The sequence below is a fragment of the Schistocerca piceifrons genome, chromosome 1, assembly GCF_021461385.2.
Source record: "Schistocerca piceifrons isolate TAMUIC-IGC-003096 chromosome 1, iqSchPice1.1, whole genome shotgun sequence".
Classification (NCBI taxonomy): domain Eukaryota; kingdom Metazoa; phylum Arthropoda; class Insecta; order Orthoptera; family Acrididae; genus Schistocerca; species Schistocerca piceifrons.
The window spans coordinates 961063530-961207708 of record NC_060138.1 but is presented as its reverse complement, the minus strand read 5'-3'; the positions used below and the strand labels follow the sequence as shown (position 1 = coordinate 961207708).

The 144179-nt window shown below is 37.8% G+C and overlaps 2 protein-coding genes across 5 annotated transcripts; both read left to right on the top strand.

Annotated features, from left to right (window-relative positions):
* The first annotated feature begins 37947 nt into the window (after positions 1-37947).
* Positions 37948-38498, top strand: LOC124776823. Its single transcript, XM_047251982.1, has 2 exons — positions 37948-37964; positions 38174-38498. Exons 1-2 carry the CDS (start codon positions 37948-37950, stop codon positions 38496-38498), a joined length of 342 nt encoding a protein of 113 aa, XP_047107938.1.
* Positions 38499-54983: 16485 nt separating this feature from the next.
* LOC124715549 (neurofilament heavy polypeptide-like) lies at positions 54984-141395 on the top strand. 4 transcript variants are annotated; one of them, XM_047244257.1, is made up of 16 exons: positions 54984-55146; positions 55343-55447; positions 70702-70763; positions 73230-73432; positions 78458-78534; positions 86136-86216; positions 111495-111934; positions 112646-112766; positions 120089-120367; positions 127113-127229; positions 135055-135288; positions 135756-135857; positions 135936-136068; positions 138585-138674; positions 139634-139884; positions 140040-141395. In XM_047244257.1, exons 3-16 carry the CDS (start codon positions 70738-70740, stop codon positions 140577-140579), a joined length of 2694 nt encoding a protein of 897 aa, XP_047100213.1. In that variant the 5' UTR covers positions 54984-55146; positions 55343-55447; positions 70702-70737; the 3' UTR covers positions 140580-141395. The 4 variants fall into 4 exon arrangements, with proteins under 4 accessions (XP_047100213.1, XP_047100205.1, XP_047099099.1 ...); XM_047244249.1 differs by having other exon boundaries at positions 127110-127229; XM_047243143.1 differs by having other exon boundaries at positions 127098-127229.
* The last annotated feature ends 2784 nt before the right edge of the window (positions 141396-144179 follow it).

Here is a 144179-nt window from a genome sequence, read left to right as displayed (position 1 = left end):
GAGAGTTTCAGAGAGACCATTAGGGAACGATTGACAAATGCAGGAGAAAGAAATGCAGTAGAAGAAGAATGGGTAGCTTTGAGAGATGAAATAGTGAAGGCAGCAGAGGATCAAGTAGGTAAAAAGGTCAGGGCTATTAGAAATCCTTGTATAACAGAAGAGATATTGAATTTAATTGATGAAAGGAGAAAAAAATAAAAATGTAGTAAATTAAGAAGGTGAAAAGTAAAACAAACTTCTCAAAAATGAGATCAACAGGAAATACAAAATGGCTAAGCACAGATGGCTACAGGATAAATGTAAGGATGTAGAGACATAGATCACTAGGGAGAGGATAGATACTGCCTACAGGAAAATTAGAGAGACCTTTGGAGAAAAGAGAACACCTGTATGAATATCAAGAGTGCAGGCAGAAAAGCAGTACTAAGCAAAGAAGGGAAAGCAGAAATGTGGGAGGAGTATATAGAGGGTCTATACAAGGGCGATGTAGTTGAGAGCAATATTATTGAAATGGAAGAGGATGTAGATGAAGATGAAATGGGAGATATGACACTTTGCATAGAATTTGACAGAGCATTGAAAGACCTAAGTCAAAAAAAGGCCCCAGTAGTAGACAACATTCCATTAGAACTACTGATAGCTTTGGGAGAGCCAGCTCTGAAAAACTCTACCATCTGGCGAGCAAGATGTATGAGAGGTGAAATACCCTCAGATGTCAAGAAGATTATAATAAATCCAATCCTAATGAATGCTAGGGTCGACAAGTGTGAAAATCACTGAACTAGCAGTTTAATAAGCCACAGTTGCGAAATACTATCACGAATTCTTTATACACAAATGGAAAACTGGTATAAGCCGTTTTCAGTGAAGATCACATTGGAATCCATATAAATGTTGGAATAAGCAAGGCAATACTGACCCTACGACTCATCTTAGAAAATAAATTAAGGAATGGCAAACCTACGTTTGTAGCATTTGTAAACTTAGAGAAAGCTTTTGACAATGTTGACTGGAATACTCTCAAATTCTGAATGGTGGAAGGGGTAAAATACAGGGAGCGAAAGGCTATTTACTATTTGTACAGAAACCAGAAGGCAGTTATAGAAGTCAAGGGGGATGAAAGGAAAGCAGTGATTGAAAAGGGAGTGAGACAAGGTCGTAGCATATCCTCAATGTTGTTCAATCTGTATATTGAGCAAGCAGTAAAGGAAACAAAAGAAAAATTTGGAATAGGAAGGAATAAAAAGTTTGAAGTCTGTCAATGACATAATTCTGTCAGAGACAGCAAAGTACCTGGAAGAGCAGTTGAACGGAGTGGTCAGTGTCTTGAAAGGAGGATATAAGATTAACATCAACAAAAGCATAATGGAATGAAGTCGAATTAAATCGAGTGATGATGAGGGTATTAGATTAGCAAATGAGACACTTAAAGTAGTAGATGAGTTTTGTTATTTGGGGACCAAACTAACTGATGATGGTCGAAGTAGAGAGGATATAAAATGTAGACAGACAATGGCAAGGAAAGCGTTTCTGAAGAAGAGAAATTTGTTAACATTGTGTATAGATTTCAGTGTCAGGAAGTCTTTTCTGAAAGTATTTGTATGGAGTGTAGCCATGTATGAAAGTGAAACATGGACGATAAATAGTTTGGACACGAAGAAAATAGAAGCTTTCGAAATGTGGTGCTGCAGAAGAATGCTGAAGATTAAATGGGTAGATCACATAACTAATGACGACGTACTGAATAGAAATGGCGAGAAGAGGAATTTGTGGCACAACCTGGATCGATTGGTAGGACACATTCTGAGGCATCAAGGGTTCACAAGTTTAGTATTGAAGCGATTTGTGGAGGGAGTTCAAGAGATTAATATACTAAGCAGATTCAGAAGGATATATGTTGCAGTAGACACTCAGAGATAAAGAAGCTTACACGCGATAGAGTAGCATGGAGACCTGCATCAAACTAGTCTCTGGACGGAAGACCACAACATCACAAACTTCTTGGTGACTGTTTAAACATTTATCGTTATAAGAGTATCTATTACAGTTTTTACAATATATCTTATTTTCCACAGTTTTGTCTTTAAGTTCTTTACATAATATATACATATTTTTTCTTCTATTTCACATTTATATTTGTTGTTTGTTACATTTATTATAGAAATATGACGATCCCAGAAATGCTTTTATACTGTTAATTTAATCAAAATGGTTGTAATTTCTATACAGATAAATTTTCACTAAATGCTCTGGATCTTAATAAATAACCGAACTGAAATTTTCAGCACATACAACAGTTGTTTGAATATCCACTCATTATTCCACATTTTTAATATTGGCTAGAGTAGATCCCTCTGTGTTGTATGCACCAAACTGAGTATATAAAGCTAGTTAGTTCCTTCTGTAATTTGTATTTATCACCTCTTAATTTTTTACTTTCAGTAGTAATCAGTTCCCTTTCTAAGATTAAATTTGTCTGATTTGTTAAACCTACTATTATTTCTCTAGGACAGCACAGATTATCACCATCTTTAATTCTAGTAATACACCTTTTATTCTTTTTATCATCAGTTAAATTTATTATTTTATTTCCAGTACCACCTCTTGGAATTCCCAACATTTCAATATTGTCAGATGTTAATATATCGCTGAGTTTATTGAACAAGACTTGAAGAGATCGTTTAGTATTATTCAATGCATTATATCCAGTGGAAATTAAATGATGTCGTTTTGGATTTGAAATTTTTATGTTCAACTTATCATCCTTTCCTGAAGTTACTTCATTTTTAGACAGTTGCAAAACTAAGTTAAGTCTTTTGTTGTATAATCTGTTTTGTCAATAACTGTATCAAGTTTATTAATATTATCATCGTTAAAAACAATTTTAGAGTTAACAGACCAGGCTTGAATTTCTTTAATAGATCTGCATTTCATTTCTTTAATATCCAATAAATCATTCTTCAACTGTTTTTTCTCTTGTTCTTGTTCAAACAGTCTCACTATGAACAAGTCTCACTATTCACTCTTGTCCCTGTGATCAATTTTTTTTTTCAAAGACATCATCGTCAAATCTGTAAAAATAATTTGCTTGGCACACATCTTGATCTTGATCTAGTCTTCCAGAATAATTCTTAATGAAAATGAAAATATTGTGAGGCAATTAAATTAATTATTTCTGATGAAGTTTAATTTACTATATCCTCTAATACCAAGGTTTTTAACACTAGTTTTAAGTTCTGATACTTTCAGATTATCAAGATTTCTTTTTTCAATCTGCTGTAGTTATTAAAATTAGTTCTTCTGTATATTTTACGAAATTGAGTAACAGTGAAGTGTTCCATTTCTTTTGTTTTCTACTTATAAAGGAAAAATGAGATTTTTCAAACAAATGTGAAACTTTTTACTTTAGAAGCATTAGACTTTTTAATCAATCTTTGTTTATAATAACCCTTTAGACAAATCTTACATCTACTAGAAAGTTTGTCCCTAAATGTAGGATTTTAGTAAAAACAATCAAAATCTTTGACTTCTCTACAAATTATCACACTCACTATCGCCGTTTTCCAATGGTTCAGATTATTCATCGTTGCAAAGTCTTTTTAAATGTTTCTTGTATTAGTTGGCTGAAACTTATTTTCTGGATACACAAAGAACTTGAAAATTATTATTATTTTTTTAACATTCTTTACAAATTAGTGTATCCTTATAATTTGTATATTTAAGCAAAAGTTGTCAAGTGGCTTCTCTACCTCACATTTATTATTATTCTTCAGTTCCATCCATTAAGATGTATTTTCATTAGCTTAAATTTTTTTATGGAACAATTTTATTTTTATCGATTAAACTCTTGTGTGAATTATCAAATCCCAAATATTTAACATATACATTATTGTCTTTCTTTTTCAGAACTTTTTCGACAAGATATAAATCTGTAAAAGTCGTTTTCAGTATTTCTTGTTCATAAAAATTTCCTTTCCCTTCTTCTCCATTCAAAACACTTTTATTTGGAAGTTATTAGGTCAGAATTAACAATGTCACCTATTTCAAAAATTACCATTGACCAGTATGCAGTATATCCTTTCTCTAATATTCCTCTCAATTTACTTATTCTTACTTTATCACCTAGTTTATATTTACAATCACTATCTGGTAAATTCATTTTGTAAATAGGTTTCAAGAAGACTTCTTCATTTTCTTCGTTTATGCCTTTTGGTTTCATTTATAATGTTGAATGTTTTGTATTATTATATCCGCCAACTAGATTTTTAACTAAATCGATCTATTTATAATTTCCTATAATACAATTTTTTTAAATCTTTCTTTCAGTGCTCTATTGAATCTTTCAACAACCATAGGTTTTAATTTAGGAAACTTAGAGCAATTATTAATATTGTAGTTTTTCTTATTTCTTGAAATTCTTCATTATTTAAATTTTTTACCTGCATGTGTCTGTTAATTTCTTCCTTTTCTCGACTTTTTGTCCTATAAAATCAACCACATTATTACCTCTTTTGTCCTTAAGTCGAATAGCAGAAGCACATTTCGAAAAACCATTGGTAACCATTAATATGTATTTATATATTTTATTTATTTTTGATAATCCTTACAAATTACTGGCATCCATTTCAACTAGATTCGATTGCCACAAATTGTCAAGAGAAATTATAGGTCTTCTTTTAAAAATTTTTCTCGTCGGTTTATGTAGTTCATTAACAAGTTCCTCACAAATATTAACATTTTTTAATCCATAATCTAAAAGTTTTTGAACAACTCTACTCTTTCTACACTGAAGTGCCAAAGAAACAGGTATAGGCATATGTATTCAAATACAGACATATGTAAACAGGCAAAATACAGTACTGTGGTCGGAATCGCCTATATAAGTCAAGTGTCTGGCGCATTTGTTAGATCAGTTACTGCTGCTACAATGGCAGGTTCTCAAAATTTAAGTGAGTTTGAATATGGTGTTATAGTCGGCACATGAGTGATAGGTTACAGCATGCTGGAGGTAGCAATGAAGTGGGAATTTTCCCATATGACCATTCCACAATTATACTGTGAATATCAGTAAACTGGTAAAACATCAACTCTCTGACATCCCTGCAGCCAGAAAAAGATCCTGCAACAAAGGGACCAATGACGACTGAAGAAAATCTTTCAGTGAGACACAAGTGCAATTCTTCCACAGACTGCTGCAGATTTCAGTGCTCAGCTGTCAACAAGCATCAACATGCAAACCATTTAACGAAACATCATCGATATGGTCTTCCACAGCTGAAGGCCATCTCGTGTACACTTGATGACTACATGACAAAAAACTTTATGTCTCACCTAGGCCCATCAACACAACATTGGACTATTGATGCCTCAAAACATGTTGCCTGGTCGGACGAGCCTCGTTCGAGATTGAATCAGGCAGATGGACATTGTACAGTTATGAAGACAATCTCATGAATCCATGGACTCTGCATGTCAGCAAAGGACTGTTGAAGCTTATGGAGGCTCTGTAATGCGTGGAGCATGTGTAGTTGGAGTGATATGGAATACCTCATATGTCTAGATACGACTGTGACAGGTGACAAGTACGTAAGCATTCTGGCATTCTATCTGATCACCTGCATTAATTCATGTGCATTGTGCATTCTGTCGAATTAGCGCAATTCCAGCAGGACACTGAAACACCCCACATGTCAAGAATTGCTACAGAGTGGGTCCAGGAACACTCTTCTGAGTTAACACATCCACTGGCCACCAAACTCCCCAGACATTAATATTGTTGAGCACATCTGGGATGCTTTGCAATGTGCTGCTCAGAAGATATCCCCAACCTGTTGTTCTCTTACCGATTTATGGACTACCCTGCAGTATTCATGGTGTCAGTTCCCTCCAGCACTACTTCAGACGTTTGTAGACTCCATACTACGTCATGTTGTGGCATTTCTGCATGCTCATGGTGTCTACACGATATTAGGCAGATGTACCAGTTTCTCAGTCTCTTCACTGTAGCTTTACAAATTGAACAATGGCCTTCAATTCTTTTTCTTCCATTTTTTGTTCTTACTCTGTGAGAATTATTTGTTTCAGTAAAGTTTTTACACTTCAAACAGTAGCTGTGACAATCATAAAGGAACAAACGATTGTCTATTCATATAGATAAGAAATTAAAATTATTATTGTTCCATTCTATCACCACTGTTTGATTGTAACAAAAGATCACCAAATAAAATTACTTTTAAATTACTGATACAGATTTTGCATAATCTTTTAATCTTACTATTGGAAAACTTAATTTATGTAATATATTTATTGATTGGATAGAATTGGTTTTTTGTAAAGATTATCATGTACACCTAAAGAAATATCGAAGTTGTTTAAGGATTATTTTTTATTTACATTTTCACCAATAACAACAACTTTTTGAGGAATAAATCATACTCATTGAAATTATGCATTTCTTTGTTCATTTTCAGTAGTGTATATAAATTCAATTATTTGTTTATCAGAGATTTTATTTCAAAGATTACTTATTCGACTCATGTATTGTGCTAAATGTTTCTCTGAGAAATAATATAAAAAACTTTTTCTTTTTCCATTTTTTTGGAACTAGTTTGATAAATTACATGAAGTTGATTAATCTTTCCATGAAAATGCGTTTTAGTAACATAATTATTGATCTGTGTTAGAATACTTGAGTATTCTGGTTTTGTAACAATATTGGTTACTTCTTTTTCTAAATACTGTTTATTAACAACATCTGTTTTATCGATTGAGACTGCTTAATTCTTTATGAAACTCGTTGATCATGGTTTTTATTTTTAGATATACTGAAGGTTGAAAACTTGGGATACAATTAAAAAATGTAAAAAAAATTGTTGTTGGGTTTGTTTTTTTCAGTTCTGAATGTAACTGTAGACTTACATCTCCTTCAGCCGATGCTAATTCTTTCTTAATTTATGGATATGCTGACTGAACATCTTTTACTTTTTTCTAACAACTCTAATAATGGTTTGATTGTTTCCTTAATTTTTGGAACTATTGTTGATTCAAAACCAAATGTCATATTATTATTTTCTGATTGGAACTCTTCAAATTTTGAAATCATTTCTTCTTTAATCTTTGGTTCTAATGACTGAATAATTTTGTTCTTGATTGTAAAATTATTATCTTCTTATTAAGGTTAGATAATTATTCTTTAATTTCTGGCTCTAGTGATTTGATATCTTTGATTCTTTAAATTCTCCATTGTCTTTAATATTTAGCTTATTTCCAGAAATATGCAATCATTTCATTTAAAATTTCATATCAAATTTTATTTTGATAATATTACCAAAACAAATAAACATAAATGACCAAAATAAGTTCGTTGAGATATGTATTAATTCAGTGTTATAATATAAGTCATTTTTCTCCACAATATTTTACTACCACCAATTGAATCACATTCAAATTACATATTTTCGGATTTATAATTACAAATTACTAATCCAACATGATTATACATATATAAATTAACTATTCCACATTCAGTAATTTTTGAATTAGTAGGTAATTTGTCAATTATGAATACATCACAAAAGAGTCAGTACCTTTATGTCTACCTCTAATAAAAGCTTCTTAAACTGTTTCTCAATTCTCAAGATTGGAATAGTCAAATATAACACCTAAACTATACTGACATTCTTCTAATGGAATAATTTCTTCACTGTTTCGAATAAAAGTAGCAATTTTTAATTAATTTTATCTTAGTTGTTCAAACCCTTTCATAAATTTTTGATATTTTGACTGATTTAAGTTTTTAGAATAAATGTACAAATCATTAATTTCATTCCAGTTCACCATCCTGGAGCTAGAATGTAATCATTGATCATTAATGGTGTATTTCCACAATGACTGAGTCCTACTTTCAAACTCTGAATAGGATTTTGTAAAAGTTTACTGTGTTCGTCATTTAATTTTTTTCTGGAATTCTTATTCTCAGTTTTATTTATTTACATTATTTATATTAATAATAAATGCGTTGTGTTTTTCATCTGAGAGGAAAATACTCAGTTCTTAGAAAAAGATCAGTAGTTCTTATATGCAGTACTTATAAAAACGTTACATTAATTGTGTTTTATTCAACTTTTTTAACTTGGAATACTGCACTGAAAAGTAATAACAAACTATACTGTTATCAAGATGTAATAGAAATTCCGGTAAGTCAGTCAATTTTAAAAAACTTGGAAAATGTATAAATACAAAAAAACCTAATGTACACATTAAAGAAGATAATATTTTAATACAGTTATTATTGAAAGTGACATTAGAATATTTATGTACAAAGAAGATAGTATTGGAAAATTTTAGGTTTTAATGGTCAAGTTGTTGAACCCATTCGCATGCTGTTCAAATTAAAAAATATAAATTTATATCTGGTTGATGGAATGTTTGTAAAACATTCTGATCATTTTCGTAGAGAAACTAATATTATTGCTTCATTTAAACCAAACAATGAATTTAAGGACCAATAATGTATGAACCAAATTTTCCTCTACATATTCCAGTTTATGATACTATTCAGAATATACAAATAACTGTAAATCATGAAAATTGTACTTTGATGACTTCAGTGGTTCAACAGTTACAGTTATTCTAAAAATGTATCAATAATTTTTATCAATAACAAATGAAAAATATTGAAAGCTACTAGTTTTATTCTTTGTCTGTCAATGAAAATAATTTAAATGAACCAAATAAGGAAAACGAGATTAATATAAATATTGGTGAAGAATGGATTCATCCAAATTATGCAGAGATTCATATGAATTTCAGTATTATTGGAAACGATGGAAAAGATTATCGAAATTACAGCAAAAAATCAAATAAAAAATTAATCCGTAATTATCTGGTGAGACTGTTCAATGTTATCACTGTCATAACAGGAAACAATATTGTGTCTCGAAAAGAAAATCCGTTAATTTCTTCATTGGCCCTTATTTCATTGACTCCATTTCTATTAATTGAAATGAATACAGAGGGATATATTCTTAATAACGATAAAAATAAATGCAAGAAAAAGGAAGGACCTCATCTGTTAGAAATATTCGTTGGATTTTTTAAAGATTATAAAGAAATAATGTGGCAAGCTGATTAATTTTCACTTGGAGTTCAAGTTCTGGAGATTCTACTGATATATGTCTCATCAAAATCAAGCTGGAGCTGCACATGTGACCACACGTTCTAAGGAAGGAAAAAATGTAGAATTTATGGAAATCTGTGCTCCAATCATTAAATATGAACCTGTATATTCAGTCATACTAGAACAAGAGACTGAAAAATCCGAAAATTTCCATTTCTTTCTTTGAACCACAAGCGACTGAAACTGGCCACTTAAGTGGAAAAAACTTTGAACTAGATATTACTAATTATTATAATTCTTCTGAATTTGATATGGTTTACTTTATTAATGTTGTTTTACAAACTATGAAAGGTGGCTACACTGAGCCACAGCGCCAGAGAGTTTTGTTTCGCCGCCTCCAATGGCAGTGATTATTGAGAAGTAGCGGAGTGCAGTGCTTGGAGAACTCGTAGTAGTATGTGCTTGCTGAGATGTCGTAGTGAAGAGTGCTTGTCGAGATGTGGCAGTAGGGAGTTCTTGTTGAGATGTGGTAGTAGCGAGTCGGTGTGGAGATAGTGTAATGATTAGAGTGCTTTTCGTCAATATATGAAGGTAAAAGAAAAAAAATTTTCCTTTTCTTTTTATTATCTCAATGTCTTAAATAATGCGTCATTACAGGTTCAGTCAACAAAGCATCTGGCTTGTGTTCTTGTATTAGAGTGTAATTCTGGTTTTCTTGCGCAATTATAGTATTTCTAATTCTTTTCATCACATCAGTATAAATGGTATTTGAAATTACTTGTCTTATTGAAGAAGAACCGTGCCAGATGTGTACGTTGAGTCATACTTCCACACACAGAACAGTTACACTTGTGTTTTGGTTTCGTAGGTTTTATAGTTGCTGGGGACTTAATTAATTAATGGTGTTAACGAAAATTTTCATTTCATTCTTTGTTGTTGTTCTATGTAGTCAGATTGCGTAATAATACTAGTCAGGGCCAACCGTTTACGAGACACAGCGTAATCGGACATACAGCTACGAAAAATAAAAATTATTTTCAAATATAATAATTAAGCCTCCATGCACGTGGCGACCCTGCCATGATCGTCCCTTGGAATTCTTCTGATTGTCAAAATAGTAGACAGTAGTATTGTTGTAGTAATTTGTAGTTTAGTAATTGTAGTCTATTTTGCATGTGTAGATTTGGTAATTGTCATTCTTCTAATGGTATTTTTTCTCAGAATTTGATTTGTTGTCTTGTATACGCGTTTGACAATTTAGTGCAATTATTTCAATTGTTTGTTAATCGTGTTTGAGGGAAACATTTCGTGTGAATGGCATTGTTGGAGATAAAGTGTCATTGTGTGCAATTTTCGTATAGTGACGAGTTTTGTATGTTTTGTAAATGATTACGCGATCAATGAAAAAGGCAAAAATGATGAATAGTGATAATGACGAAATTGTTAACATGGCGAACTCGCCAACACAGGAGAACAGCGTGATGAATAATGAAGTGGAAAACAATTTAATAAGTCGGGAAAATAGTCCGGAACCATTTCAAAATTTTTCTCAATCAGAAAATTCACAGAATACGAGATTAACGACAGAAGATTCTCTAATAGTATCGAACACAGATGGCCTTACAGCTATGACGAAGGAAGCTGGTTTTGTGGGAAATGTTAGGGGCGAAAGGAATTTTGAACTAGTTCATACGGAGCAGTTGATGAGTGCAATATTAAATTTGGGAACATGGTTAGACTCACTGGGATCACAAATAGGAACAATTAAAACGGAGATAGGAACAATTAAAACCGAGATGGGAACTTTGGGATCTGAATTAAAAACTGATATGGGAACAATGGAAACATGGTTAGACTCACAAATAGGAACAATTAGAACTGAGATGGGAACAATGGAAACACGGTTAGACTCACTTGGATCACAGTTAGGATCTGAATTAAAAACAGAGATGGGAACAATTAAAACAGAGATGGGAACTTTGGAAACACGGTTAGATTCACGAATAGGGACATGTTTCAAAAATATGAAAGATGAATTAAAGAAAGAAATCAGAGAAGAAGTACAACCGATTTTGAATGCTCACAATAATAGATTAGTTGCAGTAGAGATTAGACAAAGGGAACAGGATAGAGAACAGGAAGAAAGAGATCGCGTGATAGTACAGAAATTTTCAGAGTTAAATTTACAACGTGCAAAAGATAAGGAAGAAATATTTGAGAGAATCGAGGAATCCGTACCAAATGACAGATTAAATAACCTAACACAACAGTGTGAACAGTTAACTACTAAATGTGTTAATACTGAAACCCGAGTCGCGACACTTATGGAAGACGTAAATAAACAGAAAGAACAAATAGGTGATTTATCAGAAGGAGTTGAGGAGATTTCAGACAAATTGACAAATCTTAGTTTAAATGGGGACAGAGATTCAGATGATACAGCACCATTGCCATTTGCAGAAACCGAAGAGTACCAGAACATAAATAAGCATGTTGAAAATCAGGGAAAATTTAATGAACGCGTTAAAAGGGAAGTTGAGGCATTACGAAAGCAAGTCAAACAAATCGAAGGCGAAATTGTAGGAAAAGACAGCAAAAGAAATTTGGAATCACAGATAGCAGAGGGGTTTGAAGAAAATAATTTGTTTCATTTACGGAATGCAACAAGAGAGCGCCAGGCGCGCGAACTTGACAATAATCGACATTGGGACTGGGACAGACGCGGTAGGTCTTTGTCGCCACGAGGCGAAAACTTTGACTATAAACACTTTTTGACTGTTCGGAAATTTAAGATCTTCCGCAATTCTAAGAATGACATACATCCATGTTCATGGTTAGATCAATTTATGTACGCACTCCCACCAAATTGGCCACTAAGTCACAAACTGGAATATATGTGTGGATATTTAGAAAACGAGCCGGCGACGCAGATGCGCGCACTCATTAGAGATTGTAATAATCTAAATGATTTTTATCATGCATTTATATCGGCATATTGGTCCAAAAACACGCAAGACAGAGTCAAACATAGTCTGATTATGCAGCGTAATTTTAAACAGTCTGAGTTCCGCACGCCGGCAGAATATTTTGAAGACATGATTCGAAAGAATCAGTTCCTGTCCAACCCCTATAGCCCGACTGAATTAATTCGCATTTGTTTAACTAAGCTGCCACAATCCATAAGACAAATTGCTTTAGCCGGAAGATGTAAAGACGACATTGAGACTTTTAAGACTTTGCTACAAGAACTCGAGTATGACAACGACGATGGGACTTCCTGTAATTTTTTCAGTAACAGTAATTACAATAGATTTTCAGAGAAAAGGGATAGTGATCGGAACGGACGTTTTAGCGGTAATTTTGAGAATGACAGACGTAACAGACAATAGATACCAGCCTTATGACAATAACAGACGTTCTAACAGAAATTACACAGACAATTATAATAACGGTAATTCGTACCGGAATGATCAATCATATGGAAACAGTAATCGATATCATCAAGACAGAAATTATTCATACAGCAATAGAAATTCTTACTACAGAAATAACCAGGGTAGTAGATACAACAATAATTTCAGAAGTGACAGTCGAAATTACACAAGAAGTAGTGATGCAGACAGACAGGAAAATAGAAATTTTAATAACAGACACAACCAAGAATTTGCATCTAACAGACAGGAGGGACCTAATTGGCATCCTCCACGTGACAGAACTTCAGAGAGACAAGTGCAAATCGTAGAAATTGATCCGCGAAATGACGCGAATAATCAAAGACGTGACGCAAACAATCGGCAATGACTTGCAGCTTCGGCTTCTGGCAGCAATATAGACGGTTCAGAAAGTAATGACACTACGACTTTACACTACGTACGCCTGGAAGACATGAGAGACATTTTGCTAGACGAAAAGGAAAATAATGTAGACGCATTTTTACATCCTGTTATTGAAGTATGTGTGGGTAAGAATAAGTTCACAGCAGTTTTAGATTCCGGAAGCCCACTGAATGTCATTAGTGAATCAGTTTTTCGTATATGTGTAAGAACTATTGCTTGTCCTGTGTTACCTGTTTCTAAAACTACAATTCGAGGTGCTATTTCTGGAAAAAGTGTGGAAGTCAAACAACAGACCAACTTAAATTTCATTTGTCAAGGATACGAATTTTCTGCTAATTTTATTATTGTTCCATTACTCAGTACACAAATTATATTAGGTATGGAGTTTATTAACACACATAAGGCAATTTTGAACTTTAAAGAAGGAAGTGTGAATTTGACTGTTGCCGGAATGCCGAAATGTTTGAAATTTTTCGAGTGTTTAACAAGATCTGAGTCAGATACAAAATGTTTAAGGTTTCTTACTTCTGATGTTTTCGTTGAGCATTATGACGACAATGTGTTCATTCATGACAATGACAATAGATACAGGGACGCGATGGATGATATAATTAATAGCGAAGAATTAATTAATGAAAAGGTTAAGAAAGCTGAAGTGCCACATGACGTTGCAAGAGAAGAGCTGCACCGCATTTTGACTTCACATGCTACAGTATTTAGTCATCACACAGGAACTATACAAGGCCTACAATATTTATTTAAAGTAAAAGAACACACACCATTTCGCGGGAAAACGTACGATATTTCTTTGGCTTACAGAGACATGGTTAAGAGTGAACTTCAATACATGATAGATCAAGGCATTATTGAGCCAGCAGTCAGTCCTTATACCAGCCCATTACACGTTGTTCTTAAAAAGGATGGGTCAATTCGTTTGGTTCTGGATTCCAGACAGATAAATAATATCATCATTCCTGAAACTGACCGCCCACAAAATTTAGATGAACTTCTTCAACATTTCCATGGAATTAAAGTTTTATCCACGATTGATATGCGCGCAAGTTTTTGGCAAATAGAACTCCACCCTGATTGTAGAAAATATACTGCCTTTTTAGCCTTTGGTAACTGTTACCAGTTTCGGAAATTACCGTTTGGACTTACTGTATCTTCAGCAGCGTTCATTCGTAGTTTAAACGAAATCTTACCTGTTTATCTTCGTGACAATATTACTTCATATGTTGACGATATTCTTATTGCTAAACGTTCTTGGAGTGAGCATAACAAAATTTTGGATTCATTATTACGTATTTTTGCAAGAGTTGGCATTACAGTGAACTTGGAAAAATCTGAATTTGGTCGTTCTCAGGTGAAATTTCTCGGCCACATTATTTCTACAGAAGGTATTCTTCCTGATCCAGAAAAATTAGACGCTATTCGTAATTATGCTGTCCCTACAACAAAACGTGATGTTCGTAGTTTCCTTCGTGTCTGTAATTTTCTTAGACGCTTTGTTAAATTGGGCGATTTGGCCACACCTCGTTTATGTGAACTATCTGGAAAGAATTCTAATTGGTGTTGGGATGATAAAGCTCAGTCAGAATTTGAACAACTCCGTAATGCTTTAGTTGCTGCTCCACTTCTTTTACATCCGGATTTATCTAAAGATTTTTGTTTGGCGACGGACTCATCATATAAAGGCCTAGGTGCACATTTATTTCAAGAGATAGAAGAAAACGGCGTTGTAGTACAGAAGACTATTGCATTTGGAAGTCGTGTTCTCTCTAAATCAGAAAAGAATTATTCGATTACGGAACTTGAAGCTTTGGCTGTTGTATGGGCTTTCACAAAATTTCGCATATTTTTGTTTGGCAGACATACTAAGGTTTACACCGATCATCGAGCTCTGGAATTTCTTATGTCGACAAAATTAACTCATGGCAGATTGTCACGATGGGCGTTGTATCTACAGGAATTTGACTTTAGTATTGTTTACATACAGGGTTCTTCAAATATTGTTGCAGATGCCTTATCACGTGCACCTGTGGGTTTGAAACAAAGTGCTGAAGAGGACTGCAAGGAAAACAATTATTGTTTGATGTATATTCAAGGTGTTGCGTTTGAGAACTTTATTTCGCCTTCGCTCCAGGACATCGCTAAGGAGCAAAATAAGGATCCAATCTGGAAGGACATTAAGGAGAAGTGGAGGAGAAAGGAAAGCGTAGCGATTAGACAGCATTATTTATTTCGCAATGACATTCTTTTTAAACGAAAATCGGTCGACAACTCTGTTTGGTTAGTTTGTATTCCTGATGAGTGGGTTAATAAGCTGATTTGGTATACGCATTTCAGTTATGCGCACTTTGGTCCCAGAAAATGCTTTCATAAATTACGAGAAAATTGCTACTTCAGTAATATGGAAAAACGTATTCGATCTGTTCTGGCCAAATGCAAATTATGTCAAAATGCTAAGCCGCCAACCATTTCTCACAGAGCACCGTTGTTTCCTATCATTCCAGCGAAATTAAAGGACATGGCTGCAGTTGATTTGTTCGGTCCAGTGGTTCGATCTACTAATGGTTTTGCGTACATTTTCGTAGCAGTGGAACTGACATCAAAATATGTGTGTTTTACACCGTTACGCAAAGCAACAGCTCGTTCAGTATCTAATGCTTTCATTAACCATTTTCTTAAAGAAGTTGGTCATGTTGATAAGGTTATATCAGATAATGGATCACAGTTTCGTTCTAAAATTTGGCTTCGTACTCTACGGCGTCGTAAAATTAAACCAATTTTCATTTCACTTTTTCACCCTCAATCTAACGCTTCAGAGAGATGGATGAAGGAAATCAATAAGTTGTGTCGTCTTTATTGTCATCAGAATCACAGAACGTGGGATCAGTATCTTCATATTTTTCAAAACATTCTGAATGAACTTCCTAATGACTCAACTTCTTTACCGCACATACTGATATTAAAAAACAAAGCACCGACAAATCGCATATCTGAAATCGTTCCTTTTCCGCCTTCACGGAAACTGCGGCATTCTGAAGTTGTGAACCTGGCTCTGCAAAATATTGCATCTGCGGCTGCTAGAAGAGAGAAATCAGCTAAGCGTCCTGGTCGTTTAAAAACTTTTTCAGTTGGCCAAAAGGTGTTAATTAAGTCTCATCGTTTGTCTCACAAAGGAAAAGGCTTGTGTCGCAAATTTTTTCTGCTTTATAACGGTCCATATAGAATTCGCAAAATTATTCATGATAACACTGTCGAAGTAGAAACTCTTAAATCACGACGCTCTAAGGGAATACATCATATATCTAACGTTAAAATTTTTGTGGAATGACATACTTTTGAGACATCAACAGTTATACGTAAACATGCAGAGAATACAAGGATACCGCGCTGTGTTTTGGCGGCGGCACATACTCAAAGCAACAGTCAAGTCTGCGCGCCGCACAAGGCAGTCGTTGACCGCACACAATTACTTCCTACGTCACGCGCCTACAGCTGATCGAGCGCTCAGTGCAAATGCACTGACAGCCGTAAACAAATACACAGTCTAATTTCTCCGACTAAATCCAGTATAAAGCTATAGTGACTTGATGAATTATGTTATTAACGTTCAGTATTTTTCAGGATACGGTTGTATAAAATATTTAAGAACTTCAGGTAAATTCTGTGTGTCTCCGACGTTAACAGGACTTGCTATCGAGAAGATTTCAGGAAGAATGTAATTTCCAAGAAGAAACTAATAAACTAAAAAGGTAACGATTAATTGAGTTTATTTTTCAGGTAACATATTTCCACTTAGGTACGTACTTTAGACATAATTTGCTGCTCGCGATTACGTGATTCATACTTTGTGCAAATTTCATGTTCTATGAATTTACTTGTGAAGCGACGTGCTTGCGTACATTTGCTGATTTTTGACAATGTTTTATTAATGAACTGGGTTGTAATTTGTATATATTATGCATCGCTTGGCTGCAATGCTTTTTCACTGATGTCATATTTTTCTATTATGTGCATGATGTGCTTATTTATTTAAATTATAATTGTCACCTGATTAGTTGTGCTGATATGTATGTAAGTTATACTTTGTGATTTATCTGCTTGCACCTTCATGTTTACTTATTAAGATTACATATGAACATTTATTTGCTTATGCTGATATGATGCTAATGACCTGTTTATTACGTAAGATATATGTTTGCTGCTATGCGTATGGATTGCATATTTATACATTTCTGTTTGTTGTCATAACTACTCTTTAATTTGGTATATAGAAATGCTGATATACTGTGTATGAACACAGAGTTTAGGTCACACTATGGTATTAATTATAGATTGTTCGCTTGGCAGAGCCTCATTGTAAGAATTGTGCTGCATCCACTTGTTGACATTCTGTTCTCCACTGGTATATTTACTCGCTGTTGGATGTTTTGCTTACGCTCAGTGCCTTATAATTTTAAGATAAGAAAATGAACTGCTATAATTCGACGAACGACATTAGTACAAGAAACTTCATAGAAGTCACATGAGCTGGAGGTTTTATGGAAGCTGTATAAATTTATGCTAATAGGAAGAAAGCTAACGACATGACATACCAAAACTAGGTTTAGACCATTGACAGTTATTACACTGCATTTTTCGTGATCAATTGAAATAGGAAGTGACACTTGACACAAGAAATACTCCACATGTTTGCTTCTGTTTGCCATAATTCTTGAAGTGGTGTACACACTGTGAAATATTATGATCATTCACACTCCGTAATCGTACTTAATTACTGAGAGTTATTCGAACTAAGTCTGTTAGAGGTCATGTACGCATTTCTTTTATTTAACGATGGACAAGGTAACCAAAATCCATCTTATAATTTATAATGAGTAGAAGATTTGGGTCAGATGGATTACACAGAGGTTGTGTGTTGACAGTGTGTCTTCGGATTGTATGGGATGATGAGGTGTGCATTAGGATTTTATCTGTACTTGTTCGAGGAGACTGACTAGAGGAAAGAGTTGTTATGGAAGAGAAATGATATTGGCGATAAGGTTTATATGTGTCGACGTATTGAAGAGGTATTATTGAGGTATTGAGATTATATGAAGTTGATGATTATTGGAGTTTTTGTGGACAAGAGGTGAGGTAAATGATATTGATGATAAGATTTTTATGTATCGACGTAAGAGGTATTATTGAAGTATTGAGATTATGTGATGCTGATGATTATTGGAGTTTTGGTGGATAAGAGGTAAAGTAAGTGAGGTGCATTTTTTTTTGTTGGTCTATATGGAACAAGGAGGATGAAGATAGCAGACTAGAACACACAAGTAGAAGGAAGATTGTCTACACACACTTTGTTAAATCAATAAGCAGTACTTTTTTTTTTTTTTTTTTTTTTTTTGGAGAGAGGAAGTAATTGCATATCTTGGCTCACTGACAGTTGTTCAGCAACTGTACATTTTGATCTGGCTTGGCAAACATTGGTCTTGACATGATGACTATGACGTTGACTTAACTATCATTGACTGTTATACATTGCTGCCACTACTACTTGATACACATGATGAACATCAAATTTTGACAGAATTGCATTTACACAGTTAACACTATTCAATTACACAGTAGTACTTAATGTGGATGAAAGATGAGTGAGTGTGTTTTGTGTGTTTTCCTTTCCTAATCCTACCCACCTATCTCCTAAATATTATTTTATTTGTTTGTAGTAGCTTGCACTGACACCCATAAATATTATAGGTTTACTGATATTTGAGTATTTGTAATAGTTAATATGACAATTATCTGATATCATTTGTGTGTTTATTAGAATTTGTATGTTTAGTGTAAGAGTATTGAGAATAATTTTGTAAAAGCATTTGTATGTGCATTCAAACTATTGTTCATGCCTGAACTGTCTGATTAGTGATAGTGAATATTATGAACTGTTACCTGCACTTGTTCAACATTGATGTGTGACACTTAGAAATGTTTAATTTCTGCTGATGAACTATGTGATTAGGATAGTGAATATTATGGACTGTTACCTGCACTTGTTCAACATTGATGTGTGACACTTAGAAATGTTTAATTTCTGCTGATGAACTATGTGATTAGGATAGTGAATATTATGGACTGTTACTTGTACTTTTTCTACATGATTGGTGCCACTAGGACATGTTTAATTTCTGTTTATAAACTCTGATGAACAGTGTGATCAGTGATAGTGAAATTATGGACTGCTCTCTGGACCTGCTCATCATTGCTAGGTGCAACTGATGGACTGCTTTTACTGAAATGAAGTCACTTGTTGGTGTCTGCACTTGCTCAACATTGCTGGGTGCCACTGATGGACTGCTTGTACTGAAATAATGTCACTTGTTACTGTCTGCACCTGTTCAACATTGCTGGGTGCAACTGATGGAACTGCTTCTATTGAAATGATGTCACTTATTGGTGTCTGCACCTGTTCAACGTTGTTGGGTGCCACTAATGGAACTGTTTCTGCTGAATGATGTCACTTGTTGGTGTCTGCACCTGTTCAACATTACTGGGTGCCACTGATGGAACGGCTTCTACTCAAATAATGTCACTTGTTGGTTTCTGCACCTGTTCAACATTGCTGGGTGCCACTGATGGACTGCTTCTACTGAGATAATGTCACTTGTTGGTGTCTGCACCTGCTCAACATTACTGGGTGCCACAGATGGAACTGCTTCTACTGAAATGTTGTCACTTGTTACTGTCTGCACCTGTTCAACATTGCTGGGTGCAACTGATGGAACTGCTTCTACTGAAATGTTGTCACTTGTTACTGTCTGCACCTGTTCAACATTGCTGGGTGCAACTGATGGAACTGCTTCTATTGAAATGATGTCACTTGTTGGTGTCTGCACCTGTTCAACATTGTTGGGTGCCACTAATGGAACTGTTTCTGCTGAGAAATGTCACTTGTTGCTGTCTGCACCTGCTCAACTTTGCTGGGTGCTACTGATGCACTGCTTCTACTGAGATAATGTCTCTTTTTGGTGTCTGCACCTGTTCAACATTGCTGGGTGCAACTAATGGAACTGTTTCTACTGACATAATGTCACTTGTTGGTGTCTGCACCTACTCAACATTGCTGGGTGCCACTAATGGAACTGCTTCTACTGACATAATGTCACTTGTTGGTGTCTGCACCCGTTCAAGATTACTGGGTGCCACTGATGAACTGCTTCTACTGAAATAATGTCACTTGTTGGTGTCTGCACCTGTTCAACATTGCTGGGTGCCACTGATGGAACTGCTTTTACTAAAATGATGTCACTTGTTGGTGTTTGCACCTGTTGACCTTTGCTGGGTGCTACTGCTGGAACTATCAACTACTTGTTTTCTTTTTTTCTTGAATCATTGAAATCATTTTATGTGAACATTTGTATAAACTGATTTTTTGTGTATTGTGTAAACTATTATGTAAAGCCACATGTATGAAAGAATTTGTATTGCCTACTGTATTTTATATATTAGGTTATTGAAAGGTCAGTGCAAAGCCAAAATTTTATCTAATTATGTGAAATTTACATATTAATATTATCTTTTATTTTTGTCTGTATTTTTTTGACGAATTTGGTGGTATTTCCACCACCAATGCTGGCAAAAATACCATCAAATTCGAGCCCGTGGAGGAAGGGCATATGAAAGGTGGCTACACTGAGCCACAGCGCCAGAGAGTTTTGTTTCGCCGCCTCCAATGGCAGTGATTATTGAGAAGTAGCGGAGTGCAGTGCTTGGAGAACTCGTAGTAGTATGTGCTTGCTGAGATGTCGTAGTGAAGAGTGCTTGTCGAGATGTGGCAGTAGGGAGTTCTTGTTGAGATGTGGTAGTAGCGAGTCGGTGTGGAGATAGTGTAATGAATAGAGTGCTTTTCGTCAATATATGAAGGTAAAAGAAAAAAAATTTTCCTTTTCTTTTTATTATCTCAATGTCTTAAATAATGCGTCATTACAGGTTCAGTCAACAAAGCATCTGGCTTGTGTTCTTGTATTAGAGTGTAATTCTGGTTTTCTTGGGCAATTATAGCATTTCTAATTTTTTTCATCACGTCAGTATAAATGGTATTTGAAATTACTTGTCTTATTGAAGAAGAACCATGCCAGATGTGTACGTTGAGTCATACTTCCACACACAGAACAGTTACACTTGTGTTTTGGTTTCGTAGGTTTTATAGTTGCTGGGGACTTAATTAATTAATTGTGTTAACGAAAATTTTCATTTCAGTCTTTGTTGTTGTTCTATGCAGTCAGATTGCGTAATAATACTAGTCAGGGCCAACCGTTTACGAGACATAGCGTAATCGGACATACAGCTACGAAAAATAAAAATTATTTTCAAATATAATAATTAAGCCCCCATGCAACTAATCGAAAAATAATCAATTAATTGATTCTTCTTTATTCAAAGATATTAGGTTACAAAATATTTACGTAAAGACACGACATTTTAACCACACAGGAAATCGTGATTAAATTAATTGCAACTTTCAGTAAAAACGTGTAAGAGGTCACAACCCTTCTGGAGCAAATGTAATTTCGATATATTGCTCACTTGCTAGAATGACAATTCACATGCACTGCCTAAGACATAAAATATCTTTGCCCCTGTTAAAAGATAGCTGCAATAGAGGTGCAGGTCAGTACAGTCTCTGCAGCAGTTGCAGTTACTCGCTGCTACAATGTAGTTATTGTCTCTCGCTGGTACAGTACAGTTTATAGTTAGTAATTGTTTAAGTCACAGTGTAGAACAAATTGTAAAATGTTATTATATGGAACTGAGTAACAATTGTGATCAGCTGCAGAGTTAAATGATACCATGGAATGAGATGATGCTTAACAAATAAATAACTGTTAATATAATGAAAAATCAACAGTGTAATTAAATCAGCCATGCATTGTAAGGAAAATTTTGTTATTTTTATTGACATGCATGTAGTTAAGTCACTTGTTTGAGATGTTAATATGAATTTGTTTCAACCTTTTCTTTTTTGATTCGTCAGCACCAGTTGACCCAGATTTTGTAATATATTCAATTTTCCTGTGTAATGGATTGTAGATCTTTATCAATTATGTAAAAAAATCGGAATATAATTCTTTTTACCATTCAACTATAAAAGTATAATTTCCAATTAAGTCATTGACAGTCCCGATCCAGGCCTTTATCTAAATTAAAATATTCCAGAATTTTTGTCAGATCATAGTCACGTGTTCTTTAGTAATCAGACAACCAGCTGTGGAGCTGTGTCACTAAGTAAAGTCAGTTTTTCTCGTAATTCAGATCTCAGACAAATGTTATCCAGTAGTAGTAGATCCGCCAGCATTGGACTAAGCTGTGCCATTTACGAGGAGATATATAGATAGCATTATCCAGCGATACCATCAAGAGGTAAGAATTTTTCAGTTTATTTCTCATGGACAGATTCGGATTGATTTCGCAGGGCCATGACGTAGCGCTGCTTACATCAAAATTTATCAGTTTTGCATGAGTTAAGATTTATCAGTTTTCATACATCAGATTTAATTATCCAAATTTAATTATTTTTATTTTTTTTTATTTTCTGTTTGGGAAGGTTACACATTATAATTTTCTTTTCATTTATACGGGAAGGTTACACTACTGCCTGATCGTAATTTTTGGGAATTTTCTGAGAAGTAGTCAGTTATATATCTGCTCTTACTTATCTAGTGTTAAGTGTCGTTTCAATTTGGCACAACGCATTTGCTAATTTGTCATATTTTTTTCACAGATCATCGGCAAGTTATTGCTCTTTGTTGTCATTGTACTTGTTCCACTTTCTGTCCGCTTTATCTTTATTTGAATTTGTGTTCACCTTTGACTTATGAAAATGCTGTGAAAAACTGCAAACAGTATATCGCGAAGTGCAATGTTTGAAAGCGCCAATTTGAGTAGTTTAACTGACAATACTAGGAACATTCAGTCTCACAGTTAAGTCCACAGTAAATGTAACAGCAATAGATGACACAGTGCGTTCCACTACTTCAAACAGTGTCCAGTCTCACATATCAGATGTGCAGAATTTAACAGTGAGCAACTAAATGTTACTGGTGAAAACGTGCAAAAAATGGTTCAAATGGCTCTGAGTACTACGGGACTTAACTACTGAGGTCATCAGTCCCATAGAACTTAGAACTACTTAAACCTAACTAACCTAATGACATCACACACATCCATGCACAAGGCAGGATTCGAACCTGCGACCGCAGCGGTAGCACGGTTCCAGACTGTAGCGCCTAGAACCACTCGGCCACCTCGGCCGGTGAAAACGTGCAGTTTACTCAAAATACCTCAGATTTATTTGGGTCCGAGGTAGTGATGAACAGTGCACAGCCAGTCAGCAGACCTTTTCATGAAACAGACAATGACCAAATGGTTACAGAACATGTATCAAATGCAGGTACACTATTGCACAGCACAAGAAACACAGTTGCTAATTTTGATGTTAATCAAGTTAGGGCAATATTGCTATACATTAATGAATCGAACATACAACCTAACGAAAATTTCAAACAGTCGAATGAAAAACTAGACAACAATTATAAACTTCTTAAGAAACGCCTTGATTAGTCTGTTGAAAAACGCAATAGGTCAATCAAACAAACCAATGAAAATTTCAAACAGGTTAACAAAAAACTTGACACCTCTATTGAACAGTTTACTGAACAAATATCAGCCGTTGTCGTGCAATGCAATGAAACTAAAAAAATTACATGAGGAAGTTAAGGCGTGTGCCAGGAATAGTAGTGAAGAAATCAGATCCGTTGCACAAGAGATACGCAACACACACGAAGCTACAACAAAAATACCTAGTGATGAAACAAAGCAGTCACCAAAGAATGTTCAGAAAGCACAACACAGTTACACAACGAGATTAAAGTAGTATGAGCAGAACTTTCGCGCTCTTTGCATGCAAAAATTGACGAGAAATTTGAACAACAGAACACCCAAATAGACGAACATTTTAATTATCACCTACAAAACAGTGAAACGCGTTACTGCAAATTCATACAAGAACAGAATAAAGTAAAGAAAGAATTCATGCAAACAATTACTACAAAGAGAAAGGAAGATAAGCGTAAGTTGTTCACTAATGCAAAAACATATGTTGACACCAACATTGCTACTGTATCGAATGAAATTAACACAGCAATCAATCGAACACAGAACTACAGGATAACCTTATCGATCTGAAAACAAAAGCAGACACTAGTATTCAGACCTTAGAAAACAAATACACAGAAGTCTTTCAGATAGTTACTAGGAGACTTGAACAACTGGAATTAGTACAGGATCCCGATGCCATTAAAGCAGATTTTAAGAAATTAAACAAAACCACGCGTAAAATGCAAAACCAAGTTCATGCTTGTGACGCCAGAAATGACAATCAGGTAAAAGCACTAACCAAAACATTCGATGAATTAGCTGGCCGAGTTGACATTATCGAGAACATTAATGACACTGAATCAAACTATACGTCATCAGTTTCCTTCAAACAGATACCCGAATTTCAAAATATGCAGCAAACAACCAGTCAGTCAGATACATCCAAAAATATGTTACGTCGCAAAATGTCATCTTTATGGCATGAAGTCACAGAATTGAACATTTGTCTCACTCCCAAAGCCAACACAACTTAGGTAGATTACAGAGCGTACATGACTTACATTCCGAACAGATGCAGACAAACACATTCTTATACAACCATGCACTTGCTTAAACTTATAGAGATGGTGACTTTGACTACAATCACTTTTTAGCCATTAGGAAATTTAAGATATTTAAGAATGACAGAACATAAATTCACCCCTTGGACTGGATACAACAATTTACTTTTGCATTTCCAGCAACCTGGCCTGTAACACACAAGCTAGAACTTATTTGCAGCTTTTTAGAAGGTGAACCGGCAACTCTAATGAGACCAATTGCAAGACAATGTAATTCAGTAGTTCAAGAATTTCAAAATACTTTTCTGTCAACTTGTTGGTCGAAAATGACACAACATGGTATCAAGGATCAATTAGTCAGCCAACTAAATTATGAAAACTCAGATTTCGCCACTATCACACAATTCTTTGAACATATGGTACAGAAAAACCAATATTTATGCCAGCCATACAACGAGTCAGCACTAATCCAACTATGTATTTCGAAATTACCACGATCGTTAAGAGTATTGCTCTTAACTGGACAACAGAAACAAAACATTGGCATTTAGAGATTTATTACAACTTTTAGAAGTCCATCTGTCAGATGATTCATTCATAAATAAAAATTTTCCACTACATAACCAAGGCCAACAGGTTACGATCAGTCACGCTGTTTAGTAGTGAAAGAGATAGACGTTCCCGAAATGACAAGAACTACCAGCACAACTTTAATAACAGACAGAATTTTAATCATCAGTATCCACAAAATTATTAGCAACCACAGACATATTTTGGAACAATCGAGGCTTTTCCCCACAACAGCAACAGAACCAGCCGGTTAGCATACCTAACCAACAATGTAATTTCCAAGGTCAGCCAAACCTTAATGTTACGCCGCCTGCACGTATAGCATCGGCTCCGCCGAGCAGTAACGCTCAGCAAGAAGGATACCAATACGTAGAGAAAAACCAATATTTCAACTCTCATCGCAGTGCGCCATATAATACTAACTATCATGACAAACGCAAATGCAATGAGCACAGTTTTCAGCTCGCATTTAATAACAGTAGGTTTTGTCAGCAGCAGAATCATCCACAACCACAGATTATCTTGAATGAACCAGACAGTCGATATCATCTTCAACCTAGTATGCCAGAATGAAGTAACGGAACAGTACAGATATTTCAAATGCCACAGCATTCTCCTGCAAATAACAACACGCCAGAATTTGACTAGATACAGCACCAGTTGCGTCTTCCAGGAACGTGAGCAACACTTTTGATACACAAGATTTTCTTCACGAAAATGTCATTACTTTTGACGATATCCGAGATACGCTTTTACATGAAAGACCAGTTATACAAAAAATTATTTCCCACTCTGTTATTGAGGTAAAAATTGAATCATTCACATTTCCAGCAGTAACCGATTCTGGATTCCCTATTTCGGTAATAAATTAAGAGACTTTCAACAAATGTAACAACGAAAACAATTATCCTACGTTACTAACGGGGTTCCATTTAAAAAAACGTAGGTTTGTGTTAAAAAACATACTTCCGTGCATTTTTTTATGGTTTGTATTAACCAATTACACTAGCCCCTCTCCTCACGTTCGGTCTGTGGAATCGATTCGTCAGTATTTGATGTGGTTTACGAAATATATCCAGCGGTAATGTTAGGTGACTCACCCTGTATATTCAAGAAGTTGCATTTCAAAATTTCATTTCGTCCTCATTACAATAGCTGGCCGCAGTCGTCTCGCGGTTCTAGGCGCTCAGTCCGGAACTGCGCGACTGCTACGGTCGCAGGTTCGAATCCTGCCTCGGGCATGGATGTGTGTGATGTCCTTAGGTTAGTTAGGTTTAAATAGTTCTAAGTTCTAGGGGACTGATGACCTAAGATGTTAAGTCTCATAGTGCTCAGAACCATTTGAACCCATTACAACACATTGCGAAAGAACAGAGCAAAGACAATGTTGTTGTTGTTGTGGTCTTCAGTCCAGAGACTGGTTTGATGCAGCTCTCCATGCTACTCTATCCTGTGCAAGCTTCTTCATCTCCCAGTAACTACTGCAACCTACATCCTTCTGAATCTACTTAGTGTATTCATCTCATGGTATCCCTCTACGATTTTTACCCTCCACGCTGCCCTCCAATACTAAACTGGTGATCCCTTGATGCCTCAGAACATGTCCTACCAACTGATCCCTTCTTCTAGTCAAGTTGTGCCACAAACTTCTCTTATCCCCAAACCTATTCAATACTTCCTCATTAGTTATGTGATCTACCCATCTAATCTTCAGCATTCTTCTCTAGTACCACATTTCGAAAGCTTCTATTCTCTTCTTGACCAAACTATTTATCGTCCATGTTTCACTTCCGTAGATGGCTACACTCCATACAAATACTTTCAGAAACGACTAACTGACACTTAAATCTATACTCGATGTCAACAAATTTCTCTTCTTCAGACACGCTTTCCTTGCCATTGCCAGTCTACATTTTATATCCTCTCTACTTCGACCATCATCAGTTATTTTGCTCCCCAAATAGCAAAACTCCTTTACTACTTTAAGTGTCTCATTTCCTAATCTAATTCCCTCAGCATCACCCGATTTAATTCGACTACATTTCATTATCCTCGTTTTGCTTTTGTTGATGTTCATCTTATATCCTCCTTTCAAGACACTGTCCATTCCGTTCAACTGCTCTTCCAAGTCCTTTGCTGTCTCTGACAGAATTACAATGTCATCGGCGAACCTCAAAGTTTTTATTTCTTCTCCATGGATTTTAATACCTACTCCGAATTTTTCTTTTGATTCGTTCACTGCTTGCTCAATATACAGATTGAATAACATCGGGGAGAGGCTACAACCCTGTCTCACTCCCTTCCCAACCACTGCTTCCCTTTCATACCCCTCGACTCTTATAACTGCCATCTGGTTTCTGTACAAATTGTAAATAGCTTTTCGCTCCTTGTATTTTACCCCTGCCACCTTCAGAATTTGAAAGAGAGTATTCCAGTCAACATTGCCAAAAGCTTTCTCTAAGTCTACAAATGCTAGAAACGCAGGTTTGCCTTTCCTTAATCTAGCTTCTAAGATAAGTTGTAGGGTCAGTATTGCCTCATGTGTTCCCATATTTCAACGGAATCCAAACTGTTCTTTCCCGAGGTCGGCTTCTACTAGTTTTACCATTCGTCTGTAAAGAATTCGCGTTAGTATTTTGCAGCTGTGACTTATTAAACTGATAGTTCGGTAATTTTCTCATCTGTCAACACCTGCTTTCTTTGGGATTGGAATTATTATATTCTTCTTGAAGTCTGAGGGTATTTCGCCTGTCTCATACATCTTGCTCACCAGATGGTAGAGTTTTGTCAGGACTGGCTCTCCCAAGGCTGTCAGTAGTTCTAATGGAATGTTGTCTACTCCCGGGGCTCTGTTTCGACTCAGGTCTTTCAGTGCTCTGTCAAACACTTCATGCAGTATCATATCTCCCATTTCATCTTCATCTACATCCTCTTCCATTTCCAAAATATTGTCCTCAAGTACATCGCCCTTGTATAGACCCTCTATATACTCCTTCCACCATGAACCATGGACCTTGCCGTTGGTGGGGAGGCTTGCGTGCCTCAGTGATACAGATAGCCGTACCGTAGGTGCAACCACAACGGAGGGGTATCTGTTGAGAGGCCAGACAAACGTGTGGTTCCTGAAGAGGGGCAGCAGCCGTTTCAGTAGTTGCAGGGGCAACAGTCTGGATGATTGACTGATCTGGCCTTGTAACAATAACCAAAACGGCCTTGCTGTGCTGGTACTGCGAACGGCTGAAAGCAAGGGGAAACTACAGCCGTAATTTTTCTCGAGGGCATGCAACTTTACTGTATGGTTAACTGATGATGGCGTCCTCTTGGGTAAAATATTCCGGAGGTAAAATAGTCCCCCATTCGGATCTCCGGGCGGGGACTACTCAAGAGGATGTCATTATCAGGAGAAAGAAAACTGTCGTTCTACGGATCAAAGCGTGGAATGTCAGATCCCTTAATCTGGCAGGTAGGTTAGAAAATTTAAAAAGGGAAATCGATAGCTTAAAGTTAGATATAGTGGGAATTAGTGAAGTTTGGTGGCAGGATGAACAAGACTTCTGGTCAGGTGACTACAGGGTTATAAACACAAAATCAAATAGGGGTAGTGCAGGAGTAGGTTTAATAATGAATAGGGAAATAGGAATGCGGGTAAGCTACTACAAACAGCATAGTGAACGCATTATTGTGGCCAAGATAGATACGAAGCCCACGCCTACCACAGTAGTGCAAGTTTATATGCCAACTAGCTCTGCAGATGGCGAGGAAATTGAAGAAATGTATGATGAAATAAAAGAAATTATTCAGATAGCGAAGGGAGACGAAAATTTAATAGTCATGGGTGACTGGAATTCGGTAGTAGGAAAACGGAGAGAAGAAACGTAGTAGGTGAATATGGATTGGGGGTAAGAAACGAAGGAGGAAGCCGCCTGGTAGAATTTTGCACAGAGCACAACCTAATCATAGCTAACACTTGGTTCAAGAATCATAAAAGAAGATTGTATGCATGGAAGAATCCTGGAGATACTGACGGGTTTCAGGTGGATTATATAATGGTAAGACAGAGATTTAGGAACCAGGTTTTAAATTGTGAGACATTTCCAGGGGCAGATGTGGACTCTGACCACAATCTATTGGTTATGAACTGTAGACTAAAACTGAAGAAACTGCAAAAAGTTGGGAATTTAAGGAGATGAGACCTGGATAAACTGAAAGAACCAGGGGTTGTAGAGAGTTTCAGGGAGAGCATAAGGGAACAATTGACAAGAATGGGGGAAAGAAATACAGTAGAAGAAGAATGGGTAGCTTTGAGGGATGAAGTAGTGAAGGCAGCAGAGGATCAAGTAGGTAAAAAGACGAGGACTAGTAGAAATCCTTGGGTAACAGAAGAAATACTGAATTTAATTGATGAAAAGAGAAAATGTAAAAATGCAGTAAATGAAGCAGGCAAGAAGGAATACCAACGTCTCAAACATGAGATCGACAGGAAGTGCAAAATGGCTAAGCAGGTATGGCTAGAGGACAAATGTAAGGTTGTATGAATATCAAGAGCTCAGATGGAAACCCAGTTCTAAGCAGAGACAATGTATGGAAAGAAATTAAATACGTTTGGCAAGACAGGAATAACGTTACCATTAGAAACAATTATACTGTATGCAACAACATTCTGTTTAGGCGTTCTCGCCCTGACAAGAACAGTTGGTTACTCTGCATTCCTGAAGAGCTTGTTAACAAATTAATGTGATATACTCGTTTAAGCTACGCCCATTATGGAGCCAGAAAATGTTTTCTCATCCAAAGAAAGAACTGTCATTTTGCCAACATGGAGAAACATATTCGACAAGTTTTAGTGTCATGTAAAATCTGCCAGAAAGCTAAATCATCCAATACTTCACATATTCCACCGTTATATCCTATTGTGCCAATTAAATTAAGGCATATGGCCGCTGTAGACATCTTTGGACCGATTCCTAGATCTAATAGAGCTTTTTGTTACATCTTTTTCGCTGTTGAAATCACTTCGAAATTTGTTACCTTTACTCTGCTACGCAAAGCTACTGCTAAATCTGTTTCAAATGTATTTCTGAAACATTTTCTACTCCGTGTAGGTCATGTACTGGAAGTAATTTCCAACAATGGACCACAATTTCGATCTGCAACATGGACACGTATGTTACAAGCTAGAAACATCTCTCCGATTTATATATCCAAATATCATGTTTCCTCAAACCCTTCTGAACGTTGGATGAAGGAAATCGGTAAATTATGTAGAATATACTGCCATAAGAAACATATTGATTGGGACAAACATATTTTTTCATTCCAAGATGTAATAAATTCTATACCAAATGAATCCACTACGTTATTTCCTACTGTTATTTTGAAGAACGTTGAACCACCCAATAAAATTAATGAACTGGTATCTTTTCCTACATCACGTCGACTATGTCACTATGAAATAATTGGCATTGCCTTCAACAATCTCATGCGTGCCGCACAGCGCCGCAGAAGACAGCAAAACAGGTTTGTAAACTCCTTGAATTCCACATAGGATAGAAAATATTGGCACGCACTCATTATTTATCCAACAGAGGAAAGAGTAGATGCAGTAAATTTGAACTTCTGGTCTGTATAGAATCCGCAGCACTCCTCACCCCAGTGTAGTACATATCGAAACTTAATGAACCAGAAAGTCTAAAGGTAACCACCACATTCCAAACGTCAAACTCTTTACAGGATGAACTTGTCTTATGATTTATCAGACTGTAATGCTATTTCCAGTTACATTTACATTTATATCGCCACATACTGATTATAATTGTATTTTTCTTGGCAAATGCCTGGCAAGATGACTTAGCAGGTCGCTTCTCTTGTTGTGATATCAGACTATGCACATTTTCTAAATAACATAACTTTTCTTGGCAAATTTCTAGTAACTTGAACATAGCAGGTCAGTTAACTTACGTTAATTACAGACCTAGCACATTTTCCACTTTATAATGCATATATGATGGTTTTCCTATAGAAAGTAGACTATTCTCTATAAATACTATGTTGTTTTTAAGATATAACAAACATCAGTTCAGTTTGAAATTTTGCTTTATGATATCCCACTGTCTTTTTATTTCGTATTTCTTTATGTCACTACATTATGATACTGAGTATGCATTTCTGCACTTGAATATATTCTTGTCTATGGATTTATAACTTCCTCATTTTTCTATTATGTTATTCTCTACGCACATACCTTGACGTATGTTATATAAAATTTCTATGTTATATTTGATCATATCTTAAGAAATAAGTTTTCCCTTAATGTGTATATAATGTAAATACTAGATATTGATCCATATTCATCATTTGCAGAAAGCAATACCCTGTAAAAGAAATAAGTTAAATATTTACACTGTTTACTGTGAACTGACATGAATATTTAACCATCAGAATGAAAGGGAGAAAATGCAACACTTTGCCATGAAAAGTAATTGGACCGAAGTTAACAAGCATTAACAAGAATACACTATACACATGGTATGTCTTGACTACTTATCTTTCTTTTAGAGTATGATGCAATTATGGCAGGCTATCAGGTAAAGCTATAAACGTAGATTTTAGTAATGAGGTATGTTAGATGTAAGAAACTCTATAATATGTGAAATGATGATGAGAATGAAATAATATGAAAGAGAAAGATGCAATGCATGAAGTAATATATAAGAGAATGATAATGGTAATAATGTTATATGAAAGAGAATGATATTAGAGAAGTCATGCCTTGAGCTGACAGAAACAAATGATGATGATGAATACTGAAGTCTTTATTTTTTGCATAAGATGATAATGATGAAGTTTTCCCTTTAGTTATGAGATACTATGTAGTTGTATATGTATTTATTGTATTTTTTGGCAGTATATCGCATAATATAATGAATGAATATTTTTGGGAGGGCCTGCTAGAATACATTCATATTAAAACAACTTTTCATTACCTGTTGATTCATAGTTTATCACTTTTTCTGCATAATATGCAGCTTAATAATCCACATTGTATTTTTTCGACGAATAGCATTTCATGCCATCAGAATCACTTATGAAATATGTTTCTTATGTTATTTGCTACAGACACTTAGTTATTAAGCTTGTTCCACTACTTCTATTTTATATACTTCTTTCTATCAGTCACAAATGTGATCACATATACTTTACTTATTTGATAACCTGGCAGCAGCTGACTCATGATGAGTGACAAATGACGTTAATCGTTTTATTTCCAGCAGCAAATCAAAAGCATATATTCTCATGCACCAGCAATTAACCATTAATTCCAAAGCAATGCATTGCTAGTCCATAATACAAAAATATACATACTATATATTCCAAAATTCCGTTCTTGCTTGTGTACAGATTCCATTACCTGTATGTATCATCATGCTAGGCACCCTGATCACTAGATTAAATGGCATACATTTTAGGTAACTCTCATGCCAGTTACACAATATTACATGTACTTACTAGCAGCTAAATGCTACATATGATAACACCAGTTTCTCGAGAATAATTTGTATATCATTTGTTTCAGTTAATGAAATTTTGAAAGGCCACTGAGTGCCAACATTTCTCCAGCTAAGAATATATAAGATTACTTCTGCTGATTTCTATGTTAAACTTATTTAATGTTTCAATTTTACTGCTTGGTCTTTGAACGCCACAACATTTTGTAAAATTGTCATGTAAAGCTTCCTAGAAGCCATGCAAATGAGTGACATAAAAATTTTTTCTTCATCTACTAATTACGTCAAATCACGTATATATCTATGTAAAACCGCTAATGAAATGCTCGTGTGAGCTTAACGTACATATGTTATGGGACAAAAACTCAGCTTATATTTTAGAACTATGGACTGACGTCAGTAACGAAATTTTCACAAAATGTTATAAGACTAAATGTATCCTTCAATATCTGACCCAATTATCACCAATTAATAATAATTGTTATCAGCGGCAGAGCTAAATGATACCATGGAATAGGCCAGCATTGCACTAATCTGTGCCATTTACGAGCAGATATATAGACAGTGTTATCTGGCGACACCATCATGAGGTAAGAATTTTTCAGTTTATTTCTCACGGACAGATTCAGATTGATTTCACAGGGCCATGGTGTAGCGCTGCTTACATCAAAATTTATCAGTTTTTCATGAGTTAAGATTTCAGTTTTCATATGTCAGAATTGAATTATCTAAATTTAATTACTTTTATTTTTGTTCAAGAAGGTTACACATAATAATTTTACATTTTTTATTTATACAGGATGATTACAAGCAAACCAAATGATACAGCAGCATATGTAGTTATGTAAAGTAAAAAAAAATTAACTTATGTGCCACAACACAGAATTTTAACTGAAGATTTTTAAGCTGAAAAATTTATTATTTTAATAAATTAAAATGGTTATGTGAATACCTTGAGCATTTCTTATGAATTATCACTGTTTCAAATTTAACCATGTTTATCTTCGATTCAAATTTTTTAACTGTCCAGATTTTTCTAAAAATTAACTCTACTGCCTTCAGTGAAGTAGCAAAAATAATTCGTCAAAAGTTAATTCACGAAATTGCATTCTGTGCAGTAGTAAAAATAATTTATCAAAAGTTTCTTCACTAAACCATGCTCAGTGTAGTAGTAAAATAATTCGTCAAAAGTTTGTTCATGAGCTTATATGCAGTGTAGTAGCAAAAAATAGTTCATCAAAAGTTTGTTCACGAAATTACCACAAATGCCCTCAACATGCTTTTATACTACTGAAGGATCCAGGTAGGAATATTTGTAGCTGCATAATAAAAGAGATAATAACATATTACACATTTTGTTACCAATACCACGATACAGAGATAGTCTGACATAACAATCGCGACACTCACTGCTGTAAAATTTGTTACCATTTGGCCGACCGTGGTGGCCAAGTGGTTCTAGGCGCTTCAGTCGGGAACCGCGTGACTACTACGGTCACAGATTCGAATCCTGCCTCGGGCACCGATGTGTGTGACGTCCTTAGATTAGTTAGGTTTAAGTAGTTCTAAGTTCTAGGGGACTGATGACCTCAGATGTTAAGTCCCATAGTTCTCAGAGCCATTTGAACCGTTTTGTTATCATTTGACAGTGGGAGCGACACTAGCGTTCCAAGAGGCGAGAATGGAAAACTTCAGATGTGTTGTAAGCATAATGTTTGTTTTGCATCCCTTTCCTACGTGATTTACGAAATATTTGAAATATTTTTTGACTCCAAGTGTTTGTCTTTTGTCAGAAGACATAGGTGTTTCTAAAAATGAGTCTAAAATAAGTGCAAGCAGGGATAAATTTCATGAACCCAGTAGTAAGTTACAGCAGGTTCGTGAAGAAACACCTGTAATGTTGAATAGAACTGCAGCTTACCACGTTGATATCAATGGGATATAAACACATAGATTCACACATAAGAAGCACAACCATGCACCTCTATATGCAAAAGGGATCGACGCCCCATTTGTTGGTCTGTAGGCCTACTGTGTTTTACTCATTGTTGCCTGTTGCTACAAGTACGACCTTCATCTTCATATTATTCTGAGTGGGACAAGCAACTGCCAAATAGTGGGTGAAATATACTGTGATTGTAAATCCCAAGACCTGAAAGCCAGTAACACCGTCAGAAGTGCTGTCATATGTTAAATTTGCCATTAGAGGCTTTTCATCCAGTGACATATGCTCTAGTTTATCAGTGTAGGAGAAATACTGCGCCTTCTGCATTAAAATGTGGAACATATTGTTTTTTATACAACATTTTAGTCTTATGCCTTCCACATACCTCTGTAATGTATGCACTGATGGAAACATGAAACAGCAAACAGTTTATTTTTGTCTTTCCATCTTGCAGATGGCATGCTAATCTGGCTTAACAACAAGACAATTGCATCTTTTTTTAAATATCGGGGTCCTATAGTCATCAAAATTTATTTGTCGTTCTTCACCTCATCATACTGATACAGTTTTTGTTGCTGGCTCTACTTAAAATGATAGGCACTTTCCTTGTCCCGTAACAGTTTTGCACAAAGTCTTGCAATCTGCACATTCTGATACTCCACACGTTTTTTCTACACACAAATAACTGCACTTAATTTTACCACTTCATCGTCAAGGCAGGTCTGTGGTGGCGATTCAGATGAATCTGGGACTGACACATGGAGAATTCAACAGACTGCCTCTGTGCCACAGGAGTGTTTCCAGCTTAAGACGGATTGTCGAACCTTTGTGGCAGTTTCCTATCCACTGTTAGTTGAAGTGACTTATTTGGAATATCAAACAAGTGGTTAATTGCATTCTACGTGAAATTATTATTGTCTGCATTCATGAAATGGTTTTGTTCGACGTGTGACAAAAATTAACATTGTTGTAAAGGTAAGCAAGGTCCTTTTTCGTAAGATGTTCTGGTCTGCTATTCACTATCCATTTTCTACTCCTAAAATGGAACATTAGTCACCAATAAACATTTAGTTTGCTAGAAATCCTGACGATACTGTTTAGTACCATTGTGGTATATACCTCTAGGGTCCTCCTCAGGAAACCTGAAAAAAGACGGATGTGGTATCTTCTTCTTGTATTTGCTGTAATTTATTGCATTACACCACATTCTCATTTGCAAAACCCGTTGTACAAACCAAATCAAACAACTACTATTAGCTTTCGTTTTCACGATAGTGCCGAACTCTACAGTTCAACTTACCAGCAGCCTGGCGCATTACTGGCACAGTAGGCAACAAAACCGAAGCGAAGTGTGACGACTGTTATGTTAGATTGTAACACACTGGAGAGTGAATGCGCCCACAGCTATTGTTTAGAAGGTACTGCTAGCCAGTGATGTCGCTGTAACAGAGTTCTGCCCTGCTGACCTCAGAGTTTTATAACGCAATCGATGGCTGAACGCCAACTCACACTGATTATCATGTTACGTCAGAAATACTGCCCAATAAATTACAAAAGACGGCATTCACACAGGCCATTTACGGACCGTCGCGTAACGTCACGTCTTGTCAATGTTACCCAGGAAGAACGTTTTAACAGTATCCTCGTCTGCTAACATCGGAAGTTAACCTACGTTCGCCGTGTACATTCATTCTGTAGTAGCTAATTTTGTGATTTTGCCTCTTCTTAATCTATATTTTGTTATTTTGTTTTGTTTTCTTGACAAACTGCAAATGTTAGATGACGATTTGGATATTTTTTCCATTGAGTGGTCTTCCACTAACGAGGTCAGTTACCTGAGAGTGAAAAATTGTTTAGATTTTGTAATAATCGCATGGAAGACGAAAGAGGGCTGTCTGCAATGCTTCAATTATGGAAAGGATGAGTGAACTATCTCCCACGAAGAAAGAAGACCTAAATGGCAACTGCAGCGGAGATGGAGACATTAGCATAGTGCAATTGACAAATGATTTTTTAAAGAAAGAAAAACAACAAAAATGTAGTGTCTGTTCCCCAGAGGAGCTGCTACAAAAGGGTACTGTTCTCCATGTCAGGAGTGGTCTAACTCGATGCTGGCTGCAGCTTCTAAAATACTTGCCACAGGCTTTGTGACGACTTGTTGTGTAGGTACATGATGAAGGACCCCCAGGGTACTGTAATGTTAATGTTTATTTTTTAAAAAAATTGAAACACCGATCGATCATAAGCATTGGCAAAGACATTAATTGTGAATGCGCGGTGGGGTGCAGACAAGTGAAGGGACTTTCATTCAATTATTTGTATATTAATTTGTTTTAGACAGTGTCAGTCAGGGCTCTCCAGGATGTAGAAGTTTTGTTACGCTGTACTGCTCAGAGTATAACGGACTATGAGTCTTTCGTATCATATGTGTTTCCAAATAAGAGAAGTCTTAATAACAGTGTTAAGCATTTTTATTAAAGTGAAATAGAACCAAGTAAAGAAAAATTCCTTCATATTTTGCATCATCTTGGGAGTCACTGGTCTTTCCTGGAGTCGGCAGCCTGCATCTACAATTGAAATGGAAGAAAAGAAGTCCAAGGTCATATTTCCGTAGAATTAACAGAACGAGAAGCTTTCCAATGACGAGAAATATAATTAATATGTGTATAGGGACGGTTTCAGAGAAAGAAACGAGCAAGGTAAAGTGAATGAACAATAGCACAATTTTGTACATGCAGAACATTTCATAAAAATACAATTGTACTTATATTCTCCCTTCATTGAAAGCGAAAGGTCAATTACTAATCAATTTCTTTCATTCTTTTCCTTTAATATTTTTAATTATATATTTTTTTATTATATTACACTGTCTGTAAAACCATTGTTACATCCTTATGGGAATACTGTCCCAATGATATGATCCCAAATTAGGGTCTCCCCCGAAAGTGACGCCCCTTGGTAGGGCCCAATCAGCGTGGAAAGTATGCAAGGGTTCCCATCGCAAGGACAGCGACAGATAAAGAAGGCAAGCGCACACATTCTATCTTGCATGTCTGTCTGAATGTTGGGACTATAATTGGACGATGCAGTGCACTAGCTAAGGTACTCGAAAAGAAACATATTGACATTTGTGCAGTGGCAAGAAACAAGGTGGAGTTGGCAAAAGTCATATGACTTTGGTCGTGGTTACAAACTGATGTATACAATGGAACCCACAGAACAAGCAACAGCATCAGCATTGTCATATCATTGAAATTCGATGGTTCTGCCTCTGAGGTAGGGTGTTACGACGATAGCCTTATGAAAATTATCTAAATTTCGGACAGACAAAAAGTCCACTTCTTCAATGCCTCTGAGCCATAAACCAGCCTGAGTACAGATACGGAAGATGCCTTCTGGACAGCACTTGACGAGAAGACTGCTGAAATGTCAACAGAAGACTACCTCATCGTCGCTAGTGACCTAAATGGACATATCGGATAAAGAAAAGAAGATCATGGCGTCCATGGTGGTCATGGATATGGAGAGAAGAACGATGATGGCCAGCATCTCCTCGATTATGCAGAAAATCATGATATAATCATCACAAACACTTTGTTCAAAATATGTGAAACTCATCTAATCATGTACTACAATGGATCAAACGCATCTCAGATTGACTATTTCCTATTAAAACGTCAGAACCTTAAAATTATGTTAGACACGAAAGTTGTTCCATATGAAACCGTCACAATGCAACACCGATCAGTCATCTGTAATCTTAGAATAAACCCACCATGTCCTGGGTACTCTGCCAGGAATGGACCATAAAGAATCAAACTGTGGCGCTTCAGAGAGAAGGAGGCTGACATTACGACAGAATTTACAGAGCCACCAATTACCACACTAGATTATTGCTGGAGTAAACTGAAGATCACTATTCATGAAGCTACATGCTCTATTCTCAGAATAATAAAACTGGGACGACGAAGGATCAGCAAAGACACGTGGCTCTGAAATGACGATGTAAAGGACACAATATGCAGCAAGAAAAAAATTATACCATGAGTTTTTTTGCAGACGAAACACTATCCCAATAGAATGCCTGCAAACAAGATTGTGGAGAGGTGAAGAAGGACATTATAGTAAAAGTCTTAAGATTTCTACACAAAACAAGACACACACAAAGGAGAACATGACATTTATCGACAAGTCAAATCAAAATACTGGAAAACGGAAGACATGTAACACTTTAATTGCATCAATAACGAAACTAGTGAGCTACTGGTCGACTGGAGGAAACCAAGGGAACGCTGGCGAGATTACTTTGAGAGAATTTCGCCTGAGGAATTACCCCATCCAACAAACCAACCATGTTAGCTGTTAAAGGACTAGTCAAGAAAATCACCATTCCTGAAGTCGAGGCTGATCTCAAGAAGAGATGGAATGAGGTAAAGCCACTAACACCGACGATCTCCCAGCAGTGTTCTGAAGGCCCATCCACACGCAACGATCTGTCTGCACAAATGTCTGCGCACATCACATCTGCACAGACAGATCATTGCGTGTGGACAGAAGGTTTGCACCGACCTGAGGTGTGTGCAAACCTGGAAGTTGGAGTTGGAGGTTTGAGCGAAACCTCTCAAATCTGTGGGTTCAAACCACATCTGTGCAGACAAGTTGGAGCGTGTGGACAGGAGATCGCCGCAAATCTGGCGCGAAACAGCTGTTTGTTCAGTCTAGTGTTTGTATTGTGCGCACAGGGCACTAAAATGGCTGATACTCGTCAGTGTTCTCGAGAGTTTGTAAGTGAATTCATTGAAATATATAGAAACCACCCATGTTTGTGGAAGATTAAAGTAAAGAATATAGTGACTGAGACAAAAAGACAGCAACATACAATGCTCTAATTGAAAAATTGCGGGTATTATTTCACTCAACTCTTGTTTCGATATTGCAGTTGAAAATTTCAAATCCTTGTAGCTCCTTCCTGTTGCTAGGAATCTTAATGCTACCGCCAGCCGTTCATGAGGAGAAATTGCCCTTCTCTATACAAGTATTTTTCTCATAATATGAGGGGCTACAAACTTTAAGAGATAATTATAAGTTTCGACATCCACCCGAAAATAATTTCGCCAGTCGTTAGGTTCGCCCTGCAACTCCCGCAGTAAATGTACGTGAGAAAACTGCTTTCGCTTTAGCAGCCACTGTCTACACCATTTTGACCGCTTTCTCTGTTTCCTGCGGTAGGTCTGAATGTTTTTTGCAACACAAGTTGCGAACACAGACCACAACATAACTTCCTCCATCTCTGTATTTCAAAATAAGTTAATTAAATTTTTGACGTTTACGGGGAGCGTAGTCGCTTGTTACTGATTTCTTTTCTACACCGACAGATGGCGGGCGAGTAGTAGATTGGGGTTTGTGTCATGTGAACACACACACATTTGCAGCGATCTTTAGCATGTACAGACATCTGCGCCGATGTCTGCACAGACAGATCGTTGCGTGTGGACCGGGCTTGACTCCAACTCCAAGTTTTGCGCCTATGTAATATCTGTGCTGTGCTATGGTACTTCAGCTACTCAAATTAAACTCCAAAAATTAGTACAGAGTGACATTTATTATAAGATTAACACAGTTTTACGTTTGTCTGGAGCGTTACCAAATACCTCATAACAAAGTCTTCACAGGTAAGATAATGCCATTAAGTTCTAGAGCAGGAACAGTTTATGAGCAATATGCCATTACAGAAAGACAAAGTTCATGATGCTTCAACCACATGGATTCCCTAGCAGTTATTTCCAGCCATATAAGTTATCCCACATTTCACAATGATAACTTCATAATACTAACAGCACTTATATTGCTCCAAAACGAGACCAGCTCAGAATTATTCAAATGCAAATTTTAGTGTAAACATTTCAAGTTTTCCCAGTCGTTCTGTATCTGCACATCTCTATGTTATAGTTTTCTGCAGAAGACCCCTGCACCTTTTTTTGAAAATTTTTACTTAAGGGGATACGGAATCGGATTTTGGGTTAAAAAATCGAATTTTTATTTATTGGCGTATTATATTCTGCCATGTTTCCTCTTTAAAATGACGTATCATACATAGCTCTACTACAATTATAACTATTTTATTTTTATATATTTGTGAGATCGGGTATTGCGCTTTAGTTATACACGTCTCTCGTGGCTGACCATGAACTTTTTGGCAGTACCTTTAAAGTGACATGAATTCAAATATCCCGGTTTCCAGCGACTATTTATACACTAGTTGCCCGAAAATGTTTCTCTCTGGTTTCCTCAAGTTACTCTTTGACTTTGTGGCGGGACTGTTTTGTAAACAGTGTGATATAAGAAAGTAGCTGTTGTTGAGTTATTTCGTATTTAGTGCTTCATTTTTCGCAGTGAAAATGCCTGGAGCTAAAGCAAAAGTATTTAAAAAGCGTGTGAACTGGCAAAAGAAAAGAAATAATGATTCATTAGCAAAGCAAAGCAGTTCATCATCATCACTGTTGGAAAATGTGAATCCACTTATTACTGATTTGCCGAACGAACTTACACCAAATGAAAACAGTGCTTCTCATAAAAAACTAAGAGATTTGGAAGAGAAATATAATTTACTTGATAGAGGGAATGAAGTTTTTGAACTCATTGATACGAATATATTGTGTGAAGCTCTTGAAAACAGTTTGTGCTGCAAAAAATGTCATGGAAACGTTTCTCTGAAAGTAGAATCCCATGTTGGCCTGGCTGCCCAGTTTAATTTAATATGCAGTGTTTGTAAATACAGCTGTAAGTTTCCAAGTTCGGTTTCAGTAACTGTAAATAATGGATACAAGAAAACTGAACTTTATAGTGTAATTATTAGGTTAGTTTATGGATTGCGAGCAATTGGTAAGGGCAAAGCAGCTGGTGATATGCTATGTGGTGTTCTAAATCTTCCAAGTGCACCTTCAAAGTTTGAAGCTTACAATTATGTACTAGGATCTGCAGTTGAAGATGTAGCACAGAAGTCAATGCAGGTTGCTGTGGAAGAAGCAGTGGAAGAAAATGACGGCAGTCGTGACCTCACAGTGGCGTTTGATGGCACGTGGCAGAAAAGGGGCCACACCTCCAACAATAGTGTTGTAACAGCAACTAGTGTTGATACTGGCAAGGTTATTGATGTTGCAATAATGTCTAAATACTGTAGGTGCACAGGCAGGCTGAAAAATGAACACAGTGATGACTGTATTGCTAATTATTATGGTAGTAGTGGTGGCATGGTGGTTGCTGGGGTGAAGAAAATTTTTCATCGCTCTTCACAGTGGTATAATGTTCGCTATGCCAAATATCTGGGAGATGGTGACTCTAAAGCATTCAAAGAAGTTTTGGAAAGCAAACCATATGGGAACAGTGTAAATATAAGCAAACTTGAATGTATAGGACATGTGCAGAAGAGAATGGGTGCCAGGCTGAGAAGGTTAAAATCAGTTATGAAAGGGAAAAAACTAGATGATGGGAAAACCTTGGATGGCAGAGGAAGATTGACTGATTCCATAATAGACCACATTCAGAACTGCTATGGCCTTGCAATCAGGCAAAATACAGGCAATCTTGAAGAAATGAGGAGAGCTATATGGGCTTTATATTTCCACACCACATCCACGGATGAGCATCCACAACATGGTTTGTGCCCCAAAGGTGAAAACAGCTGGTGTAAATACAATAGGGGACTAACAACAGGAGAGAAATACATTCACCACCACAGTCTACCATCAGCCATCATGGCAGAAATAAAGCCCATTTTCAGAGATCTGGCTGACAGAAGTCTTCTGATGAAATGTCTTCACGGAAAAACGCAGAACCCCAACGAGTGCTTGAATAGTGTGATATGGCATCGTCTCCCAAAAACAGTGTTTGTTGGAATTAATACACTACATTTTGGTGTGTATGATGCTGTGGCAACCTTCAATCTTGGAAATATAACTAAATGCCAGGTCCTTCAAAAGTTGGGTATGTGTGTTGGTTCCCGTACGGTACGTGCTATGTTCTTTTTAGATCAGCACAGACTAAGGCATGCTGATAATATAATCAAGACATTAGTGAAAAAAGCAAGACAGGTGCAGAGGGGTGCCAAAAGAAGACTTGAAGATGATTATGAAGACTGTGAAGGGGGTATTAGCTACGGATCAGGAATGTTTTAATCTTCTTTCTCCGTTTCCCGTAAGTTTACTTTTTACTTCATCTAGGAACATTATCTCAGGTACTGGTCAACCTAGAAGTCTGAAATTTTTATGACGTAGTGACATAGGTCCCTATTACATACTGAAACAACGATTTTTTAATTACTTGATTTACAAAAGACTTAGGGGTGATAGTCTAGTAAAAAGCGATGGAAAAAATTTACTTAAAAATAAATGTACAATATCTCTGTAAGAAAATACTTTGACAATAAACTGTTGTTTCAGTATTGTTGTAACATATGAATGCACATACAGTAAAATTTTTACCTCTCTGTCTCCAGTAGTTTGTGAGAAAATGTTCCCTATAGTAGGCATATATTAACATTGCGGGGATAGGTGATTCCGTATCCCCTTAAAACCAGTAATAGAATTACTAAAATCTGAAACCAACGATAACATTACTAAAATCCAAATCTACAATCTGATCCATTCATTAATAAATTGAAAAGCACATTAATATAGGTCATAATGATCATCAAGATACAAACAACCTTTACATAGCTTGCAATCATTGGCGAAATGGTTCTCATAGTTGCATCTTCTGTCATCAGCATTGTACATTTTCATTCATCCAGTTGCCATCACTTGTTTGGGGAGTTTTTGTTTTCTGCCTGAACAGGTAACACTAATTACCATATGTAAGGTTCATCCGAAACACAGGTGGTATACGATACAGCTTCTGTTCCATAGGAAGATACAGAAAAATCGTGAGGTCCGATGATATAATTAACACTCCACAGTTAGGTAAAAACAGTTTGATATCAAAAATGCACTGAAACCCAGGTTCCACAGCACTGTGCTGCAGACTGTATACTCACACCACAGCATGTACACTAATCTGACAGGTAGACAATCACCAATAACGTCTCTTGTGTTACATTAGTTCTAAGTTGCTTAGGGGGCCATAATGCAAGGACCAACTATACCTCCCATAAGTCAGTGGCAAAACACCTTGATAACAAGCAATGAACGATGTTAGTTCAGAGCAGCAAATGCCCTTCCGCATGGAATTACTCAGAAGGTGTATCACATAACAGCCATTGACTCAGCCCATCTGTACTACAGAAGAGAAAGCTGCTCCCATCTACCACGTTCCATGAAAAGAAACATACCATCATGTCCATGCTAGATGGGTCTAGTTCCTCGCTAAAGATAGTGACCAAAGTCCACAGACTTAATCACAGCAATCACTACACATTTCCACATGAGTCACAGACACTGACTGCTGTAGTCCCACTTGTTACACAGAGGTTCTGTTATGAACTGCCCCACATATAGCCCATACTTACTGGTTACCTCTCTATGGTCTCCCATGTAACAACCGTTCTGGCTGCTATAGCAGTCTACCCAGCAATGCACGACACACAACCCATCAACTGACACAAACCTGTCAAAAGGCAAAGATGTGCCAATCGGCAAAGTGCAAATGATCCATTCACATTCTGCAATCTGTCTACATAAATGTGAAGTATGTGGATAATCTTGTGAACAGATCGTTGCCTGTGGACTTTAAATACATAGAGAATTTATCTGTGGCTGTAAGATAAGTTGCACAAAGGCCATTCACATTGGCTGTCATGACACCGTTACATCACAGCACCACCACATATAGATGTACATATTCACAGTGTCTGTCACGTCACATCACATCATGTTAATTTAAGTCATGTGATCTCAACTTGCATTGCTGTCTTCAACTGTTTTTTTTATGGGAATTGCAATCTTCACAAGATGATTTTCAGCTGATTTTATATGTGAAATGCACATACAGAGTGTGGTAGCTTAGATATATGGATACTGGAGTCCACATTTGTACGAAAATGACATTTGTTGGACTCAAATGATTTGCAGCTTGCAGGGAGAGCTGTATATTAGAATAGGAAGACAAAAGTGCAAAACAATGCATAAATGAGCATAGAAGCGAAAATTATCATTACTTAGTACAGAAGGAGGATTTCCCACACTCTACAAGGAGCTCGAGGAAGATGAATTTGCATTTTATAAGTATTTTGAGAACTCGAAGAGCAAGTTTTTTCATTTGTTACGTCAAGTTGCACATAAAAATACTAGAAGAACGAGACCATTATCAGCTAACGCCTCGTCTCATGAAAAATTGGTTTGTTTAAGGGTAAGTTTAGTTGCCAGTCCAGCACAAATTTTTGTACAGTAGTCAAATCTCCCTCAATACCTTTCCCTTCACGATTTATAATTTTTCTTGTATTTTGTTTTTGGTAGCGCAAGTGTCTTATTTGTATTGGGTTAGCTAATGAAGAAACATAAATATTGACCATTGATGCTTGCAAAACTGTTTGACACACAGTCCAGAGAGCCACTTAACAACAACCAAACCAGCCACAAATACGTACATACACAAACAACTATAATACAGTACTTAATTTATACTTCACAAAAAAATTTTGTGCCACTGTTACAGTGTCTGAAGGTTTCAGTCCAGTTCTTTATGAAACATTACACATGCCTGATAATATAAAAATAAATTCCACTTACTAATCAATCTAATTCTATCTGCAGTACTGTTTTCACCTCAAGTTGCAGCTGCATTAAAGTCCATTTCACCGTAAAATGTTAAATGCTGTACCAGTATCCATAAAAATCCACTTTATAATTGTAGTAGAGGGCAAGTAATTCAGTACTCATGTTTTAAAGTTCAGACTGCTGTCTCACTGCTTCAGTTAATCTTTCATTACTAATTGTAAGTTGCAACAGAAAAAATTACGAAACAAAACAATTTGTAACAAAGAATGAAGAACAAACAACTGATATCAACCGTAAGAACCATGTTGAAACGAAATATGGAGATGTGTGAATGGCTGTGAATCAGGAGGAAGTTAGCTTGGGGGGATCACGTGATCAATAATGGATGGATGATGTCGGCCATCAAAACTGACTTCCAAAGAAAACTTGACGGTGCCATATGTGATGGCCAGAGTGGATGCTGCTATTTGAAATGCATTGCAAACTCTTATGATGTGACAAGATATAATGTGATGGCCTGGGTGAATTGGCCTTAAGTCAATGCAGCAAAGAAGTAATTTGTCATTCTTTTCAGAAATTTGTTCATTTTTCTTGTCCATGATAATGAATTTTTTTGAAACCTTTCAAAACAATATTTACATAAGCAGTGATAATTTTCTCTAAGTTTTGGAGCTCTGCAGATTAAGGAAAATTCACACTGTCTTTTACAATACCGTCAAATCACAGCACCATCACATCAAGGCATATTAACACTGTCTGCCACATTGCAACACATCCTTGGATAACACAAGAGATATGGAATTTAATTGATGAAAGGAAAAAACATAAAAATGTGAGAGTGATTTGAAAAGTTCTCGTAATCACCACAAGAGATCAGCACTAGTGCAACGAATTGTTCATGTGATATACATTGGACTGTTGTCTGTAAACACATGCCACATCACTGGTCTTGGAACAGAGTTGTGGCAGTGACGTGGCTCTGTTGTTGTTCCCGTATAGTGATTTGCGAAGATGGAAAAAAAATCGAGATTTGAGCAATGATTAAGTACTTCGTATAGAATCTTATGAAAGCGAAGGACATTCATGCCGATTTTCAGAATATGCTGGAGGACTCTGTTACTTCATATTCAACTGTTGGAGAAATTAATTTAAATTAGGTCGGGAGAGCTTAGATGATGATCCCTGCAGTGGTCAGCCAAGATGTGTCACTTTTCCAGAAATCATTTCAAAAGTGCACAAAATTGTCATGTAGGATCGCCAATTGAAAGTGTGTGAAATTGCTCATGCTTTACAGATGTCATCTGAAAGGGTACATCACATTTTAACTGAAGAATTAAAAATGAAAAAAATTATTTGCAAGGTGGGTGGAGCAACAACACAATGCGCACCTGCTCACATGTGCTGTCGCCATGGCAAATTTTCACGAACTAGGGTATGAATTGTTGCCACACACGCCTTACTTACCTAATATGGCTCCGTCATACTTCCATCTATACCCAAAATTTAATTTTTTTTTTGGTGGACAAAGATTCACTTCAAACAGAGAATTGATAGCTGGAGTTGACAACAGTTTTCAGACCTGGAGGAAACTCAATTTCGAGATGCGATCAAGGCACTGGAACAACGTTGGACCAAATGCAATAATCTACAAGGAAACTACATTGAAAAGTGAAAAAAGTTTCAGTGATTTAAGTACTTTTTTTCTATTCTGTTCCAAGAACTTTTCAAACCACCCTGGTACATCAAATGCAGCTGGCGAAAGAGAATATGAACGTTTAACAAGTCAGATTTACATGAATTGTGAAATGGGTAAGCAGAAATGACTAGAGGACAACCGAGCGAGGTGGCGCAGTGGTTAGCACACTGGACTCGCATTCGGAAGGACGACGATTCAATCCCATCTCCAGCCATCCTGATTTAGGTTTTCCATTATTTCCCTAAATCGTTTCAGGCAAATGCCGGGATGGTTCCTTTGAAAGGGCACGGCCGATTTCCTTCCCAATCCTTCCCTAACCCGAGCTTGCGCTCCATCTCTAATGACCTCGTTGTCGACGGGACGTTAAACACTAACCACCACCACCACCACCACTAGAGGACAAATATGGGGTTTAGAAACATATTTCATTAGGAAAAAAATAGATACCACTTACAGGAAAATTAAACAGGCCTTTGTGGAAAAGGGGTGCAACTGTGTGAATATGAAGAGCTCAGATGTGAAACCTGTTCTAAGCAAAGAAGGGAAAGGTGAAAGGCAGAAGGAGTAAATAGGGGTCTCTACAAGGGAGATAAACTTGACGACAATATTATAGAAAGAGAAGTGGACGTAGATGAAGGTAAGATAGGGAATACGATACTGCAAGAATAATTTGACAGAGTCTGAAAGACCTAAGTCGAAACAAGGCCCTGGGAGTAGATGATACGCCATCAGTGCAGCTGATAACTTTGGGAGAACCAGCCATGATAAAACTCTCCCATCTGGTGCGAAAGGTGTATGAGACAGGCGAAATATCCTCAGACTTAAAAAAGAATATAATAATTCTAATTTCAAAGAAAACAGTTGCTGATGGGTGTGAAAATTACGTAATTATTGGTTTAATAAGCCATGGCTACAAAACACCAACACGAATTCTCTACAGAAGAATGAAAAAACTGCTAGAAGCTGACCTTGGAGGAGAACAGTTTGTATTCCAGAGAAGTGTAGGAACACATGAGGCAATACTGACCCTTCGACTTATCTTAAAAGGGAGGTTTAAGAAAACCAAACCTATATTTGTAGCACTTGAAGAATTAGAGACAGCTTTTGACATTGTTGGCTGGGATACTCTCTTTGAAGTTTTGAAGGTAGCATGAGTAAAATACAGGAAGCGAAAGGCTATTTAGAAATTGTACAGAAACCAGACGGCAGTAATGCGAGTCAAAGGACATGAAATGGAAGCAGTGGTTGAGAAAGAAGTGAGACAGTTATTCAATCTGTATATTTTTCAATCTGCATATTGAATGTTATTCAATCTGTATATTGAATAAGTAGGAAACAAAACCAAAGAAAAAATATAGTTGGAATTAAAATTCAGGGAGAAGGATTAAAATCTTCAAGGTTTGTCAGTGACATTGTAATTCTGGCAGGGACAGCAAAGGACTTGAAAGAGAAATCGAATGGAATGGAAAGTGTTTTGAAAAATGGATAAGATGAACATTAACAAAAGCAAAACAAGAATGTAGCCGAATTAAATCAGGTGATGTTGTGGGAATTAGATTAAGAAACAATACACTCAAAGTGGTAGATGAGTTTTGCTACTTGGGCAGCAAAATAGCTGATGACTGCCGAAGTAGAGAGGATATAAAGTGTAGACTGGAAGCGGCAAGGAAAGTGTTTATGAAGGAAAGAAATATGTTAACATCGAATAAAGATTTAAGCATTAGGAAGTCTTTTCTGAAAGTATTTGTCCGGAGTAAAGCCATGCACTGAAGTGTATATCGGACGATAAACAGTTTAGAAAAGAAGAGATTAGAAGCTTTCGAAATGTGTTGCTTCAGAAGAAAGTTAAAGGTTAGATTGGTAGATCATGTAAATAACGAGGAGGAACAGAGTAGAATTGGGGAAACAAGAAATTTGAGACAGAACTTGACCAAAAGAAACGATCAGCTGATAGGACACATTCTGAGACATCAAGGGATCACCAATTTAGTACTAAAGAGAAGTGTGGGGGAGGCTAAAACTCATAGAGGGGGACCAAGAGATACAGTAAGGAGATTCAGAAGGGTGTAAGTTGCAGTAGTTATTCAGTTATGAAGAGGGTTGCACATGATAGACTAGTGTGGATAGGTGCATTAAACCAGTCTTTGGACTGAAGACTACAACAATAACAACAACAACAACATTAAAGAATTATAAATTTTAACATAAGAAATAACTCAATGAAACAGTTTATAACAAAAGTAACAAACCAGGAACAATTCATATTAACCGCGAAAATCATGGCAAAATCTAATATGGAGATGTGCACATGGCCATGTATCGGGAGGAAATGAACTTGTGGGTCAAGTGATCAACAAAGGATGGATGACGTCTGTCGCCAAACCTTCTTTCCTAGAAACCTTGACGTTGCCATGATGTTCCATGATGTGACGTGAAATGGCGGTCGTCAGTGTGGATGCCGCCATCTGAATTTATTTATTTATTTTGCGTTCAATATGCCAGAAGCAAGGAACAAGAGTGGAAGGATGTTTATAGTGCCGATAACATAGATGATAAATATAATGCTTTCCTTAACACATTTCTCATACTCTTTGAGAGCTGCTTTCCAATAGAACATTCTACTCGAGGTACTACCAGTAACAGGCAGCCCAGGCAGCTGACGAGTGGGATAAGGATACCATGTAGAACAAAGCAGGAATTATATCTAAATGTTAGAAGGAGCCACAATCAAGCTGCAGTAACCCACTACAAACAGTATTGTAAGGTGCTTAAAAATGTTATTAGGAAGGCAGAGAGTATGTGGTATGCAAATAGAATAGCTAATTCACAGGATAAAAGTAAACCCATATGGTCAGTTGTGAAGGAAGTGTCTGGTCAGCAATCAGTTGGATGATATAAAGTCAGTCTGCAGTACAAATATTCGAATTACTGATAAGTCAGATATATGTACAGTATTTAACAATCATTTTCTGAGCATTGCAGGTGAATTAAATAAAAATGTAGTTTCTACAGGGAATCATATAACTCTCTTGGCAAAAGCCTTTCCAAGATTGCTCTTTGAAATACTCGTCTCTGATACAGACAAGGGGGAGACTGAGTCAGTAATTGAATCACTGAAGACTAAGGACACCCATGGTTATGGTGGAGTGCCTAGCAGAATATTAAAGTACTGTGCTGCACATGTGGGCCCTGTATTTAGCCATATTTGTAATTTTGCCTTTAGGAAAGATCAGTTTCCTGGAGGATTAAAGTACTCAGTAGTAAATCCGCTTTATAAAAAGGGAGACAATTTTAGACCTATTCCTATTCCATCAGTGTTCGCTAAAGTTATTGAAAAGGCTGTGTATTTAAGGATAATTGATCATTATATATCATACGATTTGCTATCAAATGTACAGTTTGGCTTTAGAAGTCAGTTAACAACTGAAAATGCTATATTCTCTTTCCTCTTCGAGATACTGAGTGGGTTAAACAAAAGGTTTCGAGCGCTAGACATATTTGTTGATTTAACTAAGGCATTTGATTGTGTTGATCTCAAAATATTGCTCCAGAAGTTGGGCCATTACGGAATACGGGGAGTAGCTCACAATTAGTTCACCTCTTACTTTAGCAACAGACAGCAAAAGGTCATTATTCACAATGTTGAAAATGGATGTTATATGCGGTCTGAGTGGGGTGTGGACAAGTGGGGGCTGCCCCAAGGATCAGTATTGGGTCCACTCCTTTTCCTTATTTATATAAATGATATGCCCTCTAGCAGTACATGTAACTCTAAAATATTTCTGTTTGCTGATGACACTAGCTTGGTAGTAAAGGATGTTGTGTCAAACACTGGCTTGGTTTCAAATAGTGCAGTTCATGACCTAAACTCATGGCTTGTAGAAAATAAACTAAGTCTAAGTCATAATTACACTCAGTTTTTACAGTTTATAACACACAACTCAACAAAATCAGACTTTTAATTTCACAGAATGTGCTTCTGATTAGTGACACTGAAGAGTTCAAATTTATAAGTGTACAGACAGATAGTAAATTGTCATGGAAAGCCCACATTCAGGATCTTGTTCAAAGACTTAATGCTGCCATTTTTTACTATTCGCTTATTTTCATTCGCTTATGTCATATGGTATCATAATCTGGGGTAACTCTTTCTATTCTAAAACGATATTTATGAATCAGAAATGGGCGGTTTGGGCACAAAGTGGTGTAAGTCCACGAACCTCTTGTCGACCCCTGTTCACAAGTGTCGGTATTTTGACATTAGCCTCTCAATATATATATCCCTTAGTGTCATTTCTTGTTAACAGTGTTATCTTATTCCCAAAAATAAGCAGCTTTCACTCAGTTAATACTCAGTAGAAATCAAAACTGCATTTGGACCAGACTTCATTAACTCTTGTGCAGAAAGGTGTGCAGTATACTACTGCACCCATTTTCAATAAGCTAATACTCGAATTCAAGAATCTTAGCAGTAATTCACACACTTTCAAATGGAAACTGAAGAGTTTCTTAATGGGTCACACCTTCTATTCTGTCGAGGAGTTCCTTGAAAAAATAAGCTGATTCTTATTGTATTGTGGACTGTGTTTACTTAAACTTATGGACTGAATTTTTTGGGTCCATAAACATTTTATTTTTATCTGTTATTACTTTTAGATTGTAATTTCATGTACTGACACGTCCCATGAGCTTGGAGATAAGCTCCTCAATTTGGTCCTATGGAGCCTGAAGTGTAAATAAATAAATAAAATACCTTCCAGTACTATACACAACCAGTACGGGAAACTTAATCAATATGCATATGTAACAAAACATTATTTATTATAAATTTAGTTATACATATTTCAGTACTTACAAGCCTATAGTACATACATGTTGTAATCTGTCAACAAATTAACAATTAAACAGAAACACTTAAATTACAAAGCCAAGAAACGGGACAGCGTGTGAGTCTAGGCAGATTCTCTAGTGAACCATCCCGAAAACCATGAATTTCACACTCAATTATGTGCTGCATCGCCTGTATTTCGCCGCAGTCACAGTGAGGATCGTCCACGTATCCCCACTACGCCATCAGCTCGTTTCACCGTCCAAAACCAGTTGTACATTTACGTCCATACACCGCAAGCCATCTGACGGTGTGTGGCGGAGGGTACCTTGAGTACCTCTATCGGTTCTCCCTTCTGTTCCAGTCTCGTATTGTTTGTGGAAAGAAGGATTGTCGGTATGCCTCTGTGTGGGCTCTAATATCTCTGATTTTATCCTCATGGTCTCTTCACGAGATATATGTAGGAGGGAGCAATGTACTGCTTGACTCCTCGGTGACGGTATGTTCTCGAAACTTCAACAAAAGCCTGTACCGAGCTACTGAGCGTCTCTCTCGCACAGTTTTCCACTGGAGTTTGTCTATCATATCTTTATCTCTTTCGTGATCACTAAATGATCCTATAATGAAGCACGCTGCTCTCTGTTGGATCTTCTCTATCTCTTCTATCAACACTATCTGCTACAGATCCCACACTGGTGAGCAGTATTCAAGCAGTGGGCGAATAAGTGTACTGTAACCTACTTCCTTTGTTTTTGGACTGCATTTCCTTAGGATTCTGCCAATGAATCTCAGTCTGGCATCTGCTTTATCGACGATTAATTTTATATGGTCATTCCATTTTAAATCACTCCTAATGCCTACTCCCAGATAATTTATGGAATTAATTGCTTCCAGTTGCTGGCCTGCTATACTGTAGCTAAATGATAAAAGATCTTTCTATGTATTAGCAGAACACAACACTTGTCTACATTGAGATTCAATTGCTATTCCCTGCACCATGCATCAATTCGTTGCAGATCCTCCTGCATTGCAGTACAATTTTCCATTGTTACAACCTCTCGATATACCACAGCATCATCCGCAAAAAGCCTCAGTGAACTTCCAATGTTATTCACAAGGTCATTTATGTATCTTGTGAATAGCAACGGTCCTACGACTACCCTGCGGCACACCTGAAATCACTCTTACTTCGGAAGACTTCTCTCCATTGAGAATGACATGCTGCATCCTGTTATCTAGGAACTCCTCAATCCAATCACACAATTGGTCTCATAGTCCATATGCTCTTACTGTGTTCATTAAACGACTGTGGGGAACTGTATCGAATGCCTTGCGGAAGTCAAGAAACACGCCATCTACCTGGGAACCCGTGTCTATGGCCCTCTGAGTCTCGTGGACGAATAGCGCGAGCTGGGTTTCACACGATCGTCATTTTCGAAACCCATGCTGATTCCTACAGAGTAGATTACTAATCTCCAGAAAAGTCATTATACTCGAACGTAATATGTGTTCCAAAATTCTACAACTGATCGACGTTAGAGATATAGGTCCATAATACTGCACATCTGTTCGACGTCCCTTCTTGAAAACGGGGATGACCTGTGCCCTTTTCCAATCTCTTGGAATACTATGCTCTTCTGGAGACCTACGGTACACCACTGCAAGAAGGGGGGCAAGTTCCTTCGCGTACTCTGAGTAAGATGGAACGGGTATCCCTTTCCTCTTTTGAGCGATTTAAATTGTTTTTCTATCCCTCTGTCATCTGTTTAGATATCTGCCATTTTGTCATCTGTGCGACAATCTCAAGAAGGAACTACAGTGCAGTCTTCCTCTGTGAAACAGCTTTGTGGGAAGACATTTAGTATTTCGTCCTTTTATTTGTCATTCTCTGTTTCAATACCATTTTGGTCACAGAGTGTCTGGACATTTTGTTTTGTTCCACCTAATGCTTTGACATAAGAGCAAAATTTCTTAGGATTTTCTTCCAAGCCAGTACATTGTGTTTAGTACCATACAGGTTCTTCGAGGGACATTGAGGCCAGGAACATGATGAGCTGAGTTCTTAATGAGATGTCTATAGTTAACATTTGCCTGTTGCCATACATGTTTCCATTCTGCTATGGTGTCCTGATTGCTTGATGAGTGAGTCCAGAAAGGATTTCTTGACTTTAATCGCGTCGGGCCATGCAGATCAGCGTGTATTGGGAGTGTGTTGTCAGCAGCAGTTTTTTGCATTTCTCTTTGGACTGCTTGTTGTCTGTGGAATAAGGGAGGTTCAGTGTTTGCCAGCACAGAGACCCATGGTGCTGGTGTAGGTCTCACTGTACCAGTTATTGTTTGATTGTTTGCAATGTGTCATTTAGGCGAACATCTACTTTACTGACGTGTGAACTGTTAGCCCATACAGGCGCACAGGAATCTGCAAAGCTGTAGACCAGAGACCAGAGCATAGGAGGAAGTGCGAAGTGTCGTAGCATTACTTCCCCAGGTAGAGAACTACAGATCTCTCTCTCTGCTATGTGTGATATACAGACTTCTCGAGAAAATTGTCCTAAAGAGAGTAATGCAGCAATACCCGTGGAGTAAACTGGTTTCAAGTCGAAGAGGAGCTGCTGCGATCAAGTCCTGGCGCTAACCACGCATATTTAACATGATTTTCAGAACAAGAAAAAGACCGGTGCAGTATTTATAGATCTCTCAGCTGCATACGACACAATATGGCTTAAAGGATTACTGTGCTACAGTAGTCAAATGTAAGAAGCCACTATCTGAAATGCAGTGCAGACTGTTGTGATGTCACGTTACGTGATGTGGAGGCCTTTAGTTGAAATCAGAATCGTCAGCATTTATCGATTTGCCGAAGAAAAATTTTGAAAGTGTGTGTGTAGGCACTGGAAATTTCACAGTCTATCTAAATTTCCTTGTTTCATTAAAATTCATAAGATTCATGTCGACATTGCTTAGTATTATCTTTCTTCTTACCAATAGTTAATTTGATGTATAGTGAAATATCGTTGGTGTTCCCTGTGTTGCACTGTTATCACTGATCATTTTGTAACGACGAACAGCGTCTTTGATTATTGGCGTCGAGGTGTCCATGTTGTGATAGTAGTGAAGCCGAATGCTTGTTGAATATTAATTTACAACAATTTCGAAACTTCATTGCAGTCAAGGAGGTTTAAGACGAGGTTGGACGCGTTTCGCCGAACTTAGATAGGTTTAAATGTGAGTAGTTGAGATAATGATGTTGCTTTTATACCTGTAAACGCCATTTTGTGATTTGTTTGAAGTGCCGAAGTTTTTTGTATATTAGCCCTTCCCTTTTGTTATTAGCTGTCTTATTTTGATTTATAATTTTAAGTCGTTATAATTTCCAAGGAATCGTGGAGTATATTTCATTATAGCGTTTTATGTATAATAGGAAATTGGTCCTGACGCCATTTTGAATCTGATTGCTGGCCCGGCGCCGGGTAGTAGACGTTGCTGTAAGGTGACTGGTTAAATTGTTTATTATTAGAAAAGCAGGGTAAGTAAAAGCAGAAGGGAAATAGAAAATTATTTTAATGTTTGTTAAAGCAAGTGAACCTTTATGAGTTCAATTATGTAAACGTACGTATTGCAGCTGAACATTTGGAATTTAGCGGTGGGTATTTATATATTGCGATTGATGATAAAACATGTTTTATGGTAGACTGCGGTTTATTTTCCAGTTTGTATTGGTATGAGAGTTACCACAATTAAAACGGGGACAGCGGTAATGGCAACCATTTTGTTTTTCTACTTTATACAGATTTCTCACCAGTCGTGTCATTATCCATGCTTTACGGGTTTGTCTACTTATTTTCTTCGTACGTTTAAGTACGCCCTTAATGCTAAAATGAAAGTGCTGTAGAAAAAATTGTGCCAGTCGTCATGAATGATTTACTGCTTTTGTAATTTGAATGTTTCCAAATGTTGATTTTTCTCGTATAAATCTCAGAAACGAAGGTTGTAAAAAAACTCAGTAGGTTTTTTTTTCGTTTTATTGGTATAACATTTGATGATTCTACATGGAAAAGTGCGGTAAGAAATCAATGAAGAATGTCAATCGATGATAAAGTTCTACGCGGAAAAACAGGGCAAATGTGTCCTGAAACTTTCTTCTTAATAAATGAAAGTTGACGCGTACTTGTTACCTGGTTTTCGCTGAATTTGAGCGGTTTTTGTAATGTGAAGTTTATTGAAGCTCTGCAAATAGATTATGTATTTAAGTTTTACGTGTTTTAAAAACTAGTATGTACATAGGATAATGCAAAAATACGTTGTTATACATCTTGCAAGCATACCAGCTCTAGAGATCTGTTTTGCCTTGTATTTTATGCTTTTAATACTTTTCATTGACAAGATGTGTGCTGTAGGGAACTGTCATCTGGTTCTAATTCGCTATGACTGTTGTAATAAACAGTTGCTCAGTATGTAACACTGTTTATTTTAAAAGGCAGATAGTACTCGAAATTAATTTTTAAAAAACTGTATTAATGTACATTCATAAATGCCTATTTAGTACCATATTATGCATATAGGTCATACTCCATACGTAAAATATGAAATGTGCAAGTGAGAACCATTATGGAGCTCTGTTACATTTCCTATGCATTCAGTGTAAATGATTGCTCTCGAACTTAATGTACGTCATGGGGCTATGGTACAGATTAGTCTGTTCCATCAGCTAATATTCCAGAGGCTAGCTGCAGTATCACAATCTAGTCACAGGCTATTCTGCAAAAGGCCCTTATACTCAGTTTACAAACCTTGTTTGTCAAATTACTTGGCTGTATGGTGACAGACTGTGGGACAAATTGATAGACGATTTTACAATCCAGTTTCATGTTTGTATCTGTCGAGGAGTAGAAAGTTGGGAAATACGGAAGCGTCCGATCCCACCCGTCTGCTTTGACCTATGACGTCACAAATATGGCGGAAACAAAAACACACACACACTTTCCACAAGAAGCCTAATGACACTAACGGGACAAGCGCGGGAAATGGGGTGTTTTGGGTGGGGGGAAAACTAAATATAAACTAATTTAGACGCCTTGCGTAGCTACAACGTGTAAGTAAAGACAGCCATGCATGAATACCCACCCACCTCCCCAGGGATCGTAACCCCTGCAACCCATAGAAGATAAAGATGCTTCAGTAGCTGATTAGTGTTTTTTGTCTTTTTTAAGAAAAAATCTGACGGGATAGAACGAACAGATCAGAAAAGTAAATAAAATAAAACGGAACTGGAGACAGCCACACTCAAACCAAACTCCGTGCCGTCATGACGTCACACACGACACCACCCTTACGTCACGGGTCAAAGCCGACGCGTTGGATCGGACGCTTCTGTCGACCCGAAAGTTGCTTACCTGATTATTATTCATAACGTTTTAAAAACTTGGTGTAGTTTGTTCTGCATTGCACTTACTATATTGTGCACTAGTGTCAAAATACTTCACACTGTGTTATGCACAGTGAGATAGCTGCTTCAGAATTTGGGTTAAATTTGACAGCCATATGGATAGCTACAGTTAATTTAGCAAATGAGTTTGATCATTGACAGGAGCCTTGACTTACTTTTGCACATGTTACTGTTTTAATGATATAAATGAAAACTGTAATGGAAAAGAAATGGATGGAGCATATCCCATTCCCACCTCCAAGGGCAAAAGTATGTATGATCAACTGATGTAGCTTGGTAGCATTCACCTCATTGCTAATCCGAACACAAAGGGGAAATTATGGCTATTATTTTTCCGAGAACTTGCAGTTCTTTATGCAGTAATGGTTGCATACTGTGGAATAACGTTTTCTGGAGGTCTCCATTCAGATCTCTGGATGGGATTACTTGGGTTAACGGAAACATCAGATTCCAACCGTCTGTAATTTCCAAGAATGATTGCCTATCGAAGTCACGGGTTCCAAATGATACATATCAAATGTGCGATTGTAAATCAATCGTGACTTTGGTGGTGGGCGTTATGATCAATTATTTGTGATTGTCAGTTTTATTTGTTTTCAGTCTATCCCTTGGTTGTTATTAATTACATACCTCCACGAATTGCTTGAGAGTTGGTAGGGAAAACCAGACTGTTTCTGTCGGTAGTGAGTGGGATGTCTGGTGGTGTCGACGTTTCGTAGGCGGATTCTCTCACATGGAAAAATGCAATTCCATGCTCATCCAGCGTAGAAAATTGACTTTTTGTCGCAAATATGGAGTATTACTGGCTGAGGAAAGCAGGGACTGTGTAGACTAGTGCGAAGTGTGTACAACTTCGTAAGAAAAGTTTTGATGCTGAAATACTGTTAGTTTCATTGTGGACAGTGTCGAAAACGAAAGAGTATCGGTAAGAATACTTGGTTCGACTCTTCCTAATTATCCATCCAGACAAGCGTAATTCGACACTACACCTTGCATGTGACTGCATCGGAAATTTACTTATCTGTTAATACCGCGTGGGACTATGTCCGGTTTTACAGAGAAGTGTTAAGTGGTAGTGCCGAACGACAGTGTACCGATTGGTATACCGAGTAAAGTTGTTTAAGTGGACGATTCTCACATAGCAAGAAGAACCAGAGGACGACCTTCAAAGAGTGAAATCGATCATATTTGGGTATTGGATGGAATAGAACGCGAGTCCCAGAAATGTTTTGTTGTCAGAGTATTATCCAGAGACAAGATCACATTAGTGTGTCTGATAAAGCACTTCATACGGTCTAGTAGTAAAGTCATGACAGACAGGTTTCAGTCCTACAAGACACTTGAAGCAGAAGGATTCGACCACAAGTTCGTCAACAACTCTGTAGAGTTTGTGTCTTTGGATGACCCCAGTGTGCACATGCAGAACATCGAGCGGCTATGGAAATCTATGAAGTCTTCCGTTAACAGAGAAGGGCATCCAGGACAGAGACGAACTGTACTTGTTTCAGTCCCTCTGTTTCCACAACTTGCATATGAAGGGAAAAGTTAACACATGTGACACTCTATACCCATATTCCTGCGTGATACTGGCAGAGTTTACCCAGGCTATGGCAAAAAGGTAATTGTTCCTGTAGCGTACACATCACAACACCAATGACAAGTAAGGTAAGTGGTCTCCTTTGTAATTATAAGTACTTGTGTAACGCTCATCTTGTGTTGTTGCTGTGATGACTACCGTAAACATACTCATAATGCCCGCCACTAGAATCGCATGATCGATTTACAATATCACGTTCGATATGTATCGTCTGGACCTCACGACTTCGGTAGGCAATCATTCTTGGAAATTACCCACCTGTCTGCTTTGACCAATGACATCACCATTCACAACTACTCCCATATCACGACTATGACGTCATTACGTAAACGTGACAACAAACACAAAAATAGATCGAAAAACCATCAAACACATATTCCTCCAAAAATATAACGAAACTAATGGGACAAGCGGTGAAATTGGGGGTTTTTGGGTAGCGACAAACTAAAAGTAAACACATGCCACTAAACCAAATGACAAATATGATAGAATGACCACAACCTTCCCAAAACCAACTAAAAACAATATCCACTGGAATCGAACACTTTCCTTGACCTAAATAGGTCAACAGAAAATACAGATACCAAATCATGAGACCCAAAACTACAACCAAGTCCACAATCATCACTGCCTCAAAAAGCACAACAAACCAACAAAATTGGAAATGAACACTTCCCTTGACCTATATAGGTCAACAGCAACTACCGATACCACACTGTAAGTCTCAAAACTTGCACCACCACCACCACTCTTAATTTTACCACAAAAAAAAAACCCTTGAAAATCAAAATTGGAATCGAACATTTCCCTGACCTGTTACTCTTCAGACATCTCCACTTATAACTGTCCCTGATCTGAGACACCATAACTTTAGTAAGCCTCAATTCTTCACGACACACTGAACACTTCACGACTTCAGCCAATAGGCCGAATAGCTAAAGCAATTTTGCTAGAGACAACGCACTGACCCCTATCATTGCAGACAACCGAAAACTGTCGACCTTGTCAGTCATATCCATACCTACCAAAGACATAAACAAAACGATTTACCAGCATTCACACACGATGAATAAAAAACTACGGAAACGTTGACATAACAAAACCAAAATTTTTAACTCACCGAAAAATATTCTGCTGAAAGCCCCGTCGCCATTGATACCACACAAGTGCAATGCTACCACGCAAATGAACCCCATACGCCACGTAATGCGCTAACCATAAAAACACCACCAGAGAGGACCACCAACTGAAACAATACGCCACCGATAAACATGCAACACAAGCAAACTAAACCAAAAACATCACCTAACATACAACACACACACACACACACACACACACACACACACACACACACCACCAGAGAGCACCACCATTAACATCAAAACGACACTCAAGCACTCCAATCTAACAAACTAAACTCCGTGCCGTCGAGACTTCACAAACAACAGCCTTATGTCACGGATCAAAGCCGATGGGTGGAATCGGACGCTTCAGTTGGCCCAATTACTTAGTAGGATGTTAGCGGGAAAGAAAGAACTTTCATTCTGTGGATCAGTGTGTGTAATGTTAGATTTATTGTCGGGTAGACAGGTTAGAGAATTCAAAGAAGGGAATAGATAAATTGAAATTAGATCAGTGGGTCTCCGTGAATTGCAGTGGCAGGAATAACGGGACTTGTTAGCTTAGGATTTATAATAAAGATTGAACAGGGGTAATGCAGAAATAGGCTATAATGCATAAGGAAAGATTGGTAAGCCATTGTGAACAGCTGAGGGAACATATTAGCTTGCTACTTAAGTAGTATGACATTTGGTATTTGGACAGCAAAATAACTGACAAAGTCGAGAGGATATAAAATGCAGACAGGCCAGTAGTGAGAGAACCACATTTTAATAGTAAAATTAGTTAACATAAATATTAGATGTTTGGATGTTGGTCTTTTCTGAAGGTATTCACCTGCAGTATAGCCTTGTTAAGTGACACGTGGACAATAAACAATTCAGACAAGAGAAGAGCAGCTTTTGAAATGTGGCGCTGTGGTGGTATGTAACGGTAAATGGGTTGATCGAATAACTAATGTGGTGATACGGAACCGAATTGGGGAGAGGGGGAATGTATAGCACATTGTGATCCAACAGGAGTTTATCTGTTCGGTAATAGAACTCTGGTTGGTGGGGCATAAGAACTGTAGATGGACTCTTAAAGTATAGTAAGCTGGTTCAAATGACTAGGTTGCGGTTATTGTGAATAGGCTTGTGCCGAATAAACTACAGTGAATAGATGCATTAACACATTCTGGTCGCTGTCCATAGAAGTTATGGTTGTATTCTGATTACTGCAATAGTCAGAATCTGAGTGAAGCTCTCCTAATTAATTCATGATGCATTATTTCCAAGCCATGATGGCTTGTAGTCAGTTGTTCACTCTTCCAGTACTTCGGACAGCTGCTAGATGGCTGTGCCTGCTTCCATGGGTGGCTTGGCAAATTAAGAGTGTCATCAGTTCCTGTGTATTTTTTGTTAGTGTTTTTTCGTAGTGGCCTGAACTGCAAATGTTTGTCATAAGATGGGGCACAGCTCGACTGAAATATTCTAGTCATGTTTCAAGAATCTGGTTCTGATATTGACGATGATGGTTTTGAAATGGCTGATAGTATTTGTGAAACACAGTAATATGCTTTTCTGCATCTTACAAGTAGGAGCCAAACAAACTCGAAAAAGTGTAAAACTTCTGGGGGACTGCGGCAATCATTTTGGCCCAATGAGAATGTGTTAAACCAGTCCTCCATCTGAAAACAAAATTCAGAAAATCTACACAATAAACGAGGCCCAGATTAAAGGTGTGCATTTGTACAAGCTGTGAAAAATGCAATTGTTTAACATTTACCCCTTTTCGTTTTTGGAAACACTATCAAAAGTTGGCACAGTGGTGAAGTGTGGAAATGATTGCACAGTAGTGAGGATGGGAGGCAATGTGAATGTTGCCTAAACAGTTTATCTTGTTGGATGGTGTGAAACATCCAGCTGCAAGCTGGATAATTCCATGAAAAGCCATAGCAAAATGGAAAATATTGAAATGCAACAACTTGTCTTCCTGTATCTCAAACGAAGTCAGATTCTGCTGGTCTGCTTTGACCTGTGCTGGCAAAAAGTGGACGTCCGTTTCCAGCATTTACAACAAGGTGATTTTAATGCCGCTAAACACATCCGCAAAAAAGATATAAACAGTGTAAAATATTTCAATCCATAGATAAAATGAATCCAACTGGACAGCTGTGGGAAGTAGCAGGTTTAGGTTGGTGACAAGCTTAATATTCAGTAAGAATATCACCAATCCAAAACAAAACAGAAAAATAACCTGAAATCCTCAAGAATAAATTGGAAAAAGAAAATAGAAAAACACAATTGAAATTGAATATTTCATTTGACTTATACAGCTCAATCAAAAATAGCAATACCAGAGCCCTCCTCCCTCCCCAAAGAAAAACACACATGTGCATGCACGAAGAACTGATATTACAAATTTTGTGGGATATGTATAGCTATATAACTCTAAAAGAAAGTGATACCAAAAAGTGCCAACACAACAATGAAAACCAGTGTTGCAGAGCTCACTTGAACTATGTTGGTAAAACAAAGCCCATGATATCAAGAACCCATATCTAGCAGAACTGGAAGTTGAGACGAAAAATTTTCCATCAGTCACAGATTTTTGTTTTTAATTTGACCACCACACTCTACAATACCTACCGTTATAAAATAATATGATGGAGTATATATGCACAAGGAGTAATGCTGCAATTTTTCCACGCAGAAAAAAATTTGAGAAAAACCCTGGAATTTTTAGAATTCTAGAAATTTTTCGTTACTGTAGTTTTCAGTTAATTTTTCGTATTTTTGACTGGTAAGAAACGATCAACAATAAATTTTACTTTAGCCTACTACTGCAGAATAATACTGCAGAAGTAAAACATAAAAGAATAACTAAGAAAAAAATTTTGGTTGCAAAGAAAATGTCATATATAACAAAAAATGCATATACATCTGCTGACAGAATATCGACGACTATAGGATGAAGACAAAGTGATACTTTCTAACAACAAACTGCTTTTGATGAGTATGATTTCACTGTCATTTACATTTGTGCCACGTCACAGGAAAATATTGTGAATGAATGGTGGTTCAGAAGTGTTACTTAAAGTAAATGTCCTTTCACACAAGATGAATTGTTACATGTGAGAATGTGCAATGAATTTCGTAAATCAGAGCGTTAGAGCCTTTCAGAACTTCAGTTTTAGGACCAGCCACATATGGTGGCACATTTGTATTTGATGTATCTTAAAGGGTAATATACGCCAAAATAGACCAATATTATATGTAGCAGCTTGGCTTTTCTTGTAGCTATGTTGCATGTATATTAATTTAAAGCATTGATTTATATTTATGTGGTTATGCTAGCCATAGCATAGCAGCTATTGGCTGACTACATCCTTTACTCTGGATATTCTGTCATTGGCTGGCAAGATCATGCGACATGAGCTATGATTGGCTGACAGAAGTGAATCACAATTTAGATTTCAATACTTCAGAAGATACTGTGCTGTATTTAGTGGGATTTGTATTTATACTTTTGAAACACTGAAATAAGAAGTGGACATGTTCCTGCACATCATAGAGCTTTCCAAAAGATGTTTTTTCTTGCTTTTGTTCCCTGAAGTGACAGAAGTTCGACATCGGTGTATAAAACCTTTATCATTCAACGGATTGACAAGTTTTACAAATTGAAAGGAACATTTGATAAGTGGTGTCGGCTTTGGCTGGTGACGAGTATTAATGATTGCTGTCATGTAATTTTATATATATATATATATATATATATTCAGATTTGTTGTTAGTAGGCGAAGCCAACTGACATGATGCAAAAAATAAAGCTGGTTGTTACGATAGATCTGTAGCTGTCAGAGTTGTGGGCTAGGTTGGGAGGTAAGTTTGATTCAGAGTTTGCAAAGCCAATGAATGTGGCACTAAAAATGTGGTTGTGACGGGCTGATCTGTAGTGTAGGCGATTTTAAAGAACACCATGAACATCATCTTATTGTCATCATATTGTTTACTTTCATCTATTTTATGTACTCACCATGGTGTTATCGGTGTTTGTACAGATTAATCCCAGCAAGAGAATGTCCTTGGTTGTTCTGCTGTTTTCCCTGACACGGTTTTTAAAATGCGTCTTCCAGAACAATTTACAAGTTATGATGTGGAATTATATGGTATTCTGATGGCACTGGAGATGGTTCACATATGTCATACAAGGAGTCTTGTCTGTTGGCACTTGCTTAGTGCACTACACGCACTTCACCAAATGTATCCAGTAGACCAGTTGATTCAGCTCATCCACGACTCCTTACAGTGGCTACAACACTGACAAGGTGATGTTTTGATGGGTACCTGGCCACATCAGGACACAGGGAAATGACATGCTGACAAAGCTGCCAAGGGAGCATGTCAGGATGGTGCTCTCCATCAGTGTCCCATCCTTCTGTACGCCATCATCCCATTTTTTGACACCTACATACGTACTCCACAATCTACCATATGGTGTGTGGCGGAGGGTACCTCGTACCACAACTAGCATCTTCTCTCCCTGTTCCACTCCCAAACAGAACGAGGGAAAAATGACAGCCTATCTGCCTCTGTATGCGCCCTAATCTCTCTTATCTTTGTGGTCTTTCCGCGAAATATAAGTTGGCGGCAATAAAATTGTACTGCAGTCAGCCTCAAATGCAGGTTCTATAAATTTCCTCAGTAGCGATTCACGAAAAGAACGCCTCCTTTCCTCCAGAGACTCTCACTCGAGTTACTGAAGCATTTCTGTAACACTCGCGTGATGATCAAACCTAGCAGTAACAAATCTAGCAGCCCGCCTCTGAATTGCTTCTATGTCCTCCCTCAATCCGACCTGATAGGGATCCCAAACGCTCAAGCAGTACTCAAGAATAGGTCGTATAGTGTTTTATAAGCGGTCTCCTTTACGTATGAACCACATCTTTCCAAAATTCTACCAATGCACTGAAGAAGACTATCCACCTTCCCCACAACTGTCATTACATGCTTGTCCCACTTCATATCACTCTGCAATATTACGCCCAATTTAATCAACGTGACTGTGTCAAGCGCTACACTACTAATGGAGTATTCAAACATTACGGGATTCTTTTTCCTATTCATCTGCATTAATTTACATTAATCTATATTTAGAGCTAGCTGCCAGTCTTTACACCAATCACAAATCCTGTCCAAGTCCTCTTGTATCATCCTACAGTCACTCAACGAGGACACCTTCCCGTACAGCACAGCATCATCAACAAACAGCCGCACATTGCTATCCACCCTATCCAAAAGCTCATTTATGTAGATAGAAAACAACAGCAGACCTACCACACTTCCCTGGGGCACTCCAGTGCTAATTTCTTTAAAAGAAAGTTAACTTTTCTCGGGGGGAAAACGTCACTGAAGATGTTATTAAAAAGTATGGTCTTCCGTTTTAAAAAGTTGGATGGACGAAAACTGTTACTAGAAAAACCTCATGTTGTTGCAGCTCGAACCCTTTTCTTACACAAAATTGTAGGAAAGGACATACACTCAGTCACATGGTTAGGTGAAACGTGGGTCAACGCTGGAGAATCAGTTGAGAAATGCTGGTCAGATGATAATCTGAATAGCAGCAGTCATCAGTCAACAGGAAGAGGATCATGATTGTGGCCCATGCAGGATCTTCAAACAGCTTTGTGTCTGAAGGACTTGCAGTTTTTCGATTGGAAAAAAAATTGACTATTATGCGGATATGGACCACCCATGACTTCTACAGTGGTTTAAAAATTTGTTGCTCCGGTTTAGTGTTCAAACAGTTTTTGTGATAGACAATGCGCTGTACCATTCTGTGATTTTAGATCAAGCTTCCACCGCTAGTGACTATAAAGAAACTATGGTGCAGTGGTTGCATGTGAGAGACATTGCTGCGGACATGAGCATGATATAACTGCTGTTATACTCGCTCGTGAAGCAAAATAAGCCTGTGACGCCTTAATATGTTGTAGGTGAAATTGCAAGCGAACAGGGTCACTCGGTAATTAGGCTACTGCCTTATCACTGTCATTTTAATCCAGTTGAATTGGTTTGAAGTGAAGTCAAGGCGTACATTAGAAGTAACAAGAATACTTTTACTATAACAGAGGTGGAAAGACTGCTACGTGAAGGTCTTGCTATGGTAGACGCTACCTCGTGGAGGAAAAAAGTAGACCATGTTTCTAAACTGATAAGAGAAGCACAGACTATAGACGGCATTATAAATTAAAACGAACAGTTAATGATTTCTCTTAATGATGACGACGAAGACAACGGTTTTGGTGCCGATTCTGATGACAGTGAAGGAGAACTGTATGGAATTACACCATTGACATCATAAACTGGTTAGTGTAAATGTATACAAAATTATATCTAAAAAGAAAGATGATGAAACTTACCAAACAAAAGCGCTGGCAGGTCGATAGACACACAAGCAAACACAAACATACACACAAAATTCTAGCTTTCGCAACCAATGGTTGCCTCGTCAGGAAAGAGGGAAGGAGAAGGAAAGACAAAAGGATATGGGTTTTAAGGGAGAGGGTAAGGAGTCATTCCAATCCCGGGAGCGGAAAGACTTACCTTAGGGGGAAAAAAGGACAGGTATACACTCGCACACACACACACACATATCCATCCACACATACACAGACACAAGCAGACATTTGCAAAGGCCTTTACAAATGTCTGCTTGTGTCTGTGTATGTGTGGATGGATATGTGTGTGTGTGTGCGAGTGTATACCTGTCCTTTTTTCCCCCTAAGGTAAGTCTTTCCGCTCCCGGGATTGGAATGACTCCTTACCCTCTCCCTTAAAACCCATATCCTTTTGTCTTTCCTTCTCCTTCCCTCTTTCCTGACGAGGCAACCATTGGTTGCGAAAGCTAGAATTTTGTGTGTATGTTTGTGTTTGCTTGTGTGTCTATCGACCTGCCAGCGCTTTTGTTTGGTAAGTTTCATCATCTTTCTTTTTAGATATATTTTTCCCACGTGGAATGTTTCCCTCTATTGTATACAAAATTAATTCTTTTTTTCTATCTACAATCGGGTGGGCTGTGTGTGTTCTTTATTTCTTTCTATGAGTGTGGATAGCATGTTATTCGGTACATGCCGTTATTACTGTAACAACATGGACGACTTTTCATAGATATTGTCATTAACTTCAGGTTTTATTTCCCGGTTTAATATACTATCAAACGCTTCGTCTCCGTTGTCGTTCTCTCCATTGTTAGAAAAACGTACTTTGTTGCACTTACATATAAACGTTGATTGTAGCTTACATTTACAAAATGTACTTCGGAGTTGTGGGCTTGTGCGGTGGCAGCTATTGCAACCTCGCAATCACAGTGTAGCCAACTACACACGAGCTGTCAAGTGACATGTTTCACCTGCCTGGGTATAGTGTGACAGCACATTGACATAGTTAATTCAGTATTTTGGATGGTGTAGATTTCCAATATAAAATTCCGTTCACCAGTTTTCAAGGGATGTAGTCAATTAGAAGTTGGGATTCCACCTGTCTGCTTTGACTAGTGACACAACTGTGTTGTACGTGATCATGGTGGTGTATTTTTGAATCAAACTGTTTGTATATAGAATGTTGTGGTGTTCTGTGGTGCTTTTATGAGTTGGATCTTTGTTTTGAACTTATTTGGTAGGTATCTTAGTGAATTGTCATTGTTGTTGTAAGTGTGTGAGCTTTCTGTGAAGAATTTGTGCTGGCTCGTGGTGAATTAGTATGATTTTGTGCAGTGTGTGTGTAAAGGGTTAGTGCTTGTTTGGTATTATTAATGCTGTGTGTTTCATATTCTTGGATTTTTCTTTTTTCAGTTATGGGTGTGACAAAAAATTGGGCAAAAATATGGTGTTCATGATAAAAATTCTTCATTATTTTGACTGATTGCTGAAGGTTTTATTTTTTAGTGTACGTGTGGAGGGAGACTCAAATTTGTGATGAATTTGGTTGATAAGTAATATGTTGTTTTGTTTGTTGTATAATGTATGGTATGTGGGTTAATAGTTGCTTGTGTATATCGAAATTGGTGTAAGTTTCATGAATTTTGGGGTTTTTCTTGTTAATGTTTGATAATAGTGTTGGGTTGTGGTTGGTAGGTATGTTGGATATTGGTTTACCATTATTAGGTTAAATTTTTGTTATTAGTTATGAGTTTTGGTTAGTAGGGCTGTGGACTTTGCTTTATACAGATAGGCTTAGTGAAGGTACGGATAATGTATTTGACAGTGTTTGTTTTGTGGGCTTTGTTTTAGCTGCTGTATAGATCAAGTGACATTTAGGCATCAAGTTCTGGAATTTTGTGGGGGTCCATGGTAGGTTCACAGTAGCTTTTATAGGTCAAGTGAAATTCGTGATACCAGTTGTGTGTGGATTCCTTGTACCAAGGCATTCGTTTGAACTATATAAGTAAGCAGAATTTGTGATACAGTGTTTTTCATTTTTGTTGAATGTTGAGAATTCTATTTACTTGATTTATGATAAATATTCGTTCTGAATGGTGTCAGATATTGGGTTTCTCTCTGCCCAGAACCACCTGTTTCTCACAGTTTCCCTGTTAGTCCCATATCTGGAGTCTTAATATTTCACATACTGTTTGTTATATATGGTGTAATGGGTGGCAATAGGGTAAATATATTGCATACACCTGAAATAAGGGCGCAGGTCAATGTAGAAATGTCAAATTGCAGCTTTCGGTAAGCCCAAAACTTGTTACAAAAAGCATTTAAAGCTACAATTGTCATAAAAAGTTCAGGTTTTTGGATGTTGTTCCCTATTAGTTTATTTGTGAGGCATGCAGAAAATTTGTTTGAGTGTACCCTTCGAAATAGTCTTGTGTGAAGTGTGTCTTGAAAGGTATTACTGTGCTCTTTGAGGTTGTCACATCTTTCCCATCTCATCTTCATTTCCTCTTACGTTTACCGTATTTACTCGAATCTAAGCCGCACTTTTTCCGGTTTTTGTAATAAAAAAACGCCTGCGGCTTAGAATAGAGTGCAAAGTAAGCGTAATTTCTGGAAAATGTTGGTAGGTGCCGCCACAACTAACTTCTGCCGTCAAATATATGTAGCGCTACATAGGCATACTTTGCAGGCGCAAAGATACATACTGGCGCCAAAACCTCTGCGTCAGTAAATAAATTAATAAAAAATAGGTGGAAGACGAGCTTTTTATCCTCTGCCCCGAATTTCGGCCACTGCATTTTCATACATTATCCATCGAAGTAAATACAAATTCTGTATTGTTCATCTTCGAATGTTGCAACGTTTCAATGTACTACGAGAATCTGACTGGCAAGACTGTTAGGGATGTTTGTCAATATGGCCAACTCTACGTTCTGAATCTTTTCCTACCTGTGAGAAGAGATGGTTGCTAATACGAACTTCTAGGAATTGTGAATCACATGCACTATCCTCTTCACCATAAGAATGATGCCAATATAAACATTTTGCCATTTATTCTTTCATGTTTGCTGCTATCTCTTTTAAATTCTGTCTGCCTAATAAACTACGAAACTAGTGAGACAACAGCAAATGCGGAAGAATATACATATCATGTCATGTTTATATTTGTATTATTCTTAAGCGTAATAGTGATACAGTCAGAAATGAAGCACGGCAATTGACTAGATTTTTAAATCTAAGAGGACTCTAATTTCTGTGCAGAATGTAATGTACTAAAGAGGCGTCTGCAAAGATTTTCAAACGGAGAAAAATTTTCACTAAACTCCTGTTCATATAGCTGCGGTAGTACGCACAAAAGCAAGCCATGCCGCGAGCGGCGACAGGCCGTAAACCCTCATTATCAGAATGCAACAAACAATACATGGCAGAGTACAGTAATGCATCTTCAGCTTATAGTGATGTAAACACCTATAACAAAGAGAACGGCACTTATCAGATCAAAGAAAATTAAGCAATCAATTCAAACCAGACGAAGCACGTGGAAAAGGAAGGTTACCGCTATAAATACGGAAGGAGCACTTGACACACAGCAATGGCTACCTCGTAAAGCTTAACTGCTGAGCTTATGACTCGTACCAAACTACTGTAGCTGTATCGTCATTCATTTGACCTAAATTGTCTCATATTACAATGGATCAACTGTGTTTAGATTTGGAGGTGCGGCCTAAAACTTTTATCTCCCCTAGAATTGAGTCTCAAATTTCAGGTGCGGCTTAGATTCGGGAAACATTTTTTTTTTTCTTTTATTTCGAGTTTCATTTTTCAGGTGTGGCTTAGAATAGAGTGTGGCTTAGATTCAAGTAAATACGGTATATAACAGCCTTTCCTTTGTATACTATTCCTATATATTCTTTCCCCCTTTGCGTTCCTTTCTGATCTTGGTATTAACTTGCCATCTGAGCTCTTCATACTCATACAGCTCTTTCTTTCTCCAAAAGATTTTGAATTTTTCTGTAGATGGCATCTATCTTTTCCATCGCCATGCATAGATCTACAACTTTGCATTTTTCTCTAGCCATACCTGCTTTGCCATTTGACACTTTTCATCATTCGTTTTTTAGATGTGTGTACTCTTTGCTTGCCACAGTGTTACATTTCCTTGTTATGTCATTTGAAATCCTGTTTTTGTTTCAGCTAATTGACGGTTTTGATTGCACTAGCCATTCCAAGATGAGCTACAGCAACTATAGGCAGAGGTGAGTGGCACATTTTGAAAACTTTGTTCAGTTCATGTAACTTACAGAAAAAAGCTGCTATTATAATTCATGAGTAACAATGCTTAAAGTGGACACCAGCTTACCAACTAGTGTTGGTAAGTTGCATTCTCTCCCCCTTTCCCCCTCCATGAACTACCACGTGGAGAGCAGTCCAATCACCTTCTGTGATTTCGCAATTCTCTTATTGTCAATCTCCACATTTTTTTTGCTTTCTTCCACATATACCTGTTTATTTACCCTGTTTGTAACTCCCCTTTCTCATCTTTTGTCATACTACCTCCAATTTTCTTTCCATAATTTTTGAGATGGTAATGTAATTCTTCAGCATGTAAGCAACAGAAAGTGACCTGGCTGGTATGATTTGAAAGTGGACCCTTCTACTGAAGTAGCTATTTGTACTTGAACTGGGCCCACTAAATATTTTAGATGGCAAAACAGTACCAGTTTACCTGCTGGAGGGATTCTTGGGTAAGAGACGAAGTATTTATATGGGTACCCTTCCATTTCCACATGCTTCGTCTGGTTTGAGTTGATTGCTTAATTTTCTTTGATCTGATAAGTGCCGTTCTCTTTGTTATAGGTGTTTACATCACTCTACAAGCTGAAGATGCATTACTGTACTGTGTCTTGCATTGTTTGTTGCATACCTTAAAATGTTAATAGCAATAGATTTTGAAGCTTAGAATTCTTTTCTTACTAAAATCTAGACCTTGTGGGTCTATCTTCAAATCACACTAAGGTACCTGATGTACAGTAATTGCAGAATCTGACACACAATCTTCCACAAGCAGTGGAAGAGTTATTTTTGTGGTCGTCTACATCATTTGCTTGAGTGGTGCAAATTCTTTACACAGGGACCTGTGGTGTAAACTCTTGGGCATTTCATAATTTACTGTAACTAAAATGTTGTTTAACTTTAGACCTAAAAACAGTACATTTTTGTGGGTATCAAATGTTCATGTGCTAGGTGATGAATCTGGATATGTTAATGAAATACACTAGGTGATCTAAAAGTACCCAGACACCCCCCAAAACATAAGTTCTTCATATTATGTGCATTATGCTGTCACCTACTGCCAGGTACCTCCATATCAGCACCTCAGTAGCCATTAGACATTGTTCGAGAGCAGTATGGGGCACTCCGCTGAACTCACGGACTTCGAACGTGGTCAGGTGATTGGGTGTCACTTGGGTCATACATTTGTACGTAAGATTTCCACACTCCTAAACATCTCTGGGTTCATTGTTCCCAATGTGGTAGTGTAGTGGAAACATGAAGGGACATGAACAGCACAAAAGTGTAAAAGTCTGTTGACTGACTGAGACCACTGACAGTTGAAGAGGGTCATAATGTGTAATAGGCAGACATCTATCCAGACTATCACACAGGAATTCCAAACTGCATCAGGATCCACTGCAAGTACTAAGACAGTTAAGCGGGAGGTGAGAACTTTGATTTCATGGTCAAGCGGCTGCTCATAAGCCACACGTCATGCTGGTAAATGCCAAACGAGAACTCGTTTGGTGTAAGGAGCATAAACATTGGATGATTAAACAGTGGAAAAATGTTGTGTGGAGTGATGAATTACAGTACACAATGTGGCGATCCGATGACATGGTGTGGGTGTGGCGAATGCCCACTGAATGTCATCTGCCAGTGTGTGTAGTGCCAACAACAAAATTCAGAGGCAGTGGTGTTGCGGTGAGGCCGTGTTTTTCATGGAGGGGGTTTGCACCCCTTGTTCTGCATGGCATTATCACAGCACGGGCCTACATTGATGAACTAAACTCCTCCTTGCTTTCCACTGTTGAAGAGCAATTGGGGAGGGGGGGGGGGGGGTGGCAATTCCAGAATTACTGATGTAGGGCACCACAAATTTGTAATTTTCAGCCAGGTGTCTGGATACTTCTGATCATAGTGTACCTTTGGAGCAGCAACATTAAGTAAGTTAAAAGGTCAGCAATAAGTTGATATTATAAAAGAGTATTGCGAATTAATGCGTGGATTAAGATATGCAATGTTAGAGGTGGTTGTTAGAGTGGGGCTAAACAGACAAAAGACGGGTCTTACTGTTCTTAAGGAAAGACCTTGATATGCAAACAAGTGGAAAATTTTCTCTATCTTCCATAATTTGTCGCTATGGGCTCTTGGAACTTGTATTTCTGATAATCCAACTCTGCAGAACGTAGATAAGCACAAGCTCCCTTCTCCCCCCCTTACATTGCAACCTGTGTGCACGTGTGTCGGTCAGTGAATGAATGGTTCATATTTGAGTGTTAATGGTACTTCTTTGTTACTACAGTTTGGTGTTTTTCTATTTGTAATGAAATAATGCTCTCACTTGTCGTACTGGTTCATGAATTCAGTTTATTATAACTTTTTGAGTTTCTCCACTATCTGTTTGCTGTAGCTGCAGAAATAATGCACTTTTGGACTTTCGGTAGTGCACCATCTGGAATGACAAGAGGACGTGGTTTTGGTGGTCGTGGTGGATCACGTGGTGGCCGTGGAGGTGGTGAAAGTTCATGGGGTTCTACTGGACGTGGTACAGGTAGAGGTGGCTTTTCGGGTCCATCACGAGGAAGATTCAATTGGTACAAGGAACATTCTTCGCCCAGTTTTGATTCTCGCAGTAGATATGGCTCAGGTAAGTTATTGAAGTTCAGAAATTCTTTATTGAAGGCTATTGACATTTAGGTGTTTGAAAATGTGTTCTTAAGTTGATTGGTTTCATATGCCCAGAAAAATAGTTAATAGCCCAAGAATCCTAATTTCCATGTAGTAGAGTGCAGATTAGACAGTTCACAAGAAGATATTGTGTGTAGCCTATTGTGTACAAACAGTTGCAATGGCATGTTGGATAACTGTTACACTTTTCATGCTTTTGACTGAAGTACTAATAATGTGGCCCACTTCTTCGGTCTGAAGTTTGACTTCTTGCAAGCTACACTTTCCCAACAAAAAATAGGAAAGTTGTTGTTCATCCGTTGTGTAAAAATTTTATCGATCATTTATCTTTTGGTGGCTGTAGACACTGTTGCAATAAGTGTCGCAAACTTCATATAAAACACAGTTTACATTCTTATAAAACAATACAAAAACATACTTTATAAAACAATACAAAAACATACTTTTTTGCGTACTTCACGATAATTTGTCAGCACAGGGTGTCATTTATACTATGTTGAAGTAGAGCTATCTATGTTTAGCAAAAAGTGTTTGAGAAAAGGTAGTTATTCATGAACTAAGTAGGAATCCCTGAATAATTGTTCCCTACTACAACCTTTCTTGCTGTGCAAAGTAACTCCAGTTAAGGTATACTTCTGTTCTTTTTGTATACTGTTTTTGTTTCATTGTAGAAATTATTATATTTGTTTGACTTTAGAAATAATTATATTTTTCATTATAGAAATTATTTGTAGATATAGTGGATTTTTTAAATGGTGTCAACTATTTTAGAACTAGTCTTTGCACAGGCACAAATGGATTGTCTATTTATATTTCTGTGAGCAGAGCAGTGGAGCTGTACTGTCTTGGTGTCATAAAGATGAAGTAGCTATGCTAATACAAATAAAGATCAGTCAGTGCTCCTAGTTTTCCTGTATGTTACAAACTGATCGTATATGCATAATATTGCCATTTGGCAACACACACAGGGTGTATATGCTCCGGGGCAATGGGGGAAATCCGGGAATTTTACATCTGGGGAAAAAACTGAAGTTTTTAGAACTGCAGAAATTTTTCATTGTTTTAGTTTCAGTTAAATTTTTTTGGTTGATGAACTGATAGCCTAACAAAGAATTTTACTTTAGCCCACTGCTGCAGAATAATACTGCACCAATAAAACAGAAATGAGAGAATAACACCAAAATAAAACATTTGTCAGAAAGAAAATGAGCCATTTACAACAACAAAGTACAGTGCACAAACAAGTGTCTGCTGAAAGCAAAATGTCAAAGGCTTTAGGATGAAGACTATGCAATACTTTGTGACAACAAACTGCTTTTGATGGACGTGATGTCGCAGCTACTTACAGTTTCCAACAGATCACAGGAAAAATCTTCAGTGTTTCAGAAGCCACCTTGCTGTGTATGTGGTGAAATTTGTATTTACACTTTCTTAATATGAAAATATGCAGTGTACATATTGTTTCAGAATATACTGTTCTTTTGCTGGATTTTCGTTTCCTCATGTGCCGGCAAGTTCTATGCCGATCTATAAAACCTTTACCATTCAAAGGATTGATATGTTTTACAGCTCCTGGGGAAACAGTGTATTTTCATATGGGAAAAATCTATTTTTTAACTGAGAAATCCAAGAAAAATCTAGTATTTTTTCCTTTTTGCGTATACACCCTGGCAGTTTGACTGCATGGATCCGAGCTGTGTGTTATGCTTGCTGCAATTGTGTGTAAATACATGCACGAGCCTATCAATCACATTTAAAGAAATTATATTCATAAAGTATTTCTGACCTACCCCAGCTTTGCGTGGGTAGCATCCAAGTATCTCTGGCCAGACTGCTTGTCTGGTGTGGCAATAATTTTATACGCAAACCTTCCCCTCATGTAATGGTCTATCTAATAGTGAAAACCATATTAAAATCCCTGCTGTAGTTCCTGGGATTATCCTTCACGTACAGATAGAAAAATGCAGTGGGGAACATTTATATTTGTAGCTGTAGATTGGTGCTTAACATAAGCATAGATTGTTCTTGTTTGTTAATTAATCAATGGCAATCCAGGCTGGAATATTTTCAGTTTGTTGCCGTGTGGCCACACTGTGATCTTGTTGCTGTGAACATCACAGTAACTGTTTCTATTTTCAGTAGGATCAGAACAATGCTATTTATTACTATTATATTGTAGATACAGTGTCCAATTCCAGTTTCGTGCTTTTGGGGTGAAGACGTTATGCACCAGTTAGGAATACTCTGGAAAAAAAATAACATACAGAATTGGATGACAGTCAAAGAAGTGTTATGGGTAGCTCAGTGGAGGAGAGGCCTGGACTCTAGCATTCTTGGAACTTCCAGTATAGTTATTTCTGAGATTGTTGACGAAGAAAAAGTAGAGGAAAAAAGAATGAAATGCCAGCAGTGTTAAATGAAGTCATTGTAGTTGCAGAAAAATGAAATGCTCCAAACATGAATAAAAAGTTTAAACTTACTTGCACAAGCAAGGAGTCCTGGAAAGAACTAAACATTCCTAAATAGACTGTTACACTCCTTATATCTTCTGATAAATGCCTTCTGAAAGAGTAGAAGAGGGGAAAAGACTTTGATTAAAAAAAAAAATCCTTGATGAACAATGTACTATTCAGAGGGTGTTATTCAGTGAAAGAGTACAACCTGAAGAAACCAAAAGGGTTGGTGCTTTAAACTATTTTTACATCAGATCTGAATTGCTTGGTGTGCAACTTCGACTGCATACTTAAGGTATTGTCACAATAAAAATTTTATTGACATAAGAGCCAGTGGAAATTTTGTGCCAAGACTTTGTAGAGATATCAGAGTACAAAAATTGTAATATATTTTTGCACACAGTTCTGTAGTTTAGCTTTGCAAATGGAAATAAGAAAAAAAGGCTCTGTGAGATACGTACTGCCTAAAAGAATGTGTGTGACTCTGACAAGAGAATGAAGAGATCTGGATGATGTGCAACATATGAAGCAGTGAATTGTGATAAATATACAGTATTCTGCTGTGAAGTGATGTAACAGACTTGTCAGTGCTCAATAATTTTGTGGGAGTAAATCTGAGGACTGAAGTAGAAAAACATGACAGGAAGTTGAAATTAGTTAAGGTTGCTTGTCCCAGATATCATTTCATGGAATGTGTGGATTCTGTGTATTCTGTGATAGACTTGCATAGGTTCCAAATTCTTTCAAAGAGATACTATAGAATAGTTCTTCATATTCTTCGTCTGATGGCAGTGAGTCTGGTTCTTTACATAAAAGATGTACTATCAAGTGGAATTCATTGGAGAAGCACACTTGTCTTAGTGCAGAGCTCAAGGAGGCCTTAGGCAAAGGTTTGCTGTTAAGAGTGGGAAAAGTGATGCAAGAAAGGCATAGTTCTGTTGAGAGCTCGAAGACTGCAAAGGGACGAGCTGCTATCCTGCTTGAAAGACATGCAACTGGATGGTGTAGAACATTTGCTTATTAAAGATATGAAAGGGAGCTTAAAGATTCCGTCGTGCGTTGGAATAGTCAGAACAAAGTGTGTGAAATGTGAGGTGCATTTATATTTCACTGCAAATAGCTGTTTTTAGAAATTCCATGCTAAGTGATTGCATGAGGTATCAAACTGTTAGTGTGTGACTAAAAATAATATGAAAAATTGCAGATAAAATAATTTCCTTCACATATAATGTCTCATTTTATTACTTGAAGCATATTTATATCTGAATAAAATCATCAGGCTTTTGACGGCTATCTCCACCATCGTTGTCTAGAGTAAAACCATTAACTGCTGGGGCTGGTATGGTTTTCCATGTAGATAGAAAAGTTTACAGCCCCTGGCACCACTCTAAGAGGACCAAAACGACACAAGCCTGGGAGGAGATTTGGGCGGCTCGAAGCAGCTCTGGCCCACTGCTGGACCGAGTGACATCAGGTGGCGCAAGTGGCTGGCGCTATATTTGGAACGGCTTCTCCCACCTCCCTACAAGTGTCAAGCATTGTCTTTGCTTCCGTTAGATATCCAAAGTCCACGCCCAATGCCCTATGAAGGGTGTACTGCTGGACTCTTTAAATTGCTGCCATCCATTCTAGTTTCAACTGCCTCCTTTGTAACATAATTCCCTTAAGTTGACAGATGTGCCAAGACTCAAGTTTTCAAACTGTACTTTGTGTCTGTTTTCTAGGCAATACTCAGCTATGTTCGACTCGTAAGGCTCAGATTCCCTTTGTTTAATATGTCACTTCTGCTCAGTATGACACAGCGCAATTGGGTGAATTGTTTGACCTATGCACATGCTTCCACATTCACAAGGGGTGCCATACACCCCAGGAACACGAAGAGCTATATAGTCTTAAACAGGATGCAGCATATCTTGTATTTTGGAGGCGAGTTGGAACACTAGTCTTGGTCCATGTCTCTGCAGCACACATCATAACTTGCTGCACGTTGACCCACAGAAAAGAGATTTTATGCAGACAAGCCACTGCAAAAATATGGGACATGTATTTATATATTTCATAAAGTTGTTTAGGTATATGTGTAAATAAAAATATTGTCCTCTTGGTAATTGTATGTATTGTGGTGTAGGTCAACAAACCTAAAATGCTGAGTAAATTGAAAGTAAACAAAAATTTCTGTGTTTAAACTGTTTTTGTCAGAACCTACACTCAAATTTTTCTATTGACATTGGCATCTTTAAAAAACTAGTGCAGTAGAGGGTTAACATAAAATATTATTTAAAAAGAAATTGTAATGCTTATGGTGAGTCTTTTAATAAAGGTTTCTGGTAGTATATAAATAAGAAAATCTAGTCATCACATAGTTTTAACTCATCTGTATGCTACAAAAATTGCTCAGCTGTAGAATTCTGTTACTTCTATGAATCTGTAATTTTAAAAAGTTGTTTCTTTGGTATATTTGTTGTATTACTTCTTTGGAAAAGAATAATTTAAATTTGTCCTGCTTAGAACATCCTTGCTTTTGTTCTTAGGTGGTGTTGGAGATGGAAGTGACAGGTACTCGAGTCGTGGAAGGGGTGATGACTCTTATCGTCGTTACAGCAGAATGGTCAGTACTGGAATACTTGCAGATTTATTAGATATTGCCTCTAGAATTCCAACTGTAAACACTGTTCCCTGTCACTGTCAGGTTAATGATTTAGTTCTGCTGTTAGGTTAGTAACAAATTGTTTGTAATTTAAGCATGTAAAAAAATTATGCACTGCAATAAATTGTGGTGTTAGTGTAGAAATTTTAATGAGTGGTGGATGATTCTAATTCAGAGTGGAGACCTAACACTGTAGGAGTGTTGTACAAACTGTAAGTGAAAATTTGCTTTCCTTCAGCTAATTTTGTTTTGTATGTGGTGTAATACTCTTTCTTTTGAAATTTTGTCTCAAGGGATATGTTAGAAATACTAGGCACTGAAAATAAGGGAAGTATGTGTAAAAGTGAAACTGAAAAAGCAGAGGAACTGCTTCAATGCAGTTATAATTTATTAGTGAACCTATTTCAGAGAAATCCCTATCAGTGAGATTTTCTTTCCCTCCTCTGAAAATTTCATAGCTCTTTCAGGCCCTGCATGCACAATTGGGCATTTCTGCTCTTGCCTGGTTTATTTCCTTGCGATTAGCACTGGGAAGTTCCAACAAGCACTGTACAATCTTGGTTGGAGGTTTCTGATTGGTGCAGTGCTGTTTAGTTCTATAGTTAGTTAGCGGATGGCACCAGCAGTTGACAAACTTGTAATTAATTAAGATGGTGTCCAGGAAGCATGTGTTGGACTGTGTGTTATAAAAATCAGTTCGGTTAGATTGTTTTCGTGGTGTAAATCTACTTTAAATATATCATCTTACTTAAATATAAATTGTTAGTTTATTTGAAAATTAATGGAGTTGTAAACTGAAACATTAGAGCATCCACAATTGTGGATGTTGATCCTTTTTAAGACAATTCTGTTGACAGTGCTGATATCAACATCTGTATCATGTCTGATGGTCAGTTGATTTTATATGATCCTGTGATGATGATTTGTCATTACTGTGATAATATAACCATGTCTTAGAGTTATTATTAATTGAAAATAAATTCAAATTATTTGTGCAATTTAGCCATCTGTGAGAGCTTATATGATCGCTGTTTTGCTAAACCTTTATTTATATATTATTTAAGCAATAACAACACCCAAGATTCTAATTAGCTGCCAACTACAAAGAGAAATGTTATAAACTGCTGGAAAAGTTCTGGTCCATTCTCCTCGGGTGAAGGTTTTGAAGAAGCATCCATTTCACAGTACAGTGAAGAAGACGTATAACAATAAGATGTTGTCAAAGTTAGAAATCCAGCATCTTATTTTCTAAATTATTTCAGTGAACAATTGTTCTGAGAAGCTGCAGCCCATATAGACATTTACTAAATGATTAAAACGGGGCAGCTTGCAACAAGTTCCCAGGAAAGACACGTCAACTGTAAGTGCAATCAATCAATGGAAGAAATTGAGGTGTGTGATCAGCAGATGGAGGCATATTGTACCCACGTAAAAACGAAGTAGTGGATTCTGAAGATAAATGAAATCTGATGGGAATGACGTGCATACCTTCTGGTAAAGGCTGGGCTGTGTTGGACTGGTTGCATGATCTGTTACCTTCCTGATTGCTTATTAGTTGCTCTGTCTGTAGTTCGGGAGGCGTGAACAATCAGCTAAGTTGTGTGCACTGTGCTCTGTGGGGTCCAGCAAAAGAAAGGAGTACACCATCAGAGATACTGGCATTCATGGGGATTAAAATGAGATTGCTACATCAGCTCCACCAACGCAACTTCCATTTAATAAACAGAAATGGGATGAGGACAAAGTTGCGTATACACTCAGCTGCTTGATGCTACGACAGAGAGAGAGAGAGAGAGAGAGAGAGAGAGAGAGAGAGAGAGAGATGTGTGTGTGTATATACACACAACATTATCACTTTGATCAGTGTGTAACCGCAGTCTGTTGGGTTATGAAGAGTGGTGGTGCAGAATTTGTGCCTATCCACATCCTTCTCTTAATGTTTAATTGAACATAGCAGCTCCTATCGAAGATAAAGGCACGGTATGAAGTCACCATCAGACCCTCCATACGGAACCCAATATGTTGCTTCCAGTGTCAGTGTTGTAACAATACTTGCATGTTCTGTAAAAATACAGCCAAATGTGTAATCTGTGGCAAGGGTGTTCATTTGGGTGATTGTCCACTTCCTTCTCCCCTCTGCATCAACTGCACAGAGAGCTGTGCTGCTTCATTCTGCTAATACCCAGTGGACCTAGATGAGCGAGCCCAGGAGATCTGGGTGAAGGGAAAGGTACCCCTCATATGTTGCTCACAAAATGTTAGCTGGTCAAAAGCCTTGCATACTTCAATACTGTTGCTGCATCAGTACCCACAAAAAATATAGCCACGCTTACCTGTGAGTTCCAGTTCAGTGCCACAGTGGTGAAATAGCCCAGTGCTAAGGTGGTGTTCTCACCTATGCCCACTTCAGTAAGTTTTTCAGCACACAAAACTCCATTTATCCACAGTGGTGAAGTCGCTTGTGATGCTACCAGAACATAAATGTAAGAAGGAATTCTCCAGAGATGACTTTTGTGCACTTAGATAGCAAATCATACAGATGTAGAGGTACTAAGAAGTTGAACAAACAATGACACCCTATGACATTTCTGTCCGGCTGACTTCCCTTTTACCAGTGCAAATCACCAACAATTTTCCTATCTGGTGCTAGCTAACTGACCCAGGGATGTTAATGGTATCCCTGAAGAAATAATGGAAGACGATCCTCTAACCTCAGAACCCTGTAGTGGTGTACCCGAAATCTGGCACTTGGCAGCTGCTGAAGTAATTGCCCCTTATAGGAGAAATATGTTCTGTCATCTAATACAGCTCTTCTCCAGTGGCACGATCATGGCATGAGATCACACAGGACAGACTTAACAGCTGCTTTGTGATTACATTGCCCAGTTAGAAATTATGCCTTGAAGGCTGCTTTGACCTCCTACACTTCACTCCGGTACATTTCTATTCCTGTTCTGAGGGAAGAACTCCAGCTCATGGAGTTGCGATGCTCATTTGGGATGACATTCATAGCCAAACCATTTCATTGAACACCCAGCAACAGGCTATTGACGTCCGGCTTTTTCTTCTCATTTACAGCTTTTGTCTTTGTAATATCTTCATATGTGCATTATATGGTCTCACCAGTGCAGACTACTGCAGCTTACTGCTCAACTCCAACCCTTTTTGCTATTCTCACTATCCCATTTGGGGTTCTCAATTGGGGCTCTTTGAGAACCTGCATGAGAGGCCCTCCCCCCGATATTCTGAACCAGTTTACACTCATTTCTCTCAACACTTGTGGATGCCCATTTCCTTGAGATTTCATGCACACTTTCTCCCATTTGGATCTCTCATTCTGTAATGCACAGCTGCCATCATAAAGAGTGGTCTGTCTTCTCAGACACATCGAGTAACCATTTCCCGTGTATAATTCGCCTGCTAACTCACGTCCCATCTGTGTGCAAGATCAACTGGCAGCTTTCTATAACTGACTGGAGGCTCTGTTCTTCACATGCAACCTTTGACGAAATTTCCACAACAGTGTGATCAGGTAGAGTACCTGACGAATGTTATCCTTACCGCTGCAGAATGTTCCATTACCCAAAACTTTCTCCAACTGTGACATGTCCCAGTCCCATGGTGGACTGAGGGATTGTGCAATGTGCTTCATGTGCAGAAACGTGCTCTCTAACACCATCCCACAACTGTATTTGTTATAAACAGTTGTGTGCAAAGTGTCGTTGCATTATTGGAGATATCAAAAAGAAAGTTGGATTTCTTTTACTAATTCTTTTAACCAATTTCTCCCACTTCCATTATTTGGGATAACCTATGTCAAATTGATGGAAACAGGGTACATCCTTTGATTCCTGGCGAACAGTGTCATTGTCGATCCTGTCGATATTTCTGGCACCTTGGGTTGATACTTGAGATATCTCAAGCTGCGCCCGTTATTATCCTGCCTTCATATCTCAAAAAGAGAAGAGAGGCTTTGAGAGATAACTTTCCCCTCTCAGAATCGTGAATGCTACAGTGCCACTTTTACTATGAGGAGCTCGAACGTGCTCTCACCTTGTCACGGTCCTCTGCTCCAGGACCAGACGATATTCACATTTAGTTGTTGTGGCACCTCTTTCTTGATGCCAAGCACTTTCTCCTTCATACATATAATCGCATCAGAACAGATGGCGTATTTCCCAGATGTTGGTGTGAAGCCACTGTGATCCCCATACCCATACGAGGTAAGGACAAACCTCTTCCGTCGAGCTGCCATCCAATTTCCTTTACCAGCAGTGTCTTCAAGGTGATGGTATGCAAGATCAGTGGTCAGCTAGTATGGTGACTTGTCTTGGAGTTCGCCAACAAATGCACAAGTGGAGTTTTAAGCAATATTCTGCAGTTCATCTCGTCACCATGTCAACCCATATTATAAAAAATTTTCTGTTTAAATGCTAGACTGTAGCTATGCTTTTTGATTTGGAGAAGGCTTAAGATACCTGCTGGAGGACAGGCATCCTCCATACAGTGTGCATGTGGGGCTTCCAAGGCTGCCTGCCCCATTTTGAGTTTTTAAGACTGTGTTTCCACAGTAAGTGAGGTTTCGGCTTTTTTGAACACTTTCATTCAGAACAGGGCGCCTGAGGACTCTGTGATGAGTGTAGCCCTATTTGCCATAGCAGCTAACCCTATAATGGATCGTCTCCCCAAGTGCCTCTCAGGCTCTCTTCGTCGATGTCTTTACAATCTACTGCCGCACTCAGCGGATGCATTGACCTAAGTGACAACTTCAACAATGTCTCTACTGTACTCGTGGAGCATTGACAACAGCTTCAACTTTCCCACAGATACAATGGTCATTCTGAACGTCTGGTGGCATCAGGAGTTTCTTCAACCAACCTTCTATCTCTGTCTTGTTGCTCTTCAGTTTGTCGAAACCATGAAATTCTTGAGGCTCACACTGGATAGGAAACACTTCTGGTCTTCCCACATAATCTTATCTAGCAGCACACTGTACCTGATCTCTGAATATCCTACACTACTTCACAGGGGCGAACTGGAAAATTCTCAGTTTATACCAATCCATTGTCTGATCTAAGTGGACTAAAGATGTCCCATATCCTATTCTGCACAACTTTCATTTTACACTGCCATTGAGGCATACATTTGGCCATTGGAGCTTTCTACACAAGACCAGTAAGAGTATCTATGCAGATGCTGCTGTCACTGGCAACAAACATTTTAGATACTGGCTTCTAGAACAGTGCTCTATTTTTACTGCAGAGGTTTCTGCCTTCTATCAGACCACCTGGTACATGTAACAACACTGGCTTCTTGATTGTGTATTATGTCCAGATTCATTTCGTGCCCTCCAGAGCTTCTGTGTTATATATACATACTGCCTCTTAGTAAAACAAATCCAAGAATGCTTCCACTTTCTTGCTGATGATGGAACAAACATGTTGACGTGGATCTCTGTTCACAAAGAAGTGTTGGGGAATGATGCTGGTGCAGGGACTGCAGTCGGACTATCTTATCATTTAGCTATTAGATTCCTTGAGATGACATCTGTCGCTGCGCATAGGAACATTGTTACTCTGGCACAAACACTGGTCTTTTCTATATGGGATGAAACTCCGGGAAATTAAACGCCTCCCAACACCTTGGACAACTTCCTCCTGCCCCTGTAGTCGTGAAGAGATGCTTTAATGGCTATGTGTTGGGTACTGTCATTTAAGTGAAGACTCCTCACTACTCTGTGCGTATTGCAACCAACCATTTGCAGTGCGCCATTTTCTGACCTAGTGCTGATTTTATAACTATACATTTTAAAGTATGTTTGCAATCTGAACTATGTGCAGCGGCTACAGCACGAGCTATAGATGGTGTTTTACTTGTGTAATACAGCAAAGCAAATTTTATTTTCAACCTTTTGATCAACCTCCTCAGAGGATAAGGGCTTGGTTTTTAGCTATCCTTCTACTCCAGTTGATTAGGCTCTAGAGTATGATTGCCTTGAAATTCATTTGGTAACTGACCATTTTAATTTATGAAATAGGTGCTTATGGCCTATATCCTACATCCATAACAAAAGCTGCCTCAGCATGGAATGCAAAAGAACTTCTGACAGTGAAAGGCTTAAGAACCATCTCTCATTTTTGTAATGCCTAGGGGTCCATCTCGACTCACATGACGAGTGTAATTATTGTCCTTGAATAAAAGTGCCATTTCTGTTTGTCTCATTGTGTAAATTTTACATTTTGTACTATACTGTAGCAATTATTTCTATGTATGGTCCAAGTTTCAGATCATGATATTTTAGTTGGCACTGATACACCATGCGAAAGTTGCTTTTGCCTTAAGTTTTGCACACCAATGTATGAAAGTCGGCAAATTGAAACGTCTTTTACCAAACTCTTGGAAGATGTTTCTTTCATTTTGGAATGATTTTTCTGGGTGCTTCCTTCGAATACAAATCTCATTTTGTGATTTTACAGGTGACGTGAAATAAAAACCTGTTCATTTCTGTGAAGAATGTGGACCTAGTATGTATATCATGATTGGCGGAATAACAGATGCTTTTGTTATTAGTAGTATTTTAGTTTCCAGCACTAGTGTGTTATTAAGAGGGTATTGTGACAAATTAAATTCCTAAGCTCAAGAGTGTGGTGCCATGTTCTGACAGTAGCTTGTGCTTGTGGTTTAGCAGTGATGAATGAAGGAAGAGTAGGGGTAGTAAAGATAAAAAAAGGCTGTTACGTTATAGATATTAACCAAAAGATAGAGAAGTGAAAAATACAAATATAATTTCTCACCAAAAGTTGTACCATCAGAAAATTGCGAAATCATAGGTGCTATTTTATGAGTGACACTTTAACATGCTTAGGATTCCCAAAGTTTGCCAAGAATTTTCTAGAAAATGAAAATTTCTCATTGTAATAATAACCAAAGTAACAGGTTATTTTATGAAAAGTATTCATTCATGGAAGCAAAAAAATTTTGGGCTACAAAACTATAATGCTCCATTTTGGAAAGAATCACAAATGTGAAGTCTTCAGATCAAGTAAAACATTTCTAGAAAGAGGAGAATAAGGGCTTCCCAATAAGCTGTCAGCTATAAGATTTTTTTAAAGAAAAGGTTGAGTTTTGATGTGCATGTGATTTTCAGGTGTTCAGCTATATTTATTTCTTTAAATAGAATGTCTCCATAGGAACTAAATAAACTATTGTGATCAGCAGTAGCTAAATTGTACTGTGAATAATGAGGTTCAGCAAGGTGGAGTGTGAATAAGAAATTACTACATGTGACTCAGTTCACTAAATTATATTAACATATTGCTTTTGTTATTGTGGTAGTCACAAGATTTTTCCAGTCCAATTACTATGAAAGTTAAAATTTAGCAAGCAGCCTGCATTATATACAAATGGCACAATTTGAAATAAAAAGTTTCTTCTGTCAGATTAATAACAAAGGTAATTTGAACATTTCTCCAACAAATTATGAAGGAACACTGCTTTTTTAATATTATGTTTCTGCAATCATTTATTTACTTATGTTGGTGGTTGTATGCTTCTCTTCGCAGGAAGGCCCTGGTGGTTACTCAGGTAGAGATCATCATAGATCACCTGAAAGAAAACGAATGAGGAGTGATGGCTATCCACAGGTTTGTGTTACAATCAGTTAATCAAAACTGTACAGAATTTTAAGGCATTCAGTTGTCCAGAGACTAACATGATTTCACACTTGTTATTGTGGTATATTTTGTTACTTTTGAAACACTTGAGTTCAATTTTACTGAATTAATGAATTTGAGGGTAGCTCTGCAAACAGTCACATCATTGTTATGAGATTTATCAAGAAGATCCCTCTGTGTTGGATACAGAACAGTTAATGGGGGAAAATTTCAGCACAACACTGCTTAAAAATTTCTGATCATCCACATTTGAAAGTCTGATGTTACTGAAACATACATATCATATCTATTTTCTTCTGTCCTAACTGTTTGTGTATTTGTGTGTTGTGAAGTATACTAATTGAAATAACTTGAAAAGTACATCAATGTTCTATTGTATTTACTAGCAGGAAATAACTGAAATCATGAGGGTAGCAAGATTCTAAAACTCTTTTGACACTGGATGCTGATAGTACTGGAAGGCAGATTGTTACTGAAAGTGTGTACTTACAGATATGCAAGTGTTAATTTTCTGTTAGTAAAATTCAGGTAGTTGCACGCACAGAAGTAGAGGAAGCCCTCATATGGAGGGAATGAGATTTCCTGCATTACATTTATGAAATAACATCCCCTTCCCCGCACGCGCGCGCGCTCATACACACACACACACACACACACACACACACACACACACACACACACACACACACACAAGTAGATTGAACAGAGGCGTGAGATATTGTTGGTGGGAGTGTGGGAAAAATTGTTTTTGGTGATGGGGTGAGGAGAAAACTGTATGTTGGTTCAAGAAGCTTATTGGTGCCATATTTAAATCTCCAAGTTATTTCTTGTCATTTTAGTTAAATGAATTTAATTGTGACTGGTAAATATGGCACAGAAAGTCAGTGGTACCAGTTTTTTGGGAAATCGAAATGAAGGCATTTAAAGATCATTCCATGACATGTGAAGTTCAGGAATCAGCTCCACCTGGTTTTGAAATATACTGAAATTTAAGCTGCAAAATGCCTAGGATTGCGAAATCTTGGTGAGCTATTTGTCAGTTTTGGCCACATCTAAGGGGACCAAAAATTGAAGCTGTTTTTAATGTTTGTGGGTTATTTGGGTTAGAGGTGTAACATTTTATACTAGTGTCAAAATTTCTGCAATGAAGCATTTACCATTTTTGTGCTACACACCGAATGGGGGGAAATCAGTCGCAATAATTCTCAAGCATTTGTGACTGCAGGAATTTAAGTATACCAAATGCCCTTCAGAAGTTCCTCAGAAGTTACTTCCACTGAACTTCGTCAGACATTTGTAATTGCTGTAAAAGTTATTAGCATGTAAACATGCTATCAAATTTGTGCTTAATTTGAGGCCTGTTGCTAAACGTAACCATCTCCTGTTCATTTTTGGTTCATTGGAAAGAACATGTGTGTTCATAGTAAGACTTTCCACAGTTTTCCAGAATTTGTGTAGCAGGTTCTACTGCACAGAACTTATCTGTTAGGTGGGGGACACCTGGCCATCAATGCCATAAGATCATTCCATTTCACCTGTTTATTGCATTTGAAACCGGGATCTTTTTTTAGTTATTTGTGGTGAAAATAAAACTATTTTAAAATCAAACAATAGAAAATCCAGTGTGGTTTCAGTTGCCTGAGACTGCAGTTTGTGTGTGTGTGTGTGTGTGTGTGTGTGTGTGTGTGTGTGTGTGTGTGTGTGGGGGGGGGGGGGGGGTGACAAATGCTATTGGCCGAAAGCTTTAAGTGTGAAAATCTTTTTGTTTTGCCTATCTGCGACTCAGCATCTCCACTATATGGTGAGTAGCAACTTTCCTTCTCAGAATACTGTTACAAACTATTTGAAAATGTAGTTTTTATTAAAAGTTACTCAAGTTAAATTTGCTGTAGGAAAAATTTGAAGTGTTTTGGAAAATGAAATTGTTCACAATAGTACCTGGTATCTCCCAGCTACTTGCTCACATTTTTGCCTTTCAGAGGAAAATTCGACGTTTCTCCAGCTACAATCAATTTAGGAAAATCTTTTTCTCTAACAAGAAGGTCCTTGGTGGTGAGATTGACTTTTTGAAGCCTAGTAAATGGTGATGTAGGTTAAGATCCCAGTGATCACACCCTGCAGCCATTCATCCTGGTAGATTCTTCTTTGCGAATAATTGACAAAAAAATTTTGGCATTTTGCATGATGATTAATAGCGTTAAAAATGTGTTTTATGTAGAACATGGTGTAATGGATAGGTTAAGGGCTTTACATGCAGGAAGTTGAGAGTTTGTATGTCGACATGAGCATTAAATTTTTATTAATTTTAGATCTTTATTGAAATGACTTTGATCATTTTTATTCAAGTAATTGTTTTAAATGTAATTTTTATTTATATTCCTTTACATAATTTTAATCAATGTAAGAAGTTTTTCGTCTCATTTTTTTTCTTTATATCATTCTTTTCCACTTGGAATGTTTGTGATTGTGAATTTATGTATAACAATATTCAGTTACTTGAAAATTCTGGTATCATTTAAAAAACAAAATAGTAATCTATATATATTGACTGTGCAATGGTATGAAAAATGTATTTTTTATTAAGATATGCAAGGTTTTTGTGTAGTAATCGTCATTCATTTAAAATATAGTGTAAAGTCCTGTTGCACTATGGACAAAGGTGGAAATTTGACTGAAAGAAGAGTTTATAAGTAAAATAAAAATCAAGCAATATGGGGGAATAGATATAATGAATGCAATAACCTGAACGAGAAAATTGGATGTTGCAACCAAAGAAAATAAATAAAAATTAGTACTTAAAATTAATAAAAACACGTGAACAAAGATTTAAACTCAAAGAAGAGTGATAGGAAGAAAAATGATCAAATGAAGTTACTATGATTAATATGTGACAAAGGAATGGAAATAAAAAAATTACATTTAAATGAATTAACCAAACAAGTAATCATCAGTCATTCAGATATAGATTTAAAAAAAAAAGAAGCTGTAGCTGACGAGATCCGAATCCACAACCTTCTGAATGGGAAGCCCTTTATGTGTATCTAATACAACTCTCTTAATGCTATGTAGCATCGTGCATACTTCAGATTTTCTCCTTTTTCTGTCAGTTATTTCAGGGCTCACCAGAGTGAACAATTGCAGTATGTGATACCTAGGTTCTTAACCTACATAACCGTATACATGGTTTCAAGAAGTTAATCCCACCACAGGGGACCTCTGCTTATGAGTCTGTTTACAAGTCCACTATTTAGAGTGGGAATTGATTCAACAAGGTTTCCTTTGTTCATCAAAGCCACTGCCAGTTCAGTGGCAAAATTGACAAAAGTTTTGCTAGTAGACTTTGACTTCTATATAAAACGTATGAATTTACAATCATCACCATGAAAATGTGAAAAAATGTTTTTTTTTCTGCCACTTTATTTGCTTCCTCTCAAAATCGTGGTAGCCCACGGCTGCTAGCTGTGGCCTACACCAGCCTTTTTGTTATTGTAATCTGAAATATAAGGTGGGTTAATCTTCTCTATCATTCCTAATTTTATTCCGACATTGATATTGTGTAAGGTCAACTATATTCGTTGTCAAAAGAAATAAATTCCTAGTGTCCTCCAATCCAGACAGCAAATGGTCTTCTCTGGGAAACTGAGTTTCTGGGCAATTAGATCTCTAGATAACCCGTTTCTTTTTCTCAGAAATGTATTGTAAGGCACTTATGAAAATAAATACAAAGTGTGTAGCAGAAAACATACATGTTAGCACTGCTTATGACATTGTAAGGGGGCCATGTGGAAACAAAGGCTAATGTGAACACCAAAAAACTTGTACCACAGTGTTGTCTGTTTTCATTTTCTGCCAATATGATGAAAAGTGATGGCGTCTGTGTTTTTGGTCGTAGTAAAGTATCAGAGGTATTTCTGTACAGATGTAAGACAACTTTGGAATATATTTGCTAAATTGAGAAGTGGCCATTATAGATCCTATATCGCTGAGTTTATCGGAGCATTATCTGTGCAGTGTAGGAGCTATGGTGCTAGTCTGTAAAGTGTTAAGAAAGGTTTTGTTTGTGTGATAGACTCTCTGTGTAAGGCTCAAAAATTGGGCTTGAAAATACTGGCAAGCATATGCCAATGGTTATCATGACCAAGAAATTAGATGACTGAAAAAAAGATGGCTACTCACCTGTTGTTGATTCTATTACACACTCATATTTTGTTGGTGGCACTTTAGTATAGGAGCTAAGTTGATAATTGTTGGTGGTTGAAACCAACAAATAGAAAAAATTGTGTGTGTGTTTGCGCGCGTGCACATAAATTGTAACTAAGAAATTAGTCACTTGGAGTCCAAGAACACAGTGGGCGATGTGCTGCCAACTCAATGTCAAACCTGCAATTTTTTAAAAAGTTTTGTTTACTGGGCAACATACATGTTGAAGCATGAGGCTGTCTAATTATGAGCAGCCTAGATGTTGGTCGTGGCTTATCACTTAAGTGCGGAGTGTTTCGGCAATTCAGGGTACCATCAGATCATCTTGTAATAGATGGAGAAAAAGCTATTCAGTGTATTCAAACACGATCAGCAAATTTTGTTGAGTCTATGCTCTGCTTACAGATTAAATGATTTGATTCTGTTGGGAAGCTTTCCTTCTCACACAGTATGAATTCTTGTGAAAGCAACCCTTATGCAAAAACAGTTTTACTAAAATGGCTTGCATGCTCTTTGTAAAGCAAGAGCAACTAAATTAAGCTCACAAAAGTGTGTCCAGTATGGCAGAATGATGTTCACAAGAAACTTGCTGCTCTGTTATCCTCAAAGGCTTCAGGATCTGCTGTTGATAAACCAGTGGAAACTGCAGAAAGGGTCAGCTCGCGTTTGTCTTGGTCACTCTCCACTAAAATGTCAGTCCTTGCATAAGATTCACAATACTTCAGAAAAAAAGATTCATCAAATGAAAAGCGAAATTAATTAGCATATTTTGATTCCTGGTGGATTTAAGTGAGATCGGTTTTTGCAGCATCAGAGGCCTATACTATATTGTCATAACCTACTGAGCGAATTGAAGCTAAAACGTTTTCTTCAAATGCCAAGATTCGAAAACATTAACATTTGTTGCAAAAAGTTTGTTTCCACGCTGTATGATGATATGAGAAATTTTTAGCAAGAAGAAGTCATTTATGATAACCTATAAAGCATCAGAGGCCTATACTATATTGTCATAACCTACTGAGCGAATTGAAACTAAAACGTTTTCTTCAAATGCCAAGATTCGAAAACATTAACATTTGTTGCAAAAAGTTTGTTTCCACGCTGTATGATGATACGAGAAATTTTTAGCAAGAAGAAGTCATTTATGATAACCTATAAAGCAATATTTTTATTGTAGGATCATGAATTTAGTTTGAATGAAAATGTTACATGCATTGTTTCGGAAACATTAGATTGAAGGATGTAGCTACTGTACAAATGTGTGTTTCTCTTAGAAAATGCACATGCTACAACAATGGAGCATGCTCATGTGACAGTATTTTCAAGCTCACTTTTAACTTAATCCTGAGGACCTCCAAAATAACTGCTCGTGGTAAAGAAACCAAGGTAAATGAAATGGCGATAATATGTGAAATGTGAAATGAAGACATCAAAGTAAGCACAAATTTGAAAATATTGATGAAGACATGTTTGTATTATTAAGGACCTCAAACATTTACAATTTGTGGTAATTGTGACTATAGATGTGAATTTTGGCTTAAAAAGTGGAAATACAAAATTATTTAACAAATGCTATTTCATAGTGAGCTGTATACAGATGAACTATTTTATCAGATAGAGTTTTATAATAGCTTTATTTTCTGCACATAAATACCAAATATGTACTGTTCTCAGTTACTGGTATTTAAATCTAGTAGAAGCCCACTTTCTAAAGATAATGTGCATAAGAACATTTTTGTAAAATAAAAATGGCACAAACACAACGTATCAGTGTGCTCGATGCTCTGGTGTCTTGCAGATTGTGGGCGTTCAGTGGTGGGAATCAGCACCTTAGAACAAAGAAACTTGTAAATTTGTGTGTTAACTAAGCTTCAAGCATTGGTGTAATGTGGACACTTTAACGTGGCAGTTTCGGGTGGCAGGTGTTGAGCTACAGTTGTTTCAGATACCGGTGTAGGTCAGGCTTGAATTTATGACACTGCTAACATCATTAAACAGTTCTGCAGTAGCTGTTACTGTATACTTTGCACTGTGCATTGCTCCTCCTCCTTAAAAATAAATAAACAATATTATTGAGAAAACTAATTCTGATCCATTGGAATTCAATTAAGACCACCAGACACCATGTGTTTATTTACACTTTACAGAAATGCAGAACATGTATAGGATGGAATGTAACAACATTATGAAGAGGCTGGTTTCTACTCACCATATAGCAAAGATGTTGAGTCACAGATAAGCACAACAAAAAGACTGTTACAAAATAAGCTCTCGGGCAACAAGGCCTTTGACGCACACACACACACACACACACACACACACACACACACACACACACACACACACACACACACAGTGTGGCTTCAGCTGCCAGACTGCAGGCGCGCGTGTGTGTGTGTGTGTGTGCGTGTGTGCGCGCGTGTGTGTGTGACAAAGACCTTGTTAGCAGAAAGCTTATTTTATAACAGTCTTACAAGGGGCTTGTTTTTATTCACAGCTTCTCTTCCTTCTGACAGTCAAAATTGTAGTTTATGTTCACAGCCTACTACCAATTTATAATGTCCACATTAGTGCGTCCAGAAAACTGAATCCATACCAAAAGTCTTTCTCCACTTGCGAACAGTTATCAGCGTTGCCACAGGTTCTGGAAATCAGCGAATTTCAAACAAGTCGGGGAAACTTGGAGGGGTGGGGGGAGAGATAGAGAGAGAGACTGGAAAAGTCTTTGTCTCAGATGAAACGGTTTGTTTACTTGAGGTGTTACGCATCATCGCTGGATGCGTGCACCAATTTCCTCCTCCCTCATTACTAATGCTTCCCCTTCCTGCTACTCCCCTCAGGTTGCAGCCCGTGCTGCTGCCACCACTTCATACCACTGACCTAGCAGCTGACCATGAGAGGCAGGAAGGCATGAGGAGTGGTTTGTTCGGATATGATTCTCAGAGACGGTAGACTCTGCCGCCAGAGACAGTGGTCATGTTTACATGAGTTGTATGTGAGTGATTGTGAGAGTGTGTGCGCGCTTTCATTTTCTGACAAAAGCTATGGCTGAAAATTTACTTGTGAGAGCTTTTTGTATGTGCCTGCCTGCAGTTCAGCAATCATCTTTTTATGGTGCGTTGCTACCTATCCTCATTATTATTGATTCTCAGAGTATTGAACAAATTACCTGTTGCATTGCTTGATCACTGCGGTCTCATTTCAACACCACTCAGTCTGTGACTCGTGAATAACTGGCAACACGAGTGGATTTGTCACGGGCCAAAACTGCAGGCCATTTCTGCCAGTATCTGTAATGGATCAGGCCTGTCTACCTGAAGCCATTCAGTTCCCACTAATGTGCATGCCCTGCTGGTTGGATCTAGTCTCACTGATCTGCCCACTGGCTGGGTCTGTCTGTGAGTGGCAAATGCAGCAGATTTTCATGGTTTATTCATGGACTCAGATCCGCAGTGCTCCTGAGCAGGCCAGAGACCATGGGGCGATGGATATCAGTAATTGCAACAGTCTCACCACAAGTATGTTGTACAGTGGAGTTTTATAGGCATTTTATATGTTCTGGTACATTTTGGCACTTCAATAGTAGTTCATATGTTACAAAGTATGGTGGTAGTTCAGTTGCTGGCGGTTTGTACTCTATGTACTTATATATTTCTCGAAAGAAAAATCACACAATATCAGTAAAATAATAGGTGTAACACAGTGGAGTAATAACCGACAATAATAAACATAGTAGAACTAACCTTTTATTCCGGTTACCTACAGTGTTGGTTTATAGGTTCTTCCCCACCTTACACACTTCTTTGAAGGGGCCTACTTTTTCTGGGTTTATTTCTGGAATCGGTGAAGGTATTATCAATGTGTCTTGCGACTCGAAGGAAATCCGTATTTTTGGCATGAAATGTTTTATTTTATTGAAATAAAATAACATCAGTGGTCTTCATTAACCTTACATACCATTTGGAATGTAACAATATTATGAAAAAGATGATCAGGACCTGCTTGCAACTTTTTTAGATATTTCCTCATTTGCACTATTGTTTCTTGTACCATAGCTGCAAAGACAGATAATCAGCTTGCATATTAACTTACCTTTGAGATGTCAAAATTTGTCAGGGGAAAATGCTAAAACTTGTCTGGAAATCAGGAAATTTCACTTGGGGAACTTGTGGCAACTCTGGTTACTTTGTGTTGTATTGTTACCCAAAGTTCCTTGTCAGTTCTGTCTGTAGCATTGTCACAGGTATGGGTCACACGATGTGTGTGGCCATGAAAGGTTGAAGTAATTACTCTGCAGGTTTTGTGAATTGGTTTTAGAAAGATATTGTCTTGAAACATCTTAAACCAGAGGTGTGAAAATTGTGTTGCTGCTTAGCAGAAGCAGTCATTTGTTGAAAGATTTGGAGAGCTGAAAGAAGAAAACAAGCAAAGACCATTTCGGAAAACGCTTTTGAAATTTTTTATACGCAAGTCTGCTTATTCTTGTTAGTTTCAAAGAACAAAGGTTTTTTCAGGCACAAAATGTGACCACTTTGTAAATTTGAGAGTCCAGTCATTTATAAACAAAGAATTTAGATGCAAATTTTGCCAAAAAAGATGAAAATTACACCAAAAATGTGTGCTACATTTTGAGGCCCATATGTATTTTACATACTTCCAAAATGCTCGGAAATGACAACTGCGGTTTGGTAAAAGCGAGTAAAAAGTAACTTCAATGCAGAATGCACTCAGCATGCTTTATCTACTCCAAAGTTATTGCAGCCATAAAGTAGATTAAAATTTATTCTTTCCTAAATAAGTTTTCTTAACTTTGATCATAAAAGTTTAATTTGATTGCAGTCACACCCCAGGTTCTGCTCTGAGTGAAGTGATGTGATTAACACTCGTGAAAAAAGTTCGTGTGTTAGGCATGACTTACATCCTAGATATGTACTATTTGCTGGCAGTTTAAACAAGTTGCACCACCTGAGCTTATCTCTCAGGCAAGCTTACTCTTCTAGCCTCATGAGGGTGGATTTTGGGGCAGGAGCATGGTGGTTGGGGGTGAGGTGTCTTTTGCCACTTATTGGCTGTGGAGGACCCTCAGCCTACCTCCTTTATTAGCCACCTTGGTAAAGCCTACTTTCCTCCGTCACCTTTAGATGTGGTTAGCCTCTTTTTGTGCCACATGCTATTTGCCGTTTTAGGGGCAGTGCTCTGGTGCCTAGTGGGTGCTGTTCTCTTCTTTAAAATTGGCTGCAGTGGATTGGGTGGGACAGCTGTGGGATGGATGGCTGCTGTTGTTGCAGAACCCACGGAGACATTCTCCTGGCCCCACACACCTATTGGCAGTTATTTCTCTTACTTCATTTTATTTTTGTTGGTCCAAGTGATATCCATTACAATTTTAGCCTTCTCATTTTTCTGTCATGAAAATCCTATCTAGAAGCTACTTACATCTCCATTCTTAATCAGGTTGGAGGGGGTGAGAAGCAGGTGGGCTTTATCTCGCCACAGATGAGCCGTGGAAGACCCTTAGTCTGCACTGACTTAGTATTAGCTTGACTCGTGTATTTTCACTTGTCTTCAAAATTTTTCTCAGCTCTAGCATCAATATTGCTTTCAAGGCCTTGATTTTACCACTCCTACATAGTTTCATAATTCAATAAGGTCATTGAGTGCACCAATTACCGACAAATTCTCTCTTGACTGAGGGACAGATGACCTTGCTGTTGAGTTCCTCACTCCCCAACCAACCATATTTGAGAGATATCAGACAGAATGGGAATTCTGTTTGAAAATTTATCAGAATTTGAAGTTAGTTGTACACAAAATGTTATCCATATTGGGCATCTGTTCTGGCACAGTTTTAAGTTTGAAGCATTGACATAATGTTCTTTCTGTTTAATAAGAATCTAGAGTACTTTTATCTTTTTGCCATTGTGTTAATGCTACAGTAGGGAAGTACTTTGAGATTCAGGATGGCTTTAAGGATTCTAATAGACACTGAGCTGGCAAGTCATGGAATACCTCCTAATATAGTATTGATCCTCCATTTGCCTGGCATAGTGCAACAACTTCACGTGGTATGGATTCAACAAGTCAGTGAAGTCCCGTGCAGAAATATTGAGCCATGTTGCCTCTATAGCCATCTGTATTTGCAAAAGTGTTGATTGTGCAGGATTTTGTGCATGAGCAGACCTCTTGGTTAGGCAGTTATTACACTTATCATATTTCTTTTACAGGGAAATGTGATCAAATATTCCTCAAATTTCTTTGACAATGATCTTTCATATTTTCATCAAAGTTCAACATGGCTGACAAAAATAATTTACTATGTGCTGCAGTTATTTGTACCACAGTTGCAGCAGAATAGAAAGGAAACATACTTTGGTGAAACTGTGGATTTCGTGTGGAGATAATAAAAGCATTCAGAAAATTTGTTCAGAGAGCTGCAAGTGGATGATGTCAAGTCTTACATAAATTATTTAAGAATGAGTGAGAGTGCATTTCAGTATTTGCTCAGTAAGTGGTTCCTCATATAAAAAAGAATACTCACTTGAGAAATGCGACATGTGCTGAAGACAGGCTCACCATAACACTGCAATTTCTTGCTACAGGAGAGAGCTATTTTAGCGTACAGTACAGCACTTAAATATCTCAGCGCACAGTAACCAAAATAATTCTAGAAACGTATTAAGCTATCTATAAACTACCGGAGGAGGTATATCTGAAGGTAAATAAATGTTTATACACTATATGGGCAATAAGAAATTTATTTTTGAATAATTCAATTAATAGAATTCGTGCTTTCAACACCCACAAAATTAATAAAAGGTACAAAACAGATGAAGTGGCATCAAGAATTCAAAAATTGACAAAGTAGAGTGTAGAGCTAATAAAAAATTTATTGTGAAGTATTTTGTATTCCAGCTTGCTGAAAAACTGCCTGGATGTTTCTCCAATGTATAGATGGTTGGTCATAGATGTGTTAGTGGATTGGGAGTTGCCTGCAGTGTATCCCACCTTCCTATCACCACACAATTAATGGCATGCTCTGTGTCCCTTGCTCTCCCCCCCCCCCCCCCCCCCCCCCCCCCCGCGCCAATCCCACTTGAAGCAAGGTTATTAAAAAGAGCTGAAGGAACACACCAACTTAATTTTGCAGCCTTTTTTTACAAATGCTACAGACGTCACAGTTGTGGTGCCAGCACTCGCAGTTAAATTTCACGTGGCAGCGACCCAGAAGACGAACAGCTTATGATCAAATCTAAGGTTCTAGATTTGATGACCTTTCTTTGATGAAAGGTGAGATTTGACAGTGTTCCCTATTACACTATCAAATTTCTTTCAAATAAATATTTGATGTATTAGCTTTGACAAAGAGATATGATAATGTAATAACAGCCTGGTGTCCAATAAATGTTAAGAGGGGATTCACATTTGGCTATCTGAGTAGCAGATAATTCGCTTGAATTGTCCAGAATGTTCTTCAAATTAGTCACAAACGGTTCTGGCCTGGTGACATGGCCCATTGTCAACCATAAAAATTCCATCATTGTTTGGGAACAAAAGGCCATGAATGGCTTCAAAGTAGCTGAACATAACCATTTACAGTCAATGATCAGTTCAGTTGGACGAGAGGACCCAGTCCATTCCAAGTAGGCACAGCCCACACACTTATGGTGCCACTACCAGCTTGCACAGTGCCTTGTTGACAACTTGGGTCCATGGCTTTGAGAGATTTGTGCCGCACTTGAAACCCACCATCAGTCTTACCAACTGAAACCGTGACTCATCTGAGTAGGCCTATTTTTCCTGTCATCTAGGGTCCAACTAATATGGTCACAAGCCCAGGAGAAGCACTACAAGTAATGTCATGCTGTTAACAAAGGCACTTGAACCAATTATCTGCTGCATAGCCCAGTGATGCTATATTTTGCCGCAATGTGTGTGTCCCACATTGATTTCTGTGGTTATTTCACTCAGTGTAAGCATACTTGCCAAGTTTAAGATAAGCTATAAGAGCACATTTCTCAAAAGTGAATGGAATGTTTGAATGGTTATGTAGAACTCTTACATTTGCTCCCAGTAATCATTTTCTCCCCCCTCTCAAAGTGCCAATGTATTGTGTATAAAATATCCATATAATTACATAAGTTGCTCCTTGTGTTAGTATTTTTAGTGGAGACTGAGCTGAGGTGGTTATGATACTACTGGTTCAGGAGGCTGAGCTTGGGAGTTGATTTAAGTTGCTGTTGTAGACTGAGGCATCATTGAAACAGTGTTGTCTGGAAACATATTTGTTACTTACAATCTTTCAGTGTCGGTTGTCTACCCCAGTGGGACAGTAGGCATGCTGATTTGCAGTCTAGAGTGCAGGAAGGCTGTGGACATTGTGCTTCGTAGTTTGTGGCCTTGATGTAGGTCAGGCCCCAACGGCGATGTCATGAAGGTAGCTGGAACAGGAGTCTATAGGTATAGGCTCACCATGACGCGCCAATGACACACATGGCTTGCACCTGTGCTCTCTAAGACAGATGTGCATTTTAGTGGGTGCCAACAGCATATCATGGATGATGGGAGTCATGTTCTAAGCCCAGGACCCAAATTAGCAACAGAGTATATAGCCAGGGAGGCGGTTCTCAAGTGGCTCGCCCGACAGGTTGTTGGTAGTAGTCACCTAGCACAGCCCATTGTGAGGGTAACATCCAGTTTTGTCTAAATCTTCAGTCATGGAGGTGACCCAACAGCAGTGGCTGCTTGCTGCGGTGAAGTTCCATTACAGCTGATAAACTGTGATCTCAAAGGCGATGCGTTTTCTCGTCAGCAGGCAGCACACTATGATATACCAACCAAGTTATCCTGAAAATGGTGAGACTGTTATTGCCGGAATCATAGATACAGACAGATGACAAGAGACAGGGAGAGTGAGGCTTCTGAAACAGTCGTATGTAAGCTGAACATAATGTCATCGTAGCTGGCGATGTGGTTATTTGCCCTCACTATTTGGTGGGGTCTCAGAAACTGTCAGTTCTCCTTTTCTTCACACTTGTCAGTGCTAGGACACCAAGGAGTGGCAGAGCTCGGAGGTTACATGTTACAGGTCTGTATTGAAAGGCTTGTAGAATGACGCATCGGATGCTGCCATATTGTGCTGTTTGCATGCTTAATTACAGTCAGGCTCAATGTAGAAATGTAGTACAAGCAGCCCCCTGCCTTCTGCAACATTGGCACTATTTTCGTGCCCCACATACCAATTGTGACAAGGCATTGAGCCAGATCAGGTTCTTTACCATCTGTGCCAGATAATGACTTAAAAATTTATATGTGCCCTGGGGATTTGATCTGCTGGGCAACAGTTAGTTTGGTTAAGTATTAATGAAGAAATATATTTGAACTTCCTGTAATTTGTAAGTTCTTGATCAGAAAGGATGTGACGGAAGAAGCAACTACTCCACATAAAAGTTGCAATTTATAGTGATTGAAAAGCCTTCTAAATACAAGCATCTATCTATTTGCATATTTTATAATTGTTAGCTTATGTTACTAGTGTCTAATAGCTCTGGGTTTATAATTTCCTTCCAGTTAATTTTTTCTCCTCCTGTTGGCCCCCATGAAAGTATCTTTTTAATAGCACATTTCTCAGAAGAGTCAGTTGCTATATATTTTGTAAAAAGATTACATATAGTATCCCTCTTTGCCTTCTACTGATACTCTCTCAAATGCTACAGAGACAAAGCTTATTTTCATATCGAAATCAAATCATATTAATTTGTGATTGATTTTTCTTCAAATTGCTTAAAATGATGCCTCTGCAGAGACCACCCTCACAGCTACAAGTATTTGTACCGTCTTGCACAGAGTTTATACACAAGCTCATTGCTTTTGCTTGTTGGTATGTAGAAGTGATTTAGTTACTCAAGCCATAAACATTTTGAATGTTCAGATGTTTGGCCACTAACTTGCTGTACAGATGCTTAAGTGGGTTTGTCAAACTGTAGACACTGGGTGTAAGCAGGAGCAAGTTGCAAAACCCTGTATGTGTGACTGAGATTTTCCATTGGGGAGTTTCTGTGAATTAGCTGCAAACAGATTTCCTATCCTGTCATGGGAAGTTAAACTCTCAAACCTACTGTACTCCATTTGATTTGAGAAAACTGGCACAATGACTGACATTTGATTGGTACTTACGGAATCAATCTATCTGTCTTATGATTTATAGGGGAATGGTGTGATATATTTTGCAACCTCTTATAAATTTTTTGTACTACAATAATGCATCCAGTGAAATCCAGTGTCAAAATTGCATCTGCTAAGTTGCATGAAGTATTCTTTTACAGTATAAGAGTAAGAAAAGATTTTGACCTTTCACAAAGGAAAAAGTATCCAAACTCATTAGTACCGTTACTACTGGGGTAACATAGCACAAATCCATTGTAAACTGACAAGAACACTTCCGTTTCTCCTATGTTAGTTTCATTGACAGATAAAACCTTGTTAATAGTACTTGTATTTTGACAATATTATGAAAAGGAAAGTTGCTACTCACTATATAGTAGAGACGCTGAGTCACAGATAGGCACAACAAAGACTTGTCACACTATAAGCTCTCTCTCTCTCTCTCTCTCTCTCTCTCTCTCTCTCTCTCTCTCTCTCTCTCTCTCTCTCTCTCTAAGGCAGCTGCTACTAGAGGCTGCAGTCACGTGCGCATGCATGTGTGTCCGTGTAGTCTGTTTTGACAAAGGCCATGATGACTGAAAGCTTTTATTGTCAGTCTTTCTGTTGTGCCTATCTGCGACTCAGCGTTTCCACTGTACGGTGAATAGCAACTTTCATTTTCATAATATTGTTACATTCTATCCCGGATTTTCCATTGTGTAATTGTATTTTCTTTATATAAGCAAACTAACAAATTTTTTTATTTTTGTGCAGGTTATAGAGCCCTACTTCGTGCGATATCATTGAATCCTTGTAATGTTTTCAGTCTTGCAATGTCAAAATAGGGAGAATGTGGTATTAAAAGTGAAATAACAGAATTGTTCCTGAAAGCAGAAGTAATTTCCAATATTTTATTTGAAATATTTAACTGTCATAAAATAAGTACCAGATTTTGTTGAATTCTTGGTGAGGACAGATGTGTTTTATACATTGATAAAAAAAGTAGTTGGCATAAAGTGATCACTTAAAGCAAATGGCACATGGTACAGTAAGTACTGTTGCATTGTATAAGGAACTGGATCGCTCTCTTGAGCAAGAAACTGTTCATAGTAACATTATTGTGTGATTTTGACTGAATTGTGAGGTTCATCTATGATACTTCAAATCATATGTAACTAATGCAGAGACAGAACAACAGTTGACTACAAACATTTTAAGCTCTGTCAGATAATGTTTTGTAGGAGTTTGGTTACAAAACAAATGACATTTGGTGCAAATTTGTGTACTTAACAGTGATGACCAAAATGTTAAGATCATCTGCACATCAGTGCTGCATAAATTCAACAAGGCTTTCATGGGTGCTGGAGGTATATTGCATCATATGTCTACACGCAGGTCACACATTACTCATAAATTTTAGGCAGGTGGTTTGTGGTCATGGAACTGGTGGCAGATACTATCTCAAATGTGTTACATTGGATTAAGATCAGGTGCATTCAGTGGGCAAGACTTGTTCACTATAATTCTCAAACCACTGTATCATGATTCTTGCTTGTGACTTTTAATGTTATCCTTCTGGAATATGCCATTGTCACTGGGATGGATGTCAATGTGGTCCACTGGTGTGTCAATGATGTCCAAAGTGGTCTTGATGCTTTTGTTACCATAGGTCCCATGGAAGCTCAGGGAATGTGCCCCAGAGCATAATACTATCCCTATTGACCTGCTTCTATGTTTACAGTGCGAATTTTGAGCAGCTATTCGCATGAAGGATGGCATTTCTAGGCGCGATCACTCACCTGTGGTCTCAGATGTAATTAAACACATTTCTATTTATACAGGACAAATCTCTATCATTTCATACCAACTGCAATCACAACAGACAATGTTGTTGGACAACAGGGAACAAGTAGGAATAATCTGCTGCAGTGCTCAATGTTGAACGTAGTGCAACTAAACTGCTTCTTGTACTGAGTGAGGTGGTGCAGTGGTTAGTACACTGGACCCGCATTCGGGAGGACGACAGGTCACTCACGACTGCCCATCCTAATTTAGGTATTCTGTGATTCACAAAATCACTTCTCATAAATGCCTTTATGGTTCTTGTGAAAGGAAACGACAGACTTCCTTCCCCATTGTTCCCTACCACGATGGGCCCCGATGATCTCGCTGTTTCGTCTCCTCCCCCAAATCAACCCTATCTTCATTTACAGAATGGACAAGCTGTTGACCTTCACACACCAACACCTTGTCATCTACTTGTAGTTTCACCATCCTTGAAATATTTCCCATATATCCTCAAAACAGTAGCAGACGAACAGTCAACCAGCTTCACCAATACAAAGATTATCAATCACAAGCTCCAGCCTGTACTGATCTGCCCGTCATAAGTCACGTGTGGGGGGGTTTTCCCATTTGTGGATCATATTGTCCCTCCATTTATTTCCCTTGCAATGTCAAGTGCCCGCAACACACCAGACAGCTTTCCTTCTTGCGATGGACAGTGGTCATAATGTTTTGACACACGAGAGTATATTCAACTAGTTGTAGGTGTCTTGAAAGTAGGACCTACTGGATAAACACTCTTTTCCTTTAACAAGCCAAAATTCCAGTAGTGCCAACACACACTTTAAATATTGATGAATCTGTTCTTAGCTTTTAGAACAGTTACTTCATCAGAGGGACAGAGGTGATAAGTTGTGTAAAGTTGGGAGGGAGATTACTCTGATCCTAGAATGTGAAGGACTCACTTGATATGTTGAGTGGTGACAGATAAATGAAAGTCAGAGGTGAGAATTAAAAACATTGCGCTAACTTTGGCCCAGATGACAGGATAGTGAGACAATGACCACCAAACTGGCAGATCACTAAATCAGAAAATCATACTGTAATCACGAAACTTTGATGATAGTCCTCGTCTACAGATCAGCTCTTTACTGCAACACATTTCAACCCGATGGATGACATGTCAAGACCCTGGTTGAAGAAGTTGGTATTTTGGCTGTTCAGGAATCCTTCTGCTTTGAAAATCATCATTGTGGAAATGCTTGCCACACTAAAGTTTCTTCATCAGGGGGAAGAGGTAGTAGTCACTGGGTGCCACACCAGGAGATTAGTAGATGATTCGGCATTCGATAGACCATTGCAGCAGCATCATAACAGCAGCTGTCCTGTGCAGTATGAGCCTTGACATCACCTAGTAATCTGGTCACGAGATTTCGGTAGAATGCTGCTGTGATGATTTACCCTTTAAAGAGGCATCCATACAATGCTTTTTGTGTTCAACTTCACGTATGCGCACAAATTTCCACCAGCACAACTATGCATGCGCATTTGTACATGGCTAATTTACTGGGAATGGAGGCCACAGGTAAGGCACGTTGCTTCCCGACTTGGTGGGAATCTTAGTGCTTTTTAGCAGACTAAAGGCCACTGGGACCTGAGTGTGTGTAGTAAGTTGAGATTGTGCTGTGAAGCGATCAATGTGCAATAATTTGTGTTGACTTCAAAGGAAGCGTGCTGAAATTTATAGATTACATGAGTCATATGGAATGCTGCTGCTAAAGATTATTTGAATAAAAATTGGAAATGTGATGCCCTGAGTGTGAAGTATTACATAAGTCTCCAATCATATAATTGCGAAGAACAAGACTGTGTAAGTTTGAGTAGTAAAACAATGAAGAAAGGGCCACAATTTATGAAAAGTGTAGTATATGAAAACTGTGGACGAATATTCATGCTGTGGTAACTTAGAAAACGCAACTGCTGAGGAGCTTGACATCTGAACAAAAGAAATGATGGGCTAAATGCAGCTCCTCAGCAAACTACTAGAAATAGAAATGAAAGACATTGACAAAGCAAAGCATACAAAACTGGAAAACACAACCTCCCTTCCAGTGGCTGCTGGCGTTCATGTAGTTCTCAAGTGTGTGTAGTCTGAGGATGTTAATCTACATATAATATTTCATGATTAAAGTTGTGTAAACAACTTTTTATAAAATGATACATTGAAAGACAATTACGCTTTACGTAGCGATGACAAACCTCCCTCAACTATTTTTCAGTTTAAGGAATAATCACTGAAATGAAATGCTTAGTTTTGGAATAAGAAATACACATGTATCACTTTTAAACAGTTTGTCACTGGTTACTAGCTAACGAAATACTGTTGCCAGCCTTGTCGCTAAGCAGAAAATGTAAAACCTCACTGTGACATCCTCCTGAAATTTGCAAACAAAATGTTGCCACTTTGTATTTCTTGTACCTCTGTTATTAGATACTTCTTTACCTACTGTCACTTCTGTGTTTTCTTTTTCTGTCATACTTTTGTGACAATAAATGCAGCACAAATTCCCAAGCAAAGAAGGGGAATCCATTGCAGACTGCTTGCGAAGTGATGCAACGTATGGACATGAGAATGCCCATGCGTGTGTGCATCCTATCCACAAATTTTTGTGTGCGCCCTGTTATTCCTGTGCATCTGTGATCGCGCCCGAGGAAAGACACATCTTGTGAACATATATTAATGATCATCAGAAGTTAACCCTACTCCTTGGCAGTCAAAAGCTCAGAATCACCTTTACCTATAATGGTATAGTCTTCGCTTTTTCATTGTTGTTGAATCCTCATTCCAGCTACTCGTTTTCGTTTTTTTGTCTTGTGGTCATAGTGATACACTGACTTGTCCATAGTGAAGAGGCAGCTAGAGAAGGCTGCCTAGATTTGCTTGGCAAAGCTGCAACATTTCCGCTGCTGCCTTTGTTCTGCAGGCTACTTGGTTAGGTGTAAGCAGTCACAGAAACCAGCAAGCAGTGACTTGTTTTAAAAGCTGGTCCTTCACTTTTCCCATTATCGTCTAAATTGCAATACACTGGCTTTCAAGGTCAAGGGCTTCCACTTCCCTTGAGATGCCATCTTCTTCACAGAAGGATGGTCTACTGCTTTGTTTATTGTCTTGTTTGACAATACTGAAAGTGTCTGTGCCACCTAACCACTGTTTCATATTGCTGCACAATGCTCCACTGCATCAAGAAGCTGTGTCCTTATTTTGGCTCCTCTAGTGGTGTACTAAAGTACTGTAGTGCACATGGTCATAGTTTACTTTGACTATTACTCATATTCCTGCATACCAGCATCCTCCTGGACTTGAGGAGGGATGTATGAGAAACTTCTTGGAATCATATATACGCTAATGTAACTCTTGCTGTTTGAGAGAGAATTGAATCAAATTTTGCACATGTTGACATTATATTTATTGGCTATAATCAAGCTCTTTCCAATTTTTTGTCAAATAATTTGATCAGAATGTTGATGGGTGCTTTCAGAACGCATCAGGAATGTTTCCTCAAAGGTTAGTTTACTTATCACTTTTAAAAAGTGGTATGTTATTCTTAGTAATTAGCTAAACAAATCTATATACCAGCTTTTTAATGTGTCTCAGAAGTCTCGCAAGAATTTTTAATTTATGTCTGAGATACATGGCAATTTTTTCTTCACAAAAATTTACTACAATGCACTTTGAAAAATTTTGCACCACATGATTTTGTATTATGGTACGTACAAAGTCTGTAGCAAATTTCACCTTTTTATTCGCAGTGCTTCAGCAGAAAATGTGCCTTACGCACTGAAAAATGAAAGTTGTGGGAAACGCAGAAAAAGATAGGATTTATGCCAAAAATGAGTACCTTAATGTTGGCTGTAACCATACATCTGGTCTTTATTGTCTTTGTGTAGCTGTTTTTTTCTAGTGTGATCTTTCTTGCATTCCCTTTTGGTGAAACCAAACAATGGAAACTTCAGGTAGGAATATCAGTAATGTAGGAAGAGAGATTGCTACTTTAAAGAGAGATGTTAGTTCACAGTAAGTAGCAATCTCTCTTCCTACATTGTTGGTGTACCCTTTTGGCAGATATCATTCACTGACATTTCAGTACTAGCATTTCACATCATCAATCTTAACAGTTTTTCAGTGAATCAAATTCCATCAGATCCTAGTCTCACAAGGGCGCTGGTTCTTCCAGCATTACCAACATTGAATGCCGGAAAAGCATCTTACAAGGAAATTCTAACAGTAGCAGATAAGCGAAATGTTGTCTTTGGGTCTCTCTCCCAAATGAAGTTATTAAAGCTTTCATTTGGGTTTTGTGTTCAGTGTGTGTATTTCTTCAAAATGGCAATTGATTACATCGTAAGTGGGGGTGCACAGCCACCTATACTCTACAGATGTCTTCTCTGATGGCAGGAAATAATAAAATATCACAAACAAGGCAAGGACAGAGTTGCGGAGAAAAGGTGGTGGCTCTGCTCATTTGTTGAAACAACATAGCTTTTACATCTTTTGTAGTACAAATTAAGCTCTGGCAATTGGAGACAACATTTCTAACATGTTACGGAACTATGTGATGGCAAAAAATTTCAAAATTCTGATCAATTTTACATACCTACCCCCTAAACTTCCGTTGATGTTAATTCTCCGCCCCCCCCCCCCCCCATTTTTCTTTCATCTTTCCTCAACTCTTTAGTTCTTACGTGCTCACCACCAACATCTCTGCTTTCCTCTTGGTTCTTAATTGGATTTTTCATGTTTCTCATCTTAGAAATTGAACTGTGTTTCTCATTCTGTCCTGTCATCTATCCCAAAGTTGATACATTACTTACCAAAATACAAGGTATTACCTTTCATGTGCCATATCCCTGACATCCTGCCCCCTTTCATCCTGGTTTACACATCAGGTGAGTCCCTTGCATCCTGGTGTCTTGAGTGACCTGCCTCCCTTCCCAAACATATTTTTCTTTCCTCCCCGATAAAGGAACCAACAATTTGGAAAGCTAAAAACATAATTTTTTCCTACACTTTTGTTATAGGCAGTATTGGAATTTTACCTCCTGAAGGTTATTGGTGGCTACTAAACTCTCTCTACATAATTTTTCAGTTAGATTGCACAGAATTCCTTAAGCACCCTTATGAAGGATTTATGTTCCAGGAGGCATGTTTTCTTTTATTGTGATTTTGTGAATGAGTCTTAGGTGCAAAGCTTCCATTAACATTTCACTGATATTACAGAACACAATGCATTCTGAACCATTTGGCTGGTATGTTTGTGCTATTCTTTAATGAGAGCTTTTTAAAGTTCCAGAAAAGGAAAGCCACATTGTGAGAAGTATTTCCTTGATGTTATATTTTGAATAGTTGCAGGACTCTTTCGGTGGCTCCATTTTCCTGGATTGTGTCACCAAGATCCGGTTGCCTCCAGAGTTCACTGTATTCAGTGCCTAATTATCTCTGATCTTGAGGGAACTGGAGGAGATGAGATGTGCCATACTGCTAAATTCCTCTTCTCTTCAGGCACTGTGAGTGCCCTTTAGTCTCTGCAACAGTTGTATCCAGCCAATAAAGTAGTCTAGGATGTCTGCCTCCACTTACTAAGGCTGGAAAAGGAGATGTCTTCTGCTGAGTTGCAGGACACACAGGTGGTGTGGAAATGGAAGGGTGGGTGTAACAGGCAGAGGCATGTTGTGCCCCCTCAGCTCAGTTTGTCGTTCCCCTGCATGCATCTTGCTGTTGAGGCACAGTCATACATTGATGGGACGATGAGTGGTTTTAAGTGACACACTAAGCTCCATATAGTAAAGCCCACAATGTGGCCATGTGTACCTCCTTCCAGTCGTGCAGATGCGACGAGGTTCTCCTTACTCGTTTTTGCTTAGGCCACAGTCCTATGACTCAAAGCTTCTTGCTACAGTGAGAGTACCCTCCAATGTGTGTTGCTTGTGACATAGAGATCACTGTGTGCCACATTTTGTTAGATGGTGTTTTATTTCCAGACAAGAGGGTAGTGGCAGATTTGCCAGCCCTCTGTTTTAAATGACTTCAAACAAATGTGGTCAGAGTTTTAAGGTTTTGTGATTTGTCTAATTTGTTCTATTAAATTTTATGGATATGTCCTTAATGTGGTAACAGTGACTGGCTCATCCATATTTTTTGTTTGTGGTCAACCAATCACATTTCCCTGTTCCTTCCTTTTAGCTCCTTTTAATTCTGTTTTAATCTCAGGAATAGCACCTTATACCCCATCTACATTTTCCGGAAGGTGTGTGACATTGAGTGATACAGCAAGTCAATGTGAGTGTGGTGGCTGAGAGTGGATGAGTATCATTTTATAGTTTTCCTTCTCACTGTGTGACAGTGAATGTGAATAACTACAATTGTAAAAACTGCACTGTTGCTACATAGTTGTCACAGCCAAGTTACTCAGTGTTTCTATCCATTATCTCAGGGTAACAAAGAAATGAGTTTGAAACAATATGGATGGTTGGAAATTCATAGTCTCAAAATAATTCTCACATCAGTTCTTTCATTTTGAAATATTACTGATTATACACCAAGGAACTGTCACAGCAAAAGCAATGTTTTTCCGAAGTGCTTAAGTGTCCTTCAGGTTTCATGGACAAATCTGTATGAGGCTAAGCAGTTTTACCATTGTTTAACCTATTACGCTGTCACACTCTCGTGGGATTGCCAACTGTCAGCAAATGTGTAAATGATTTGCTAACTTTGGGACATTTGCTTCATGCCCAGCACAGCTCATGAAAACACCAGTACACAGAATTGCGAGATGGATTGGCAAGCTCAGCTCAAAATGAATAATACGACTGTAGGAAATCGTCTTGCCTTCAATCAGATGCTGACACACCTTTTGACAGTGTGATATGAAATTGTATCTTGGTAAATTTTCCTTGCTCATTGTTAAAGTTCTTTGGCAAGTGGAAGATGTCTTCAAATCACAATTGAAAATGAATAAAACATGATTTAGAAACTGGCCAGGAAAGTGACCTGCTGACAGTGAACTGATGTTTAATGTTCTGCATATCTGATAGTGGTTGAAAAATATGTGCCTGCTATAATTTGTATACCAAGTTTCTAATCACATTATCACTAGATCAGTGAAAAAGATGGAACAATCAACCAACCCAGGATTGTTGTTGGAATAATTTCAGATGAAGTGCTAAAAATTACAAAGTTTCAGGCCCAGTCAGTTATAACTTATTCCAGAAAGTTAACCTCAGAACATTTTCCATGCTTCGTTACTGGAATACGTGTATCGATTATGCATGCACACTCTAGCTTATGGAGAATAAATAGTATAAGTTATGAGGTAAACAATGCATTATGCAGAATGTCCCCTTCCTAGAAAGGCAGTTCACACAAAAATTAATTTTCTAAGGTCAGAGGTGTTTTGTTATCCATTTGTTAAGGATTGTTTTAATGACAATCTTTTGTTATGCTCCTAACATGCTTGAAAGCTGCTGGTCACTATCTCAGAAAAATCAACTCAGTATGACAGAAAATTAGTGTAGTTGTTACAGATTCTAAATAAATGAGGAAGTGATTATTTTGAGTATGAATCGGTTCCATTTTATGCATGTTGTTTCCTTATGATTCCAGTATGAACATTCATCTAAATGTTAAGTTTTGTAAAAATCTGACTTGCCATTAGTATACATCTTCCTGTACAATTAAAAATTCAATAAGTAAGATATTTTGCAGTTGAGAATTTTCTTCAATTTAATTTTTAGTTTGATCTCTGCATGTCATGTACACCAGTTGAGACAAAGAATTTTCATTTCATGGTCTCATCTCTTTAGTGTGTAGCCCTTTTTTTAGAAAGGGAATCTTCTGTTGAGGGTATTGTTGGTCATATAAATAACAGAGAAATCTGGAAATGCTATCTCTTTTTTCCTTGTTGCAGGTACAGGTTTGTGCAGGATATTTCATTTACTAAATAAGACTTGGTGGAAACTCATTTCGTGTAAAATAACAAAATTTGAGGAATTTTTCATTGAGTCATATTGTCGCAAATTCTGAATTTGAGATGACTGAATACTGCTGCTCAGCTGCTAGAATTGTAATAGGGATAATATTGGAGGTTGTGCTCTGAATTAATGATGCAGCTACTCTTTGAAATTGTGATCTAAGACATTCCTGAATTGTCATAAAGAGTAAAATTAGAGTAGTTAAGTATGCAAACAGATGCAATGGGCCTGCAGCCTCTGGTGGATACTAATTTAAAATTGTGCATGTTGTGTTTACGACTGAAAGTTTTCACTGGTGAGAACTGAGTATGTGGTTACTTTTCCAAAGTGTGAACTCTGAACAAACTGATGCTTGTGATTGTGTGAGCTTCCTCGTACGAACTCTTGGATTCAAGAGCTGCTTGCAGAATTTATCTATTCTTTGCAGATTCATATTTATATTTGACATTAAGAGCATATGAAAATCATAATTTGGTTGAATGTTGCAGCAGAATCGGAAGTGCATCAGCTTTTGGGCCTTGTACAATTTTACTATATAGTTCACTAGACTTGTTAAATGACTTTAAAATGTTACTGCATGGTCTTGGTTGTCACTGTTGGGAAATAGATTTTACCGTGATGGAACTAGAAGCTGTAATAAAAAGATTGTCAAAATCAAAAATGATTCTGCACTGTTTCTGCCCATTTATGATAGATGTAGAGAAGAGTGAAAAGTTGATGACAGATTATTTCACATTATAAAGTGTTTCAGCCAAGAGCTATGATATAATATTTAATAGATACTGCCTGGAAAAAAATGCTGATACACTGGCCTGTGAAGTAAGACATTTAATTCCTAGACTTGCAAGTTCTTGTCTGCTGTTCAGATAGCTGTTTATGGTTACTGTTGTAAATTGAGTTTCTATGAAATTTCCCAACAATGCAGAAGAAAAATGTGATGTTGTTGTTCAACTTTTGATTTTGAATTTCAGTACTCTGAAACATGATGTATAATTGCAGTGAATGTTACTTATTTCAGACAAATGGCCGAATTGTTCACGTAAATGGATCCCGCACATGCCTGTAATGGTTTTCTTGTTTTGACTTTGCATACAGGCCTCATCTGCCAGACGCAGCCATGAAGGAAGCTATGGGGGTGGGACCGACTACAATAGTCGCTATAGTTACACTGAGGATAAGGGAGGTTACGGAGAGGAGAGGGGCCGCGGATATCGCGAGGAAAGGCGGTCCGCAGGAGCTTTCAGAGACCGCTCAAGGGAAGATTATCCCCACAGAAAAGCAGATCATCTGGATTCAGACATGCCTCCACCCTCAAGTGGACCTCCTCGCCATGTGTCCTCCCCCCGTGGCTCCTTCAGGGGAAGAATTAGTAGCAGAGGCTCAAGAGGCCTATCAAGATTCATGCTCGCCAGAAGAGCTGACTCCATACTCGCCAGGAAGAGGAGATTAGTTGATTCTTACACGGTCCGCAAGCAATATCTAGCAAGAGCTCATGCAGAGAGTTTGAGGAGGCTCAAGATGCAAAAGTTAAGGAGGTAATAGCTGTTAAAATATATTTTAAAAAAGCATATGAAAATGATTGAAAAAATGTGATGTATCATACAGAACAGGAGGATTGTCAACTGGTCAAAGTATTTTTTTCTTTTGACACTGAATATTCCTGGAAAGTAGTTTGAAAGAAGAAAAAGCAAAACACATGATAAGCATTTCGCTGATAATGGCTTAGATGCCAGTGATTATCTGTATTTTACATGTAAAAATGTGATGTCATGTGTTAGGAATGAATAGTTTGTATAAGTAATACCATTTTTAATGGTACGTGTGTAGAAAAACCAGTTGACCTCTGTTACTATGGTAAATGAGAGATAGCAAAACCTCTAAACTAATTGCATGTAAGAATTGTGTGTACTATGCTGTGTAAAGCATAAGCAGACAGTTACTAATGATGAAACTCTACAGAAATGAAAATGATTAATTAGGTTTTCAAATACAGATTTTTGAAGAGATAAATGCCCCAAGAAATGGCATATCTTCTTACTTTGTACTAAGCATTCCATTGATATGAAGCATAGATGAAATTTTATGTGACGGAGAAGGGGGAGGGGGTTCTTCACTATGATTATGAAATGGTTAGAACCTGAAATGAACATCATCTACAGATGTACTAAAGTATAGTTACATAAACTTAGTATGTATTATGTTTTCTTCTTATTTTGTTCTCTTATTTAAATCCTCTGTGAAAGTAGGCTCAGAGAAGCAGCTGCAAAGAAAGAGAGTGCAAAGGCAGAAAAAGATTCTGCAAAAGCTACAGAAGATATAAGTGACGAGGAGAAAGAAGCAAACTGGGAAGAAGGCAAAGCAGCCAAGGTAAGATAAGGTTCATATTTGTTGTTATGAAACAAAGAAGTCCTAAATGTTTTTTGAAGTTCCATTGCAAATTTTTCTGTAAGTGTTACTTGTTACTGTTACCATTACTCGAAAAAGCCACCTGTTGTTACTCTTTAGGCTAATGTTTGCTACTGCAGTAGCAGAAAATGGTAAGTGGTGAAAGTCATGGAAACTAGTTTCATATCACCTCTATGCTTGTGCAGTATTTTCTTGCAGTATCATTGCAGTTATTTTCTGCCAAAACACCCTACTCAACAGGGGTTAAAAATGGCTTGTTGATTTAGGAGCAGGTGATTCATTTTCACTTAAACAAATGCAGTGTGAAACAATACTACTGACCATTACACTTGCTTCACCAGGAAGGAAAACATAATTTTTTCTTGTGTGTAGTAGGAAATAAAAATGAATCAATTTGTAGATGCCTAAGGGGTATACGGCGTGCAAAATTTAGTACATGAAACTACCACCTGTTGAAGTTACAGTAGCCCTAACCTTGCTGGGAATAGTGGAGTGATACTGTTGTGTACCCTATTGGATTCATTACAATCGCAGCAGTTACGTCTGTTCCTGTGGACACTAGTCGCATTGGCCTGTTAATGTCTGCATGACATTGAGAATGGCCCTCCCGAACCCATGAACTGTGTATCAATTGTGGGATCCCAATGAACATGAATAGCCTGGGACAGGATAATTTTGTGAAACAGCAATGGGAAAAATAATGTAAAATTAGCAGTTTTTAATACAGTAATATGAAATTGATGTTTTTTTATGAAAAATTAATATATTTGTAATTTTGCTGTACAAAAATGCTACAAATTTGAAGATAGCAGTTCACTAATGAGCCTACTTATAACTTATTGTTACGTAGTGTCAGAATTGCATTTAAAATTCTAATTTCCTCAAGGCTAAGGTTAGCATATAATCTTAAAGTAACAGCTCAATTTTTCCTGTTCTGTTGAACTCAATACAATGGGACAATACGCAGTAGTCTGGAGAAGCCTTGATCCTGCCTCTTGTCAAATTGATGTGCTGGTGGGTGTTTAACCTTCTTAAATAAGGCAGAACCCAATTGTCCAACATTCAAATGCAGATTTCTGAATTGAAACCTATTGCATAAACTTCCCTTATATAGAGAATGGAGGTAGTGTTTCTCCTAACAATTTGTGTGGTTGCTCAGAAATGCTAATCATTTACGTATTCAAGCATGTAGGATATTTCATGTCAAATTGGTGTTTCTTGTGTGCTGTTGCAATGTTCATTGCTAGCACAGTATCATATTTTCAGTTTTTAGTGTCCATTGAATCGTGTGGTTTGGAAACACAGGTTGATTCAATCCTTTTGTCACACAAGATAATTTAGGAAGTTTGTCTTATGACACAGCAGCCACCATGATGATTAAGGCATTTAGTGTGTAAAATTGTGTGTTGAGTATGCTGTAAAAGACAAATATTAATGGATTTGACAAGAAAATTGTAAAATTAATTTCATAATATGTCACATTGATGTAAAGCAGTGTATTGGACTCAAATTCTTCAATTTTCACAAAAATACTTTAGTGTCATGTACTGCATTTCCACACAGTTAACCTACTATTCCGGCACTTTCACATTTTCGATTAGAGATTTGCAATCTGCCTCTTCTTTTGTGTTCTGAAAAATATGGTCTTTGCACAAAATCTTGGGAAGTTTCAAGGAGTCTGTATTTTCTTGCATTAACATTTCCAGATCAGATTTGTATGGTCTCTTAATGGCTACTTTTTACTTCCACTCGTGAGAAGATAATGGTTAATTTGTAACTGCATGGTATGCTTCCTTCAGTATTATACAAAGTTACAATCTGTTTCCTTTTCTGTCAGCTGTCTCTCTTGTCTGTAAGATAATGAATGGACAGAACTAATGGCAAAGAGAATTTCTGTTGATGTTCAGTGTACTTATACTGCAAAAGTGAGATGTATATCACTGTTGTTGAGATTGTGCTTTAGCACAATTGTGCTTAGCTTTTGCATTTGGCAGGAACACACAAGAGGTTGGGTCATGTTTTGCCAGTTGACCTGTTGTTACAGAGTACACACACTTTCAATGGTAATCTTTGGGAAATGGGAAAAGTTAACATAAAGATTTTGTTGTTAAAGAATAACAAAAGGCAGTGAATGTGTAAGGAATTTGTCATTCATTGTTGATTGTGTGTACTGCATAAGCCAACTTCTATGGAACTGGAATTATCCTTTCCTCCTAGAGCACATGTGAAAAGTAATAGTGGGCTATTATGTTAATGTTTGTTAACAATGAATGACCCAAAAAAAATTTTTTAATAGGTGATATAAATGAAACCTCAGGACTTAAGCAGGGCAATAATACAACTGTGCTGCTGATTGTCACTTCATCACAAAAAAGTCATATACATTACACATATTCCTCTCATTTGCTGCGGATTTCAAGAAAACCACTTCATATCAAAACTTTAAACAGTTGTAAGATACTTAACGAGAATTATGGTAGCAAAATTGTTTAAAAGATTTGTGATTTTTCTTGATAATAGCACATGGATCCCTATAAAGTGAACAATAGTTGTCCTAATTTAATTTTTTGTGGAATTTGTAAAAAGTATTTCCTGTCGGTAGTGAAGCAAAGGAACACTTAACACTGCTAACATTGTAGAAAGGTAAATCCTTTGCAGCCTTCTGTCTGGAATTTTGACCATATTATTCTGAACATGGCAGTCACACATGGTAACAGATTGTGTATAAAAACAAACCCCACTTCCCTGACATAAAGTTGGCATTGAGTCCTGAGATATCATATACAAAATCCAAAATTTTAATGCTTATAAGTTACACATTAAATTATAGTTAGCTATTAACTAAAGAATGTCTTCACAGCTTTAATGAGTTATTGAAGCATGTGAAAACACTTTGTTAGAAAAGACCTGTCTTCAGTGTTACTTCGCAGAATCTGAAGTTTGCGGTCAATGCTGACACCCATGGGCTCAGCAGGATGATGAACAGTGGAGTTTTGCAAGTGTGGTGTGTATTGTATATGATAACTCAGGTCAGAAAAGGTTCAGTTGCGTACATAATGAAGAAAAAATAAAACCTGGAGGTATATGGCACTAGGGGCTGAAGAGCTTATTGTCTTCCTGCTGTCCAAAACTATTTTTGTTGGTCAGGATTAGTCCAGTCAATTAAAGGAAAATTGGGGGAAAGATTTGTGTAGCTGCAGATTTTTGTAGGAGTAGGTGGTGGTGGTGGTGGTGGTGGTGGTGGTGGTGGTGAATGCATTCAATACGAAAAATCAAGTGTGGTGGATTGGGGTTAAGGTCACTTCCAAGTATAAAATTAAACTACATTAGATTTCCTACAAAAAGATCTTATTCATTTTTTCCTTTGGAAATACTACATTTAGCATTGCAGGGAATGGAAAAATCAGGGCAATAAGTGTTTCAACGTTATAAAATCGATGTGCGTTGTAAAATGAACTGTGTTAAGAACAAATTTTAAATGTATTCTAGTGTTTCCGACTTAGTGTGAGTGTGAATCTGTGTTACTTCTGTTTATTCCTCCAAGCCACCTTCCACTTCTTTACGAGGTGACTTACTTGGAATTAGCAGCCACTATTCATTACTGGATAGCCGGCTGCTGGAAATCCTCTGGACTTCTTCTCTGTTGAATAACACTAGGTACAGGAATTTTTAGACTCTTTTCTACTTATGAAATAAGTTGACATACAAACTTTACTTTTCATCAGTTAATGATGTATTTGACTTTGATACACAATAAAACTCTTAATTTCAACATCAATATTTAACTTCAGGTAAGTACCTCGTACAATCGAACGTCAGAAAAAAATTGAATTACAGTTAAGAAAGTTGGCTTCGATAACATAACTTTTCTTAACATGACTCAGAAAATAGTCTTGCATATAGCAAGGTTACGTCAAGAGTTCTCAAGAGTTCTTTTTCAACTGTCTTGTTTTAATAACAATAGTCAATGACCCAATAAGCACAGTGCTGCATATAAGCTCCATGGTTCTTCCTTACACACACATCTGTAGATTGCCTGACAGCTTCTTGTCGGTGCTGTTTGTCCACCTTATCTTTCTTCCTGCGACTGCACACAAACATGATTAGTGCAGTAGGTAGGATTCTACCATCCCACACTCATACCCACAACATCGTGTCTTAGAGACGGTAGGTAGAATTTATACAGAAATTCTCGAATCACTACAGTATGTACCACATCTGAGTGAAGCAGGTCTATGTAGAGGGATAAATTGCAATCAGCAAGTGTAATGGTTGAAAGGCAGGGGTGAAGATTAGAAGCATTCAGGGAAGGTAGGTCGCTGGATTGTTAGTCACGCTGTTCTTTCCTTCATAAGTCTGCAAAACGAAGCACGAACTGGCAGTTCCCCATTTTCTCAGGTGCACTATGTCACAAATATGAACTATAGTGTGTTTCACAAAGGTACATCGACCCAGCCACAGCATGGTTTATGAATCACTGTTGTCACATTGTGCAGACATGTCCAGGGGTGTTCACTTTCCCCAAAGTGCCGTTACACTGCGTGGAATATAGATATGCATATAGACAGAATCTACAGAAATCTCGGCACGCTATTCTGCAATGGTAGAGGGAAATGGATACTTAGTCACCCTGTATGGCAGCTGCGGCATTCTTCTGGGAAAGGCAACTTCTCCTGTGAGTGCTGTTCACTTTTTGATTTAAAGACTACACCTTCCTAGCACTTCCTGTCCAGTTCTCTCTTGTGAGTGGATAAAATAACTCCACTGAGCTGGTATTAATAGAGTGGAATTGCTTTCAGTGCAGTAGTGAGTACTTATTTGCTGCTGTTAAATGCTCTATTATGTAAAAAGAGCTAAACAGTTAGCCGTTACTTGTCTGCTGTGCTAAAGACACTGCACAAAGTGTAGCATGTCAATATGTATTTGATATGTCGATTTCATTGTCTCCATGATCTGTGGCTGGAATAATTTTCACAGCTTGAAGGTATAAACTGCACCACCCTAGCCCCAGTTCTCCAAATCTCTGAAGAGGCCTGAAGGCTTAAATTCACTCCTTCCGTAACCAATGTAGGTCACTTAATTGTTATGGAACTTCAGATATTTCCACAAAAATCAAGCAAAGCATTACAGCAGGTTATTCCTCTTCTAGATTTGAACATGATGAGCCCTATTTAATCAGACATACCAACACCCACCTAGACAGATTCACAATGGGTGTGTGGCTTAACTCAGTGCAGTCCACTCAAGTGCCAAATATTTATGAATGGAAGAGATTAATGGTGAGAGAAGTGCAGTAACTTTCTGATAACACAGTTAATCAGTTTTACAATGTGCCGTCAGTATAGACAGCAGCAAATTGCCACATTTATTAAAACAATCCCTTTCTCACAAACACCACGTAGGTCAAATTAAGCACTTCTCATTCATTGTTTAACAGAATAATTTTGTTTATTGGTTACAGTTATAGATGAGTAACCGTAGATATTTCCATAGTTGCTCATGAATTCTTAGATCACTTCTATACTGATGTGAGAATGTTACAATATCTCTGTCTTCAAACGGACTGTCCGCCCACCTGTTTCTCATTGACTATGTTGAACCAGCAGCTGACAACCTCTTTCATTCTCGTCATATGTCATCATGAGCGTCAACATTGTAGCATGTAATTATGGCATTGGCCCCTATCAATAGTTCTGCAGTCCCCTACAGAAATTAATATTATTGTTGAGTGTTTGTTCAATTTTGACTAGAAATGGATTCAGTCACACTCCAGTTTAAACATGGCAGATGTTCCTAAAGACAGTGTACACCGTATAGATTCCCATTGTTTACAGTGTGATGTAACATGTAGGGTGCAAGTCATGTATAACAACAGTAAGTAATACATAAATATAAGATCAGTCATGGTTCAGTTCAATTACTGAATTTCTGCTTGGCCTGTGATCTACTGATGTCGGCACTATCTCCATGATGTGTCCTGCCTCTGTAATTTTTCTCACAGCAGTATTACAGTTGTGGTGCATAACTTATCTCACAACAATAAGTCAGTTTAATATGAATGAGTTCATTCATTAGATGTTTCATTATGGACCTATTTTCTTCGTCTCACCTTAATGTCACTGTGTTATCAAGCTGATCAAATGCTGGTAACATCTTCACCCAATATTTTAATAGAACAACAGTGACTGTCTTACTCTTTTGTAACCCACTTACTAGATCATTACACACTCTCATAATCAAAATATTGATCTGGCTTCAGAACCAAGGAATGTCTTTTGAAGGATAACATTTCTGCCTTTGAATGAATGTTACCCTTACTGGAATAGCAGTTTTAATGTTTGTACGTAGTGCCCGTACGTGTACGAGAAATTTAATTGCAAACATGTTCAAATACAATAGCTCGTAACATGATGGAATTGTGCTGTTTCCTCCCGTATTTCACACAATTATTTTTTAAGCATAGCAGTAGTTTGTTGTGTCTAGTTCATAGTTTCTCGTGTATCCTGTGTGCACTGTCGCCATGATTCAAGTGTCACATGATTGATTGAGCATCCTCAATACTGTATTGAGCACTTTGACATATTGGGAAATCTTGAGTCTGTTTGAATATGAGTATCATTTGCCCAGTTGTGTCCTTTCATTTCTTCAAAATATATCTGCATGTGACCTCAATAGCAAAAGCTCTATAAATGTCAGACAACCCCTATATAATATATTAACCAGTATACAAAGTTAAGCTCAGCAGCAATAGTTAAGTGTGAGTATCATGATACTGTGTATTTTGAATTATGAATTTGGAAGAAAAACATTGTCTTATAATCAGGAAAATGTTAGTAGTAATTGATGGTTCTGGTAGAATTGTTACCCGTAACAGTCTGGCAGCATTGTATTCAGAGGGGACTGATGACCACAGATGTTAAGTCCCATAGTGCTCAGAACCATTGTATTCAGAGTAAATGTACTCAAGGTATACCCTTGGCACTAAGTATGTTGTAACCTAAGTGCATAACGTTAGAGATGGAGCATGCACATATCTGCTGATCCAAGAGTCTGATAGCTGGATTTGTCCTACTACAGTCCAAACTTTAATTTTTTGTGTTGACAGGGGCACCATCCTCTCTCCAACATGTTTATCTACTTCAATTGTTCATTAATGTATTCAGTTATGCAACACTATTGACAATGTTTTTATGCTGCATGGGTCCATATGTTGTTACTACCTTTTGACATTGTATTGCACATCTTCTGTATTCATTATCTTACATGAAATAACTAAATTTTAGAAGGCTGAAGAGCAAGAAGGCGAAGGGGAAGGAGAAGGTGGAGACGAGGAGGAAGACGAAGAGGATGATGCTGAAGAGGAGTTAGAGGAAGGGGAGACACCTGACAAAAAGGAAAAGAAGACGAAAAAGGTTAAAAAAGAGGTTAAGAAAGAAACCAAAGATGAGGAACCGGAAGAAGGAGAAGAAGTTGAGGAAGAAGAGGAAGAAACAGAAGGTGGAGAAAAAACAGATAAGACTGAGAGTGAGAAGAAAGAAACTAAAAGTAATGGAGGAGTTCATGTGAGTATGGCACAGATAAATGCTAGAATGTAATATGCTTTCAATTATGTGTGTATCACACTATAATAAATTAAATATGCTGTAAAGTTTGCGTTAATAGATTCCATGACAGCAAAGAAACATGCTTAATCTTGGGTAAGGAAAAATTCATTTCTTTATATTTAAAAAATTCATTTCCTTACATTTAAAAAATTCTACCCTGCAGTGCCCTGCTTCACAAGTGGAGGAGCATGCATACACATAGTATTTTTTGTATTTATCAACGTAGTTGTTAATTACATAATTGGTTTGCACATAGTGATGGGTGATGCTGATACCCGTAAACCCCCCCAGTTTTCTAAAGAATCTAATTCCCATGTATCAGACAGCTTCAGATGTTTCATTACATTTCAAATTAGGTATTGTGTTAAATATTTGAGTTCAAGCACGCGGATGAGTTTCGCAAAGTTTGAAATTATGCACAAGCTTTGTTGGAAGTAGCTAAGTGCCCCCATTCTCAAATTCTGGCTTAATATATAGTCTGTTTGTTTGCGTGTCATCAGTTGTGCTGCCTCAAGATAAATGCAGTTTCTAATTGTAATACTTCTCATGTTACATTTGCTGATAACCTCAGTGTTGAGTGCCCTTAAGATCCTCCTTTCTAGTTTGTTAAACTTAGACATAATATAAGATTACAACTCTCAACGAGTAAATTGGCAGCAATTTAAATTTTTAAACTCGATAAATAAATAGCAGGCTTAAAATCAAATTTGCCCTCCACCACCACTTTCAAAGCCATTGTATATGTATGTGCAACTAGCACCAGGTTCTGTGACAGTGTTTTAATAGTGTAGATGCCTGTTAAGAAGAAATGCCATTTGTCACTTACCCCTTTCACTGTCAGCCCTTTATATATCTGGGTGGCTCATGAATAGCTGGCCACACAAGTGGATTTCCACACTGGGCCAAAACTGCATTCCTTTTCTGCAGTTATCTGTAATGGATGGTGCCTGCTGATCGGAAGCCATCCGGGTCCCACTAATGAACAGCCCCTACCTGTCAGATCTTGTCTCACTGATCTCCCTGCAGGCCGTGTCTGTGTGTGGTGCTCATCAGCAGGCCAGAGGCCATGGGTAATGCATTTCAGGATTTGTAAATGTCTCACTGCAGTTTATAAACATTTTATTTGTTCTAGTACATTTTGGCACTTGCAAAGTAGTCTATATGTTGGAAAGTACAGACGATAAAAAGAAATTTGTCAGTCGTTAACGGTTTATGCGCTATGTACTTGTAGATTTTCGAAAGAAAAATCACAAAATACCTGTAAAATAATAGATATAACACAATGGGTAATAACTCGCAATAATGAAACATAGTAGAACCATCATTTTATTGCTGTCACCACAATTCTTCCCCTCTGTATACCCTTCTTTCAAGAGGCCTACATTTTTGTGAGGTCATTTTTGGAATCAGTGAAGGTATTTTAAATCTGTCTTGCAACTCCAAGGAAATCCATATTTTTGTCACCAAATGTCTTGTTTTATTGAAGTAAAATAAAAATTGTGGTCTAAATAAAAAACATATACCATTTGGCTTGCTTTTTCCATCTAAAAACCGTAAATTACAAAAAATGTTGATGTTACTCCTTAATATTTTCTCATATCAGTGAACGTCATCTGCTTGCAAGCTTTTGTTAGATATTCCCTTATTTGCACTATTGTTTCTTGTACCTTAGCTGCAAAGACAGATTGTCAACTTACATCTTAACTTACCCTTGAGATGTCAAAATTTGTCAGGGAAAAATTCTAAAACTTACTAGGGAATTTCACTTGGGGAAACTAGTGGCAACCCTGAACTGCCAGAATGTTGAATGCAAACATGCATGCATTATGTTGCACAAGTGCTGTATATCATTTTGTGGGATGGAGTTCCATGGCTGTTCTACTCCATTGATCATTAGAGGGGTAGTTACTACTGTTCGTGGCTGAGACTGGAATGATCAAGCAGGCCAAGGCATGTCGACACACTGTTGAGCATGATGGACTGCAACATTGGTATGTGGGCCAGTGTTATCCTGTTGGAAAACACCCTCTGGAATGCTGTTCATGAGTGGCAGCACAACAGGCAGAATCACAACATTGACATGCAATTTTGCAGTCGTGGTGCATGGGATAACAATGATATTGCTTCTACTGTTATATGAAATCACACCTCAGACAATAATTCAAAAAGCGTAGGTCCAATGTGTGTGGGCTCAGTGGAATGCATGCTACAGGGCGTGGGGCCATCTGGAGCCCAGTGTTCTTGTGACCATACAGTCTTATGACCACTGCTGCCAGCAGGGCATGTACAGTGGCTACATTCCTACCAAGTCTGTCTGCAATATTGCAGAAGAAAATGTAGTTTCTTTTAGCCCTATTACATGATAATGGCATCTTGAGCACTCTGTCTGTAGAGTAAGAATGTCTGTATTCTTAAGGTGCCACTCTTAAGTGTAAAAAGTGCATTGTTTTACTGTCATTCATTGTTGTTCACTTACTTCAGTGCACTGAATGGCATCATCTTCCACTTATGGCGGTATGCTTTCTCCATCTCGGAACAGACAGAGGAATGTTAAACTGGATGAACTATGAATTTCATCTGAAAGGTCACAAGTTTAGTGAAACTAGTTCTGGTTTCAAAGACATTTTGTTGTGTGAACAATGAATCTGAAATATTAGAACATTTTGTTACTCCAGAACTTGAGTAAAATTTATTTTGAGACAAATAGATATTTTCGGAATTTACTTTCTCACACAGATTCAGCAGTCATCTAGACAGGCTAGACAGCTCATCGAAAAGAACAGTGTCAAAATTGGGTTAAAAAACAAAATGGGGTTTCTTCTGTTGAATCTTCTAAGAAACTGACAGGCCCTGTTTCCCAGTTATTTCCACCCATACCTGGAGGAAAACAGAAGCCTCAGAGATATTGCTACATATGTTCTAAGCCTGAATTGGCTCCAAAAAGAAGAATAAGGTCCAAATATATTCTTCAGATTGCAGCATCGTTTTATGTATTTCCTAAAGTATCATACATTGAAGAAATTCTAAGTGATTGTTTTTTCAAAGCCGTAAAAATAAGTATTAAGAGTTATGTTTAGATGCCCCTAAGTTTCATTTAGTTAGAAGTAAAAAATTTAAAAAAATGAAAAAGAAAATCACTGTGAGAAAGTCTGTTCCTGGCTGTGGACAGAGGTTTTCCATCCACTTTCCCAATGAAAATCACTGTGAGAAAGTCTGTTCCTGGCTGTGGACAGAGGTTTTCTGTCCACTTTCCCAACATCACAGTGAAAGGATTAAGTGCTTATCACATCCGTTGCTCATTGTCAGGTATGTTTTCTGTGATTGTTTGACAAGGGGTTATAGTTGAATTGAAAATTATTAAAAGAAATTGGAAAGTTTTAGTTCAAATGGGGCCATTTTATAATTTTCTCTTTTTTTGTGTATTATTTGAAGTTTATGAAATTTACATATTATTAAAATCTCTCCCTAAAAGGAGTGCATCAGCATTTGATAGTACTAAAACTATTCTTAATCAGATAGTGTGAACACAGTGCTTTTAGGTGTGGTACTTTCGGAATTCATATGCTATTTCTTTTTACTGGCTTTCGGGAGCCAACTGTATCTGAAACCTACAGCTTCATGTGGATTTTCAACAATGATGCTAGCAAATAAATAAATTTTAAATGTTGTTATATTAAAAAGTGACATTATGAATCATTGTGAGAGGTGAAACCAGTCAGTCCCTGGTAATCACACCCTTTTTACTTGACTGGCACTTGCCCATTGAGCTATCGAATACTGATGGCTAAATGATTTGCAACAAAATTTATTGATCTCATTTTGTACATGTTTACTATTGATAAGTGTTCTCTTGACACCATGTGAACTGAGATAAGTATTTACGTTGCTTTTGTTATGTGTCATTTTTCACTGTTCTAATGTATGTGCTTACCTTTAAATGAACTGTAAACTTGAACATGTTGGTTGTAGTTTGAAATATAAACGTAAGAAGCCCAAAGCAAGTCTGTGCTCTTAGACATGAGAATTATTTTCTACTGTTAATGAACCCAATATTATGTAACATATGGTTGGCTTGCTACAGTCAGGCTCCCCACATTCTGTACTGAGTGCCACTTTGTCACAGCACTGGTGCTGAGATACTTCATTCTGGTCACTTTGAAATACTTCCATCCGATTTTAATAAAACTTTGCAGTAACAAATTTGAGGGTTGCACATCTTACAGTCTAATATCTTTGCTTGATAAAGGACTGACTTTCTTTTTGTTCTTAATCATAGTTACTATGCTGCATCAAATTAAGTAAAGCTTCTCATGGAATATCAGAGTTTGCAAAGTTATAAGGCATTGTGTGAACTTCATATATGGTTGACTGTAGCTCATACATTGCTGTGTATGAAATGTAGATAAGATATCGAAATTTTATTTGAAATTGGTAGCGGAACGATTTCATCCCCGAGCTAGTGGGTTTTATATCTCATGGACAGTCGTGTGCAGCCCAATCTGTCCCTGTGCATCGGTAATTATGTGGTCCTAACAGTTGTCATATTTCATAAATACTTCATTCCAGAGTTAGTGTGTTCTATATCTGGCGGACAGTAATTCGTGGCCTAGTCTGTCCTTGTGGATCGGTAATCATGTGATACTTCATTAATTCAGAGATACAGAGGTAACTCTAATGCAGCAGTGAGAGGGTTGGTGGAATGGGACACTTAAACATGCCAATAGCCCTCAAGGAAAACTGGGAGGTCAATTTGAAGTACTTCCTCTGCAGCTGGGGGTTGGTGGAGCACAATAATTTAACTGGTACTTAGTGGTCAGAGAGATGGGTCCAAGAGACAATTTACAGTTGTAGTCAACACACTTCTGTTTACAATTCGTTTGGTGTTACTTCCTAGCTTAACAAATTTCTGTATCAAGGAAGCTTCTTGCATTCGACAGTTGAGAGATTCAGATTACAAGGAGTTAATTAAAAAAATTAAATTTGAATAAGACTAAAGTGCTCTTTGGTTGTTCAGATCATTGTAAGTTTGAATGAATGCTATTCTGTTGTGACTGTTGCTTATGTACAGAATGTACTGTAATTCCTTTGTCTAAGAATGGTCCATAAGGTGCTAATGAAAGAAATATGTCTTGAATATAGAAAGCTTAATTAAAAATGATATGCATCTGTTGTGGTGACATTGTTGATATCTGGTATTACTTTTAACATTGGACAAACAGTTCATAATCATACTATGGAATATTTATCTTTTGTCATTGTCTTTCAAGATGAACATTGAAAGAATGACATTTGTAGCTTGTAATTGAGTGGAAAATGTGGTTCATTACACATAATGGATGTAATCATATGGAACACATCATTCTCGGGAGATGACATACTAATACCATGTTACGCCAGATCTTGCCTTGAAAATGGCCCCAATTCGGCAAGGAATGATGTCCAGAAATATCTTCAGGCATGCCATATCAAGATCAAGCCACTCCTTGACAAATAGGTGCTGTAGGTAGCAAATGATGATATTGATTGCTACATTTCACTGGCTGTTCCAAAGTGTCCCATACCACACTCTGGTCATGTGCAGGACCAAACATAAAAACTTTCTGCCACTCTGTCATCTCTCCATGTTTAGCCAACTGATTCCATACAACCAACTTGGCACATACACACAACTTGAACAACTTTATGGTATGATGTACATCAATGATGGAATGTTGTGTAACTGCCTGATAGCAATTTTACACCATATACAGCACTACAATGTAGCCAGTATGCTATATTGAGATTATTCTTCTTCCTTTATTTATTTATTTATTTTTTTTTTTCCCCGGTCATGTTAGAATTGTTGTCAAGATTGGAAATAAAAGACTTGAGTTAGAAATCATTTGAAGACTTATGTTGCAGTAATCAGTTGGACAAGATATTTTTCAGAAAGCACGTATTTCATTGCAATTTGCTGTCATGTATCATCTCCTTTCCCGTCTCGTCACGTACCATTCCTCCCTTTCTTCATGGTGGACTCCCTGTTTTTAATGTTTGTTAGTCAGCTAAATGGGATACTTCAGTCAACACGGCTTGTACTGTTGCATTGGATACCTCCAATCTTTTTTTTTTTTCATTGGAATTTGAGATTACAGATTCAGCGTGTGTCATCAAATATTTGGAAATTACTGTTAAAATAACTTATTACAGTCCTAAGTTTCACACCATGAGCTCTCAAAAAGTGTCAAAACAGTCGTCATTTTTAGCACATTGACTGCCATAAGGTTGCTACTGTCCTTCTGGAAGTAATGTTAAGAATAGAAATGTTGTTTTAGGTAGTAAAATTCTTAGTAGCATAAATAAAACTGAAGGAAGCCATGTACACACACTGCCAGTTTTAAAGTACATTCCTAAAAGGATTAGTATATCGGCTGGAATTTAATGCCATATTTAAGTAGTTAAGGGTGCAGGTAAATTTAATATTGTTTACTTATTGATGTAGTTACCGAAAGTACACAGCAAATTGTACCACGTTATTACCAGATATCTGTACATGTTTCACTGTTGGTAAGGTATTGTGAGAGATACATACATTATGAAAGTTAAAAACTATGAAGAGTGTTGGCTATTCCCGTTAGAATCCTTATACTGTTAGTGAGTTATAGTATTTACTTAATATTGGGCTGTTTACAGTGTTATTTAAATGCAGGTTACAATTAAGCAGGGTTCTGATGATCGAGCAGTGAGTGAAGAAGAGGGCCATCGCCGGACCAACTTCCTGTCAAGGCCTTTCATTCGGTTGACTTGCCCACACTGTTATTCGAGGTGCATAACATTCAAGGTAATAAGGACTTTTGTTATGAAATACACTTTAAGCCTTTGTCTTAAATTTGGATAGGTGCATCCACGAAATGCGTTTTTTGTTCACCTTTGCGTGTACATTTGATCCTTCGCAGCGCAAAGAAATTATGCATTTTGTGCATGTTTGTTTTGTGGAAAATTGATGCAATGCATAAAAGCACAGTGCTTCTTGGCTTTGTAGGAATTTTTAACATTTGCTAATAGTACAGCATTAGCAGCATGTTGATAGCATGTACATATATGTATTGGTGTGTCAGTGAGCCTTGTCAGTAAAGCAGCACATCAGAATTCTGGACACTACATGCTTATTCTGCAAGCCTAGTTAAAAATTTATCTTTGATATGACAGCAGGCGTGGAGTAGCCTCAAAATAAATATTAGGTTTGAGCATAAGTTCAAAGCCTTTTTCTGTAAGTTTATTAAACGCAACAGATACGTATAAGACTACAGTCATCGATAACTCTCCTTCACTATTTACCAGTCTGCCAAAGCTGGGATAATTTCTCGATTGTGCGAATGTAGAAATCGCATGGTTTTGAGGTGAAAAACTCGAGAGCCATGTTCAAAGAGCATTTTCATCCAGAAAGTAAGTTCCTTGAAGGTTTTTCAATAGAGCGGAAAAGATGAAAATCTGATAGCACAAGATCAGATGAATAAGGTAGGTACAGAATGACTTCCCCTACCCAACTCCTGTATAGTGTTTTTTGTCGGTCCAGCAGAATTCAGGCGGGTGTTACTGTGGAGTAGCGTCACTTCATGCAGTCTTACTGGACAGGGTTCTTGATTTTTGCCTGCAAGAGCTGTTGACAGTCGCCGCTGGAAGGTGGTTTTGCTTAAGAGACTGCGCATTGGGCATAGCCCTTTCACAGATGGCTTCATCCTCCGGGTGGAGGATCCACCTTTCTGTGAAGTTTGTGGCATGCTACTTTCAGTTCAGCATATTGTGGCACTGTCCTGTGTACTGATAATAGGGCAGCCCTCATTCTCGCTGGAGATCTGCACACGGTCCTCGCAGATACTGATACCAGTGTTAACAGAGTGGTGAAATTTTGTGAACTATCAGGCCTCATCCCTAAACTGGTGGGGAAGGGCAGCAGACTTTAGTATGGTATAAACAGCTCTGCATGTGGGGACAGCCTTCGTCCCCACCCATGAGATTTCATGTTGACTTTTTGTCCGGGTGCTGATGACCGTGATGTCGAGTGCCCCCTCAACCAACTCATCGTCGTCATCATCATCATCATCATCATCATCGTCATCTGTTGAGGTGTCAGTAGTGATGGTTGCACCCCGGGGAACAATTCACAGTACACAATATTTAGACTGAACCATTCCCTTCTTTTCTGTTAGCATAGGGACATCATTTCTCATTATTTGTAACAATATGGGATAGGAATGGTCGGTGTTGTTCACGAGCCAGTTGATCATGAACAAGCAGAGTTGCACATACGGCCTCCCAATGAAGTGACTTTTGTGATTCTGGCTTAAAGCACATGGTATACCCTTAAACCCAATTTTTGAACCTTCCCCATTGCATGCAAATGTCACAAGACAGTGGAATAATCACAGTTCATCACATTTGACAGCTCTTGAGTATTCTGATGTGGATCATTGTGGGTTCATATGTTTAAATGTTCATCAGACCCTGAAGGTCTTCCTGTATGTAGAGTCATTAATATCAAAATGATTCTCCTTAAAGTGAGAAAACCATTTTCTTCCCTGCTCTGTCAAATGGCATTATTCCCATACACGGTACAAATGTTGCTCTGCTGCTGTCAACTGTTGGTTGAACCCAAAGAATGTCAGAAATGTTCATAATTCTCCACTTGACATGCCATTTTCTAGCGTCCACTATCCCAAACGACAATATAACAATATGTGAACTCAAATAACAACAGTAAACCACAAATAAAAATTGACAGTCCATAAATAAACCCATAGCAACTTGAATACCATCATGCGAAACAAAAACGCTTTGAACTTATACACCAATTTAATAATTTTTTGTGTAATAAACTGTAAAATATAACATAAATTTAATTTTAAATGAACTCTTTGACATTGAAATGTGTGAAAGTGACAAAATGTTACAGACAGTTTCACTGTTTGTTACCCTAAAGAGTTCAGAGATTTTTATAATTTCGTGACAACTGGCGAAGAGTGTCTAAGCCAATAAGTTTTTCTATTATTTTTATATATTTGAAAGTAAACTTTAATTTCATTGTATGATAAATATAACAACACGACATTGAATTCATGGTCACTAAGAATCTGTCTAATTTGCAAATTTTAGGAATAATTAAAGAAAGTTTTTTTCTTAATTATGAAATTAGTTTTTTAAACTTGGGCATGGGAAATTTTCGAGGTAAGTTCCTTAATCAGTTGTTTTCTACGTGACCTTGTTTTGCTTAGAGATGTGCATTATTGATTTCCATGTTGTTGTTGTTGTGGTCTTCAGTCCTGAGACTGGTTTGATGCAGCTCTCCATGCTACTCTAACCTGTCCACGCTTCATCTCCCAGTACCTACTGCAGCCTACATCCTTCTTAATCTGCTTAGTGTATTCATCTCTTGGTCTCCCTCTACGATTTTTACCCTCCATGCTGCCTTCCAATGCTAAATTGGTGATCCCTTGGTGCCTCAGAACATGTCCTACCAACCGATCCCTTCTTCTTGTCCAGTTGTGCAACAAGCTCCTCTTCTCCCCAATTCTATTCAGTACCTCCTCATTAGTTACGTGATCGACCCATATAATCTTCAGCATTCTTCTGTAGCACCACATTTCGAATGCTTCTACTGTCTTCTTGTCTAAACTATTTATCGTCCATGTTTCACTTCATACATGGCTACACTCCATACAAATACTTTAAGGAACGACTTCCTCACACTTAAATCTATACTTGATGTTAACAAATTTCTCTTCTTCAGAAACGCTTTCCTTGCCATTGCCAGTCTAAATTTTATATCTTCTCTACTTTGACCATCATCAGTTATTTTGCTCCGCAAATAGCAAAACTCCTTTACTACTTTAAGTGTCTCATTTCCTAATCTAATTCCCTCAGCATCACCTGACTTAACTAGACTACATTCCATTATCCTCGTTTTGCTTCTGTTGATGTTCATCTTATATCCTCCTTTCAAGACACTGTCCATTCCGTTCAACTGCTCTTCCAAGTCCTTTGCTGTCTGACAGAATTACAATGTCATTGGTGAACCTCAAAGTTTTTTTCTTCTCCATGGATTTTAATACCTACCCCGAATTTTCTTTGGTTTCTTTTACTGCCTGCTCAATATACAGATTGAATAACATTGGGGAGAGGCTACAACCCTGTCTCACTCCCTTCCCAACCGCTGCTTCCCTTTCATGCCATCCGCTTTCTGTACAAATTGTAAATAGCCTTTCGCTCCCTGTATTTTACCCCTGCCACCTTCAGAATTTGAAAGAGAGTATTTCAATCAGCATTGTCAAAAACTTTCTCTAAGTCTACAAATGCTAGAAATGTAGGTTTGCCTTTCCTTAATCTTTCTTCTAAGATAAGTCGTAGGGTCAGTATTGCCTCACGTGTTCCAACATTTCTACGGAATCCAAACTGATCTTCCCCAATGTCGGCTTCTACCAGTTTCTCCATTTGTCTGTAAAGAATTCGCATTAGTACTTTGCAGCTGTGACTTATTAAACTGATAGTTCGGTAATTTTTACATCTGTCAACACCTGCTTTCTATGGGATTAGAATTATTATATTCTTCTTGAAGTCTGAGGGTATTTCACCTGTCTCATACATCTTGCTCGACAAATGGTAGAGCTTTGTCAGGACTGGCTCTCCCAAGGCTGTCAGTAGTTATAATGGAATGTTGTCTGCTTCCGGGGCCTTGTTTCGAAAGGTCTTTCAGTGTTCTGTCAAACTCTTCACGCAATATCATATCTCCCATTTCATCTTCATCTACATCCTCTTCAATTTCCATAATATTGCCCTGAAGTAAATCGCCCTTGTATAGACCCTCTGTATACTCCTCCCACCTTTCTGCTTTCCCTTCTTTGCTTAGAACTGGGTTTGCGTCTGATCTCTTGATATTCATACAAGTGGCTCTCTTTTCTCCAAAGGTCTCTTTAATTTTCCTGTAGGCAGTATCTATCTTACCCTAGTGAGATAAGCCTCTACATACTTAAATTTGTCCTCTAGCCATCCCTGCTTAGCCATTTTGCACTTCCTGTCGATCTCATTTTTGAGACGTTTGTATTCCTTTTTGCCTGCTTCATTTACTGCATTTTTATATTTTTTTACTAGCCCTCGTCTTTTTACCTACTTGATCCTCTGCTGCCTTCACTATTTCATCCCTCAAAGCTACCTATTCTTCTTCTATTATATTTCTTTCCCCCATTCCTGTCAATTGTTCCCTTATGCTCTCCCTGAAACCCTGTACAACCTCTGGTTCTTTCAGTTTATCTAGGTACAATCTCCTTAAATTCCCACCTTTTTGCAGTTTCTTCAGTTTTAAGCTACAGTTCATAACCAATAGATTGTGGTCAGAGTCCACATCTGCCCCTGGAAATGTCTTAAATTTTAAAACCTGGTTCCTAAATCTGTCTTACCATTATACCTCCCCCAAAACCATCCCTTGCAGAGTTCCGACTGCCTTCTCAAAGGGATCCTCCTCCCCTCCCCCAAAACCATCCCTTGCAGAGTTCCGACTGCCTTCTCAAAGGGATCCTCCACCCCTCCCCCAAAACCATCCCTTGCAGACATTCCAGGAATTCCTCACATCCAGTGTTGCCTCCCAGTCCTTCTTGAAGAACATCCAGACAACCCCCAACATCACCCCAGCTGAATCCCGTGCCATTAAGGAGCTGAAAATAGACCGCTCTATTGTCATCCTCCCGGCGGATAAAGGCTCCACAACTGTCGTACTTGACCGTGTGGAGTATGTGGCAGAAGGACTGCGTCAACTCTCTGACACCTCAACCTACAAAGCTGTTACCCAGGATCCAATTCCCTCCATCCAGACTGAACTGCAAAAATCCTAAAAATCCAAGGTCCCTCACAAGGCCTCACAATGGCTTCCATAGACTTACTCACTCCACCTGAGCCACGTACCCCTACCTTCTACCTATTACCCAAAATCCACAAAGAGAACCATCCTGGCCGTCCCATTGTAGCAGGCTTCAAAGTCCCAACCGAACGTATCTCACCTCTGGTAGACCAGCACCTCCAACCTATCACCCGCAGACTCCCATCCTACATCAAAGACACAAACCACTTCCTAGAACGCCTCAAATCCATTCCCACTCCTCTCCCACCTGAAACCTTTCTTGTCACCATAGATGCTACATCCCTTTACACAAACATCCCACATACTCATGGTCTCTCTGCCCTTGAGCACTACCTCTCCCAACGCCCACCCGAAGATCTTCCAAAAACCTCGTTCCTTATCACACTTACCAACTTCATCCTCACCCATAATTACTTCACTTTCGAAGGCCAGACCTACAAACAAATCAGGGGAACGGCCATGGGAACCAGGATGGCTCCATCCTATGCCAACCTCTTCATGGGCTGCATGGAGGAGGCTTTCCTGAAGACCCAACAGCTGCTTCCCCTGGCCTGGTATAGGTTTATAGATGACATCTTTGTGGTCTGGACTCATGGTGAAGAAACACTCCTTAATTTCCTCCATAACCTCAACTCCTTTTCGAATCTGACTTTCACCTGGTCCTTCTCCAAAACCCAAGCCACCTTCCTGGATGTTGACCTTCATCTTGTTGAAGCTCACATCCACACCTCTGTCCATATCAAACCCACAAACAAACAACAGTACCTTCACTTTGATAGCTGCCATCCTTTCCACATCAAACGCTCCCTTCCCTACAGCCTAGGTATTCGTGCCTTTCCACATCAAACGCTCCCTTCCCTACAGCCTAGGTATTCGTGGCAAACGTATCTGCTCCAGTGACGAATCCCTCAACAATTACACCAATAACCTGACCAATGCTTTCCTCTCCCGCAACTATCCTGCAGACCTTGTCCACTAACAGATTTCCCGAGCAGTACATTCCTCCCCGTCCAACAACAATGTTCCTACCCCCAGACCACACAGAAGCATCCCCCTTGTCACCCAATATTATCCTGGCCTCGAAAACATCAACAAATTACTCCGCCAGGGATATGACTTTCTCAAGTCAACCCCTGAAATGAGATCATCCCTTGACAAAATTCTCCCCACACCACCCAGAGTTGCCTTTCTTCGCCCCCCTAACCTCCGTAACATCCTTGTTAAACCCTACAATATTCCCAGACTACCTTCTCTACCCAGCGGTTCCTACCCCTGTAATCGACCCCGCTGCAAAACCTGCCCCATGCATCCCCCCACAACCACCTACTCCAGCCCCGCTACTGGTAAAACATACACAATTCATGGCAGGGCTACGTGTGAAACTACACATGTCATTTATCAACTGACATGCCTGCACTGCACAGCCTTTTACATCGGCATGACAACAACTAAACTGGCTGAGCGCATGAACGGACACAGACGAACTGTCCGCCTAGGAGATGCCCAATACCCAGTAGCGGAGCATGCCGTCCAGCATAATTCTAGGGACCTAGGAACCTGCTACACCGTATGTGCCATTTGGCTTCTCCCACCCAACACCAGTCCCTCTGAACTGTGGAGATGGGAACTTGCACTCCAACACATCCTTTCATCCCGCCAGCCCCCTGGACTGAACCTACGTTACACAACCTCACTCCCATTCACTCTTCAGTCTTCTCCTCTTTCCCTTTCCTCTTTAGCCATTCACGCATCTTTTCATCCTACATAGTTGTGTTTATCTTTATACTATATACCTCTTTACTTCTGTATGCATCCTCTTTGGTTTGAAGCTGGCACAGTACTTACAGTAGAATATCTTTGGCTTCCCTCTGACAACCATGCCTCCATCCTTGCTACCCTCCCTATTTTCCTTTCCCTGTTGCTTCATAACCTGGGTTGTGAGTAACTGAATCTCCTTTCCCTTCTTCCCTTTCTTTCCCCTCTCTCCTCCCCAATGAAGGAACATTTGTTCCGAAAGCTAGGAACGTAAATTTTCGGTTCTGTTTTATGTGTATCTATCGGCTATACTGAGCTGAGGTAAGTACTGGCCAGCCCCTCTATCTCTTTGTTAGTATTTGTTTTACCATTATATAATCTATCTGATACCTTTTAGTATCTCCAGGGTTCTTCCATGTATACAACCACAAAGATATTGCTGTGACTCTTTGATTGCAAGCTTATGGAGGCCACTTCTGGATGTTACAGTGCATATGCATTCGTTATGTAGTTTCTACCAATTTAAGATTTCCAATTTCTGTTTCCATATGTCTGCATTAGCATACAAGAAAAAAATGTCTGTGTATGTATAAAATGTAATAGCAATTTGCATTTTTTGAGATTCCAGATAGTTCCTATGTTCAGTAGCAATTAAACAAGCAAAAATATTACTAATTACGCTTCTTTTGTCTAGTTAAAAATCTGACATTGTGTTTACAAGGGTGTTCTCATCCTTAAATTTTTGATTAGCAAGTCTTTTTTTAGACAGTTGGTACAAATACATTACATCTGACCAGTTTAGAATAAATTGAGCTAAAGTATGGGCTTTGTGAAAATCAGTCTGATAAAATAAAACGTAAGTGCACTGTGATATAATGCTTACTAAACTATGAAAAATTAATTTTTATTACTGGTTTTGATATTTGTGACAATGTGTTAACTTCTGTTTTTAAGTACGTAACAAAAAGTTCGTAAGTTACTGAGATGTTTCTTCTCGTCGTAGGAGTATGCATTGCATCTGTACTCATCAAAACATGGTAATGCAATGCGTAAGCAGGCTTTGAAACATAAACAGACTCTTGCCCGCATGCGTTTGTCGCAGCGCCAGAAACAACGCATTATTGAAGAAAATGAAGAACTGAAAGGCACTTTGTCATCAAGAAACAATTTTTGCCCAATTTGTAAGTTGTATTACAGACAACTTAAAACAAAACACCAAGTGTCAGAAGCACACCGTGTGAGTACTATTTTCAGATTAACTATGTAATTTATTAGACACCACTCCCCCCTCTCCCTCACCTGCACCTTCCACTCCCCCACCCCCAGTGGCTTAAAATTTTACTGTTTCAAAATAATTCACACTGCAAATCACTACCAAGTCAAATTTCTCACTGACTACCTGGGCTGCTATCATGAGTAAATACAAAATGTTAGTCACAATCCTGGGTGGGTTGGTATAAGTGGTTCTCAAACATGATGTAGATACAAACTGTCGTACTCACCATGTTCTGTAAGAGCAAACAAAAACTCTCCCACCTCAATCCCAGAAAAAATTAATAGCTCTCCTCTTCCTGATGGTGTTGTGTATTTATTAGCAGATAAAAATATTTTGCCTTGAGCAAAAGTCTATCTGTAGCTGACCCACTGTTTAGATGGGTTGTAGGTTTGTTGGAAGCTTGTTCTGAAAATTTATTTATCCTACAGGCTATGAGGAAGTTTTTGATGCCATATTGCAGCACTTGCCGAATGGGTTTCAAATCTCCCATGATGTATGAGAATCACATATGTTCACTGGATCATATCAAGGTATTTGGAATTTTTTTTCCTTACATAAATTTAATTTTGTTCTAAATTGCATTTTTAACCTCTTGCCTCTCCAAACAGAGAAAAGCACTCTTAGATGAAAGAATGAGGGCTCGTCGTTCAAGAAGTAATGAGCCAAGTGGAGGTGAAGAGGAAGAGAAGGAAGTAAACATGGATAAATTCATGATCTTGGATTCTGTGGGTACAGTTGATGGTAAGCCAGTACTATTTCTAAATGCTTAACTGTGCATCTTATTGCGCAAGCTTTTATACCTGGAGTTACACTGATGGCTAAATGTATCTTAGAATTCAGTTACGGCTTACAAGTATGTGTTAATTCGTGCAGTCCCCAACATCCACTTTGAGTGTTACTAACATCCTGTGCTCAACGTTTCCAGAAGTGTTCTTAAAGACATTGCACGTATTTGGGGAAGAATGTTACTAATGATATGATGATGTAAATATGGTAAGTTGGTGGTAAATTCTCGTAACTTACCTGACAAATTCACTGGAAGATAATGAGAAAGATGTTCATAGTCATCACTTAACTCTTTGAGCAATGAATTATTAAAACTGAGTTGAAATTGTGTGTTACTTAAAGAATATAGAGTTATTTCTTAATTTTAATGTGTCATTAAGCCACAAACTGTTGGTCCCGGTATGAAACCACTGCAGTGATACCAACTTTAGTAGAGTTGCACACAAAAACTGACACCTTTTTATTCATCGCAGATGAACGTTTTTAATTCTGTGAACTATGTATTAAACAGAAGTATTATTGTGAAGTAAACAGAACTAAGAATAAAATTGCAAAAGCAGAATCCATTATGTTAAGATTATACTTCATTTTAAATATGTAAAGAGTCATATTACTTCATGTTCAGTACTATCAAATGAAAACACTACAGTGGAAAGCACACGCTTCTGTTCACCTTACATAGTCCAACTTTGCATATAGAACATTTCCATTTTCTTCGTTTGGGATTTTACTATTATTATTATTATTATTATTTTACTATGACTTGCTCATCCTCAAAGAAGGGGTGGAATATACACGCCAATAAGCTGTGTAGTTACCTCACACATTTTGCTGACATCTTCGCCAACTTACTGTAAATGAAAGGTTACATCTGTTTAAAATAGAAAATGGCACTTACCAAATGATCCTAGCTTCTATTGAATTAGTTTCCTTGGCTATCTGTTCACGATTGTCAATGTTTCTGAAAGTCTTAAAAGCATATAGGGAAATTTTCAGCTGCACTACTTGTAAGCTCATTATTCACAGCCTGTTGGTTGTCTGCAATATCTTGAGGAAGCTTTCGTTTCAGGCACTTTTTTACATGCAGAAAAAAGAAAAAATTGCACAGTGAGAGGTGGTGGATCTAAGATGGCAGTAACAGCATGTCTGGCCAGATTCTGGGTAAAGCAGAATGGGATGTTGCATTATCATGCAGTGAGAGCAAGTCCTTAGAACGGCACAAGTTAGGGAGACGACATCACACTACTTGTCGCAAATGTTTTAAGACTTAAGTGTAAACGAGTTCGGTTCACTGTTTGGCCTGGAGGAACACACTCATGGTAAACTAATCCTTTACTATTAAAGAATGCGATCAACATTCTTTGTTCTTAAAGGTTGGCATTTGACTTTCTTTGAGCTGGTGATCCAGGGCTCTGCCATTCGCTACTTCGACCCTTCATGAGAGGGTCATACTGGTAGCATAAATTTTCATCTCCAGCAGTAATCTATGACACGAATGAGGAATTACATCAGGCTCCATCCTATAGTTCAGCAGAAATCCATCTTTCCTCTTTCTGGTTGTCAGTGTTCGAGGAACAAGTTTTGCATTATTTTCCATTCTCTAAATCTTCGCATAAAATCTTATGACACATTTTACGATTCAAATTAATTTGTTCTGATATCGTACACACAGTTACACGATGACCACCTTGCAATAACTGCCTTACATTCATGTTTGCAGCAGTATGTGCTGTAGATGGACAACCAGATCTGGGATTGTCTTCCACTGAATCTCTACCCTCGCAAAACCTTTTGGACCACTCGAAAACAAGACTTCCTAAAAGTGCCTCACCTGCAATTTCTTCCTTAATCATTGTGTTCCTGAGCTTAACACAAAACTTAATGTTCTCTCTCTGCTCCCAATTGGCATCTGTTGTTGTAACTAATGCGCTACCAACCCAAACAGTGTGTTGCTAAGCACAGCCCTGCCACCTAGTGAGCTGATGTGGAAACATGGCCAAGGAAATGTTGAGGGCACATGCATACAAGGTAACATGAAGACATTTGTCCTTTTTTAGTTTTGCAGACTCAGGAATTAAAAAACCTATCCTGGAGTTTTGCTGGAAAAGGAGTACCTAATATTAGCTAAAATGTAGAAACTGTCACAGTTGCTGATGATGTAAACTGAAAAACTCTTACTGTCAGATTATCATTGGAAGGAAAAAACCTGAATTGGAACACTATAACCTTTCCCTCAACTCCCATTTGTTTCAAGAACCACTGTATCTACCTGGAGCTCATAGTTCCTTTCTTGTTGCAAGATGTTGCACAGATTAATATTTTTTTACTAGTTAAGTCAGAAACCACAATTTCAATAGGCACAAAGTGAAAATACTTTGGTGGTCTCTTTATGAAACTACTTAAGCTGAAAGGGCTAGTACAGTGTGTGTTTGTGCTTTCCAAGTGAGTTCATTGTGTTGTTTCTTTGACAGATAGTGGCGATGAAGAGTCAGAAGGTGAGGGGAAGTCAAAGGAAAATAAAGATGGTGAAGAGAAGAAATCGAAAACAAAAATTTGTTTAGGTAAGGCCAGTTGTAAGCATAAGTAATTCTGTGTTTGTTTTCATAAATGTTATTGTATGTATTTTAGTTTCTAAAAGTAATTATTAAATATTTCACCAAAAAATTCTTTTAGAATGCATAAGATGTTAATGTAACCTTTCATGTGACACTTCAATACTGCATAGAAGTTTCCACTACTATACCTGGACAAATAAATGTAAGTTGACCTGAGTGTAGGCCTTCTGAATCTGATTTTAAATGATGATGAATCAAGTATGATTCAGTCACAATAAAGGATTAACTGTACGGGCAAAATGGCAATAGTGGTATTAACGTTTTGTGACTGATCTTGTGGCACAATTTTGAAACTGCTGCATTGTATCCTAAGGTTTGGCAGTATCTATAATTAGTCAGTTTTTGCTTTATGTCTCAAGAAAACATGAGGTATGAATGACTCATTTTTGTATAGCATATCTAAGTTAACCACCTCAAAGAGGTGTGATTAAACAATGGATGCATTAATTTTATGTAGAATAAATCTCTAAAAATTACCTCCATCATATTGTATAGTTTGTATGGAATGGAATACTCTCCAAAAGTAATTGAATGTTTATGAATAACTTAAGTCAGGAAAGATTATGCGAGGAGAATGAATTTGTCACTTGTTCCTTGTGAGTCACTGGTAACATCCAATCATCAAGTCGTGTCACATTGGATCAGCAATAATAAAGAACATTCTTGCATCAATTGATGTTGATGGTTGTTTGTGCCTTCTCACTGTGGTACATACTTTTGCACAGTTCATATTTGTAACTGCACAGTTCAGTGGAGAGAGTGTATTAAGTTATTTATAGAACCAGCGTATTGTCTGCTTCTTTAAATAGGTAGTCTACTTATGACTATTAAAATTACCATGTATGTTGTAATTTAAAGAAAGTGGCACACTTGGTGTAAAGTATTTTGGGTTTTGTCTTTTACAGGTGCAGAGTACGTTAAGAAAGTAGAAGTTTATTTTTGTGATTTGTGTCGTCTTTATCTGCCACGGTTTGATAATCCAGAAAGAGAACTTTCAATTCATTGTCGCACACGCACACACTTACAGCGCTATGTGCGTTATCGCGATGATAGGGCTCTCAGAAAAGAAGCAGAGAGAATTCATCGCAAGGAAATGGCTAAAGAAAATGCAGAAAAAGATTCTTCCAAAGATGAAGAAAAGGGAGAATCAAATGAGGTTGGTGGATCTGAATTGATCAGTTAATTAAAGTACATTAGATTGTATGTTGCTCCTTGTAATTTTAGTTTCCACTTGAAAACTAGTGACTGATTATTAATATTCTATAGTTGAAATTTACTTGCTTGTGTGCTCATTGAAATTTTTAAATGCAGAATGAGGATGACAAGGATGCTACTGAGAATAAGGATGATTCTACCAAGGATGGAGATGGGTCTGGAAAGAAGGAAAATGAGGAAGGTGATGCTTCGCATGATGAATCTAGAGCAGCAGATCTTTCTTTCGAAAACAATGCTGAGTGTCGCATGGATGGAGAAAATGTTGATGTTGATTTGGATCAAGATTTGGAAGCTGGAATGGATGACAAACTTTGGGCTGATGTTGATAAAGATTTAGGAGACTTACTTAGAGAAGTAGAACCTGGAAATAAGTCTTCTGATGAAGATGAAGATTCTAGAGCAGAGGGTGGCAGATACGACAGATTCCGCTATAGTGAAAAGGGTAATGCGACAGCTAACCCATCAGATTCAGAAGTAGTTGAATCTACCACAAAAACTGCTGCAGAGACAGAAGATGAGCCAATGGCAGAGGGTGATGGTGATGAGAAAAAGTCTTCAGATGGTAAAACTGAAGGAGAAAGTACAGTGAAGAAAGGCGGTAATACAACTCCAACACCTTCAACAACTGTTGATTAATCGCATTTTAAAAATTTTTTCAAGATTTTCATTAGACATTTCCATGTATAGGTTAGAAGTTAATTTGAAATAGGTGTAGAAACTATATATATATATATATATATATATATGTATCTCTAACTATATAAACAACACAGAAAATGTGTGCACATATGATCTGCAGCTCCCCTATGAAGAATTGCTTAGAAAAATACATAATTAGTGTCACTTGCAATCAAAGTCAATCTTTTACATACATTTTTGTTGCAGAAATGTGTTCTCCTTGAAAACTTTACTGTCAAAACACAATTACAATGCTTGTATGTGGACTTATAGATATGTGATGGTGTTTGTTTCCTGGCTTTATAGAACACATTTGCGATAACACACGAAGCTGTAATGTGTTGTATTGTTGTAAACATCTCAGATCCACAGTGGATGAAATGAGTTCCATTAAGTCATCCATAAATTGTTTCTCTCATCCCTTTGCTTTCTTCGCATATATTTTAGGCTATGAAAAGTAATGTATGCCAGATATCATAATGACTTACTGGTGCATACATAAATCTTACAAATTAAAAACAAAGGAATGTTGTAAGTTGATGTTTAAAAATGTACATGCTGAACTCCTGACTGAATAAGGGTATTTGTGTTCTGTGATCATCTAGCTATTTTAACGTAGTTATTCATGTATGGACTTGTTAGAAATTTGTAGTTATTCTATATAATACCTGAAGGAAGTTGTAGACAAAACCAATTGTTGATAGACTTTCAGGCAATATCAAATGTATGTCATGTATGTGTATGGTAAATAAATTTTAGTTATTCTTACATCAATTTGATTCTGAATGTAAACCATTCGTTACTAATATATTGGGATAATCATTGCACATCAGTCAGCTTTAGACATACACTTTGTTTTGATAGCAGCTTGAAAGTTGAGAGGAGCAATAGTACACGTGATAATCTAGAGGAGATCTCTATGTAGTGTCTTCTTGTACTAATCAAAATGCCCTCGGTCCCAGGTTCAAACCCCACCAATGCTTAATTTTGAATAATCATCAGCAGTGGCAACCAAAGGTTTCTGGCAAAAGTTACGTTCTGCCAGTGGCCTTGTCAAAGAGGGTGGAGGTTCAGGGCAGCTTTGCCCTTGGGTTGGGCATAAAACCTGTATAAGTGAAGGAAATTAAATGTACAATACCATGTTCATACAATAATTTGTGATAATGAATTTCATCTGTTTATAAAAAATACCAGATGTGTAACAGCAAATGAAAACTCACCAAAAATTGAAATTGGTATCTTGGTACATTTGATAGAGCTATTTTATTACATGTTATGACTCCAAATTACACTTCAGAATGTCTGTTTCTGAGAGATCTTTCTTTTTGTGTTCACAGAGAAGAAAGCAAAAAGTGAAGAGCGTACAGTGAGCTCTGGTGTATACAGCAAACAAGCTCATTTTACGTGTGATAAAAGCCCCTTTTATACGAGTGACTTCCTTGTCTCAATTGATTACTGTCACTTTATTTCCGTATAGTGTCTCATCTGTTTTGAACGGTCATTTTCATTTACATATCAGTGCCAAAATTGCTAGTGTTTTGAAAGATGTCTGCTGTCGATTATAGAATCTGAATGGTGAAAGTTAGATTGGGGATTATCCGTTTTAAGGAAAAATCACAATATAACAAAAAATATAGGTGAAAGCAGTGACAATAGAGCTTATTAATGGCAGAAGCAGATTTCACAGTGGAAGTTCTTGTCAAACTGTTCACACTCTTGAGAACTGAAAGAATAGGAAGTGTCATCCAAACATTTCAGAACACATACAAGAAAATACATGCTTGCAAACCTGTCACAGTATGTAGAGTGCAGTTTTTAAAAAAGTTTGTCACTGCTGAAATAATTTTCAGTAAATTGTTTATCTATTCATATTCTGTCTAAACAGGGTCAGTTCATTCTCTGTAAAATGTAAATACAGGGCTATTACAAATGATTGAAGCGATTTCATAAATTCACTGTAGCTCCATTCATTGACATATGGTCACGACACACTACAGATACGTAGAAAAAGTTTTGTTCGGCTGAAGCCGCACTTCAGGTTTCTGCCGCCAGAGTGCTCGAGAGCGCAGTGAGACAAAATGGCGACAGGAGCCGAGAAAGTGTATGTCGTGCTTGAAATACACTCACATCAGTCAGTCATAACAGTGCAACGACACTTCAGGGCGAAGTTCAACAAAGATCCACCAACTGCTAACTCCATTCGGCGATGGTATGCGCAGTTTAAAGCTTCTGGATGCCTCTGTAAGGGGAAATCAATAGGTCGGCCTGCAGTGAGCGAAGAAACGGTTGAACACGTGCGGGCAAGTTTCACGCGTAGCCCGCGGAAGTCGACAAATAAAGCAAGCAGGGAGCTAAACGTACCACAGCCGACGGTTTGGAAAATCTTACGGAAAAGGCTAAAGCAGAAGGCTTACCGTTTACAATTGCTACAAGCCCTGACACCCGATGACAAAGTCAAACGCTTTGAATTTTCGGCGCGGTTGCAACAGCTCATGGAAGAAGATGCGTTCAGTGCGAAACTTGTTTTCAGTGATGAAGCAACATTTTTTCTTAATGATAAACAGACACAATGTGCGAATCTGGGCAGTAGAGAATCCTCATGCATTCGTGCAGCAAATTCGCAATTCACCAAAAGTTAACGTGTTTTGTGCAGTCTCACGGTTTAAAGTTTACGGCCACTTTTTCTTCTGCGAAAAAAACTTTACAGCACACGTGTATCTGGACATGCTGGAAAATTGGCTCATGCCACAACTGGAGACCGACAGTGCCGACTTCATCTTTCAACAGGCTGGTGCTCCACCGCACTTCCATCATGATGTTCGGCATTTCTTAAACAGGAGATTGGAAAACCGATGGATAGGTCGTGGTGGAGATCATGATCAGCAATTCATGTCATGGCCTCCACGCTCTCCCGACTTAACCCCATGCGATTTCTTTCTGTGGGGTTATGTGAAAGATTCAGTGTTTAAACCTCCTCTACCAAGAAATGTGCCAGAACTGCGAGCTCGCATCAACGATGCTTTCGAACTCATTGATGGGGACATGCTGCGCCGAGTGTGGGAGGAACTTGATTATCGGCTTGATGTCTGCCGAATCACTAAAGGGGCACATATCGAACATTTGTGAATGCCTAAAAAAACTTTTTGAGTTTTTGTATGTGTGTGCAAAGCATTGTGAAAATATCTCAAATAATAAAGTTATTGTAGAGCTGTGAAATCGCTTCAATCATTTGTAATAACCCTGTACTTTTTGGTTTTAGATATGTCTTCTCACCTGCAGAACACACACTAGTAGGAAAAAATACCAGGACCTTGGGTAACATTCCAGTGTAAGACAAAAACAAAGCAAAAAAACACAACAAAGATTAAGAAGCTGCGAAAACAAAATCCATTTCTGTAATAGGGGTAAACTCAATTGGAATAGGTTATAACTTACTGTTAGCAGGTACTGCCATAGTCCGTGCCTACCCATCATACAGCATCCTCAAAAATTGAGAACTCTACTCTCGGCACAATTTATAGATCATTGAAGTTACACACACTCATGTCATGTTTGGTC

Bases quoted from the DNA above. Each gene is read 5' to 3' on its own strand.
- LOC124715549 (XM_047243524.1), top strand. From the start codon at position 70,738: ATGAGCTACAGCAACTATAGGCAGAG. The intron at 112,767-120,088 runs GTAAGATAAGGT...ACTAAATTTTAG, and splicing joins AAGAAGGCAAAGCAGCCAAG to AAGGCTGAAGAGCAAGAAGG. The intron at 135,289-135,755 runs GTGAGTACTATT...TTTATCCTACAG, and splicing joins AAGTGTCAGAAGCACACCGT to GCTATGAGGAAGTTTTTGAT.